At 48.3% G+C, this 104657-nt stretch overlaps 3 protein-coding genes across 3 annotated transcripts; 1 reads left to right on the top strand and 2 right to left on the bottom strand.

The window, feature by feature from the left end:
• Positions 1–6552: 6552 nt before the first annotated feature.
• GDI2 (GDP dissociation inhibitor 2) lies at positions 6553–41587 on the bottom strand. The gene is made up of 11 exons (XM_056846868.1): positions 41521–41587; positions 26874–26981; positions 26116–26215; positions 23137–23271; positions 21944–22142; positions 21065–21196; positions 18050–18149; positions 10636–10807; positions 9006–9150; positions 6830–6884; positions 6553–6708 (listed from the first exon to the last, which is right to left on the bottom strand). Exons 1-11 carry the CDS (start codon positions 41563–41565, stop codon positions 6553–6555), a joined length of 1347 nt encoding a protein of 448 aa, XP_056702846.1. The 5' UTR covers positions 41566–41587.
• A 4536-nt stretch (positions 41588–46123) lies between these two features.
• On the bottom strand, positions 46124–59093 carry ANKRD16 (ankyrin repeat domain 16). Its single transcript, XM_056847454.1, has 7 exons — positions 58756–59093; positions 56610–56830; positions 55809–55851; positions 55026–55134; positions 52904–53065; positions 48854–48932; positions 46124–46284 (listed from the first exon to the last, which is right to left on the bottom strand). Exons 1-7 carry the CDS (start codon positions 59091–59093, stop codon positions 46124–46126), a joined length of 1113 nt encoding a protein of 370 aa, XP_056703432.1.
• Positions 59094–62217: 3124 nt separating this feature from the next.
• FBH1 (F-box DNA helicase 1) lies at positions 62218–99305 on the top strand. Its single transcript, XM_056846626.1, has 23 exons — positions 62218–62228; positions 64000–64244; positions 66157–66321; positions 68145–68635; positions 72191–72321; positions 73716–73854; positions 75666–75856; positions 76762–76865; positions 78118–78139; positions 78767–78849; positions 79326–79494; positions 81908–82136; positions 85786–85873; positions 87239–87325; positions 87696–87832; positions 89561–89660; positions 89758–89882; positions 91568–91628; positions 93062–93256; positions 94024–94149; positions 94722–94828; positions 96732–96863; positions 99132–99305. Exons 1-23 carry the CDS (start codon positions 62218–62220, stop codon positions 99303–99305), a joined length of 3312 nt encoding a protein of 1103 aa, XP_056702604.1.
• The last annotated feature ends 5352 nt before the right edge of the window (positions 99306–104657 follow it).

The following is a 104657-nucleotide window of genomic DNA, read 5'->3' as shown; positions in this document are numbered from 1 at the left end:
AATGTATTTTTATGTATCAGTTGTCGGCAGATGGCATTTTGAACTCTCGGTCGGTGCAGCGACACAAAACCTGTCATAGGAAAAAGAATACATACCTGTTTACTTGAAGGTTCAGCACTCGCTACTCAACCCAGCCTCTCGTACTCCTGCCGGAAGCGGTCCTGGATGGGCCCAGTTCCCTGGAGCCTCTCCTCATGTGTAGGAGCTCTTCCAAATGGACAGCAAGAATCGGACAACGAGGACTCTCGGGTTGCTTCTCGTTTTTGTACATCAGTGCAAAATATTGCACGTCGTCACTGTGCAACCAACGCGGTTCATCTTCACAAGTTACTAACTGTAGAGGAGTAGAACTCCCTGCCCCCCTCCCCCTTGTAAGTAGGCCTCCGTCGTCCCCCGTGCCCTATTTATGGTATTGTGATAAAGGTTATGGATAGAGCGTAACATTAATACAGGCAAGGTTCATCGAGACCCCTCGGCTGTAGCTCGGGAGGCCGTTTTATAAACTACCCTTTATAAATAAAAGGACAGAAAAAGGTGTTGGCTTGCTTGATCCAGAAGTTGCCCCACCCAAGCAACCACCTGTTTGCTGGGCCAGAGACAACCGGGTTTCTGTGGACATAACAACATAAGAAAGACCCTGCTGGATCAGACCCAGGCCCATCAAGTCCAGCAGTCTGTTCACAGTGGCCAACCAGGTGCCTCTAGGAAGCCCCCAAACTAGACGACTGCAGCAGCACCATCCTGCCTGTGTTCCACAGCACCTCATATAATAGGCCTGCTCCTCTGATACTGGAGAGAACATAAGGAAAGCCATGCTGGATCAGACCTAGGCCCATCCAGTCCACCAGCCTGTTGACACAGTTGCCAACCAGGTACCTCTATGAAGCTCACAAAACAGGGTGACTGCAGCAGCATTGTGTTAAGAACATAAGAAAAGCCACTGTGGATCAGACCAAGGCCCTTCAAGTCCAACAGTCTGTTCTCACAGTGGCCAGCCAGGTGCCTCTAGGAAGCCCACAAGCAAGACGACTGCAGCAGCATACCCGTTCTCTCCACCTATTATATTAGGTGCTGTGGAACACAGGCAGGATAATGGGCATGCTCATCTGATCCTGGAGAGAATAGGGATGCATCATGACTAGTATCCATTTTGACCAGTAGGTACAAATCCCTCTCCTCCATGAACATATCCACTTCCCTCTTAAAGCCTTCCAAGTTGGCAGCCATCACCACATCCTGCAGCAGGGAGTTCCACAATTTAACTATGCTCCTCCCACTACTCTCTTGGCTCTCTGGTTTTGCACTTAGGAGTCGAGTTTGGTGCTTCGTCTGAAATGAATGGCTGAGTGGAAAATCACCAGACTATGTTAGAGCACACACTTCTCAGGAAGCCAGGAGGGGCCTAGGCAGATTTTTCAGCCAGGTGGCCATAGCTGGGTCTCCAGATGCTTTTGAGGGCTCAGTTTCCTTTCCTTAGAGCCAGCATGTAGTGGTTAGGAGTGATGGTTTGGAGGAGTGGACTCTAAGCTGGAGAACCAGGTTTGATTCCCCACTCCTACACATGAGCGGCAGAGGCTAATCCGGTGAACCGGGTTTGATTCCCCACTCCTCCAAATGCAGCCTGCTGGGGGACTTTGGGCTAGTCACAGTTCTCTCAGATCTCTCTCAGCCCCACCTGCTTCACAGGCTGTCTTTTGTGTATGTGTGAGGGAAAGTGAAGGCGATTGTAAGTCGCTTTGAGACTCCTTACAGTAGAGAAAAAAGCAGGGTATAAAAACCAACTCTTCTTGGCCATTGGAGATTTCATTGGCTGGGCATGGGGAGGGGCTGTGGCTCAGTGGCAGAGCATCTGCTTGGCATGCAGAAGATCCCAGGTCCAATCCCTGGCATCTCATTAAAGGGACCAGGAAAGTAGGTGATGTGAGACCCTGGAGAGCTGTACAGACAAAAGGCCCTGCTGGATCAGACCAAAGCCCATCAGGTCCACTAGACTTTTAACACAGTGGCTAACCAGGTGCATTTATCCTGCCTGTGTTCCACAGCACCTAAGATAACTGGCATGCTCCTCTGATCCTGGAGAGATTAGGGATGCATCATGACCAGTATCCATTTTTACCGGAAGTTATGAATAGCCCTCTCTTCCATGAACATGACCACTCCCCTTTTAAAGCCTTCCAAGTTGGCAGCCATCACTACATCCCAGGGCAGGGAGTTCCACAATTTAACTATGTGTTGTGTGAAGAAAGACTTCCTTTTATCAGTTTTGAATATCTCCCCCTCCAGCTTCAGATGACCCCACGTTCTGGTATTATGAGAGAGGGAGAAAAGGTCCCTGTCCTCTCTCTCCATACCAAGCAAAATGAGAACAAAGTAGAGGTGGTCCAAAACAACAGCAACGCAAACTGACAAAGAAGATACAAGGAAGCAGAGCAGGGGGGAAGCAAACGGCTGACAAGCAACATGCCAGCAGGCCCCCGGTTCATTCCACATGGCGACGGTGCAACCTAACAGCTTGAGGACTGGATCCAGCCTATGAGCTACGCTTGGCCCCCTGGAGCATAAGCACCAGCCTCCATCTCTCCGTTTCACCACAGGCCTTTGGCGGAACCAAACTCCAACCTGTCCTGGGCTAGTCGTCTCCAGCCCGCAGAGAACCGTTGCCTGCCAACTTTAGCATTAGTCGTCTGGAACGCTGCCCAAACTGAAGCCTGCAGGTGAACGTATGATGCTGGCATGTGCGGCTACCCACTGGGCAGGCTGGCAGGACTCCCCCCCCCCCCAAAAAAAATCTTTGACCTAGCCCTGCCAGGGGACAAACCCAGGCCCTCGGGCCTACACTCCACCACCAACCCAGTGTTAACCTGGCCGAGGGTTTGTGCAGTTCTGTCTAATAAATGCAAAGATTCTGACTTTGTAAAATCCCCTTTTGTTTCTGTGTAAACTGGACCGCGGATCCTTTTTCTGTTTTACAGAGTAAGTCATAGAATCATAAAGTTGGAAGGTACCACCAGGGTCATCTAGTCCAGTCCCCTGCATAATGCAGGAAACCCACAACAACCTCCTCCCCCCACACCCCCAGTGACCCCTAATCCATGCCCAGAAGATACCAAAGATGCCCTCCCTCTCATGATCTGCTTCAGGTCATAGAATCAGCATTGCTGACAGATGGCCATCTAGCATCCGCTTAAAAACCTCCAGGGAAGGAGAGGTTCCTAATGTCTAGGCGGAAACTCTTTTAATTTCAACCCGTTGGTTCTGCTCCGACCTTCTGGGGCAACAGAAAACAACTCGGCACCCTCCTCTCTATGGCAGCCCTTCAAGTACTTGAAGACAGTTATATCCCCTCAGTCTTCTCCTGTTCAGGCTAAACATACCCAGCTCCTTCAACCTTTCCTCATAGGACTTGGTCTCCAGACCCCTCACCATCTTTGCTGCCCTCCTCTGCTTGTCTACATCCTTCTTAAATTGCGGTGGCCAAAACTGAACACAGTACTCTAGGTGAGGTCTAGCAGAGTAAAGCAATACCAGCACTTCGTGTGATCTGGACATTATACTTGTTGATGCAGCCCATTGGTTCGAGTCCTCTGGATTTTGAAACCACCCATGGCAAACTTAAATCCAAGCTGGGGGGGGGGGGGAGCAGAAAAGATACGAGTACCTGGGTTCTAACTACCTGGCCACTGCTCATTAGCTTGAAAATAAGGCATATTTATTGTCGTGGGTACGATTTTCGGAAGAGCCTCAGCTCCACTTGCCATGGCTTGAACGTAGAGCCGGGAAAGTTTCATGCTGGTATATGTCATTTCCTTTGCCAGTGCTTCATTGGGAAGAGGATCTACTATGTTTTAACCCCAGGGAAATCCTTGAGACAAAAGAAACGGGCGCGAAGCTGCGATCTACTGAGTCAGACCCTTGGTCCATCAAACTGAGAATTGCCAACTCAGACCGGCGGCAGCTCTTCAGGGTCTCAGGTCAAGGTCTTTCACATCACCTGCTGCCTGTTCCCTATGGAGTTCAAGGCGGCTTACAGTAAAGCTAAAATCAAGAAAAATTAATGTTTGGAAGCACAGTTTAGGACAGGATTCCATGGACTGCCCAAAAAACAAATCAGTGGGTTATATATCAAATCAAGCCTGAACTGACCCTAGAACCTAAAATCACTAAACTGAGGCTGTCGTATTTTGGTCACGTCATGAGATGACAAGAGTCACTGGAAAAGACAGTCATGCTAGGAAAAGTTGAGGGCAGCAGGAAAAGAGGAAGACCCAACAAGAGATTGATTGACTCAATAAAGGAAGCCACAGCCTTCAATTTGCAAGATCTGAGCAAGGCTGTCAAAGATAGGACATTTTGGAGGACTTTCTTTCATAGGGTCGCCATGAGTCGGAAGCGACTTGACGGCACTTAACACACACACGCAATAATCAAATGCAGTCCTAAATAAAACCATTTCAATTGCCTCCTAAAGATCACGAGGGGGCTTGGTGACCCCCCTCTGGGGAGGTTGTTCCATAATCATGGGGCTGCCACCGAAAAGGCCCTGTCTCATGTACCCACCCAATGAGCGTCTTTGATTGTTGGGACAGTCAGGAGGGCCTCTCCCTGTGATCTTAACTGCCAGGCAGGAACATGTGTGAGATGACAGGCCTTCAGATACCCCGGCCCCAAGCCGTATAGGGCTGTAAAGGTCAAAATCAACACGTTGTATTGGGCTAGGGAGTGGACTGGAAGCCAGGGAAGTTGCTGTAGTGTCAGGGTCACATCCTCCTGACAGCTGGCGCCCCCAGCAGTCTAGCCACAGTGTTCTGCACTAGCCGCAGCTTCCGAACACTCTTCAAGGGTAGCCTCAAGTACAGCACACTGCAGTATCAGCTTGAAGGTTCACTCTGAAGTCTGATGGCCAACCAAGAGCACAACCCAGCTTCAGAAGCACTAAACTTGGAAAGCTCTGCCCCTCTCAGTCTTGACCGTCCAAGCAAAGATGGTGCGGTACCTGGAGACCAAGTCCTATGAGGAAAGGTTGAAGGGACTGGGTATGTTTACCCTGGAGAGAAGACTTAGAGGGGATATGATACCCATCTTCAAGTACTTGAAGGGCTGTCATAGAGAGGATGGTGCCGAGTTGTTTTCTGTTGCCCCAGAAAATCGGACCAGAACCAACGGGTTGAAATTAAATCAAATTTAATTTCATCCCGTTTCATCAAAAGAGTTTCTGCCTAGACATTAAGAAGAATTTTCTAACAGAGTGGTTCCTCAGTGGAACGGGCTTTCTCGGGAGGTGGTAAGTGCACCTTCCCTGGAGGTTTTGAAGCAGAGGCTAGATGGCCATCTGTCAGCAATGCTGATTCTATGACCTTAGGCAGATGATGAGAGGGAGGGCATCTTGGTCATCTTCTGGGCATGTAGTGGGGGTCACTGGGGGTGTGTGTGGGGGGGTAGTTGTGAATTTCCTGCATTGTGCAGGGGGTTGGACTAGATGCCCCTGGTGGTCCCTTCCAACTTTATGATTCTATAAGCAACTGACCAACGGACAACTTGACCATAGCCCCAGCTCAGCTCTGCCTTTGAGGTCCCCCAAGGAAGAACCGCAAGCGTTCCAGATGCATTTGGAGTGAATCAGACCACAGCACGGAAACTCGTTTCCACAAAGTTGGCTTTACTTGGCAGTACAGAAGTCATCTGGAGCCTTCCCTGGGCGGAAGCGCCCGGCTCCGTCAAATCAATACCGCAATGCAGTTTGGTCCACCTGAGAAGCCACGCATGGTACAGGGGGGAGGGAAAAAGAAAAAATACTTGCAAACACAGACATACACAGTTGGCCTGCTCTGGAGTATTTTTGTTCTTGCACCAAATTTATTAGTATCGCGTTTTAAAACACAAAGAGAGGCTGTGTCCCGAGAGATGTAAACAGTCTGAGAAGCTTTTAGTGTGTGTGGGGGGGTGGAGGACAGGGAAAGGGGATGGTGCGCTGAGGGGGAAACCCTGCCGCGGGGCTACAGTTGCTGTGGACTTTGGCCGTAATAACAGCTTGCCATGAAGTTAAGACCAGATGGGGAAAGGCTGCTTGGGATGAAGGGCCCCCCCCCCTCGTTGGAGGATGCACACGGGTTCAAAGACACCCGTGGTCAGGGGGGCGCCCGCCACTTGGGACAGAAAGCACAGACCGACCGCGGGGGGGGGATTAACGAAATATGACGCGGGCATCCGAGTCGTCCGCAACTCGAGATCAGCCGAGAGACGTTTTAACGACTGCTGATCTTTAGCCGAAGTTAAGGGAGAGTTAAATCAAAGCGTGTCAGTTATATGCCAATTTTTGACACGGCAGCCCCGTTATGAAGAATTGACACGTGATTACATCCAAAAGGGAAGGGGAGAGCGTTATTTTTGCCAGTGCGGGATTCTTTTTTTTTTTTTTTTTTTTCAGTCTCAGAGATAGGATTACAAAAAGCTGGCCTTACAACATTTTATTTCGTATGGTGTTCGCTTCAGTTCCTCTGCGTGCACACCCTGCTGGCCGACCAAGATCGGGGAGCGTGACCTCAGCTCCCCCCGCTACTGCTGCTCCTCTTCACCGTAGATGTCGTTCTTCTTCCGCTTCATCTCCTCGAAGTCAAAGTCTACGCCCATCATCCGCTTGTAAATATCTTTGATGTCATCACACGTTGTCTCAAAGTGGGTGGTTGCGTCGTAAGTGCGGGAAATAAAGATCTGGAGGATGGGGAGATAGAGGGGGGCTGGTTAAGTACGCAGCTGTGAGCGCTCCCCCCTCCCCACACACACCCAGAAATGGTTCCAGCATCGTCCGTCCCCCCCAGTAATTCATACAAACCTGGCTCTCTCTGCCCAGGTCGGTCGGTGCAAACAGGTCACTGACGCTAACAAATCTAGAAGAATGGAGAAAGTCATTTCAGGAATGTTTTCCAACAGTTTGCGCTGAACATCAACTATGGTACACAGGTCTGCTCTGAGGTACAGTAACTTCACATATTTCCTCCCAACATATGGCCCACTGGCTTTTCTCATCATGCTCAGAGGCAGAGAAGAGTTGGTTTTTATATGCCGACTTTCTCTACCACTTAAGGAAGTATCAAACCAGCTTACCATCGGCTTCCCTTCCCCTCCCCACAACAGACACCCTGAGGTAGGCGGGGTTGAGAGTGTGACTAGCCCAAGGTACCCAGCTGGCTCTGTGTGTAGGAGTGGGGAAACAAATCCAGTTCACCAGATTAACCTTCACCGCTCATGTGGAGAAGTGGGGAATCAAACTTGGTTCTCCAGATCAGAGTCCACCACTCCAAACCACCGTTCTTAACCACTACACCACGCTGGCACAGACTCCTCAAATAGGGGTGGTCAGGAACCATTCCCTGGCAGCTGCACATAAAGGATCCTGGGCAGAGAGCCTGGAGAGGAGTGGCTGCCAGCCAGAGTCAACAATACCGGGCCAGATGGATTTTTCTCATGTCTATTTTGGTCTAACCAGATTAGGCAGAAGCAGTCTAGTATGACTCCATGTCTTTTCCTATACCAGGATGATCTCTACATACGGAGAAGATCTCAAATGATGGAATCCTCCATCATCATGCCTCTGATACGTTAAGAAGAAGAGTTTGTTTCTATATGCCGACTTTCTCTACCACTTAAGGAAGAATCAAACCAGCTTACAATCACCTTCCCTCCCCACAACAGACATCTTGTGATGAAGGTGGGGCTGAGAGAGTTCTGAGAGTGCTGTGACTAGTTCAAGGTCACCCAGCTGGCTTTATGGGGAAGAGGGGGGAAACCAACCCGGTTCACCAGATTAGAGTCCGCCGCTCATGTGGAGGAATGGGGGATCAAACCCAGTTCTCCAGATTCGAGTCCACAGCTCCAAACCACTACACCATGCTGGCTTTCTAATGGGGCAAGATCCGAGCCCAGCAGCGCCTTAAAGACCAACAAGCCTGCCATGGTGTACACTTTCGGGAGCCAAACCACCCTTGGCATCTGACGAAGGGAGCTGTGACCCTCAAAAGCTGATACCCTGGAAATCTTGCTGGTCTTCAAGGAGCGACTGGACACGGATCTCGTTTTTCTGCTGCAGAACGACACAGCTACCCACCCGCAGCTATGTTAAAGGGTTAGCAAAAATCACAGCAGCAATAACCCAGAAATATCTACAAAAAGGAGACAAGGTTGTACTTCTATGATGATTATACTGATAGGTGAAGTGATTGCAAGAAGAAAATCCATAGACAATAGAAATCATACATCTGCTGTAGTTTTCAATAAAAAGGAATTTTTTAATTCAAAGTTTGTATCATTGCTTGGGGTGGCTGGTTAAATTAGATAAAGTATTTTTCAGCGAAATACAAGATCTAAAAAACCTTAGTCACTTATCACAGAAAATGACCACTTATCATTCCATACAGTCCACAATAACTAATGCTGGATTCGTCTGAGTTATGTAGGTAGACGAACAAGACGTGGAATTCAAAGCCGCTTGTACGAAATGATTTAAGGGTTTAAGATATTGATGTATGATTTCTATGAATTTTCTTATTGCAATCACTTCACCGATCAATGTAATGATCGTAGAAGTACAGCCTTGTCACCTTATTGTGGATATTTCTGGGTCATTGCTGCTGTGGTTTTTGCTAAGCTTCCTCCATACGGCACGCTTCTTGTATTTTACTATCATAAAGGGGCCAATATGGCAAAGTGGTTCATCATCTAGTCCTGCAGAGAGCCAGCACCAGACCCCGCGATCTGCCCAGCCACCCGAACAGGAGGGGAGAGACGACATCCCACGCCTCGCGTTCCCCGGGAGCAAGGGGGGGGGAAAGCTGAACAGGAGCGGACCTAACGCCAGCAGTGCCACTCGATGCCAGTCCGCCTACATGACCGGACCCGCTCCTGCTATGCCCGCTCTGACCCCTCCCAAGCCCCATGCACAAGGTCAGACTGAAACAGGGTGCCAGCGAGGGAAAAGGCGGCGCTCCATGGGGCTCGGCACGGGCGCTTACTTCTGCTCAATAGGCTCCAGGAGCTCCAGGGCGGGCTTGATCTCCTTCTCTGGGTCGTTCGTCTCCACTGTAGTGCTCACAATGGCGATGTACTTCCCTTGTGCCGCGACATTGTGCGCGGAAGAGATCATGCAGACATAGATATCTGAAACACACCACGACACCAAAGGAAGAAGAATAAGAGTTGGTTTTTATGTTGGTTTTTATATGCCGACTTTCTCTACCTTTAAGGAGTCATAAACCAGCTTACAATCTCCTTCCCTTCTCCACAACAGACATCTTGTGAGGTAGGTGGGGCTGAGAGAGTTCAGAGAGAACTGTGACTGGCCCAAGGTCACCCATCAGCCTTCCTGTGGAGGAGTGGGGAATCGAACCTATTGCTCCAGATCAGAGTTCGCAGCTCAAGTGGAGGATTGGGGAATCAAACCTGGTTCTCCAGATTGGAGTCCACCACTCTTAACCACTACACCACGCTGGCATTCTTTGCAGGGAAGGTGAGATACGGAGAAGAGTTGGTTTTTATATGTCGGTTCTTGTAGGTTATCTGGGCTGTGTGATCGTGGTCTTGGTATTTTCTTTCCTGACGTTTCACCAGCAGTGTTACCCCCTCACCTCTGCAGGAGTATATTGTATACCTTGTAGTTGTGGACAAGTTTACATCGGGACCACATAACGCAGCATACAAACAAGGATAAAAGAACATGAAAGATACTGCAGGCTTGGCCAACCTGAGAAATCAGCAGTGACTGAACATGGACTGACCTAAACAGGACACAGGGTCTTATTCCAAGACACTGAAATACTGGACAATTCTATCAACTATTTTGTCAGATTGCACAGAGAAGCCATTCAAATTCATAAACATCAGCACAACTTTTAACAGAAAAGAAGAGAGTTTAAGAATGAATAAGACTTGGCTTCCTGTCCTGAAAAACTCCAGACTAACAACGAATACAGTCCACAATAGCCATGCAGATTAGCTTTGGATACCCCATGTTAACAGATCACTTCAGGATACAATGGTTCCACATTAACATACCAAACCCTCATTAGCACATTACCTTGATACTTACAGGACAATGATTAGCACACTACCTTTGATACTTTTGCAGGACAATGACTCAGCTCAAACCCAACCCCTTCTGACTATCTATTACTCTTCCTACACACTTGACACTGAGAGACACTGTCCTTCAGTGTTACTCCTCTGAAGATGCCTGCCACAGCTGCTGGCGAAACGTCAGGAAAGAAAATACCAAGACCACGGTCACACAGCCCGGATAACCTACAAGAACCGATGAACTCTGACCGTGAAAGCCTTCGACAATATTTATATGCCGGCTTTCTCCACCATTTAAAGAAGAATCAAACCGGTTTACAATCACCTTCCCTTCCCTACAACAGACACCCTCTGAGGTAGCCGTTTTAACAGCGCCAGCCTGCTGGTGTGAGCCGTGACAGACTCCCGCAACGGCGACCCCTTCCGAGACGGCTTTGCCCCCAGTCCCACCAGTGGCCCCTCCAAGACAACTGCACTAACTGAAGTCTCATCAACGACCTCAACGAGGGCCCCAAGGGGAGGCTGTGCGTGCCGCCACCCCGGGCTCATGGATCCCCGCGCTGGACTCACCCGACTTCCTGTTGACCTGGTTCTGGGGAATGATGATCTGGCACGAGTTGGAGTCGTTCGTGTTCTTGATTGGGTGGCTCAGGATACAGATGACCCGGATGACCTTGCCCGCTTTCTTTACTTTGTCCGAGACGTAGCTGGGGTCGCAGATGAGCTGCTTGCAGCGAGCGATCTGGTGGGCGAGGAGACGAGGGTTTAGAAAGGTGGTGTGTGGGGGGAAGCAAACCTTTCGGAGCCAGTGGGCACCTCTGGAATTCTAACAAAACACTGATATTATTTATTATACAGTGTACACCAAATTAAAAACGCTGGGCCTTAAATATACAGGCTGATCAATTAAAAGAATATATAAAAATAGTTGCTAATTTTACAACAAAGCCAATGATTAAAAAAATCAAAGTAAATGACCAATAAACAACCCTGAATAGGAAGGGGGGGGGGGGAAGGAAAAGAGAAAGAGAATTTTTTTATCACTCATCAATATACCATTTAAATTGGTGAAAAATCCATGTTTTACAAGTGACAATGAGCTACACAACATAGAAGGTAAAAAATTAATACTTTGAGTATCAATTGCCAGATTTTAATTCTGTCTGATGAAGGTATATTGATGAGTGATAAAAAAAAGTTTTTCTCTTGTTTCTCTTTTCTTCATACCCCCCCTTCTGGATATGTTTCTAAAAAATATGTAAATGTATATATGACTACTGAAGAAGGCCACATAGGCCGAAATACGTTTGGGTTGTTTATTGGTCCTTTACACTGATTTTTTTTATCATCAACTATGTTGTAAAATTAGCAACTATATATAAAATTAGCAACTAATTCTTTTAATTGATCAGCCTGTATATTTAAGGCCCAGTGTATTTTTCAATTTGGTGTATACTGTATAATAAATAATATCCATGATTTGTTATAATTTTCAGCTCAACTTTTAGGTTCTTTGTCTAGTTTAGGTTAAGTTTTTGTTCTTCTTCCCTTTTCGGTTGTTCTACCTTTGGAATTCTGACATGGGGAGGTGGGCGATACCATAAAATGGCCACCACAGGAGGCGGAGCCAACCACACAATGTGAGGGAGTGAGGTTAAGCATAACAGTAGCTCTTCTTACAGTTCAGGCAGAAGCTCTGTTTGACAGGATGCTTTTTGAAATGATCATACTGCTTAAAATACATATACATTTGGCTTATACCCAAAGTACTGAGCTAGCAACCTCCATCTGGCAGTATGCGCCTTCATGCAAATATCCTTTTTACGTGAGCTGAGCAAAAGCCCCACCTGGCCCCTCCCACTTTCAAAGACATTCAGCGGGCAAAGGAAAGGCGTTGGGGCGCCCACAGACACCACATTGGGGACCCCCCTGCTTTAGAAAGACAAAGCTGGGGTTGTGAGGCTTAAACTCAAATGACGACTGGTCAGGAGGAATCAGCTATAAGACACACAGCCAGGAAGGGGCTGCGCCGGTGTTGCCCCCCACCCCCGGTGCCTGGGCTACTCACACCGTCATGAGCGGCCCCAACGCTGTCATGGAGTCCCGGACCCCAATCTCCGCCCCAGGACACCAGCTGGGCCTTCCACCGGTGTCAAGGCCCGTGCCAGCATTCCAGGGGGTGTCCCGGCATCCCAGGGGCGTTCCAGGGGCACGCCGGGGGGGCAGAGCTGCCTGCAGGCAGCTTCCTATCCCTGTTCAGCCCCGAATGCCTTTTTTTGGTCCTTTGGCAGCCATGAAACAACTTTGGAGGAGCCTCAGGAATGGGCTGTCAAAGTGGCAGAGCTAAGAGGGGGCCCACCAAGCTATTCCCAACACTTTGGAGATCCCAAACCGCCCATGGCGGGGTGGGCAGCGAAGCACGCAGACGACTTCACCTACTACGTCTGGGCATAATTCAAGCAAAGAGAGAAATTACTTCAAAGCCCTAGGCTGGGAGCACTGAAAAGAAAAACCACGCAACATCCTTGGATCGGGGCCAAGCTGAATGACACAGAGAGCTGCGCGAGCTTTTGAGTTCATCCGAACTCTTCCTGGGGCCGGTATAAAAATTAAAATAATGACAGAGGAAGGGAAAAGAGCCGGATTGTGGACTCTGATTTAATTGCATGTTTGGACAAGCAGAGGGGTCTCAGCAGCCTCTTCAACTCCCTCCCCATCTTTCAGCCTTGCAGGCAGGTTTATGTGGGGGGGAAATGAGGCTGCAAACCCTCCCTTTCCGGTTGGTTGCCTGAACAAAGGCCCTCTTCCACTGGCAACCCTGGGCGCTCTCTTGACACAACACAGTTAAATTGTGGCACTCCTGCCCCAGGAAGTGGTGATGGCTGCCAACTTGGAAGGCTTGAAGAGAGGAGTGGACATGTTCATGGAGGAGAGGGCTATCCATGGCTACTAGTCAAAAGGGATACTAGTCATGATGCATCCCTATTCCCTCCAGGATCAGAGGAGGATGCCTATTATATTAGGTGCTGTGGAACACAGGCAGGATAATGCTGCTGCTGTTGTCTGGTTTGTGGGATTCCTGGAGGCACCTGGTTGGCCACTGTGTGAGCAGACTGCTGGACTTGGTGGGCCTGGATCTGATCCAGCGTGGCTGTTCTTATGAATGCCACTTGAGCAAGGTACCAACAAGCAACTAAGGCCTGTGCTATCTCCTAACCAGAAGGGGGGCACAGCTACATGGGTGAAAGAGTTTACTGTGTAAGTATCTGTAAGTCCAGCCCTGGCAGATGCAAGGCTATGCTGACTTGTCTGGATTTTATACCCCAAGAAGTTCTGCTGTCTGATAATCTCGTGGGCTGCAATTAAAAGGTGGAATTCGCTGCCAGAGGCTGTAGCGATGGCCACAAGTGAAAAATGGCTTTAAAAGGGGACTGGGCAAATTCATGGAGGACAGGTCTATCAGTGGCTACTAGCCATGGTGAGCAAAGGGAACCTCCATGTTCAGGCGCAGTCAACCACTGAATTCCAGTACCAGGAGGCGATATCAGGAAAGGCCTCGCCCTCTATGCCACTGTTGGACCGCCAGTAGAACTGGTTGGCCACTGTGTGAGACAGGATGCTGGACTAGATGGACCCTCACTGGTCTGATCCAGCAGGGCTCTTCTGATGTTCTTAACAAGGGAAGGATTTGGCCTCTCTGCCTTGTTGTTGGGCTCCAGGGGAACTGGTTGGCCTCTTACGGGTTGAAATTAAATCAAAAGAGTTTCCATCTAGACATTAGAAAGAATTTTCTAACAGTTAGAGCAGTTCCTCAGAGGAACAGGCTTCCTCGGGAGGTGGTAAGCTCTCATTCCCTGGAGGTTTTTAAGAAGGTTAGATAGCCATCTGTCAGCAATGCTGATTCTCTGACCTTAGGCAGATGATGAGAGGTAAGGCATCTTGGCCATCTTTTGGTCACTGGGGGTGTGGGGGGAGGTAGTTGTGAATGTCCTGCATTGTGCAGGGGGTTGGACTAGATGACCCTGGTGGTCCCTTCCAACTCTATAATTCTATTATTCTGTGTGAGACACGACAATGGATCATAAAGCATCCCAAGCCCTTGAAAATTTACAAGCAGGAGGGGGGGAGGGAAGAGAGCTGCACCCCCCCACACTTTGGAAGTCACTCTGTGGGCATGTGGCTCTCACAGTAAAGCCACAGCACCTTTTTCTTGAGCTTTCAAGCCTACCAGGCCAGGACTCCTGAAGGACGCGATGCAAGCATGTTCATTTAGAGGAGGTTTGAGTTGAAGCATACCGGACTGGAAAGCGTTTGGCATTTTCTCGTTTTTGTGCATCTGTTCTTGGAACACTGCCCCTTTTTTATTGCTATAAGCTGCTCTGAGTCATACAGAGAAGCAGAACGCTTTTTTTTTTTAAGCAACAAGAGCTTAGGAAGGTTGCTTCCCATTCTGTGGGCGGAAAGAGGGAAGATGGGCAATTCATGGAGCGCGCTGCTTTTGGAAGCTGCAAAGGGAGACATGGAGGCTCCTGTGCTTCTCATGCTCCAGGGACGGGGGCAAACCTCTGAAGGACAGATGTGCCTTCCTCCTCTTGGTGCCACTTGACTTTCCTGACCCCGCTGAGTCACGATCTGTTTAGTCCTATGTTCTCATTGTCTGGTAGGGAAGCACAGAACAGCTACGCGCCCTCCCACTTCTGCCAAGGACTCCGCTAGGGAAAGAGGAGATATAAGGAGGTATAACGTGCCCAGAGGAGGCCAACAAAGATGGTGAGGGGTCTGGAGACCAAGCCCTATGAGGAAAGGTTGAAGGAGCTGTGTATGTTTAGCCTGGAGAGGAGAAGACTGAGAGGGGATATGATAACCATCTTCAAGGACTTGAAGGGCTGTCATAGAGAGGAGGGTGCCGAGTTGTTTTCTGTTGTCCCAGGTCGGACCAGAACCAACGGGTTGAAATTAAATCAAAAGAGTTTCCGTCTAGACATTAGGAAGAATTTTCTAACAGTGAGAGTGGTTCCTCAGTGGAACAGGTTCCTCTCCTTCCCTGCAGGTTTTTAAGCAAAGGCTAGATGGCCCTCTGTCAGCAATGCTGATTCTATGACCTTAGGCAGATCATGAGAGGGAGGGCATCTTGGCCATCTTCTTGGCATGGAGTAGGGGGTCACTGGGGGTGTGTTGGGGGGGAGAGGTAGTGGTGAATTTCCTGCGTTGTGCATGGGGTCGGACTAGATGACCCTGGTGGTCACTTCCAATTCTATGATTCTATGAAGGGGATGGACCGATAGGATTAATCAGCTGTGCTTCCTGGATACCACTGCCAAAACAGGTAGCCAGCAATAGGCCCTGCAACATCAACTGTGTGTGTGTGGGGGGGGGGGGGGGAAGAGAGGAGAAATAGCTGCAGGTGTCGCAGGCAACCATATGTGAACAGGATTTTGATGTGAAAACATGTCCCATTAGGCTTCATAAGGATAGAAATGTGTTAAAACGTGTTAAAAAGATGTTATGTCACTTCATAGACTGGAACACCTTTGACTGTATAAGCTCAATGCTTACTTGCTATGCTGTAGAAGCAAACTCAGATTCTGCTGCTATAGTCATTTACTACAGCTGTCACAGATAAAGGTCACATATGCAGGTGTGCTTATCTGATTAAGCAAAACATACTTCTTGACAAGGAATGATAGACAATGTCATATCTACTAACTACTGCAGATGGCAGTCAAGTGCATAGTACTGCTTATAAGGCCTATTGATGAACTACAGGCTAAGTTACTGTTTATTTATAGAATGCTTTAGCTAAGGGATTCTAGAACCAAAGTTGACTGGACCTATTCCAGCACATCTACAAGATAAAGGCTCTGAAAAGATATAGAGATCTTTCTCTGACTACAGGTGAGAGAGGTTCCTGATGGTCTAAACCTACTGACCTATGGACTTCCTCCATCTACCAAAGATGTAAAACCTTGGCAGCCTAATTCTTGCGTAAATTAGGAACAATCATTTATACTTGTCTCTAAGTCTGGAGAACTCTCACAGAGAGAGGTATAATGCCACACAGTCTGTCTTTCTGAGACTGATTGTCTGGGATAACTGTCTGTACAATGCTTCATCCTGAATATGTGATGAAGACCCTTAATCTAAGGATTATAAGGGTATGGATCTTATCATACTTGAGTATGGTGTCACTGAGAACTTATAGAAGCCATAAGATCTATCTTATGTATAGACTTCCTAGTTCTGACAGACAAGATGTAAATGCAGCTTCTCTAAGAAGCCCACTACCAGAGAATATTCCAGGGGTTTCTGGAGGAAGCACTGAATATACTCTGCAGTCAGTTCTTAGACTGAGGTCTCACACAGAACTGTCTGACATACACATGCATACATAAACATGCATTACAGCCAACAATGGCTAATACATAGAATTACTCCAATTGGAATACATATAATTGGAATACATGGATGGAGATCCATGGAGCCTTAAGCTCTTAAACTGAACTATACTCAGTATTCTCTAAGATTGGCACTGCCAGAGAGATTATGAAATGGAGTTTATACTCTACACATGTTAAGCTTTACATATAGCTTCAAATACTGATTAATTACAGTATAGCAAAACCGTCAAGGTGGCTCTTAGCTATACAGCAATGCTTACAGCAAAGCATACTCAAAGATGGCTTTCACATAGCCTTTTCTAATTTGAACATGGGCTTCAGACCCATAAACCTCAAACATATAGAGACTCTATGGTCTCATGCCTTCAGTCACAAACAGACTGCTGGAAGAGCTATAGTATCAGCTCTAACATGAAACTATGGAACCAAAGAGATCTCTCCTACCTTTACAACTACTAAAGGCATTGAAATAACAGAGTAATACTTAGAGACTACCTGAAGGAAATCTAACTATTCTAAGTGAACTTATAGAATCCTTACAGAAACTCTGCAATGACATGACTATATTTAAATAATTTGAATTAGAATACTTATTCAATGCACTAACCATTATTTTACAAGATTTCTGTAAACTGTATTATTTCCTGAATGAAATATATATCTTATATAGAGTCATAGAGATTGTTGATATTGCTAATATTGCTTGCATACATAAGATAGTATTTTGTTCCTGATGAACTAACTAATATAGTTTTTATTTCTGTAACCATTTACACGCATATACTTTATGTGAAATAAATAGTATTTTTATTCATATATTCTTTTCATATTTTTACTGGAACATTTCAAGAGAAAGTATCTCGCAAGAGGTGGAAAGTGTTGATCCCTGCTTAGTGGGTAGCAGGCTGAATAAGATGAAATATCCCTTTTCAGGAAGGGGTCAATTCTAAGAGCTTGGTTACCTTAACAGCACGGACCACGACACAGGTAAAGGAGGTCACTCAATATCATGAGGCTTTTAGGTGCCCCCAAAGACTTCCCTGATGTGGCTACCTCACTGCATCTGGCCATGGTCTATTTAACCCAGCATTTGTTTTGAGAGCCAGTCAGTCCAGCGTTCCCGGGTAGCTCAAAAGAAGAGCAAGGATACAGCCTACCTGGTACTCGGCTGCCCAAGATGTGCCAAGCGAGACATCCACACTCCAGGCCTGTTCGTTTTAGCGTAAGGACATGGGCAGACAGGATGCATCAACTATGCTTCCTGGATACCCTCAACAAAACAAACTTCCGGGCTGCACTTTGTATGCTCAAAGCACACGCGATTTCTTCCTGTGATGTCACCTTTCTGTAACATGCTGCCATGCTGGAAGCAGTTCCAAAAAGTGGTCCCATTATCTGAGTATGAATCCTCAAAAAGGAGACCAGAATTATTCTCTTCTTTTTCTACTGGGCAGGGGGAATGTGCATTTTATGCAATCATAGGGGGCTTCTTTGCCTTCAACCCATTATTGAAGCTGCCCACTAGACCCTACTGGCAGATTTACACAGGTTTGCAGGAGATGAGAAGTCACAATGCGTTACTGTACCTCCCCTTCCGATTTCACTCCAACCACTCGGCCGTTTTCTATAACAATCTCTTCAATTGGCTTGTTCAGCATGTAGGTGCCTCCGTAGATGGCACTTAACCTGGCAACAATCACAAGGGTTTATTTAGATAAATGTATACCCCAATTCACCCAACAGGGACCCAACGCAACTTACTGTATCATGTTCCCCTCACAACAACCCTGTGAGGTGGGTTAAGCCGAGAGGTGTTAGTGGCCCAAGGTTACCCAGCGAAAGTGACGTGGGTTTCTCAGATCGTAGTCTGACACTCTAGCCCAGAACACCACACAGACTTCAGCTGGGGAAGAGGATTGACCCACACCCACAGAATGCTATGCCTGGCCCCAATTGCTGCCACACAGCCGGGATGTATCTAGCACATTCTCCTTCACCCTTCCTCAAAGGAGCTCAGGACAGCGCACACGATTCCCCCTCCCCATTTTATCTGAACCAACCTGGGAAGCTAGGTTGGGCTGCGAGCAATCAGATCAAGATAGCGCCAATAAGCTCCTTGTCCAAGCGGGGCTTGAACAAGTCCTAAGCTGAAGCCCAACAACTACACCACCCCACCAGAGGAATGGGAGTAAGCTTTCCCATTTGGACTGTGCTCATATTGCCATGTAAAGCAACCTGAAAGACCAGAAGAATGAAGAGTTGGTTTTTATATGCTGACTTTCTCTACCACTTAAGGGAGACTCAAACCGGCTTACAATCACCTTCCCCGCCCCACAACAGACACCCCGTGAGGTAGGTGGGGCTGAGAAAGCTCTTAATAGAACTGTGTCTAGCCCAAGGTCACCCAGCTGGCTTCGTGGGGAGGAGTGGGGAAACAAATCCAGTTCACCAGATTAGCCTCCGCCGCTCATATGGAGTGGGGAATCAAGCCAAGTTCTCCAGATCAGTCCACTGCTCATGTGGAGAAGTGGGGAATCAAACCCGGTTCTCCAGATCAGCGTCCACCACTCCAAACCACCGCTCTTAACCACTACACCTGACGTCAGGCTAGTCAACTTAACCATTACCTGAAGTCAGGCTAGTCAATGAAGTGATGCTTTCACTCAGATGCCGTCCCCTCGGTTGGTGAGGGAGACAGAGTGTGAAAACATGAGCCACACAACAACTTAACCTTTTCGCCGCTTCTCCCAGTGCGAGGGGGTTCCTGGCTTCCTCGTGAGGTGCTTCCTTTCCCCTCTGAGCCAGCAAAATACAGGAGGGGGCAGTGGGGCGCTCAGGCCCCGGGGTCATGGCCAGGAACCTTGATGCACTGAACCTCATGGGAGGCACAGAATGGGGCTGTTCTGCCAGTCCGGGGTTTTGGTTGTTTTGCGGATTCATGTTTTATCCTGAAAAATCGTTTCAATGTTTTTACGCTGTGGCAGGGCTTTTAATGCTGGATTTTCGCTTGGTGTAGTGGTTAAGAGCAGTGGTTTGGAGCAGTGGATCTGAAGAACCGGGTTCGATTCCCCACTCCTCCACATGAGCGGCAGATGCTAATCTGGTGAACAGAATTTGTTTCCCCACTCCTACACATGAAGCCAGCTGGGTGACCTTGGGCCAGTCACAGTTCTCTCAGCCTCATCTACCTCTCAGGGTGTCTGTTATGGGGAGGGGAAGGGAAGGTGATTGTAAGCAGGTTTGTCTTCCTTAAGTGGTGGAGAAAATCGGCATATAAAAACCAACTCTTCTTCTTCCTTTTAATATTTTGTTTTCATTGTGATTTACCTTGTGAGCTGCCTTAGGGAGATTCCCTGGAAAGGCAACATAAAACGCTGTGTACGAACTCCTGCGGGTCGTGAGGCAGGGCACCCGTCATCAAAAAAAGAACAAAAACAGCCAGAGGTGCCCTGCAGAGACGCACTGCCCATGCGCGGCAGGCTGTTTGGTTCTTGTGCTGGCCTGTGGTGCCCAGCGGTCTCACAGTGAAAACAGGAAAGGTGCAGAAGCGCGGCAGCGGGGAAAATGGTTTCGCCCACAACCACAGCTTCCCCCTTGAGAAGGTTTTGAGACACTTGGTAGGGGCCCAACAGAAAAGCCAGCAATGCTTAAGGCACACATGCGAGGCTGGAGAGTTGCACTCCTCCGAAGTGAATGAATAAGCTGCTTTTCAGGGGCTCTAAGCCCTACACGACCGGGGTGCCTGAAGGGCCATGTTCTCTCGTATGTACCTGCCTGGGAATTAAGGTCACAGGGAGAGGCCCTCCTGACTGCCCCGCCAATCAAAGAAGATCATCTGGCGGGTAAATGAGAGAGGGCCATTTTGGTGGCAGCCCCACGACCTCCCCAAGGAACAACCTCCCCAAGGAAGTGTGCCTGGCCCCATCTCTTTCGATCTTCAGGAGGCAGCTGAAGACTGTTTTATTTAGGACTGCATTTGACTAATTTACTAGCAGTCCTAAACTGTGATTTTAAAATTCTTTATGTGTTTTACTGTATGTATTTTATTTATCCCCATCACTATGTATGGGTGTGAAAGCTGGACAATGAAGAAAGCTGACAGGAAGGAAGCTGTTTCACTTGAAATGTGGTGCTGGAGAAGAGTTTTATGGATACCATGGACTGCCAAAAAGACAAATCAGTCGGTTGGAGATCAAATCGAGCCTGAATTCTCCCTAGAAGCTAAAATGACTAAACTGAGGCTATCGTACTTTGGTCACATCATGAGAAGGCAAGACTCACTGGAGAAGACAATCATGCGAGGAAAAGTTGAAGGCAGCTGGAAAAGAGGAACGCCCAACCTGAGATGGACTGACTCAATGAAGGAAGCCATGGGCTTCAGTTTGCAAGATCTGAGCAAAGCCGTCCATGATAGGACATCAGGGAGGTCATGAAGTCACAGTGTCACCGCAAGCTGGAAGTGACTTGATGGCTCTTAACACCTGCACACATTTTATCTACATTGTAAGCCCCCTTGAGTTCCATGGGGAAGGAAGGCAGCTAACAGATGCTTTCAACCAACCAACCAACCAACCAACCTTCGGCTGAGGAATGTCTCTCACCTTGCAAATCCCTGGGGCAGCTCTCCCAGACCATAGAGAGGATACAGGTAGGGGCTTTTGCCGTATCGAGCCAGAGACTCGCTGTACAGTTTGATCCTGTTGATGGTTTCGAGGCAAGGCTGGTCTAGGTAGCTGTGAAAGGGGAAAGAGTCGCTAAGCAGAATGGTAATGAAGAGCTAATGCCCAAAGGCCTCTCTACTGGAACCTGGCCCTTCTCCCAAGGGCTTCTCCTGCTTAGAAAGCAGATCCCTGACTTGTCACAGAATTACAGAGTTGGAAGGGACCACCAAGGTCATCTAGTCCAACCCCCTGTACAATGCAGGAAATTTACAACTAACTACCCCACACACACACCCAGGCACCCCTACTCCATACCCAGGTGATGGCCAAGATGCCCTCCCTCTTGTGAATTGCCTAAGGTCATAGAATCAGCATGGCTGACAGATGGCCATCTAGCCTCTGCTTCAAAACCTCCAGGGAAGGTGAGCTCATCAGCTCCAGAGGAAGCCTGTTCCACTGAGGAACACCTCTGTTACAAAGTTGAATGCCTTTGAATGCTACCTCCCTCTCCACTAGGGCAGCTTGCTTGCATTCTTTACCAGACCTGGCTTTTCTGGAACCACAAATACCGTCCAAACTACTCCTCAGCTAGGAGGATTAAAAGCAGGCAGCAGATACTTGGGGGAACAAGCCACACAGCACGCGAGATCCTGTGCATCCCAGGTAACCCTGAAGACTGTCAGAAACCCCTGGAGCAAACTGTCGCGAGGCCTCCAAGACTAGCTTCTATTTGTCAGAGAGCCTACCGGTGGCTCGCCCTGCTAAGGCCTCAGCGTGTGGGAACGTGCCCCCCGGGGGAGTCAGGGAGCAGCCACTTACTCGTCGGTCCTGTAGAGTGCCAGAGCGTGGCCGGTGAAGTCGATCACATCCTGGCCCAAGTCAAACTTCTTGTACACGTCCCGCATGGTGTTCTTCTTGGGATCAATCCCTTCAAAGGTGCGGGCGTCGTTCTCATCACAGTTGGCCACGTACACCAGGAACTTCCGGAAGCGCCGTTTCTCGAACAGGCCCATCAGACCTGCAAGGCCGGGAAACCATCAGGTCCAAGCACATTCCTTGTTGAACAATTCAGAAGCAAAGGCAGAGCGTGACAGGAGTGACACCCCTGTCCTGCCAGCAGAACTCAGAACATTCCGCCAGGCCTATGGTTGAGGACAGCAAGGTTGTTTCATCAGGGCGGGCCACTCTACCCCTACCTTCTGTGTGAGAAATAAACTGGGGAGCAGATGATCGCACCAATGTCCCATCTATGTTTGAAATGGAGGGGAAAAACCACCCAACGCTCTCAGTAAAATGCAATTCTTGTACAGGATTTTATAAATATTTTGAATGCCAGGCTGGTCCTAGGAAAAATAGCTCATCTAGGATTTGATCCTGAATGAATAGGCCAGTGGTTAGTGCAAGCTAACTGCTTCAGATGCCAGACAATAGACGTCTCCGTTCTTCTAAGTGCACTGTTTGCCATATTCTTTGTGTTGATTTGTTTATTTTGTCTGTTGCAAAAATCTGATTTCATTTGCTCTAAGACCTTTACAGCAAGTAACATATAAGCTATAACTTTTATTTATGAGTTATTGTATTGCATTTTTCAAATTTTATTGCTGCCAATTCTAGTGTGGTATTGTTTGATTGTATTTTATTCAACTGGACAAATCATAAATAATTTTTAAAAAAAGATTTCATAATATATTTATTGTATTATATTGCATTACATTTTATGATGTTAGCTGCCCTGAGCCTGGCTCTGGCCGGGATGGAGGGCAGGATATAAATCGAAATAAATAGTAATAAATAATAATAAATAACTGAACAGCATAGCCCAAGCGTCCCCAAACTTCTTCAGCCTGTGGGATCCTTTCCCCCAGACTCATCTCCACGCTACACACTGAATGACGCAAGCACCGGCGGCCACATATAACCCCATCTGCAACCTTGAAAGCGCTCCCAAGGGTTTGTGCTTCGCATCTTAATGCAGGTAGACCTGCGACACAGAGAAAGCACCGTCTACTTACTGGAGGCCAGGGCTTCTGCCTCGGTTGAGGGAACTTTGTAAATCTTCCCTGCCTTGTAGACAAAGCTGCCCTCAATCACCTTGAAGTCCAAGTAGCGAGTAACTTCGGTGTACAGCAACATCTTGACCAGCTGGCCTAAAAACAAGAGAGGCTTACAGTTATCTGGTGAGCAGAAACACACAAAGCTGCCTTCTACTGAATCGGCCCATCACATGGAACACTGAAGCTGCCTTATACTGAATCAGACCCTTGGTCCGCCAAGTCAGTATTGTCTACTTAGACCAGCAGTGGCTCTCCCGGGTCTCAGGCGGAAGTCTTTCACATCACCTACTTGCCTAGTCCTTTTAACTGGAGATGCCGGGGATTGAACCTGGGACCTTCTGCATACAAAGCAGGTGCTTTATCACTCAGCCATGGCCCCTTCCAAGACAAAATAAAAATTCACAGCTTAATGTTTCTTCTTTTAGCTTCTGGGGTTCAAACACACCTAAGATAAGCAGGCCTTTCAACATTGGGGTCCTTGTTTCTGGGTATTTGCACATGCTCAAAAGGGCAATCCACAGCAGGGATTCCTCGAATCCAGCCCTTTGACCTTCAAGTAATTCACCTTACTCAATGTCTTTTACGCGGACAAGCAGTACACTTGCACACAGAGCTGCCCAATATGGAAGTAAGTCATTCATCCTTCAAGGTCACTATTGTCTACTCCTACTGGCAGCTGCATTTCTCAAGTGTTTCCATCACCTACGACTTGACATTTTTAACTGGAGATGCTGGGGATTGAACCCGGGATCCTCTGCATGCAAAGCATTCAGAGTCATGGCCCTGCCCCTGCCCCTCTGAATGAGCTGAAAGGCACCCTCAAATTCATGGGAAGGATTTGGGAGTAAGTCACCCATGCAATCAGATGACTACGCTAGGGGAAACTTCTCCGGGGACAGAAATACTACTTTATCATACCGCACAAGACATTTTAAGAAGTGGAAGAGCGGCCTCTGATCCTGAGAGGTCAACCGCAGCACCAACCATTACCAAGCGGAACTTCAGCTCTCAAGCGTAACCCTGTCTGTACACAATTCAGCCCTGTAAGAGCCAACTAGAAAAACAAGATGGATTTAAATGATCTAGTAAAGCTTGGTGCTCATTATGTTTCTAGAAGCATCAATTTATAGGGACAGAAATGGGCAGATGTGACTAACATTAAGCAGAAGCTGGGGGTAAGAACATAAGGAAAGCCCTGCTGGCTCAGACCAAGGCCCATCAAGTCCAGCAGTCTGTTCACACCATGGCCAACCAGGTGCCTCTAGGATGCTCACAAGCAAAATGATTGCAGCAGCATTACCCTGCCTGTGGTCCACAGCACCTAATAGAATAGGCATGCTCCTCTGATTCTGGAGAGAATACGTATGAAAAGAACATAAGAAAGGCCATGCTGGATCAGACCGAGGCCCATCAAGTCCAGCAGTCTGTCTGCAGTGGCCAACCAGGCGCCTGTAGGATGCCCTCAAACAACGCAACTGCAGCAGCATTATCCTGTGTTCCACAGCACCTAATATAGGCGTGCTCCTCTGATCCTGGAGGAAGTAGGTAGGCATCATGACTAGTATCCATTTTGACTAGTAGCCATGGATAGCCCTCTCCTCCATGAACACTCGCCTCTTAAAGCCTTCCAAGTTGGCAGCCATTACTACCTCCTGGGGCAGGGAGTCCCACAATTTAACTATGCGTTTTGGATCTCTCACCCTTCAGCAGATGCATTCTGGTATTATGAGAGAGGGAGAAAAGCTTCTCCCTGTCCACCCTCTCCACACCGTGCATAATTTTATAGACCTCTATCGTGTCTCCCCTTAACCACCTTCTCTACAAGCTAAACAGCCCTAAGTGTGTAAGTTTGCCACCACGGCAGACGGAGCTGGCCTTGGCGTGGCATCGATGGGGCAGTGTTCAGCTGGGCTTTGGGTCAGGGCCCAAACCCTCTGGTGCCAGTTAAGACACAAACCGGGCACATACGGAAGCATTACATGGCAGACAACAAGGCAGGAGCCTTCTCATAACAAAGGAACACTGAAAGAGGGGCTGAGTTATACTCCCTTCAGGACAGGCAAGTAAAGGTGGTTCTTCACACTTGTAGGCTGCCGAGGGGTACCTCTTTCATTTAACATAAGTCATGCAGCTGACCCCTATGATAGCTAGCCTGAAAGCAGGCTCTTAGAATAGAATCATAGACTTGGAAGGGACCGCCAGGGTTATCTAGTCCAACCCCTGCACAATGCAGTAAATTCACAGACACCTCCCTCCCCACACCCCCAGTGATCCCTACTCCACGCCCAGAAGATGGCCAAGATGCCCTCCCTCTCATCATCTGCCCAGTCATAGAATCAGCATTGCTGACAGATGGCCATCTAGCCTCTGCTTAAAAATCTCCAGGGAAGGAGCACTTACCACCTCCCGAGGAAGCCTGTTCCACTGAGGAACCGCTCTAACTGTTCGAAAGTTTTTCCTAATGTTTAAACGGAAACTCTTTTGATTTAATTTCAACCCGCTGGTTCTGGTCCAACCTTCTGGGGCAACAGAAAACAACTCGGCACCGTTAACATTAAATAAAAAGAAAAGAAAAAAGAAAGAATGCAGTCCTCTGGCTCCAGTCATTCTATCAACCCACCCCTTGCCATCTTTGTTGCCCTCCTCTGGACACATTCCAGCTTGTCTACATCCTTCTTAAATTGCAGTGCCCAAAATGGAACACAGTACTCTAGGTGAGGTATAGCCAAGGCATGTAAACCAGATACCAGCAGGGTGGCAAAGGGGACAGAACATAAGGCAAGACCTTCTGTTCACATGCCGCCAAGGGATGTTTCCCTTTTCATGGAGGCGCAGAGGGGAGATGTGTTCCCAGACACTAGAGGAGTTTGGGAAAAGGAAGCCCGCTTGCTTCATTTGTGCCAGGAGAAGACAGCCAAGAAGCTCTCGGCCACTCACCGTTCGCCATCAGGAATTTGGGAATCAGATCCACGTTCCAGTCTCTTCCTCGGCCCATCGACTCTGGTGGAGATCCGGGTAGATTAAACCGTTTGTACAACTTGAATGACAAAGGAGATGTGCAATTAGGACAGGGCATTTCTGAACGGGATGAGCAGGACTTTGCAGACTGTGCCTTCTGGACCAAGTTCTTGTTCACAACGCTAGAGACAGACCAGGAACTTTGAAATAATGCACAGGGGGTCACAGAAAGAACTGCAGCTCAGCACAGCTTTCCAGACTCCACCTCTCCGCTGACTGCAAAATTAGCAGTAGAGTTGCTGAAATGGCGTATGAAAGGAGGGGGAGAGATGAATGCTCGTTTCACGTCTATTCGAGATAGCCACAATCAGAATTCTAAAGCATTCTCCACTGCCTGTTTACAGTTACTTGCCAAGTTCTATATCACCAAAAAAAAAGAAAAGAAAAAGAATGCAGTCCTCTGGCTCCAGTCATTCTATCAACCCACCCCCAGGGCTTACAGACAGAAGAGACTGTCAGATTTGTGATCCGCGCTAGAAACCATTTCATCCCGCCCATTAGCTAGACTCGCTCAAAGGAAACACAGCCATTTAGAGGGCTGAGTGATTCTAGAAAAAGAATCCTCTCGACAGCTCTGCTACAGGCTACGAACACAGCAAGGCGACAAGGCTATTACAACATAAACTGTTCCCAACAAAGTAAAGGAGAACCCATTCCTAACAACTGGGCGTACTCACGTCCTCCAGGGGTGTGATAGATGCACTTTCGCCTCCGTAGTAAGCATTGCGATCCATGTGGAGGACTTTTTTTCCGTTCACCGACATAATGCCAGAGAGAATACATTCCTGCGTAAAAGAAGAGACAGCATTAGACCACAGAAGCCACCCGGGGTGTGCGTGAGACTATCCTTTATTCTGCGTGTGCAAGAAATTCCCCTCGCCAGTCTGAATCAAGCAGGCTGGGGTCCCCAACCTTTTTGAGCCTGCGGGAATCATTTGGAATTCCGACACAGGACGGTGGGAGCAACACAAAATGGCTGCCACAGGAGGCGGAGCCAACCACAAAAGAGCTTACTTTCAGTCCTTGCGCTGTTGTGGCAGCTGCTGCCAAAGCAACATTAAAAAAAATTGTACAGCCAATCAGAAGCCCTGCTGGGCGAAAGCCGCACCCACTTTCTAAAAACACTTGGTGGGCACAGGGAAAGGTATCAGTCACCAAGTCAGAGACCCCTGAAGTAGGTGGATGATGAAGGTAACTCGATTGCCACATTTCTCATTTACGTGCTATTGCTGTAATGGAAAATTTAGGTTCCAGCACAATAAATGGTATCTAGCGTCATTCATTAACTTCCTATAAGCAAACCTGCATTAACCTGGCATCCTGCAACAGGTTTTTGCTGTAAAGTGGTGCACAAGCCAGCCGAAAGTCTAACAAGAGCTGAAGCCCTGGATCCACATACAAAACAAAACAACAGTCGGTTTACTAAAGCCGTGGCACTAAACAAACTGATGGCGAAACACAGAACTCACTTCTTGGGCTGGGTCCTTTACGCAGCTACTGCAAAGTACAACACCCGCCTGCCAACCCTGCAGAAGCTCGCCAGCCCAAACCAAGAAAGGATTCCAAGGGTGTGGCTAAAAGCAGGCCAGGAGAATCAGCCGCATGCCCAGTTATTTCCACTTCCTTTGGCTGCTGAACGCTGACTTCAGTCTTGCCTCCACGCAGAGCCTGAAGCAGGAGGCTTAGAGATCAGGCCAGAGGGGAGGTGGTATGCACAGCCTATCTGCATGACTGGCATGGCTAGGGAAGGGTGGGGTATAAAATGAATATTAAAAAAAAAATGCACTGCGAGAAGCCGAACATAAGAAAGGCCCTGCTGGACCGAGGCCCATCAAGTCCAGCAGTCTGTTCACTCAGTGGCCAACCAGGTGCCTCTAGGAAGCCCACAAGCAAGGCGACTGCAGCAGCATTGTCCTGCCTGTGCTCCTTTATAGCACCTCATATAATAGGCATAAGAACATAAGAAAGGCCCTGCTGGATCAGACCAAGGCCCATCCAGTCCAGCAGTCTGTTCACCCAGGGGCCAACCAGGTGCCTCTTGGATGACTGCAGCAGCATTATCCTGCCTGTATTAAGAACATGATAAAGACAGTGCTGGATCAGACCACGTCCAGCAGTCTTGTTCACACAGTCTGTTCACACAGTGGCCAACCAACAATAAAAATTCAAAACAATAACAATTGCACAACTATTCAAAATCAAATTAAAACTTTTTAGTTGAAATGTATTCAACAAAACTGATGAACTTGATCCAGTGGTACCAGCTTGTCAAAGTCTAGGGAAAAATTCTGATAGTTTCCACTATATTTGCCAGCATGGTGCCATAGCTTGATCTATTGTAAATTAGTGAACAACACAATTGAAGGGGCCCACCTCTAGCGCCCCCCCTGCTGCCCCCTTGACTCTTCATGCCCCCCTAGGTAATCCTACTGCCCCCCAGGGGGTGGTATTGCCCACTTTGGGAACCACTTATTTAGAACAATTAGTAAACGAGGTCCCATACCTGCACGCCAAACTATCAGCCCTACACCCTACCACACTTAGGGTAGCCAGTGTGATGTAGGGGGTAAGAACAGTGGATTCCCCAGTCCTCCACATGAAGCCTTGCTGGGTGACCTTGGGCTAGTCACAGTTCTCTGAGCTCCCTCAGCCCACCTACCCCACAAGATGCCTGTTGGGGGGGGGGAAGAGGGAAGGTGATTGTAAGCCACTCAGACTCCTCAAAGGTAGAGAAAAGAAGGGTGTAAAAACCAAAGCTGCTGATTCTTAGTGTGCGAGAATCTGGCTACCAGGCATTTAATTGATGGCCAAAATTAAAAATTTAGGTATCTGGAGGGCAGTCATCAAGAAGCAAATCCAGTATGGTTCACATTTCTACTTCTTACTTGCAGACTTGGCAGAACACTTCAAAAGTTGACTTTTTAAAAAAATGAGCAGAAACAATGCTGCCTCTGACCTGGGTGGCCCAGGCTAGCCCGATTTTGTCACTGGAAGCTAAGGAAGGGTCTGCCCTGGTTAGTACTTTTATGGGAGACCACCAAGGAAGTTCCAGGGTTGCTATGCAGAGGCAGGTGATGGCAAACCGCCTCTGTTCACCTCTTGCCTTGAAAACCTTACGGGTTGGCCCTAAACAGGTTACCACTTGACAGCAAAAGAAAAAAAAAAGACTTTGCACCAGCTCATCAGAAATCCTTGCTGGACAGAACTTTTTAAATACCACTGACTGAGCATTTCTCGTTCAGTTGCTGAGGAGTGGTGGTGTTCCTTCCATGATCTTTAGGGCCCCTCGGCCACCTTTGCTGCCTTCAACCAAGTTGCAGATCTCTCAGGGGTCAGAGCAGACGCAGCTCCACCCCGACTTCCTCCGGCTGATTTCAAGGCAGCCAACAACTAAACCCTGCGAGGGCAGAACACCTGCAAGACACTCAGAGCCAGCGGGGCTAGACAGAAACCTGCACCAGTTCTCACGGAGGAATTATTTATAACATTTATTAGCTGCCTGTCTACCTTGCGGAAATTACGTACATAAAATAGTAATGATTAAAAACACACACCTAAAAAGCCACAATTTAAAATCTCAATTAGGACTGCCAATAAATAAAACCTAAAATTAGTCAAATGCACTCCTAAATAAAATAGTCTTGAAGATCGAAAATGAGGGGGCCAGGTGCACCTCCCTGCAAGGTTGTTCCATAATCGTGGGGCTGCCACTGAAAAGGCCCTGTGTCTTGCATGCCCACCAGACGAGCGTCTTTGTTTTGTGGGCCTCTTCCTGAGACCTTAGTAGGAACATATGGGAGAAGACGGAGTCCCTTCAGAGATACTCTGGTCCCAAGCCATGTAGGGATTGGTAATCGCTAACCTGACTGGCAGTCTCTCCAGCAAAAATAAGGCACACGTATGCTATGGCTCACTTCCACCATGAAAGTCTGGGCTCAAATCAAATTCTGCAGACTCAAGAAGCCGCCGAGGACGACACTTGCAAGGAGGAAGCATGCACCGATTGCAGACCCAGATTATGACACCCTCCGCCACAACCACTGGTTAGGTTCACAGCTTGCAGCTTGAACCCACATGCGTTTGCTAAGTTATGCAGCGAAACAGGACTCGCTCCACAAAGACTGAAAGCATCACGCCTTTATTTTGCCCAACTGCCAAAGCCAACAGCAGAGTTTTAATCACAGAGACGGTTACTGTGGAAGGTTTTCTGTTTTGAACACCACCAAAACAGACTACTGTTGGTGCTCTAGCCTGGACTCAGATGCCAGATCAGCCGTCTACCATCCTGTTCCTCTACCTTGAGCATTTATTACAATAATAAATAAGTAAAATTTATTTGCGGCTAGTATGCCAGATAAAATAGGTAAAACAGAAACTGACCATACAGAGTAGATGTTTACAACCAAGGCCAACAAAATTAGGAATCACCCAATTTTACATTTCCACAGATTAAGGAAGTACATTAAGGTGGCTTAGCTTCATTGCTACGGCACAGTATTTTTCGACCTGGGTGGTAATTTGGCGAGCTGTCTCCCAGCAGAAACCTTTGGGTCCATTCACCCTCCTCACCAAAGCCCATTTCCCTAATCAAAGGGTCAATAATATTGAACTGGGCTGACTTGTAGAGGGGACATCTAAAAAATACATGCTCAATGGTTTCCAGCTCCCCTGTGTCTCTCCACCCTGGAGATCTTCTAAAATCTCCCGTCTAATATGGCAGATGGTAGAGCTGCATATCTGGCCAGTTTATAGGCCAGTGATGGCGAACCTTTTAGAGTCCGAGTGCCCAAACTGCAACCCAAAACCCACTTATTTATCGCAAAGTGCCAACACGGCAATTTAACCTGAATACTGAGGTTTCAGTTTAGAAAAAACAACTCATACATTAACATATTTTGTCTTAAAAGAAAAACACAATAACAGAGCTTTCAATGATACAAACAACTTCTACAGACAACTTTTTAAATTACATGCTGGGTAAGTGGGTGTTCCTCTTTTAGTAGGGGATTTCACTGAAAGGTGGGAGGCGCCGCAAAGCCTGCGCTGTGGCCCGAGCGCTCTGCTCCCCTCCAGCTATGCCACGCTGTGAGCTATGCTCCCCTCCAACCTAGCTCCCACCATGGGAATCACCTTCGCCGCAACCTCACGCTGCACGTGAGCCGCCCTGCCGCATGTGACTGGGGAGGGAGGAAGCGCTCCCATTGGTGTGCTGGGCAGAGGGGCGGGTGATGTGAGAAATGCCCTCATGCGCGTGTGGAGAGGGGGAGGGGAGCAGCCCAGCCCCGCGTCCCTGTGGCTTTCTAGTAACTAACTCAGACGAACTCTGTGCGGGCGACGGCACGCATGCCCACAGAGAGGGCTCTGAGTGCCCCCTTTGGCACGCGTGCCATAGGTGTGCCACCACTGGTATAGGCCCTCCTAGGTGTGTTCTTTTCCAGGGAGTATAAATATGCAGCTGGTGATTGAATATACCAGGAATGCTGAGGTGCTATAAATGCAGGGAATCCATTTATTACTGTGTGGCATAGAAATAGAATAAATGAACTAAAGCAGTCGTCTTGCTTGTGGGCTTCCTGGAGGCACCAGGTTGGCCACTGTGTGAACGCACTGCTGGACGTGATGGGCCTGGGTCTGATCCAGCAGGGCCTTATGTTCTAACTGGAGCGAACTTACAGGACCGATCCCTGAAAGAACTCTAATTGGAGTGAAAGGAATGATGCTTACTTCCAAAATCCAATTCTACAGCCTTCGGTTGCAATGCTAGGTGTTCTGGAACCATTTAGAAGAAGCGCTGTTGAACAGGAAAAAGTCTAAAAGAGCATGCCTTGGCCTGTTAGCTATTTCAAAAAACTTGCCTTCCTTTACTTAGGAACAGGCACAGGTCCAAGTCAGGACGGATTTTAAGTGTGGAAGACTGCCAGTCAAAAAATCTCACCTAAACCTGATTTATGTACTTAATATGCGGGTGACACCCAACTGTATCTATTGATGGAAGGACAGGCACCGTCCCAGAACCAGGGCCATGTGGCCGAAGGCCATGGTGAAATGGCTAAAGCAGAGTCATCTGAAATTAAATCTATCAAAGATGGAGGGGTTCTGTGGCTGGATCCAGGAGGTCCAGCTCCCGGCCCAACAGGGTTCAACATACCAGCTTCCTTTGTCAAGAGTTTGGGTGTGGTTCTGGATGCCTCCCTCTTCTCTCTGGAGGCCCAGGTTACAAACACTGCCAGGATGGCGTTTTTTCCACCTTCGCCAAGCCAGGCAACTGAGACCCTACCTGTCCAGCCCTGATCTAGCCACAGTGATCCATGCAGCATCACCCTCCAGGCTAGACTACTATAACTTGCTCAATGCAGGGCTACCCTTGAGGTTGCTCCGGAAACTACAACTGGTCCAGAATTCGGCGGCACGGGTCTTTACGGGGACCCCATGGAGAGTACATATACAACCAGAGCTATGCCAGCTGTACTGGCTCCAGGTTGAATATTGGAGCAAGTTCAAGGTTTCGGTATTGACCTTTAAAGCCCTAGAATAGTGGTGGCGAACCTATGGCACGCGTGCTAGAGTGGGCACTCAGAGCCCTCTCTGTGGGCACGCACACCATCGCCCCAGCACAGAGTTCACCTGAGTTCTATACTAGAAAGCCAGAGTGACGCGGGGCCGGGCCGCTCCCCTACCCCTCTGTCTCACATCACCTGCCCCTCTGCCCAGCAGCCCAATGGGAGCGCTTCCTCTCCCCTGTCACATGTGGCAGGGCGGCTCACATGTGGCATGAGGGTGCGGCGCGGATGGCAGCCTGTTGAGTCTGTGGCGAAGGTGATTCCCGTGGTGGGGTTGGAGAGGAACTAGGTTGGAGGGGAGCATAGCTCACAGCATGGCATAGCTGGAGGGGAGCAGAGCGTTCGGGCCACAGTGTTGGCACTTTGCGATAAATAAGTGGGTTTTGGGTTGCAGTTTGGGCACTTGGTCTCTAAAAGGTTTGCCATCACTGCCCTAGAAGGTCTGGGACCATAGTACCTGCAGGACCGCTTCTCCCTATATACCTCCGAAGAACGCTGAGCTCAACTGGAAACAACTTACTGGTGGTCCCTGGCCTGGTGGAACTCCCTGTCTAATGAGACCCAGACCCTGCGGGACTTAGTTCAGTGCCACAAGGCCCGTAAGACGTTCTGCCAGGCCTGTGGCAGAGGGTATCAAAGGTTTTACATTAGTAGGGCCCAGCAGGGGAGGCCAGATAGAGTTCAATGTTCCCTGCTGAGGTACGAGTTTAAAAAAAATCCTTTCACCCATAGGAGGATTGCCCCCCCAGATGAGTGATGAGAATATAAGGGGGAATTTTATTATTTGGGAGCCATCTTTTAGGTACTTCAGGTATTTTTAGGCAATTAGGTTTTATACACACACGCGCACATATTATACCTATAAAGGAGATTGTGTGTGCATACACACACATACACACAGAGGTTTTATGGGTATGTTTATATTACAGTAAATGAATATATTGTTGTTCACCACCCAGAGCTTGACCTTGTTGGGAAAGCGTGGGACAAAAATCAAAATAAATAAATAATTTATACCCCACCACTCCTCCCAAGGGTGACCCCACAAAGTGGCTTACAGCATTCTCCACTCTCCCATTTTATCCTCACAACAACCCTGTGAGGTAGGCTACGCGCATGTGACCACATTCAACCACTGAGCTTCCACGGCCAAGTGGGGTTTTAAAACTGGGCCTAGCCCCCGCTCTAACCACTGCACCAACACCAGTTCACAATTGTGAGGGGAGAGGCTCCTACTAGATTAACTGTGGCCAAGCTTGAAATTCAGGGTTGTTTGTACAAGACCACTTGAATAACCTGCCATGTGCACAGGCTAATTCTAATACAAAGCCTCTTGCCCTGCAACATGCATCTCTGGTCGCATCTGGTATTTTGCTTTATCTGCAGCGCTGCCTCAAGGAGAGGTATTCTGTCATTCGTGTTTACACCTTTTGAAAAGCCACAAGCCTAAGCTCTCCGGGCCAAAGTCTCCAAGCCAAACCCTGCCAGACAAGAGGCAATGAGCCAATTGGTAATTCAGCCCTGTACATAAGGGTTTCCCCAACTTTTTTCAGCACGTGGGAACCTTTGAAATCCTGACCCAGGCCCATCGGAACAATCACAGAATGGCTATCATAGGAGGGGGGAGACGTACGCACCCAGAAAAAGTGCAGTGAAGAAGAAGGGCGATTTAAAATTATACACTGGGAGAGAGAAGCAACAGAATAAAACCAACCCTGTGGTGGCAGAGGTCGCCAAAGTGGCAGTTTCCATCTGCACAGGAAATCAGATCTTCAGCGATCAATCAGAAGGCCGTACTGGGCAAGAACCCCACACACTAGCTGAAAACACTTGGTGGGCACCAGGTAAAGTGATGGCGGGTACCACAGTGCCCACGGGCCCCACTTTGGGGACCTTTAGCCTGAAACGTACATACAAGTTTTACTGGCTAGAAGAATGTCGTTCTAAGTTATACACGTGAACACATGAAGCTGCCTTCTACTGAATCAGACCCTTGGCCCATCAAAGTCAGTATTGTCTGCTCAGACGGGCAGCGGCTCTCTAGGGTCTCAGGCAGGGGTCTTTCACATCACCTACTTGCCTGGTTCCTTTAACTGGAGATGCCGGGGATTGTATCTGGGACCTTCTGCATGCCAAACAGAGGCTCTACCACTGAGCCACAGCCCCTCCCCAAGTCTCACTCAGCATTTCTTGATGAGAAGATGCATTACTTATGGGAATGCCATGTCACAAAAAACTGACAGTTCAGGCCAACAGGGAGGCACACCACAGGCAGGAGAAAGCGCAAATCTACTCTGACTTGCAAAGACAGCAATGGGCAATTTCCACATCCCAGAAAGCAGGTCTGCGCATACGCACTCAGCAAAATGGACTCTATAAACCCATCTGCCCAACTGGAGCAGTTTCTGCACGCTCTTAATGGCCGCCTGGTTACTGCAGCTAACCGACAGAAGTACTAAAACACTAGAAATGCATGCAGCTCTTAGCAGAATTACACCCAAGGGCCTCCGCAGTCATGGAGGAATGCAAAGCATGTTTCACGGCCCAAAGGCCCAAATGCAGGAATCTCCGCTCTATCCCTCCGAGCAAACGAAGCTTGGAGAACAAAAGCAGGAAAGAGCTGGTTTCGACAATTGTAGGAAGCGTGGATTCATTCGGCCCATGTTTATTTATTCCGAGTCATGAGTTGAACAAAGCATTTTCTCTCCTGAGTTGCTACCCAAGCATTCATTCAGATCAGTTTCTTTACTACAGGCACAGAGAGCAGAGACGGGAAAGACACCGTTGTTGTTGATGAATTTCAGTGCGGCAGCGAAAGAGAAAAAGCCATTTTGTGAACAGAACGCACACGAGGCTGCTGAGGGATCAGGTGACCAGTCCTTTCACAATGGCTGCCACCATTTACACATATACGAGCTGACATCACACAGAGTCAGACTACGGTTCAAGGGGACGGGATGCTGAACCTGCTTCTCTTTGTAAAGCATATGCCACTGAACCACAGCCCATTCCCAAATTTCATGAAGACTATCAGGAAAAACGGTTTCAGAGGGGTAGCCGTGCTGTTAGAACAGTTAGAACAACTAGATTCTGCAATTAGAACAACTAGATTCGAGAACAGTAGCACCTCGGAGACCAACATGATTTTGGGGGGTATGAGCTCTCGCGAGTCAAAGCTCTGGCATCTGACAGAGGGAGCTTTGACTCTCAAAGGTTTATACCCCCAAAATTTTGTTGATCTCCCTCCACCCCAATTATACCATCTTGGAGGTGATTATATCCATCTGCCCCACTGCAGACAGTTATTTTTGATTCTAGAAGCAGCAGCGTTAGTTTTTATATGCCGACTTTCTCTACCACATACGTAAGAACATAAGAAAGGCCCTGCTGGATCAGACCAAGGCCCATCAAGTCCAGCAGTCTGTTCACACCGTGGCCAACCAGGCGCATCTAGGAAGCCACTAACAAGACGAGTGCAGCAGCACGTAAGGGAGACTCAAACCGGATTACAATCACCTTCTCCTCCCCTCCCCACAACAGACACCCTGTGAGGTAGGTGGGGCTGAGAGAGCTCCAACAGAACTGTGACTAGCCCAAGGTCAGCCAGCTGGCAGGAGTGGGGGAACCAAACCCGGTTCTCCAGATCAAAGTCCACCGCTCCAAACCACTGCTCTTAACCACGATACCATGCTGGCTCTCTAGTGTCATCAGGGGAATAACTGCCCTATTACTGAAATGGTTCGGGCTATTTTATAGCATATTTTTAAATTGTATTTCAATTTTTTATTGTTTTTAGTGTAATTCTGTTTGTGAGCCGCCCTGAGCCCCGCCTTTGGGCGCGGGAGAGCGGGGTAACAGCGCAATAAATAAGGTGCCGCTGGACTCGAATCTAGTTGTCTTACCAGGGAAAACAGTCCCTCAGAGACCCCAAGAGCTGCATCGACTGACTTTACACCCAGCTTCTAAATAAGGGAAGAATCACCAGGGCAGAGAAGATACAGGTCAACTAAATGCCAGCTTCTTTGGGGAGAATGAAGCTCCAGTAGCAATTTGTTCTCTGTTTTGTGCCGCATTCACTTCCTGAGAACTCCTACAACGCTCAGCTTCAGGAAATGTTTATTCACATGTACCACCACCAAGGGCACTGTTCTCAAATTAAGCCCCAAGCCCCCACCCCCAAGGAACCAAGCCGACCATCGGTTCTGTTGCACAACCAGGACGATCGAGGCAAGAAGGCAGGGGCAAATCTAGAATGTGTAACACGAGGCTGCTGGAGAAGGCGAAGGAGCAACAGAAAAACCCGCAAGCGTCAATATTTGAAGAAAACCCGATCCCCTCCCTGCGTTCAAACAGGATGGCTTGGTGCATCAGTCACCGCGTAGTGTCAACAGAGCAGTAAAAGCTGACAAAAAAGGGGGGAACAGTAGCTGTTCTCCTACATGCTGACTAGCACCAGGAAGACGTGAAATAAGAAACTAGGGTGGCGTGGCAGACAGTGAGAAACTGCTAGGGGTGTGTGTGTGTGTAAGAGAGAGAGAGAACACCAAGTTATCAAAAAAAGAAAGGAAGGAGCAGGATGTGAGGGATATTTATTTTATTCTATTTCTATCAAGGCCTTTCCTGACTATAGTCAGGCTCAGGGCAGCTAACAACCAGGAACTCAATCAATTAAAATAGTATACTACACATTATATAAATTATAGTCAAAGCCTTATTAGCTTTAAAATTCCAGTTGGGGCCCTACACACTGAAACGATGGGGAGAACCAGGGGGGGGGGGGAAAGGGAAGGCAGGAAGAGACAATACCAGGAAAATAATTGAGGAACTGGGAATAGGGAGTAGGGAGACCAGCTAGGATGAAACCATGTGTTCATGTATGAAGCACTGCTTTAGAGGAGGGGCCGTGGCTCAGTGGTAGAGTCTCTGCTTGGAATGCAGAAGGTCCCAGGTTCAATCCCTGGCATCTCCAGGTAAAGGAACTAGGCAGGTAGGTGATGTGAACGACCCCTGCCTGAGACCCTGGAGAGCTGCTGCCGGTCTGAGTAGACAGTACTGACTTCGATGGACCAAGGGTCTGATCCAGTAGAAGGCAGCTTCATGCATTCAATTAGAAGAGGGAAAGAAAGGTGCCAACGGGACAGTGGAAGCAGGGCACATTGCATTCACGTGGGTAAGGAACACCAGAGTGGCCCCCATTCAGTGTCGCAGGATAGACAAGCAGGAGGGTGCCTTCTGAACAGAATTGCCTGCATGAGCTACTGAGGCAGTAGGGAGAAGTGTCTTCCACTAGAAACAGGAAACTCAGGCACAAGAGGCCTGAGAGCAAAGGAAGGCGGCTAAGAGACCACAGATGCTCTTATGGGACCAGATGGGGCAAGGGAGGGGCCTGACAGGACACCAGCAGCAGCAGAGACAGCAGGGATGGGGCAGAGGAGAAGCAGCTACTGGAAATGGGGCAGGGGGGAGAAAGCAACGGAGAGAAAGAGCAATGAAGGGAAAGGTTACATGAGAGACTGAGCAGAAGGAAGGGGGGAGGGAAAAGAGGGAGGGGGCTTTAAGGAGGCAACAGCACAGCTGGCGTTACGAAGCTACATCAAGGGGGCTGGGGAAGACTTATGGGGCATCAAGATTACAAACAGGGAATTATTCACTGCTTTATTAAAACATTTATAACCCGCCTTTCCTCTTGGTTCAAGGCGGCTTACAAAGAACAGAGAATGAGCATAAACTAGCAGCAGAGGCAGGCCTAACAAGAGAATTTTAATAGTTATTGGGAGTTTAATTGTACTTGTCTATGATTGCAATTGCTGTAAGCCGCCCCGAGCCTTGGTAGAATCAAAGAATCATAGAGTTGGAAGGGACCGCCAGGGTCATCTAGTCCAACCCCCTGCACAATGCAGGACATTCACAACTACCTCCCCCACACACACCCAGCGACCCCTACTCCATGCCCAGAAGATGGCCAAGATGCCCTCCCTCTCATGATCTGCCTAAGGTCTTAGAATCAGCCATCCAGCCTCTGCTTAAAAACCTCCAGGGAAGGAGAGCTTACCGCCTCCCAAGGAAGCCTACTGAGGAACAGGGGAAGGGCTGGGTAGAAATCAAATAAATACCAAAAACACCTGGTTCAGGTGGAGCAAAGAGCTCAGATGCCAGAAAGGGCACAAGGGCTGTTTCTGAAGGAATTCCAGGAGCCAGACCCCTGAGGAGGGGGAGGCGAGCCTACGGCACCAGCACACTGGGGTCTCAAAGAAGCCGTTTTCAAAGCCCCTCCTTGTGGTGCAGTGGTTACGAATTGGGAGAGCTGAGTTTGAATCCCGACTGTCATGGAAGCTTGGTGGCTAATCTCGGGCCAGCCACACGCTCTCAGCCTAGCCCACCGCACACAGGGTTGTTGTGAAGATAAAATGGAGGAAAGAACAAGGTAAGCTGCTTCTGGCCCCCACTGGAGAGAAAGGTGGGGGTTAAATGAGGTAAAATTAATAAGTCATGTGATCTGAAGCCAATCAGCCACCAAGCCTAGCCAACCTTACAGGGCTGTTGTACAAGACACCCCTGCACATGCCGTTCTAGAGGACAGGCAGGGCACATGCAGCCCACAGGAAGAAGAGTTGACTTTTATATACCGACTTTCTCTACCACCTAAGGAAGAATCAAACCAGCTTATAATCACCTTCCCCTCCCCAAAACTGACACCCTGTGAGGTAGGTAGGGCTGAGAGAGCTCTAAGAGAGCTGTGACTAGCCCAAGGTCACCCAGCTGGCTCGTGTGGAGGAATCGGGAATTGAACCCGTTCCTCCAGATTAGAGTCCAATGCTCCAAACCACCACTCTTAACCACTACACCATGCTGGCTCTCCCATGGGGCAACCCATGAAGGGACAGGCAAAAATGGTGAGGGGGAAATTTGCCCTCTCTGGACAAAGAAAGGGTTTTAAGAAATGCAGGGGGTGGGGGGAGAGACACACCTAGGAAGTCAGTCAGGAGAGAAATGAAAGAGCATGGGGGGGGGGCTCTGAGCAAGGCTGGGGAACTGTATACTGGCAGCCAAGGGGAGAGATGGAGGTCCAGGAGACAAACTCAAATGGGGATGGGAAGTGGAAGGGGGCAGAGACATTTCGGGGGGGGGGGGTGTAGAAAAGAAAGCCTGGCAAAGAGGGGCACAGAATGGGTGGGCACTGGGCACTCCGTGGCACTGCTGTCAAAGATGGGAATGCCCAGAATATATATCCTTATGCTCTAAAAAACAGGGAGGAGGGAGAAGGAGGGAGGGAGGCTGGACATTGTTGGAGAGGGGTGGAGGCTGGAGCCGAGCTGCCGGCTAAGGAAAGATTTAAAAACCTGCAGGTCCAAAGGTGAGAGTGGAATAAAGGAGAAAGGGGAAGCGGCAAAACAACAGGAATATGACAGAAGGAAGTTCCTGCCCTGAAAAATGGTGGTGGTGGTGGGGGGGTGGCATCCTTAAGGCAGCGAGCGAGCATGTAGTGCAGTGGGTAGAGCACCGGCCTACAGGTTCAAATCCCCTACTCCGCGCAACGCAGTTTACCGGGCGACCTTGGGACAGCCGCTCCCTCTCAGCCTCTCCTACCTCAAAGGGTTGTCGCGAAGACAAAATAGAAAAGGGGAGGGAAGGAGAGAACAAGGCCAGCCACCTTGAGGGCCGCTGCAGAGGAAGAGGGCAGGATAAAAAAAACACTCTCTACGGAGAAAGGGAAGGGCGGAAAAGCCGGCCTAGGCAGTCAGGGCAGTCACATAAAAGCCGGCCTAGGCAGAGGAAGGCACTGGCAAACCACCTCTGTAAGTCTCTTGCCATGAAACCCCCCCCCCCAAAAGGGGTCGCCATAAGTCGGCTGCGACTTGACGGCACTTTATACACACAGGCAGTCAAATAAAAGGAAGCACACAGAATGGGGTATGTGTGTGGAAACAAACAATTATTTCGTGTTGGGGGGGATAACAAGGAGTCGAGGGGCGAAAGGAAGCACATAAAATGGGGGGGGGGACAAACTCTTCTTTTATGTAAGGGGGAATGACAAGGGATGGAGGAGGGATGAAGCAGCACATATAGAAGGGGGAGAGATTCTTTCATGTTGGGGTGGAAAGAGGAGTAGTCTGGGGGGGTGTTAAAGGGAGCACACAGAATCGGGGGGGGGCAATGAGATCCTTTCATATTTGGGGCAATGACAAGGAGTCAGTGGGGGTAAAAAAGCACAGAATTGGGGGGGGGAGATTCTGTCATGTTGGGGTGGAAAGAGGAGTAGTCTGGGGTGGTGTTAAAGGGAGCACACAGAATCGGGGGGGGGCAATGAGATCCTTTCATATTTGGGGCAATGACAAGGAGTCCAGTGGGGGTAAAAAAGCACAGAATTGGGGGGGGGAATTCTTTCATGTTGGGGTGGAAAGATGAGTAGTCCGGGGGGGGTGTTAAAGGGAGCACACAGAATCGGGGGGGGGGGCCCAATGAGATCCTTTCACGTTTGGGGCAATGACAAGGAGTCCGGCGTGGGTGGGGGGGGGAGCACACAGAACGGGGGGGGAGATTCTTCCGCGTTGAAGGAGACCTATGAAGGTGTGTGGAAGGGGGGGGGTTGTCTCGTATGCTGCCCAGCGAGCCCACAGCGCCCCCCCCTCCATGGGAAAGGTATGGGGGGAGGGGACAGCACCCAGAGCGGGCAAGGAGGGAGGGGGTCACCCTTGGGGGAGGGGGCAACGGCCTCCCCTCCCCCCTCCCCCCTCCCCCCTCGGCCCCGGGGGGGGGCCCTCACCGTGAGGCCTGTGCCCAGCACGATCACGTCGTACTCCTCGTTCATGGCTCTGGCGAAGCGTTGGCGGCTGTGGCTGCGGGGCCTGCCTGCGCCGGGCTCCTGGGCGTCGTCGTCGCCTTCCCGGGCCGCCGCCTGCTGCTGCTGGGGCTGCTGCTGTCGTCGCCGCGGGGCGGGGCCGGGCTGCGGGGGGCGGCGCTGGGGCGGGGGGGGGCGGCGGGGGGCGGCGGCCGCGGCGGCTCTTCTCGTCCCGGCGGGCGGAGGCGGAGGGGAAGATGGCGGCGGCGCCGTGAAGAGAGCGCGCCGGGGGGGCGGGGCCGCGGCGAGGGGGCGGGGCCTGGGCGGGGCCGCCGCGGCCTCCCGAGGAGAGGAGGGAGGAGGAGGAGGAAGGGGCGTGGCCCCGGAGCGCCCCAAACTCCTCCATGGGCCGCGGCGGGGCGGGGAGAGGGAGGGGCGCCGGGCCGCGCCGCGCCCTCATTGGTCTCCTAGGCGACGCCGCTCCGGTTAGGCTTCACCCCCCCCTCCTCACGCGCGCGCCTTCGCGCGCTCTCATTGGCTCGCGGTCGCTAAGGGGCGGGGCGGGAGGGGATTCGCCACAGGGCCGAGGCCGCGCGCGGAGGCGCTGCGGTTGGCAGCGGGGCGCATGCGCTGTGTGTGTGTGTGGGGGGGGGAACTGCTGAATGACAACCAATAATGAAACTCAGCATTGAAATGAAATGAAAAATAATGAAACTATTTATTTATTTATTTATGTAGTGTTCGGATTTATAGCCCGCCCCCGTTCCCAGACAAGGCCGGGGGCTCAGGGCGGGGAACAACCTTTTAACGCATAAAACCATAACAGCCATTTAAAACCACGTGTTAAAACTTCCATGTTTAAAACCGTCACAAAATGGCCTTAAAACAACTCAGACGCCCCAGGCAGCCGGCAGCTTTTGGCAACTCAGCCCTCCCACAGATACGAAAGTGGGGGGAGGGATGGGGAGGCTTGTAAGGATGGATAAACGTGCGTTTATCTATGCATTCTCCTGGATTGAATAGAGACCTGGGGTTTCTGTCTCATTACCAATGCGGATTTCTCCACGCCTACCACCCCTCTGTGTATCACACCTCATCCAATCATGCCTGCTAAGGTCATTTACTTGCTTTGGACATTTAAATTGCCACTGTGTGTCTAATTCACTCCTCTCTACTTAAGGGTAGACGGACTCACATTCTAGCTGTATCTGAAGAAGTGTGCTGTGGCTCACGAAAGCTCAAACCCCTGCCAGAAATTGTGTAAGTGAAATGCCTGAAATCATTATATGCTATGGGAAATGCATTGTTTGATTTGAAATATATTCCTTGTAATCAATACGGTATAATCTGCCCTTATGAATATGCCATACTCAGTGTATAAGAGTTGGCATCTATGATTAAAGTCACACCAAGCACATATATATGTTACAGGCCTTGAGTATAAGAGGCCCAGCTTTACTAGTTAGAAGCTAATGAGACAATCCATCGAAGGCCCCAGTATGCTTTCATAAGCTGGCTCTCCACTCATAAGGGCCAGCAAGGAAAACTCCCTTAGTTTGCCTTGGGAGCTGCCAGGATCCAAGATAAGAGGAACTGCAGAAACTTAGGATCAAACACAGAAGCACCTGACACTGGTGGGTCTCCTCTGCTCATTAGAGAGCATTAGATCACCACTTTCTCTGCAATGCCTTCAATTCTGTAATAGGTTATGCTAATGTGAGGGTCCCAAGTATTGGGCATTTGGGTTCTTACGTGTGTATTACGCCTCTGTAACCACCCATTATCGAAGTCTATATTCATGCTTGCAATCCTTTGATGTGTGTGTGAATTGTCCTGCGCTTTGGGCAATTTTCACCAGGCGTTTTGTGTATTGGCCAATAAAAACAAACTGCTTTGAATCTTCAACCTCCTACTGTTTTATTGTTATTGGGTATTGATACAATAAGACAGGCTTATCATAAATTTTAAGGTGCTACTGGACTCTTGCTCTGCATAATTGGCAGGTTTTTGGGGGAGGAGCCTAAGGAGGGTGGGGTTTGGAGAACTGATCTCTGTCGGGTGGAGATCAGTTGTAATAACAGGAGATCGCCAGCTAGTACCTGGAATTTTTAAAAAATCCTCAGTGCCCGATAAGGGCTAGATATGCTCATTGCCAGACCTCACATACAGTAAATAAATACATAAGAGCAGTAAGAGTTTTTTTTTTTTTACCTGTTTAAGGCTCTAAAATCTTATAGTATACTGGAGGGATTTGGGGGGGGGGGTCCCAGTCATTTAATCAACTCCCAGCTTGTTTCTCCTAATTCCCCATTCTGTATGTCAACAAATACTTCCTTTTGCCTGCCTGGACTCTGCTGTCAATCATCTTTGTTAGCTAGGGTTGCCAACCACCAGGTACTAGCTGGAGATCTCCTGCTATTACAAGCTGGCTAACTGAAACCGACTTCCATCAGGATCAAACTTAGGTCGTGAGCAGAGCTTGGACTGCAGTACTGCAGCTTACCCTAATCGGAGCAGAATACTGCGGAGTTGACTACCATGAATACCATCAGCCTCGGAGCTTCCCCGTTAACAGCACGTCCGTGAATAGGCACATTATGGTCCGTGTTTTAAGTCTGCTTCCAGCGAGCAGCAAACTCTCCCGTGCATAAATGACCTGTGCTCCTCCAGAAGTGTATCCCGCTATCCAGTATGCATGTCCCTCATTTCTGTTACCCAGATGTAGAACTCGGCTCTTATCCTTGTTGTTATAACCACAGAGAGATCACGTGGGGGTTGTGGGGGGGGAATGTTGCTTTAAAAATGGCACATTGGCACACACAAAAGCACCAGAGATGAGACAGGGCCGAGGAGAAGCGCACAGCCCGAGAGTGCCACAGGCGTGTCACGCCAGTTAGGAAATGAGCTGTTCATGGGTGTGGCGCGACTCTTCTGAAGGCAGAGAGCTGTTTGGAGAGAGACGGAGAGACTGAAAAGGGGGTGGGGGAGGAAAGCTTGGTTTGCTTGGACTGTTTCATTGTGCAAAGTGAAAATAAAGCTTTGGCGGGTGCGTCTGTCGAGAACGCGGCCGCTGCCCGGAGCTAGGCCAGCTTCTCCATCTGTCAGCTTCGCTGCCTCCAATGTGCCAAAGAAACACTCCGATGTCAAAATTATCAGTGGAATTTCTGGTTCATCCTGCCTTCCTAGGGAAGGTGTGGCTATACTTGGGGGGTGATTCGAGGAGGAGGAGGAGAAGAGTTGGTTTTTATATGCCAACTTTCTCTGCCACTTAAGGAAGACTCAAACCGGCTTACAATCACTTTCCCTTCCCCTCCCCACAACAGACACCCTGTGAAGTAGCTGAGGTTGAGAGAGCTCTAGGAGAGCTGTGACTAGCCCAGGGTCACCCAGCTGGCTTCATGTGTGGGAGTGGGGAAACCAACCTGGTTCTCCAGATTAGAGTTCTCCACATTAGAGTCCACCACTCCTAACCACCATGTTGGAGGAGAGTTTTTCGGATACCGTGGACTGCCAAAAAGACAAAGGGGTGGGTTACATAAGGACATAAGAAAGGCCATGCTGGATCAGACCAAGGCTCATCAAGTATAGCAGTCTGTTCACATATTTTTGAGTAACCAACAAAAAGTTGAATAATTGACTTAAATATTATGTATATACATTTACAAAATGTGTTGGACATTGGAAATTGTAAACTGTGACAACCAATAGTAATTTTTTGAAGCTAATTTTTTGAACAATGTATACTGGTAAAAATTGGATTTATATTAGAAACCTATAGACTGTATGAATCAACTGCTATTTATGATTATAGACACATATATTATAGGTACTACTATTCTATTTTATACCTTTAGTATATTAGGTACCTATACTCCCTATTAATTATGTTTGTTAATCTCCAAGTGGTGGCTGGTAATCTCTCGCTATTACAACTGAGCTTCAGGTGACTGAGATCAGTTCCCCTGGAGAAAATTGCTGCTTTGGAAGAAGAAAAAGAAGAGCTGGTTTTTATATGCCGACTTTCTCTGCCACTTAAGAAAGAATCAAACCAGCTTACAATCACCTTCCCTTCCCCTCCCCACAACAGACACCCTGTGAGGTAGGTGGGGCTGAGAGAACTGTGACTAGCCCAAGGTCACCCAGCTGGCTTCGTGTGTAGGAGTGGGGAAACAAATCCAGTTCACCAGATTAGCCTCTACCACTCATGTGGAGGAGTGAGGAATCGAACCTGGCTCTCCAGATCAGAGTCCACTGCTCCAAACCACCGCACCACACTGGCTCATTTGTGTAAGATGATGAACTTGGTGTAAACGTTTTCTTTTGGATTCAGATCTAGTGGCCATCATTCATAGAACCTTGAGCCTAGACTTTTTGCTCTTAACTACAATGCCTTGATGGTAGAATTCAATTTCCAATGGATTGATATTACAGTTGTGGAACGTAGTTGTCTTTCGTGCGGACTGCTGGCTTTCATTAGCTCAAAGAGTATTCTGTGTCTACGGATGTCTCAATAGTTGCAATGTATTAGCAGTTCAACAGGAGACAAAATGGGTTGATGCTGGAAAGAAGCCATTTTCTTTTCTCGAGTTCATGCACTCATGTTGACCTCTTCGAAAAGCTGGAGGAGGTTCGACCTCTTTACAAGCTGCCGTGCGTACGTCCCACTGCTGTCTGGAGAGTCCTGCAATCCTGACTGCATAAGAATCTGTGCACATGCCTCATGCTGGCCTGCACATGCCATGTGAAGAGCTGAAGAAGAAGAGTTGGTTTTTATATGCCGACTTTCTCTACCACTTAAGGGAAAACCAAACAGGCTTCCAATCACCTTCCCCTCCCCACAACAGACACCCTGTGAGGTAGGTGGGGCTGAGAAAGCTGTGACTAGCCCAGGGTCACCCAGCAGGCTTCATGCGTAGGAGTGGGGAAACCAACCTGGTTCACCAGATTAGCCTCCGCCGCTCATGTGGAGGAGTGGGGAATCAAACCCGGTTCTCCAGATCAGAGTCCACGGCTCCAAACCACCCCTCTTAACCACTACACCACGCCGGCTTCCTACGCTGTGGGAAGGGGGGGGGAAATGGGGCAGAAATTCAAATGAAACAGCAGCCACTGGAGGATCAGAAGAACTGGTAAACACCCAGGCTTGTGGCTTCATCCTACCTTCAGGCTTTCCTTTTTATTCCCCCCTCTCTTTCTTTCATTTTTTTAATCCCCCTTCTATAATTCTTTTGCACAGGAAGGAGAGAGGTACTGTGTTTGGTTCTGCTCCTGTGGCAGCTATTTTGGGTCTGGCTCCTCCTCCTGGGGCCGCCGTTTTGGGTTTGGCTCAGCCATTTTTGGGAAACACTCACCACCCTCTCTCAAAATTTCAAAGGTGCCCGCAAGCCTCGGAGACGTTGGGGATTACTGTTCTACAGTCCAACAGAGTGCTGATCATATGAAGCTAGGGTTGCCAGCTCCAGGTTGGGAAATACCTGGAGATTTTGGAGGAGCCTGAGGAGGGCGGGGTTTGGGGAGGGACTTCAATGCCATAGAGTCCAATTGCCAAAGCGGCCATTTTCTCCAGGGGAACTGATCTCTATCAGCTGGAGATGTTGTAATAGCAGGAGATCTCCAGCTAGTACCTGGAGGTTGGCAACCCTATATGAAGCTGCTTTTGGGCTAGTACCTACTATTGGACTTTTTGAAGAAAATACAACATTTACTTGAAAGAACATGGCAATTGGTGCACTGAGACTGCACCTTACTTAGATTGTACATACTGTATATAACTTTGATTGTTCTTATATGTATCTTTCACTCTTGTATTGTTGAAGTTACATGTTACATGTGTAAGCACCAATAAGAATTTTTTGCTACTTTTGTACTGGAGACCCCGTTGCAGATTTTCTAACCATTGGTATTGGCACGGAGGTGCCTATTTTGTATAGTACCTGGAGGTTGGCAACCCTATACGAAGCTGACTGGTCAGGGCTATCACCTGGCTGAAAATATCTTACCCACTGTATAAGTTTTAATCAATCGATGATATTTTTGTATCTGTGCATGTTCATAAGAACCTATTTAAAATAAAAACTCACTTTCTGTATTTTGGAAGACTGCCTCTTCTATCTACCGTTTGCATTTTTTCCAAGCACTTGCATTAAAAACAATTAACTTCTTAAAAAATGTGTTGCTCGATAATCTGGGCATGTTTTTAGTTTCTCGAAAGATTTCTTTTCACCTAACTAACTTCTAGATCAAACGTTACTACCCTAACCAGGGAATCCTAAACAGAGTTATGCCCTTCTAACCCCACTGACTTCCATGGGTATAATTCAGTTTAGGACTGCATTGTAATTCTGCTGATCAAATTTTTGCATCCAGGGTAGGGTTGCCAACCTCCAGGACTGCTACACAGATGTGTTACCCCACGTGGGAACTGGTTAAAATGTATCCTGCTTGAATTTTTAGCAAACATGCACTATGTAAGCCGGAGATATTACATGATGACTGGTTTTTGAGGGACTGATGAAGAAATGTAAAGCCAAAGAATTTGAAACGGCCGTATCCCTTCTTCAATTTGTGGCATCATCTCATGGCAACGTCAGTAACACCATTTAAAGCCTGAAGAGGAACCAAAGACTTCCTTGTGAATATAACCTAAGGACTATACCTATACTTTGAATTTTCAAGTCTAGTTTGTTCCAACTTGATTGTTTTAATATACATTGTACATAGTAGGATAGATAATTTAGGTTGTTTGTTCAATAAGTATATAGTTGTGACTCTATGTTATATGTTGTAGCAATTTATATAAATATTTGCACTTTGTTATATTCATGTGCTGATTTCCAAACCCTTCAGGTATACGCACAGTGGAGTCTTTTTTCTTTCCAACCTCCAGGTGGTGGCTGGAGACCTCCTGCTATTACAACTGATCTCTAGCCGATAGAGATCAGTTCCCCTGGAGAAAATGGCTGCTTTGGCCATTGGACTCTATGGCATTGAAGCCCATCCTCTCCCCAAACCCCACCCTCCTCAGGCTCCGCCCCAAAAGGGATAGAGGGACCTGGCAACCCTAATCCAGAGATGGGTAGGTTAGGCTAAGTGTGCGTGTGATTTAGCAAGCTTTCACGGCACAGCAGACTGGGAATTCGAACCTGGGTCTCCCAGATCTTAGTCTGACACTAACCATTACACCACTGAGATTTCTAGCATCACAACACATACCTATAGCATATACACAAAGAGGCAATTTCCCCGAGGCTCCAATCTTGATTGCTAGGCATTTTAGAAACTCATCATAATCACATTATGAAATATTCAAAGTCCTCACCAGTTCGATTTTTCCCATCCTTTGCGTTCAGATTGGCACCGAGGGACAGAAGCGTCTGGATAGTTCCTGTATGTCCTTCCTAGTTTAGAAATAAAAATTCAAAATCAGCAAAATGTGAATTGTGTTTCACTTCCTGCTTAGGGGAGGTGCCATTGCTCAGTGGTAGAGCATCCACTTGGCATGCAGAAGGTCCCAGGTTCATAAGAACATAAGAAAGGTCCTGCTGGATCAGACCCAGGCCCATCCAGTCCAGCAGTCTGTTCACACAGTGGCCAACCAGGTGCCTCTAGGAAGCCCACAAGCAAGACGACTAATAGGCCTGCTCTAATAGGCCTGCTCCTCTGATCCTAAGCATTATGACTAGTATGCATTTCCACTAGTAGCCATGGATACCCCTCTCTTCCATGAACATGTCCACTCCCCTCTTAAAGCCTTCCAAGTTGGCAGCCATCACCACCACTATGCGTGGTGCGAAGAAATACTTCCTTTTATCCGTTTTGAGGGTCTCACCCTCCAGCTTCCGCAGATGACCCCATGTTCTAGTATCTAGTTAACGGGATTGGGTAACACAGGATGTGAAAGACCTCCATCTAAGACCCTGGAGAGCGGCTGCCAGTCTGTGTAGAGTAGACAATACTGGCCTCGATGGGCCAGTGGTCTGATACAGTATAAGACAGCTTCATTTGTCAATGTGATATCCTCACCTCTCCTTTGAACACTTGAGTGGACGAGGTTGTCCCAGCTCACTGGGCTACAGTTACAGCTAGGAAGAAGAAAATTGTGCTGTCAAGTCACAGCTGACTTGGGGCAACCCCATGCATGACATGTTTAGGGTTTCCAGGTCCCTCTTTGCTACTGGTGGGAGGTTTTTGGGGCAGAGCCTGAGGAGGGTGGGGTTTGGGGAGGGACTTCAATGCCATAGAGTTCAACTGCCAAAGCGGCCCTTTTCTCCAGGCAAATTGATCTCTATCGGCTGGAGATCAGTTGTGATAGCAGGACATCTCCAGCTAGTACCTGGAGGCTGGCAACCCTAGACGTGTTCCAAGCAAGAGGCAAGCAGAGAGGGTTTACCGTTGCCTTCCTCCGCATATCCACCCCAGCCTCCCTTGGTGGTCTCCCATCCAAGTACTGACCGTGGCCAACCCTACTTAGCTTCTGAGCTCCTATCAGCCCAGGCTAAGCTGGGCTATTCAGGCTGCTCTACAGCTAGGAAGCAACACTGGTTTCCAAGGAGCCTTAAATCCCCCGCGAAAAATCTCTCTTCGGCCACACATGACCTGTTAAGAGATCAATCAGGGCATGAAAGCGAACAGCCGGCCAGCACTGTTGGACATGTGGTGACACAGCTTATGCAGAGGCAGCCGATTGGTCCATTACTCATCGAATCACAGAGTTGGAAGGGGTCATAGAGGCCATCTAGTCTAACCCCTTGCTCAATGCAGGAGCAGCCTAGAGCATCCCTGACAAGTGCTTGTCCAGCCTCTGCTTTAAGACTGCAGTGAGGGGGAGCTCAATGCCTCCCTAGATAGCCGATTCCACTGCCGACCCATCTCTTACTGTAAAAAGATTTTTCCTAATATCCAGCTGGTACCTTTCCGCCCGCAATTTAAACCCATTATTGCGAGTCCTATCCTCTGCTGCCAATAGGAGCAGCTCCCTGCCCTCCTCTAAGTGACAGCCCTTCAAATACTTGAAGAGAGCAATCCTATCCCCCCTCAACCTCCTCTTCTCCAAACTAAACATTCCCAACTCCCTCGGCCTTTTCTCGGGGGCTTCCTTGTCTCCAGGCCCCTGACCCTCCTCGTCGCTCTCCTCTGCACCCGCTCCATTCTGGCCACATCCTTTTTGAAGTGAGGCCCCCAGAACTGCACACAGGTGTGGCCTGACAAATGCAGCGGTTCAGGGGAATTATGACATCTTGCAATTTGGATGTTACACCTCAGTTGATGCACCCCAAGACTGCATTAGCTGGCTGCTCATATTTAACTTACGGTCCACCATTACCCCCAAGATCTTGTTTACACACGCCGCTACCCAGAAGTGTATCTCCCATCCAATAAGCATGTCCCTCATTTTTGTAACCCAGATGTAGAACTCGGCACTTATCCTTGTTGAATTGAATCTTGTTCACATCCGCCCAGTTTTCTTGGAAAGCTGTCAACCGGAGATGCAAGCTGGCTGCTCAGCCAATTGCTTTGGTTAAAATTAGGTATTTTTCTGGGCATCCTCTCCCTTGTAATCAAAGTGTAACCTTGGTAACTGGCGAACATTCAAGCAGGGAAAGTTGAAAAACAGGCCTTGGTGATGGTTGCTAGTAGCCAGAGATGCTGGAGCCGGCGGGGCTGCAGGTTCCTTGGATGCCTGTAGCCGCTTGCAGCAGCACAAGAAGTGAATTATGGTTTCATGTACATCTGCCGATGCATCACACTAGCAAGACTGGTACCTAGTGCAAAATTTATGATCCTTATCATTTTAGCTTTTGCATTAAAAAATAGCATGATTTAGCTCTTATTGGTCGTTGACGCATGGGAGTTTCACCTGGGGCTCGATGCTCACTCGACCCACACTTTTCTGTTGCGAATGCTAGAAATGCTAGGCACCAGCACGATCACAAGCTCAAGTCCAGAAGAGTGAGTCCCCATCCCTTGAAAACGCTGCTTAGTAATTGGCTGTAGTGCTTACTGTGAGAAAAACGTCCAATTTCCCTTCCCCCCCGCCGTGAAAACCCAAGCGCCATGTTAAAAAGCATTTCATAAAAGGAGCTCTTTTAAAGGAACAGAATGAGGGGTGGGGGAACCCAAGCGAGCTCTAAGAGAGCTGTGACTAGCCCAAGGTCACCCAGCTGATTTCATGCAGAGGAGTGGGGAAACCAACCCGGTTCTCCAGATTAGCGTCCACCGCTCATGTGGAGGAGTGGGGAATCAAATCCGGTTCTCCAGATTAGAATCCACCGCACCAAACTACCGCTCTTAGCCACTACCCCATGCTGGAAAGCTAGATAGTCTGATTTCCTCACTGGTTGTGGGCTTTTCCAAGACTCTGCGATTTCCATAAATCTGCCCCATAAATCCAAAATGCAGAAGAAATTTTGCAAAACAAGCAAATACAACTTTATCATGTATTCAGGTCAGACAGTTTGGCGTTTCTTGCCTAAATAAAATGTAGGAGGTATTCGCGTTCGCTGTAAAGCTGCCAACTCCCAGTTGGCAAATGCCTGGAGATACCGGAGCTTTGATTCTTGAACGCTTATACCCTGTTGATCTCTAAGGTGCTACTAGACTCGAATCCAGCTCTTCTACTGCTGACCAACACAGCTACCTGCCTGAAACGGGCAAGGATGAGGAATTCAACCCTTCACCACGTACACGGTTGATTATCTATTTGGAATGCCCTTGTACTATGGTTGCCAGCTCTGGTTTGGGAAATACCTGGAGATTTGGGGAATGGAGCCTGGGGAGGGTGGGGTTTGGGGAGGGTAGAGAAGAAGGAGAAGAAGGAGAAGGAGAGTTCGTTTTTATATGCTGACTTTTTCTACCACTTAAGGGAGAATCAAACCGGCTTACAATCGCCTTCCCTTCCCCTCCTCTCAACAGACACCCTGTGAGGTAGGTGGGGCTGAGAGAGCTGTGACTAGCCCAAAGTCACCCAGCTGGCTTCCTGTATGGGAGTGGGGAAACCAACCCGGTTCACTAGATTAGCGTCCACCACTCATGGGGAGGAGTGGGGAATCAAACCTGGTTCTCCAGTTCAGAGTCCACTGCTCCAAACCACCGCTCTTAACCACTACACCACGCTGGCTCTCCTACACTGGCAGAGCATAATGCCACTCCCAAAATCTCCAGGGATTTCCTGACCTGGAGCTGGCAGCCCTACTGAGAAGGGAGCAAGATATAATGCCACAGAACCCACCCTCCAAAGCAGCCATTTTCTCCAGGGGAACTGATCTTGGTTGCCTGGAGGTCAAATATAATAGCAGGAGATCTCCAGGTGCTACCTGGAGGTTGGCAAACCTAACCCTCCAGCACACCTCAAAGCGAAAAGAGCCAGGACCTTGGCAGCGTAATGGATGGCCGTGATGTGCAAGGAGGTGGCTCTCGCGTTGACATCGACGCCCAGGTTGGAAACGAGGAACCGAAGGGCGTCGTCCTGGGCCGTGACGGCAGCCCGGTGCAACGGCTGGGCTCCGATCGTGTCTCTGGCCGTGTAAGAAGCCTGAAGGAGGAAGGACAGAAAGAGCTGAGCAAAAACCCCACTTACTATCACAAGCCACAACCCGCCGGGAAGTTCTCCTGAATGACCCCTACTGAAATATACAGCTTTCGCACACGCCGAATAATGCACTTTAAGTCCACTTCCAGCGTGGCGTCATGGTTAAGAGCGGTGGTTTGGAGCACTGGACTCTGATCTGGAGAACGGGGTTTGATTCCCCTACTCCTCCACATGAGCAGCGGAGGCTAATCTGGTGAACCGGGTTGGTTTCCCCACTCCTACACAGGAAGCTAGCAGGGTGACCTTGGACTAGTCACAGTTCTATTAAGAGCTCTCTCAGCCCCACCTACCTCCCAGGGTGTCTATTGTGCGGATGGGAAGGGAAGGTGGTTGTAAACCGGTTTGATTCTCCCTTAAGTCAGGGATGGGGAACCTCAGGCCCGGGGGCCGTATGCGGCCCCCGAGGACATTTTTTGTGGCCCTCGGGAGCTCCAGGGCCCCAACGTGGAGGCGCAGCACAGGGCGGCCCTCCCTGAGGGTGTTCCTGGGGCCACGGCTTGCAGGGGTGCTGCAGCGCCCTTTGGACCTCCTCTCACCGACTGATGGCTGTTTGTCGGCAAGAGGATGGGGAGGGACGCTTCCCCCAAGGCTGCCCCCTATCACCGCAGCGTGCAGGAACGCCGGGGGACACTGTATGCCCCTCTTGCTGCCTGTCGGCTGTTGAGCAGCGAGAGGGAGGGGGGAATGACTGACGGCAGAGCATGCGCGCAGGAGCCGATCGGGCTTCGGGGGGCCTTTTGTGGACTCTGGGGGTGGGAAGGCATGGAGTCTGGGGCCAGGTTGCGTGGGGCCGAATGATGTTATAAATGTGCAAATGGCCCTTGGCAGGAAAAAGGTTCCCCACCCCTGCCTTAAGTGGTAGAGAAAGTCGGCATATAAAAACCAACTCTTCTTCTTCCAATGCACTTTAGCAATAGTTTGCAGGTGGATCGTGCTGATTCACACAGTGGCTTTTTATGCAGGGACGTTTCCCTGCGGTCATCCCCGCTGACTGCTTTGGGGTTTCCTTTTGATTATGCATGCCTTTTCCGGCCCTCAGAGGTCGCCTCGCTCTCCCCACGCGTTTTGCCCGTGTTTCCCAGACGCTGTTTTTTTATCTAGAATCTGGAAAATGCGGGGAAAACACACAGGAAAAGCAAGCTGACCTCTGACGGGCAGAAAAGGCATACAGAATCAAAAGGAATCCCCGTCACAGTCGGCGGGGGTGACCGCGGGGAAACGCCTCTGCATAAAAGGGCACTGTGTGAAATAGAATGATCCACCTGCAAACGATCACTAAAGTGCATTGGAAGTGGATTTAAAGTGCATTATGCGGCATGTGACTGCAGTAAAATCCAGTTGCAAAGTGTACTGAAAATGACATCACTATCATCATCATCATCAATAATAACAATAACAACAATAATGATAATAGTAATTCTCAATTTGGAAACCGCTCCATCTCAAAGATTTAGCCAAGAAGTGCCAAAAAATAAATTCCCGGTCACCTGCAGGGGGGGCGGGGTGGAAGTCATGTAGTTCCTTTTTTTGTGTGATATTTGTGTTAAGTGTAGGTAGTGGTTGGGGGCAAAGGGAATCTCTGGGGTGTATAACGGATCTCAGCGGCTTGTTTTTTGGCTCTGGGTTGGGAAATAGCTGGATATTTGGGGGGTGGAGCCTGAAAAAGGCAAGATTTGGGAAGAGGAAGGACTTCAATGGGGTATAATGCCATAGAGTTCATCTTCCAAAGGGGCCATTTTATCCAGGGGAGCTGATCTCTGTCGCTTGGGGATCAGTTGTAATCCCAGGCGATCTTCAGCTACCACCTGGAGGTTGGCAACCCTACCTGGAGGGCAGCAGAATTATCAGGCTCCACCTTGCAGGTTTGGAAGGCGTTTCCCCTCTCTATGTCACTCGCATGTACCTTGTGCTTTTCTAGAAGCAGGCGTGCGATGTCCAGATGACCATTCTGGACTGCGTCCATAAAGGGGGTGACTCCGCATTGGTCTGGATGGTCAGGTTTGTACAGGCACCTTGGGAGAAGCAGAGAAACAAAATTCTGGAACGGAGTCCGTGTGCAGTAGAGTTGCCAACCTCCAGGTACTAGCTGGAGATCTGCCGTTGCAACTGATCTCCAGCCGACAGAGATCAGTTCAGCTGGAGAAAATAGCATCTTTGGCCATTGGACTCTATGGCACTGAAATCCCTCCCCAAACCCTGCTCTCCAAACCATGCATAATTTGATAGACCTCTATCATGTCTCCCCTTCTTTCCAGGCTAAACAGCCCTAAGCGTTTTAACCGCTCCCCATAGGGCAGTGGCTCCAGTTCCCTGATCAATTTGGTTGCTCTTTTCTGCACCTTCTCAACCTCTGCAATATTTTAGGTGTGGTGACCAGAACTGTGCACAGTATTCCAAGTCTCATCCCTGCTAATTTAGGAGCTTGAACTTTGCTTCTTTAAGTGAAAGCTGAGATGTTTTTAGGCTGAGGAGTTCTCGGCCCCAAATTAACATCTGCCCTGGTGCTCTTGCTGGTCAGAGTTGAACAACAGGTAGTAAAATAAGAACGGCCGCTGTAATAAAAAGGGCCCTGTCAGCCAAGAGGTTGGTTAAGAGGGGGAGACAGGCTGGAGAGAACGAGAAAGAGAGAGGAGGAAGGAGCTTGTGGGTCAGGAGGTCAGGAAACAGGGGCAGGAAATCTGCTCACCGCTCGAGTAGATCTTTCACTACCTCCAGGCAGCCATGCATTGCTGTGCGAGGGAAACAGAACAATAATTTTCAAACTACAGAGACAAAAAAAGCAGAAGGCATGTCCTTTTCCTTTGACGGTAGCACTCCCCTTACCATTTGGGTCCTGAATGTTTATCCAGATATTTGTTATTAATATTTATTAATTGCCTCACTATATGATCCGGCGTTTTTTGTTTGTAAAAGAAAAGGTGCCAGTACTAAGGTTGCCAACCTCTGGAGAGGTTGGAGAGTCTGGAGATCTCTTGGAATTACAATTGGTCTCCAGATGACAGAGATCAGTTTCCCTGGAGAAAATGGCTGCTTGGGAGGGTGGACTCTTTGGCACAATACCACACTGAGCCCCCTCCCCTCCCCCAACCCTCCCCTCCCCAGGCTCTGCCCCCAAATCTCCAGGAATTTCCCAACCCAGAGCTGGCAACCCTAGCCAGTAGTCATATTAGCATTGCCAACCTCCAGGTAATAGTGGAAGATCTCCTGCTATTACAGCTGATCTCCAGCTGATAGAGATCAGTTCCCCTGGAAAAAATGGCCGCTTTGGCCATTGGACTCTATGATATTGAAGTCCCTCCTCCCCACCCCAAAAATCTCCCGCCGGTGGCGAAGAGGGACCTGGCAACCCTATGGGCCGGTCACGCACTCTCAGCCTCAACCCTGGCAGCTGGTAAGTCCCCCGCTCCACTGGTACCTGGCAACCCTAAATATCAGTCTTCCACTTACTACTAAGGGGCCCCATCCGAGGGCTGTATTCAGGCCCTACCTGCCGTGTGCAGAGGTGTCCTTTTGATTTTGCTTTCTGTGTTCCAGATATCAGGAGAGACGTCGAGCAAGTACCGGATGACCTGAAGGTCCCCCTCTCGACAGGCTATGTGGAAACAATTCCAGCCATCTTTGTTTTTCAGCAGGGGGTTTGCCCCGTTCTGCACAAGATCTCGAATCACGTCCAGGTTCCGCCTGGTGCAAGCCATCATGAGAGGAGTCCTAGAATTTAGAGGGGAGAAAGGGAACAGAATTCACATCCCATTATTGGGGTTCATGAAATTTTTCCAATTCGTCAACTGTCGGAAGGCTACCTTGCACTAGTAAGAAAAATATTTCAGATTTCTAAGAGCTCAGGGCAACCAGTCACATTTCTAGCCCTCTTTTCATTACTTGGTTCTTGAGTGGAATGTGTGAGTGTTAAGTGCCGTCAAGTCGCCTCCGACTCATGGCGACCCTATGAATGAAAGTCCTCCAAAATGTCCTATCTTTGACAGCCTTGCTCAGGTCTTGCAAATTGAAGGCTGCGGCTTCCTTGATTGAGTCCATCCAGCTCTTGTTGGGTCTTCCTCTTTTCCTGCTGCCCTCAACTTTTCCTAGCATGACTGTCTTTTCCAGTGACTCTTGTCGTCTCATGATGTGACCAAAATACGACAGCCTCAGTTTAGTCATTTTAGCTTCTAGGGTCAGTTCAGGCTTGATTTGATCCAGAACCCACTGATTTGTCTTTTTGCTAGTCCACGGGATCCGTAACACTCTCCTCCAACACATTTCAAAGGAATCTTATTTTCTTCCTATCAGCTTTCTTCACTGTCCAGCTTCTACACCCATACATAGTAATAGGAAATCTGATGGCATGAATTAATCTAGTCTTGGTGGCCAGTGACTCAGTGGAATATAAGATGTTAAATAATCTTTGGTTCAGTCTTAAGAGATACCTGTCTATAGAGAAGTCAGGTTAATTGCTACTCAGCTGTTAGTATGCACATTTTGAGAATGGTTGACTTCTTTATTGTAACACACAGTGGGTAGCCGTGTTAGTCTGTTTGCAGTAGTCAAAAAGGGCAAGAGTCCAGTAGCACCTTAAAGACTAACAAAAATATTTTCTGGTAGGGTATGAGTTTTCGTGAGCCACAGAAGTGATCTGAAGAAGGGAGCTGTGGCTCACGAAAGCTCATACCCTATCAGAAAATATTTTTGTTAGTCTTTAAGGTGCTACTGGACTCTGGCCCTTTTTGATTATTGTAACACAATCCATGCAATCCCTTTGATTAGGACCAACCGCACCAGTTTTACCATAGACTCAGTTCTCAATAAAAAATGAGTTTTCCTCTGAGGCTTTGGTATAGTTTCTGCCCCACCTCCTGCTAACCTTTTCCCCCTCAAGCAAGGTAGGGCAATAACCTGATGCCCTGTCTGTGGCTAGATGTGTCATAGTGGTTTGAGAGGGAGGTGAAAAGGGAAGAGTCAGGTCAAAAGGGCCAAAGAAGCAATGAATGTCCTGCATGCTGCCCTCACGAAGATCAGGCATCCTTCTAGGTGCAGAAATGCATCTTGTATTTAAGAGCTGTATATGTAGGGATAGAGGGCCAGCGTGGTGTAGTGGTTAAGGTGTCGGACTAGGAAACCCAGGTTCGAATCCCCACTCTGCCATGGAACCTTGCTGGGTGACCTTGGGCCAGAGGACTGGATATCAGCTGTGATAGTAGGAGATCTCCAGCTAGTACCTGGAGGTTGGCAACCCTACACCCACCCCACTGTGTCAGAATTCCAAAGGTGCCTGCCGGGGGGAGGAGGAGGAAGAAGAAGAGGAAGAAGAGTTGGTTTTTCAGGTGCTGACTTTCTCGACCACTTAAGAGAGAATCAAACCGGCTTACAATCACCTTCCCTTCCCCTCCCCACAACAGACACTCTGTGAGGTAGGTGAGGCTGAGAGAGATGTGACTAGCCCAAGGTCATCCAGCTGGCTTCGTGTGAAGGAGTGGGAAAACAAATCCAGTTCACCAGATCAGCCTCCGCCGTTCATGCGGAGGAGTGGGGAATCGAACCCAGTTCTCCAGATCAGACTACACCGCTCCAAACCACCGCTCTTAACCACTATACCACGCTGGCTCCCATTACTCAAAGCCAAAGCCCAAACCGCATACCAGTCTGCTTTCTTCAGGCAATCGACGGCCGCTCCTCTCTCCAAAAGGTACAAGACGCAGTCCCGGCGGCCCATGGAGGCTGCCTCGTGGAGGGGCCGCTTGTAATCGTTATTACACAGTTCAACGTCCATCTGCAAAGTCTCCACTAAGTACCGGAGGATGGTCAGGGGTCCGTGCCGGGCCGCGTAGTGGAGGAGCGTGTCCCCCGACCGGCCAAAGTGCTTCCGCCGCACCTCCCCGCTCAGATCCCTGACGCTTTCGATCTCTTCCTTGAGAAGGGCGAGGTTCCCATCTTGAATTAACCTGGGAAGCAGTTTTTGGGGTTCGCCGTCCGCCATTGCCAGCTGCCGTCATCGCATTTGTGGCTACCTAGAAGGATGTTAAGACCCAGAATTAGGGGAAAGACCCCTCAACATTATATAACAAATATGGGCCTATGGTTGAAATTAAATCAAGAGTTTCTGTCTAGACCTTAGGAAGAACTTTCTAACAGTTCGAGCAGTTCCTCAGCGGAACAGGCTTCCTCGGGAGGTGGTAAGAGCTCCTTCCCTGGAAGTTTTGAAGCAGAGGCGAGATGGCCATCTGTCAGCAAGACTGATTCTGTGACTTTAAGCAGATGATGAGAGGGAGGGCATCTTGGCCGTCTTCTGGCCATGGAGCAGGGTTCCTTGGGGGTGTGGGGGGGAGGCAGTTGTGAATTTCCTGCATTGTGCAGGGGGTTGGACCAGATGACCCTGGTGGTCCCTTCCAACTTCAATGATTCTAGGGATGCCACTCTCCAGGTACTAGCTGGAGATCTCCTGCTATTACAGCTGATCTCCAGCCAATTGAGGTCAGCTCCCCTGGAGAAAATGGCCGCTTTGGCAATTGGACTCTATGGCATTGACGTCCCTCCCCTCCCCAAACCCCGCCCTCCTCAGGCTCCGCCCCAAACAACTCCAGCTGGTGGCGAAGAGGGACCTGGCACCCTAGTCTGGTAGCATCTTGGAGACCAACAAGATTTTGGGGGGCATCAGACCTCCCTTCATCAAATACCAGGGCCTGGCTACTTAACAGACCACATGCCTCTATGTATTTGTGCCCAGGTACCGAGGTCATAACGTCAGCCCTTCTTCATGTCCTCTGGTCTTTGAAGCAGGTGGCCATGAGGGACAGGGCCTTTTCAGTGGTGTCCCCCGCTCCCTTGGTGCCACCAGGGGCCATTTCCTGGCACCAAACCAAGACTTCTTACATTTCCCATTGTCTTTCAATGGATTGAGACCCAGTCAGTTTTATAGTGATGGGCGGGCTAGGGTTGCCAAAACCGAGTGGAGAAAGGGTTTGGGGAGGAGAGGGACCTTGACAGGTATGATGCCATGTAGCGAACCCTCCACAGCAGCCACTTTCTCCAGGGGAACTGATCTGTTGTCTGGAGATCACTTGTAATTCCAGGAGATCTCCAGATTCCCCACCGGGAGGCTGGCAACCTTACCTGCACATCTTCAGACACAACACAACGACCCACAAGTGCCTCACATTGGCATTTCCCCTGTCCCTTGTGTTTTCGGTCACATTATTATTTAGCTTGGAAAGAAGGCGGTTAAGGGGAGACATGATAGAGGTCTATAATATTATAGCTTTTCTGCCTCTCTCGTGATACTTGTTTGGGGGCTGCCTGGAGACCCCTAGTTGGCCACTGTGTGAACAGACTGCTGGACTCAATGGGCCTGGGTCTGACCCAGCAGAGCCTTTCTCATGTTCTTATTATTTTAATTGGGAGACAGCGTGGTGTAGTGGTTAAAGTATCAAGCTAGCACCTTGGGTCAGTCACACATGCTCAGTCCCAACCCTGGTTACTATTTGGACGGGCGACCACCAAGGAAGTCCAGGGCTGCTACGCAGAGGCAGGCAATGGCAAACCACCTCTGAACCTCCCTTGCCCTGAAAACTCTACGGGGTAGGCATAAGTCAGCTGTGACTTGACAGCAAAAAAAATAAATCATTTTAATTAGTTGTTTTTAGCAGCTGCAGGTTTAGTGTTGATTATTTTTTAAATAATACTTTCAAATGATTTTTCTAAATAATTTAGGGGAGGAGCTGTGGCTCACTGGTAGGGCTGCCAACCTTCAGGTGGTGGTGGGGGGGGGGAAAGGCACCACTGTACCAATATTGAAAGATAAGGAACGTAGTACAGGAGCGAAACATACAACAAGGTGCGAAAGTGGTGGCTGGAGATCTCCCGCTGTTACAATCGATCTCCAGGCGACAGAAATCAGATCCCCTGGAGAAAATGGACACTGCAGCAATTGGACTCTATGGCATGGAAGTCCCTCCTCAGGCTCTGCTCCAAAAACCTCCCGCCGGTAGTGAAGAGGGACCTGGCAACCCTAACCAAGCGTCTGATTCAGTACAAGTCAGCTTCGTGTGTACAATTATTTGTCACATAAACCAGTTGGAAGTGGGGAGAAAATTACTTAATTTCCTGCCATTCACGAGTCTGGGGATAACCTCCCTCCCAACATCCTGCCAAGGCCGAATGATACGGGATGCTGACTGAAACAACCCCGTGTCATCTGGCCCTAGGGTTGCCAGCAGAGGCCTAAACAGGCTATTATTTACCAGGTGGTGTTATTTAAGTCTGTGCCGCAACAAACTTCCCCTGCCCTTTTTCACACCTTAAGCCTTGATTAAAAGTTTCCTCCTGGCAAACAGCAACCCCCTGTGGCCTGTGTTCTCCAAAGCCCACGTGTGCTTCCAATGTGAAAACTAACAACCCAAAGAAACAAACAGGAAGCGTAAAGGATAGGGATGGCAGCTCCTGGTTGTGAAATACCTGGAGATTTGGGGGGGGGGAGCCTAGGAAGGGCAGTAGGGTTGCCAACCTCCAGGTACTAGCTGGAGATCTCCTGCTATTACAACTGATCTCCAGCCAATAGAGATCAGTTCCCCTGGAGAAAATGGCTGCTTTGGCCATTGGACTCTATGGCATTGGACTCTATGCCTTTTAGGGTTGCCAGGTTCCTCTACCACCGGCGGCAGGTTTTTGGGGTAGAGCCTGAGGAGGGTGGGGTTTTGGGAGGAGAGGGACTTCAATGCCATAGAGTCCAATGGCCAAAGCAGCCATTTTCTCCAGGGGAACTGATCTCTGTCACGTAGAGATCAGTTGTGATAGCAGGTGATCCCCAGCTAGTACCTGGAGGTTGGAACTCAAAGCAGTACAAGCAAACAAAACGCCCCATAAGGCGACTCTAACACACAGTAAGGCAACTCCAATACACCAAATTAAGATGCTGATAAGAGTATATTAGAGAACAAAAAAACCCCCACGGGGTAATTAAAGATACAATTCTTTGTAGAGAGCAACTCGGACAAAAAGTCCTATTACAAAAAAAGGCACAAGTGCTCACAATAAATAGCATTACATATAACACATCCAACAGGTAAGTGTGTCAAACAAGTCACGGAAAATAATCTAAAGGCGCAATGGGTTCCTGGTGATATTCCCATTTCGCAGATTTTTTTCAAGCTTCGAGTCAATCCGTAGACAGAACCATTTAGGCATAAGGAATATATCCTTCAATAGTCCCCTTTTTCCATGAAGGGGGAGAAAAAATCAAGGTTCAAACGAAATGGCAGAATAAAATAATTCATCTCAGGGAAATAGTGCCGCCCTTTGAGATTCTAAAACAGAAATACCCAACAAACACCAGTCTTTGGAGTACAAAATCAGGAATTACTGACTACCGTTTGACTTGCTTACTGGAAAGGAAAATATCTCTGACTCAATGTGGGTGACTCTTTAATATGCAGCCTTATTGGAGAGGTTCAAGCCTTCCGCTTGCAGCATATTTAATAAAAAGGGGGACGGCTAAACTCACACCTGCATTGGGAAGCCAATGGAAGTTGGCATGCAATTGAAGACCAGCCTTCCGGCAAGCATATTTCCAACCGCTTGTTTTTCACCCGAGCACCAGAGCGCTGGAAATGGCTGTTTTTTGGTCTTTAAATAGGGTTGCCAACCTCCAGGAACTAGTTAAAGAGAAATGCAGCACCAGCTCTAAACATTAAACAGTTCAAAGAAACTATACCCCCTACTAAGACTGGGGAGGTAAGTAAGCATGCCACTCGGAAACAATTCAAACAAAAATATAATTAGAGCAATACTTGTTAACATATATTATTTAAGTACCAAATATATATGCGGTTACTTCACCCTTATATATATGGCATGTAAACCTTAGACTCAATTTAGTCCACGCAATTCAGTCAAAATCCTGATCGTATTTCATCATCAATCTTCCACGGTCCAAGGTACAAAATCCAAGGTCCAATGTCCAAAATTCAAATTCAGCCTAGGGTATTCCAATGTGATGCAAGGAACTAGCTGGGCATCTGCTACTACAACTGATCTCCAGCCGACAGAGATCAGTCCCCCTGCAGAAAGGGCCGCTTTGGCCATTGGACTCTACGGCATTGGAGTCCCTCCCCAAACCCCACCCTCCTCAGGCTCGGCCCCCAAAACCTCCCGCCGGTTGCAAAGAGGGGCCTGGCAACCCTCCCTTTAAAGCAGTGGTTCCCAACCTTTTTTTGGCCAGGGACCACTAGGACTTTTTTGTTCGGTGCAGGGACCCCAAGGTTCAAAATAAAAATTCTGAGAATTTGAAAATAAACTTTAATCATAACTGTTAGTTAAACATTAAGCTTAGAATAATATTTGAATATATATATATATTTATAATATAGAACTTTTAATTGAAAATATTAATTTACTATGGGTTTATAACTTTGTTTCGCGGACCTTAATTTAGTTCTGATTGGGAACCAGTGCTTTAAAGCATGCACAAGAGTTTGGAAACCGCGGTGCACGCGTGCATTTAAAAGCGCCGCTCTGTTTTGCACCCGGGCATGCCCGCTCGCCTCCTGGGCTTCCCCTCCACAGCAGCGGAGGGGCTGGGAAGCAATGCATGCATCACATGGGAATGCAGCGTCACAGGCACAAGACCCTTACTTGCAATGCTGTGCGGTGCCAGCTGCTGCAGCAGCCCTTCCGCTGCAAAGAAGACCATCAATCACACCCATCACCGGCGATTTCCTGGGTCTGAGTGTCTTCTACTGCAGACAGACTAACACGGCTGCCCACTGTGAATTTTCTTTTTTTTAAAAAACGGTTTTTATTTTTAAAAATTAAATAAAAGTAAATAAATAAAACATCGCCTCGCTGGCATCGACTGATGTGCTAATTGTGTCCCTATGGGCTTCCCGTAGCCCCTGCCCCTCAAACGGAGATGCCCCCAGGCTCGGAAGTCAGGGGTGGCGCGGGGGACCCGCTGCTGCACGTGGCCTCTTTGGGGCGGAAAGGGAGGGGAGGGACCCGGAAGTGAACTCCGGGCACGGCTTCGGTCGTCCCCGGCGAACCCGGAAAAACAGCCGCGAGTGGCCTCGTGGATTAGCCAGCAGGGGCGTCAATCAGCGGCTGGGGGGCGGGCTTCTCGCGGCAGGCGGCCAGCGGGGTAGGCTGTGCGGCTCCAGGAAGCAAGGTAGGGTGCGCGCACAAGGAAGGGGGCCCAGAAGGCTGTTGGCAAACTTCCCTGCCATGAGAGTGAGAATCCCGGGGGGGTCGGGGAGAGCAATTAATGCAGCCCCCTAATTAATTGCTCCTTGTGGGACCGAGGTGTGTGAGGCTGGAGTCCCGTGCATGCTTTCTTGGGGGCAAGTCCTGTTTAGCTGAGTGGGAGAGGGTGTCCCTGGGTTAGGCTACCCTTGGGGGGGTGGGGATAAGTTTGCAAAGTGAAAAGCTTGCAAAGTTGGTTTGCAAAGTTATAAGTTAGCTTGCAAAGTTATAAGTTTGCAAAGTAAGTTTGCAAAGTTAGAAACATCGACCCTGCCATTGCTTCCTTCTCTAGCATCTATAAACTGGTTGCCAACCGGCCTGGAGGTGGGAGGGGGAAGCAGCCCTGGGCCTTTAATAATAGAGGCTTCATGGGATGCTGTTTGCCAAAAGATGTTAATTACCTCCATGCCGTGAAAAGCTTCCCTGCCAGGAATTTTGGTAGTCTTTAAGGTGCTACTGGACTCTTGCTCTTTTCTGAGTGCTGGTTAGTTTCCTTATTTTATTTATTTATTTATGTTTGCTATCTAGGACCACCTCCCTGGGCGCTGAACATTTGGGAGCTAGAAGGAAGAGAGTGGGGGAAAGATAGTTTTCTCTCCCCCCCCCCTCCACTTCCATTCAAATTGGTAGGGATGTTTCCGACAGCATGGGGTGGGAAAAGTCCTCTCCTTTTAATTAGGGGCGCCAACCTCCAGGTACTGGCTGGAGATCTCCCACTATTACAACTGATCTCAAGCTGATAGAGATCAGTTCACCTGGAGAAAATGGCCGCTTTGGCCGTTGGACTCTATGGCATTGAAGTCCCTCCCCAAACCCTGCCCTCCTCAGGCTCCACCCCAAAATCCACCGGTGGTGAAGAGGGACCTGGCAACCCTACTGTTAATACAGGTCTAAGGGACTGTTGGGAGGGAAGACGCCATGGTAGAGCCTGATCTCGTCACTTCTCGGAAGCTAAGCAGGGTCGGTACTTGGAAGGGAGACCACCAAAGAAGCCTCTGCAGAGGAAGGCAATGGCAAACCACCTCTGCTTCCCACTTGCCTTGAAAGCTCCTCGCTTGGGGTTGCCAAAAGGCGGCTGCGACTTGACGCCACTGGACACACAGGCACAATGGGCTGTTATTTAACAGTTCTGACCCGAGGAGATGGAGTCTAGCTTTATGGGGTTTTTTGCATTAATAAAATCCTTGTCAAAAGAAAACGAACAGGACAGGGAGACGGATTGTACCCTTCTCTCCTCCCTCCCTCCGGGCTTTCGGAGCTGTCTGTCTAATTGCAGGGGGGGTTTCAACATAGGGGAGCGTTCCCAAATAGGATCCTGTGTGTGTGTTAAGTGCCGTCAAGTTGCTTCCGACTTATGGTGACCCTATGAATGAAAGTCCTCCAAAATGTCCTATCTTTGACAGACTTGCTCAGATCTTGCAAATTGAGGGCTGTGGCTTCTTTTACAGAGTCAATCCATCTTTTCTTGGGTCTTCCTCTTTTCCTGTGGCCCTCAACCTTTCCTAGTATGATTGTCTTTTCCAGTGACTCTTGTCTTCTCGTAATGTGACCAAAGTATGACAGCCTCAGTTTAGTCATTTTAGCTTCTAGGGTCAGTTCAGGCTTGATTTGATCAAAAACCGACTGATTTGTTTTTTGGCAGTACACGGTATCCGTAACACTCTCCTCCAACACCACATTTCAAAGGAATCTTTGATCCTACCCCTTGGGTTCTGCTGTCTCCGTCTTCTGCTTGCATGCACCGGGCCGTAGGGTATGTTCCCCAACCGCGAATCAGCCCCCTGCCATTTTGACTTCTTTGTCTTTAACAGTGAGACGTTTCAAGCGCCTTCGCCTCTCTGCCGATGATTGTGATGCTCTGAACCAGAGTCCGGAAGGCACCGCGGCCTTGACGCAACCCTTCAGCCAGAGGCAGAGCAGCCGAGACTCCAACCGGGGTCTCTACCCTTCTTACCGGACCAAGAAGCATCCAAGAGGTGTGTATGGCAGCATCCTGACCTGTTGTATTCTCGGAAGTCTAGGGGAAGACTCAAGAACAATTGTGACGTAGCGGTTAAGATGCTAATCTGGAGAACTGGATTTGATTCCCCACTCTTCCACATGAGTGGCAGACTCTGATGTGGTGAACTGGGTTTGTTTCCCTGCTCCTCCACATGAAGCCAGCTGGGTGACCTTGGGCTAGTCACAGTTCTCTCCGAACTCTCTCAGCCCCACCTACGTCACAAGGTGTCTGTTGTGGGGAGGAGAAGGGAAGGCGATTGTAAGCCGCTTTAAGACTCCTTAAACGGTAACTTGCAGGGTTGCTGCAATGTGGAATGATTTGTTTGTTTGATTCATTAGCACCCAGTGGGGACCCGAATAGGCGGTTTATGTCGTCCTCCTCTCCTCCATTTTATTCTCACAACAACTCTGTGGGGTAGGTTAGGCAGAGCGAGTGTGACTGGCTCACAGTCTCCCAGCAAGCTTCTGTGATTATTTTTTAAGTCAGCAGGCTGGGTATAGCCCGGCTCAGCTGGAGCTTGCCCTGGCTTGGGAAACTGAACAGGGTCGACCATGGTTAGTAGTAGTAGTAGTTATAATAATTAATAATGATAACACATTTTATTTATATCCTGACCTCCCTTGAACATCATAAGATATATACATATAAATAGGCATATACAATAGTACATAATAAACAATTTTAAAATCGCTACATTAAAATTAAGTAACACTGAATACAATTATAATTCTAAGCTATCTTTTTTAAAATAAATTTTATTATTTTTACAAAAACAAACAAAACAAATTCCACATACATACCACATTCAATCATTCCACCCTTCCAAAGTGTGCCAATATTCATTATACTCTGAAATATTAACCTGTTAGTTACTAATTGTATAGTCATAATATCAAATCTTAAATGCTATATTGAACCTGTTTTTTACTGCTTCTGTTATCTACACTTAATAACATTAATCTTTTAACTAGTTCAAAAATGTTCTTAATAAAAATAACCTCCTTGGTTAAAGATTGCTCATAGTGAAAGTTACTATATTTGAAATATCTGGATACTGTAAAGAAACTATTAAGAAGCTGCCAACTTGGAAGGCTTTAAGAGGGGAGTGGACATATTCATGCAGGAAAGGGGTATTCATGGCTATTAGATAAAATGGATACTAGTCATGCTGCATCCCTATTCTCTCTAGTATCAGAGGAGCAGGCCTATTATATGAGGTGCGGTGGAAAACAGGCAGGATGGTGCTGCTGCAGTTGTCTTGTTTGTGGCTTCCTAGAGGCACCTGGTTGGCCATTGTGTGAACAGACTACTGGACTTGATGGGCCTTGGTCTGATCCAGCAGGGCCTTGCTTATGTTCTTAAGCTATGTAATTAGAAAGCTATAACATACCTTTCAATTCTAAGCTATCTTTTTTAAAAACAATTTTTATTGTATAAAATTAAGTGGCAAAGAAAGTCGGCATATAAAAACCAACTCTTCTTCCTCCATGAACATGTCCACTCTCCTCTTAAAGCCTTCCAAGTTGGCAGCCGTCACCACATCCTGGGGCAGGGAGTTCCACAATTTAACTATGTGTTGGGTGAAGAAATACTTCACTAGCTTCAGCTTCCAAACATTCTTCAAGGGTATCCCCAAGTAGAGCACATAGCAGTAGTCCAGTCCAGGTATAGCTGAGGAATGGATCACTGTGTCTAGATCTGACTGAACTAGCAATGGGCACAGCTAACACTCCAGCATATTCTCATCTTTGGAAGCTGCTTCAACGTTCGTCCTTTCTGTGTCTCTTGAAGGAGCAGGCCACCAGAGGACTATCACCGATTACTTCAGAATCAAAGCCCACCCCTCACCGTGTGCGGATGGCAGCGCCCAAAGTAGCCAAATCAAAGTTGAGGATTCCCCGGAATCTTGTTCCCTTCTCTGTGGAGAGTGGAACCTAGCCCCAGTGGCTTCCGAAAGCAGGCCGCGTTTCTCCCAGAGTGCCAGTAACTGCCCCATGGATAGCAGCCACGGGGACCAGGATACTCGGACATTGTCGGACGGAGTCTGTGAGCCATCTCCATACCAGGCCGGAATCAAAGAGGAATTCGACGACATGGACTTTGATCCGCTTCCTGACGCCTGTTTCGGGCTCCTGGGAACCACGCCCTGGACTGAGCCCCAAGGCCACATTGACCAGCTGCCAGACGAAGTCCTCCGAGCCATCTTTGCCCTCGTGCCCACCGTTGACCTCTACCAAAGCCTCAGCCTGGTGTCCCATCGCTGGCGAGAGATCATCTCCGATCCACAGGTGAGCAATGCTTTGGCTGTTTGTTTGAAGGGTCACGTTCAATGTTGGGAGTTTCAGGTGGGTAGCCGTGGCAGTCTGCAGTGGAAGAGCAAAATTCGAGTCCAGTTGCACCTCAGAAATGAGATTTCCGGGGCATCAGCTGTCAAGAGTCGTAGCTCCCTTCGTTTTGAGAGAATCTCCATCTCAGGCAGCGAAGTCGTATTCGGCTTCACAAAGCAGCCAGAAACTGCGACACGTCACGCCAGCAGATTAGGAAATGTAGTTAGCTTGATTCCTGCCAGTGAAGTTATGCATGGTTTAATATTCAGTCCTCTATTTAAGTTTATTAAACTTTTTATTAAATTAAATGTTTTTAAACATTTTATTAAACTGGGAGTGGGTAATTGCGGGGGAGGGGAAGAAACCAAGGCTAGAAAATACAAAGTTGATTGAGCAAAATTTGACACAAATTTTAATAGCTATAGTAATCCAGTAGTTGAGTCTGGGATGAGTCCGTGCTTGGCTCTCCTGGCCCTTTCTTCCGTGCCCAGGGTAATGCCGATTGCTACTTTGGGGTCAGTTAGGAATTTTCCTCCAGGCCAATCATGCGCCACCGCCATGAAATCCTGAATACAGCACAGATTGAAGGAGCAAACCGGCTCGAAGAGGCTGGTTGAGAGATTACCCTCGTACCTTTCTTCTTCTGTCATGCTCAGAAAGTAATCAACATCCAGCATGTTAAGAGAGGCATCAAAGCCGAGCCGCCGCTTCATGTGGACGCCGCTGCCTCCCTTCTCAGCCTCCTGTTTCCGAGTTCAGAGATAAGCCGTTCAAAGGGCCCGTTTTTGCCCTCTGACCCCCAAAGGAGCTGAAATGAGAAAGGAGTGATGCGCTAAGAAAAAAATAGGCATTAGAGAAATCAAATGGGGTAAGATTTAATAAACAAGCGGTAAGGGGAAGTTCAGCGGATTTAATCAGATGCCCAAGAAACTCCTCCAGACGGCAGCTTATACAAAAGTGCTCCTTTATTCACAGTGCAGTTAGTATGCTCTATATACAAATTCCAGCAGAGCCTCAGGCTTAGAAGTATATTCAGTCCAACACTAAAACCTTAGAGGCTGTGCTCCTTATATACACATCTCTGGTATAGTTAATTGCCTGGCCACCTGGTGTATTGCATCATGCCACCAGTTCCATCCAGTTCTCTCCAGTCCACTCTGCTGGGGCAAGTCATTACTACACCTTGCATCAGCAAGATCAAGTAGATCTGACAGCTCCTTCTCAGCTGTCCTGTCACAATAATATAGCATGCTTGTATATTCTTGACAGAACCTTGAAATGTTTGGGTTTTTTTCGGTGACAAAGAAGGTGTGGATTTGACATTCTTTGATCATGCAATGGGACAGACCCTTGTGGGACATTTTGCTCAGTGATCCTCTGATTCCTTGCCAACCACCAGCCTACCAATCTCCTCCTGTGGTCCCTGTCGCGACTTGAATGTTGCCAACCAACTGGTGGGGAAGAAGAAGAGGAGGAGTTGGTTTTTATATGCCGACTTTCTCTCCCACTTAAGGAAGAATCAAACCGGCTTACAGTCTCCTTCCCTGACCATTGGTACACTGACCATTGAAGGGAAATTTCCTGGTGGGCCACTGTCCTACATGGCCACTGGCAAAGAGAAGCAAGCAGAGTCCCACCAACTCTGCCACTGTCCCAGGGATAGGGTTGCCATCACATGCCAGCAATACTCTTCTACCCTCTGCATTGGACAAACAGGCCAGTCCTTGCGACAAAGATTGAATGGACATAAGTGTGACATCAAAAACCAGTGAGGGAACATTTTAACCTTCCAGGACATTCGGTTGCTGAGTTAAGAGTAGCAGTTCTCTTACAAAGGGATTCCAAAGGGAGATTAGAAAGAGAGGCTGCTGAATTGAACTCATAACAAAGCTCAAGACAATGCATTCTCCTGGATTGAACAGAGATCTGGGATTCTTGTCTCATTACCAATGCTAATTTTTCCATGCTTACTACCCCTCTGCATATCACACCTAATCCAATCATGCCTGCTAATGTCATTTACATGCTTTTGACATTTACATTGCCACTGTATGTCTAATTCACTCTTCTCTACTTAAGGATAGATAGACTCACATTCTAGCTGTATCTGAAGAAGACTCACATTCTAGCTGTATCTGAAGAAGGGAGCTGGGGCTCACAAAAGCTCATACCCTGCCAGAAATTATGTTAGTCTTTAAGGTGCTACTGGGAATCTGGCTCTTTTCTACTGCTATTGACAGACTAACACTGCTACCCATCGTGAACTACACCAACCCAGCTTACATGGGTGCCTGCTGTTGAACTGTAGCAAGCAGCCAGGCCTGGGTGAGTCATGCAAGTTGCATGGTAGCAAGTTGCATAGTGGTTGTTGCCAGGTCTAGTGCCAATGTGTCCTCCCTCAAAGGCCAACACCACCCTGGAAAGGGCCCTGCGCCAACCATTGCTTCTTACTGACAGAAACCAATACTTCAAGTGGCAATATTATTGTGGTTACCTAGTAATGGCCACAAAGGGCATTTGTGTCTTAAAGTTACAGACTTCTAATCTTTGGGGGGTTAAGCCAACAGTAAATTTATTTTTAGATGTCAGATTTTTCTGCAAACCTGTGGCTTTTCTCAGGTTCATAGGAAGATCTGTCTTGTCTGTTCATGGCTCCAGTCTCCGGATTTAAGTATCCAACAGATATGCAGTCCTAAATGGCGTTAAGTTCACTGGAATCAATGGTAGCTTTTCTGCTCATCTCTACTTCCATTGTTCTAGAGGTGAGTCCATCCCATACACCAGAAATAGATTCAGTTGAAAGGGTCAGTTAAGAGGTGATGTGAAAGACCTCCGCCTGAGACCCAGGAGAGCCGTTGCCAGTCTGAGTATACAATACTGACTGATGGACGGAGGGTCTGATGCAGTATAAGGCAGCTTCATGTGTTCATGTGTGTTCAGCTCTTGGGGAAGGGGCCATGGCTCAGTGGCAGAGCCTCTGCTTGGTATGCAGAAGGTCTCAGGTTCAATCCCCAGCATCTCCAGTTAAAAGGACCAGGCAGTAGGTGATGTGAAAGATCTGTACTTGAGATTCAGAATAAAACAGCTTCGTGTGTTCAGGGCTGCACTGGGGAACCCTCTCTCCAAGTTTCTCTCTCTCTTTGTCTCCCCCCTCCCCATATCCCTTTCTTCTGTTACAATCTCCCAATAAAGTTCATGGCATGCCGGGATTTGAACGTGGGGCTGCTGGGGTCCTTGTCTGACACTCTAACCCAGGGGTGTCAAACAGAAGGCCCGCGGGCTGGATTCTGCCCCTTGAGAGCTCTTATCTGGCCCGCAAGCCAGCCGAGGCATCCACCCCCCCCCACTCTCGATCTGGGCTGGCAAGGCATGGCCCGGCCCGAACAAGTGACACTTATGTTATACCCTTCCCTCGTAACAATTGCGTTCAGCACCCCTGCTCTAACCACTCCACCATCCTGTCTCTCCGTCCATCCACTTTTAAAAGCAGTCTGATGGATTCCTTTGTTCTTTCAGTTCGTCCCTTGGAAAAAGCTGTACCTGCGGTACCTGAAGAAAGAAAGTCAAGCCCTGCTGACGGTTGATGCCACTCGACGCCAATACGGCCTAATCAAAGAGCAGGACCAGTGTATGCTGGGACTGATACGGTGAGTCAGCCTTCTCCAGGGATGCTGCAGCAGTCAACTTGCCTTATTTTGTCTGTCTGCCCTCTCTATATCTCACCTTCCCTGCAAAGAGAGGCAGCGGGGTGTAATGGTTAAAAGTGATTGACTCTAATCTGGAGAACCGGGTTTGATTTCCCCACTCCTCCACAGGAAGCCTGTTGGGTGACCTTGGGCTAGTCTCAGTTCTCTCCAAACTCTTTCAGCCCCACCTACATCACAAGGTGTCTGTTGTGGGGGATATAAAAACAAACTCTCCTTCTCCTCCTCCTCCTTTTCTTCCTCCTCCAACTTTGAAGTACGAGAGTTTTCTCATACAACAACTTGCCAGAATCACCTGGATGGCCCAGGCTAGCCCGATCTTGCCAGATCTTGGCAACTAAGCATGGTTGTTCCTGGTTAGTATTTGGATGGGAGCCCATCAAGGAAGTCCAGGGCTCCTCTCCCATAATACCAGAATGTGGGGTCATCTGCTGAAGCTAGAGGTGAGAGATTCAAAACAGAGAAAAGGAAGTATTTCTTCTCACAATGCGTAGTTGAATTGTGGAACTCCCTGCCCCAGGAAATGGTGATGGCTGCCAACTTGGAAGGCTTTAAGCGGGGGGTGGACATGTTCATGGAGGAGAGGGCTGTTCACAGATACTAGTAAAAATGGATACCAATCATGAAGCGTACCTATTATCTCCAGGATCAGGGGAGCGTACCTGTTATATTAGGTGCCATGGAACACAGGCAGGATAATTGCTGCTGCAGTTGCCTTGTTTGTGGGCTTCCTAGAGGCACCTGGTTGGCCACTGTGTGAACAGGCTGCTGGACTTGATGGACCTTGGTCTAAGGTTGCCAACCTCCAGGTACTAACAATTAAGTAAGAGTGTGTTGTATATAGAGGCTGGCTAATCTCCTGTTAAAGAAAAATATCCCAACAAGCAGCCACTTTCCAATTCTTTTGTTATTTTTATATTTTTCCCATGCTTAGTATCTCTTTAAATATCAGTTCACAAAGTTTTCATAACACGATTTACAATACTAAACCACCATAGACAAGATAGATAAATTGTCCACAATGTCCTGCAATCCAAGTCCTCAAAGAGAAATTACAGATGTCTTGCTGCACAGTGTCGTCTTGCAATATGTCTTCTAAAAGTCAGCTGACAAGCTGACCAATAGGATTCCTCTTGTGCACAGCCGTTTAACAATCCATACTCAGTATCCACCGTAGTGAATTCACCGTAGTGAATGCCTGCATATATTCACTACGGTGGATACTGAGTATGGATTGTTAAACGGCTGTGCACAAGAGGAATCCTATTGGTGTGTCTATCTGTTCCACATAAAGGAGCGCACACTGAACTGTTCTCCCATCTTGCTTTTGAACCCAGGTGCATAGTGGCCTTGAAGAGCCATCAGCGCTGGGACACCCGAGCCATCCTGGAGTGCCTGGAGAGCCACCCGCTCTTTCCCGTTGCGGAAATCTGCATCATCCACCGGCTGCCCTATTTGGAAAGCCCGATCGAGGGGGTACGTCCTGTGTCCTTGCGCTTTCGGGTGGCTTTGGCAGCTCGACTGCCTGTCTGCATGGTATAGTGGTTAAGAGCAGTGGTTTGGAGCGCTGGACTCTAATCTGGAGAACCGGGTTCGATTCCCCACCCCTCCACATGAGCGGCGGACTCTAAACTGGAGAACCGGGTTTGATTCTCCACTCCTCCAAATGAGCGGCGGACTCTAATCTGGAGAACTTGAAGATGGTTATCATATCACTTCTCAGTCTTCTCCTCTTCAGGCTAAACACACCCAGCTCCTTCAACCTTTCCTCATAGGACTTGGTCTCCAGACCCCTCACCATCTTGGTTGCCTTCCTCTGGATCTGCCTAAGGTTACAGAATTAGCATTGCTGATAGATGGCCATCTGGCCTCTGCTTAAAAACCTCCAGGGCAGAAGAAAAAGAAGAAGAGTTGGTTTTTATATGCCGACTTTCTCTACCACTTAAGGCAGAATCAAACCGGCTTAAAATCCACCTTTTCTTCCCGTCTCCACAACAGACGCCTTGTGAGGTAGGTGGGCTGAGAGTGTGTGACTAGCCCAAGGTCACCCAGCTGGCTTCATGTGTAGGAGCGGGGAAACAAATCCAGTTTACCAGATTAGCCTCCACTGCTCATGTGGAGGAATGGGGAATCAAACCTTGTTCTCCAGATTAGAGTTCACTGCTCCAAAACACCGTTTTGTTCCCCCATCTTTGGACAGGATGGCTGAGAGTTGTTGACACACAGCTGTGATATCATGGAGTGTTCACAAACATTCTTCGCTCAGGGGGCCTTCAGGCAAGCCTCTAGTGCACTGGTTCCCAACCGGGGGTCCACGGACCCCCAGGGGTCCGCGAGAACTAAATTAGGGTCTGTGAAACAAAGTTATAAACCCATAATAAATTAATATTTTCAATTAAAATTTCTCTATTATAAAATATATTCAAATATTATTCTAAGTTTAATGTTTAACTAACAGTTATGATTAAAGTTTATTTTCAAATTCTCGGAATTTTTATTTTGAACCTTGGGGTCCCTGCACCAAACAAAAAAATCCTAGTGGTCCCTGGTCAAAAAAAGGTTGGGAACCACTGCTCTAGTGATTGGCCAGGCAGCTGCGATGTCATGGAGTGTTCACAAACATTTTGTGCTCAGGGGGCCTTAAGGCAAACCTCCAGTGATTGGCCAGGCAGTTGCGATGTCATGGAATGTTCACAAATATTCTATGCTCAGGCAGCTGCTGTTATCAATAGCCGAGTGCAGTTTGTAAATATTATGCAGTTCACTTGATGCTCTCCAAAGGCCGGCAGTGTAGAAAATGCTGATTATTCTTGACAAGATGGAGTTATGATTCCATGCAGGAATTAGTTCTGAGTAAACCAGTCCACAAAGCTGGAGGGTGAGAGATTCAAAACAGATAAAAGGAAGTATTTCTTCACACAACGCATAGTGAAATTGTGGAACTCCCTGCCCCAGGATGTGGTGATGGCTGCCAGCTTGGAGGACTTTAAGAGGGGAGTGGACATATTCATGGAGGAAAGGGGTATTCATGGCTATTAGTTAGAATGGATACTAGTCATGCTGAATACCTATTTTCTCTAGTATCAGAGGAGCATGCCTATTATTTCGGGTGTGGTGGAACACAGGCAGGATGGTGCTGCTGCAGTCGTCTTCCTTGTGGGCTTCCTAGAGGCGCCTGGTTGGCCATGGTGTGAACAGACTGCTGGACTTGATGGGCCTTGGTCTGATCCAGCAGGGCCTTTCTTCTGTTCTTCTGTTCTTAAAGCCTTCCCTTTTCCTCTCTCCAGATGCCGAACGTTTGGGCTGTGATGGCAGCCATTGTGCTCTTCTCCGGATCGCTCGGCGACATCCAGAAACTGGTGTCTTGCCTTCAGAGACCCGGATCGACCCTCTCCCTGGTGGATGTCACTGAGGCCTTGTACTGCATGGCTACCCTTCTCCATGCCATGCGGGCCGACAGTGTTAACGTCAGCAACCGGTACATGTGGAGAAGAAGAGGGTCCTTAGCAGGGGGCAGGGCAGCAGTCAGTTGAAGGGAGGAAAGGCTGAATCCCTACGAGGAACGGCTGAGGGAGCTGTGTTTCCTGATTCTCATCTCCTTTCCTCCCTTCAACTGTAAGGAGTTGAAACCCTGGCTTTCCTTCCCTTCACTAGAGAAGGAAGTGCTTGTGAAGAATCCAGGAAGCGTCACCGTTAAGTCAGTGGGCGGAGGGGCCCTTTTGGAAATAGCTGCTCCCCATTGCAAGATGATGCTTGGCTTGGAACTTCTCGTTAGTTTGAAATTGCCTCCGCACAGTGGCCTTTTTGGGATTGGTCCCGCCTCTCGCAGCAGCCATTTTGTTGTGCTGCCCACTAACCTTCTTTGTAGTTCCCGGCATGCCTACAGACTCAGCAAGCTGCGGGATCCCCTCTTACGACCACTGCACCACACTGGCTCCTTCCATTTATCACTTTCGCTGAGAGCCAGTGTGGTGTAGTGGTTAAGAGCGGTGATTTGGAGCAGTGGACTCTGATCTGGAGAACTGGGTTTGAGTCCCCACTGCTCCACATGAAGCCAGCTGGGTGCCCTTGGGCTAGTCACAGCTCTCTCAGCCCCACCTACCTCACAGGGTGTCTGTTGTGGGGAGGGGAAGGGAAGGTGATGGTAAGCTGGTTTGATTCTTCCTTAAGTGGTAGAGAAAGTCGGCATATAAAAACCAACTGTTCTTCTTTTTCCCTTTCTTCTTCTCCTCTTCTTTCCTCCACTTCTCTTTCTATTTTTCTTTTTCTTCCCTCTTCTTTTTCTTCTGCTTCTTCTTCTGCTTCTTTTTTCTTCTTTTTTGCTTTTTTTCCTTCTGCTTCTTCTGCCCGCTTCTCCTTCCCACTTCATCTTCCGTCTTGTAGGATTCACTACAACCTTTTTTACTGCCTCTGGCAAATGGAGAACTCAAGCTGTGGCCTGGCAGTCGCAAAACCGGAGATATCCTGCCCTGAAAGTGGCTACGGATGCAGGTACCACCTATCTTACTTATATCAAAATGTAAGATGAATTAATGGTTGTGTATGTCTTGCGGTTCTTGGATTGTTCCCACCAGAACATTTTCCTGTTGGGCTTTTGGTTGCAGCCATGTTTCAATAGATTTAATATGGTTGGTTTCAGACTGTGTTAGATATTTATTATCTGTTTATTATTATTGCTTTTAAGATTGTGTCCTGAATTGTATTTTACTTTGTTGCTATTTTACTTTGTGGTAAGCCACCTTGAGACTCGCTTGTCAAGAGAGTGGTGGGGTGTGAAGTTGGTAAATAGATAAATAGATATGGCGCCTGCCTGCCTGTGTGAAAATTGATAACTAGGTAGCCGAACTACGATGCGGTGTTACGGAGTGTTCACAAACACACCATGCCGAGGGAGTGGTGGGGTGTAAATTTGGTAAATAGGGAGTTGGGAATGTTCAGTCTGGAGAAGAGGCGGTTGAGGGGGGACATGATTGCTCTCTCTAAGTATTTGAAGGGCAGGGAGCTGTTCCTGTTGGCAGCAGAGGAGAGGACTTGCAAGAATGGGTTTAAATTGCTGGAGGAAAGGTACCGGCTGGATAATAGGAAAAAAATATTTACAGTAAGAGTTGTTCAACTGTGGGATTGGCTACCTTGGGAGGTGGTGAAGTTCCCCTCTCTGGCAGTCTTCAAGCAGAGGCTGAACAGGCACTTGTCAGGGATGCTCTAGGCCAGAGGTTCCCAAACTTTTTGAGTCATGGAGCACTAATTTTTACTTAGCACCTATATACTAAACCGAATGACAGTAGTATTTGCCTTTCCAATATCTTCATGGAGCACTAGGAGATGTTTCACAGAGCACCAAGTGCTCCTCGGAGCACAGCTTGGGAACAGCTGCTCTAGGCTGATCCTGCATTAAGAAGGGGGTTGGACTAGATGGCCTCTATGGTCCCTTCCAACTCTATGATTCTAAATATGGCGCCTGCCTGTCTGAAAATTGGTAAATGAGTAGCCGAACTATGATGCGATGTTACGGAGTGTTCTCAAACACTCCATGCTCTGGAAGCTGTTGATAACGGTAGAACACTGCTGCTTGTGTGAAAGGAAAAGGCACTTTAGCTAGGAAAAACTTCATGGAAAGCCTACCGCTTGGAGAAGAAAATGTTGCATGCTGTCTGTATGGAAGAGCCCACACTGGCAAGGGAGCTTTAGAGGTTATGGACTAAGAAGCATAAGAACATAAGAAAGGTCCTGCTGGATAAGACCAAGGTCCATCACGTCCAGCAGTCTGTTCAATCAGTGGCCAACCAGGGGCCTTTAGGAAGCCCACAAGAAAGACGACTGCAGCAGCACCCTCCTGCCTGTGTTAAAAACATAAGAAAGGAGGTATTTCTTCACACAACGCATAGTTAACTACACCATGCTGGCAGGAGAGGGCTATCCATGGCTACTAGTAAAAATCAATAGTAGCCATGATGCATACCTATTCTGTCTAGGATCAGAGGAGCATGCCTATTATATAAGGTGCTGTGGAACACAGGCAGGATAATGCTGCTGCAGTTGTCTTGTTTGTGGGCTTCCTAGAGGCACCGGGTTGGCCACGGTGTGAACAGACTGCTTCCTAGAGGCACCGGGTTGATGGACCTTGGTCTGATCCAGCAGGGCCTTTCTTATTAGATGACTCTGGTGGTCCCTTACTACTCTGTGATTCTATGATCCCTGTTTTGCTCACCCTGAAGAGTGGCAGTTGTCTCAGTCGAAGTGTGGGGTGGGAGGGTGCAAAGGGGGCTTAGGCTTTCCCAAACTTTCCTTCTAGGGCTTTCGGTGAGCCCACCACACACCCCGAGAAGTGGGGTGTACGTCAACAAGGTCCTCACTGGCTTTCTCTGGTTCTGTTTAGCGCTGACTCTGACATCCAGCCAACCCGCGAACAGCAGCACATCTTAAACCACATGATCGAGCCTGGGCAGGTTGTGAAGATTGTGGCGTTTGCAGGTAAGGCCAGCGCTGACTTAACCCAAAAACTGTGGCTTAAAAATGCTCCATGCCCTTTGGGGCAGAAAGGCCTTATCTCATCCCAGAGGATCAAATAGGGAAGGGAGGACTTCGTATGGTGCTCTGAACTCCAGTGTGGTATAGTGGTTAAGAGGGGTGATTTGGAGAGGTGGACTCTGATTTGGACTCTAATCTGGAGACCTGGGTTTGATTCCCCACTTCTCCACATGAGCTGCGGAGGCTAATCTGGTGAACTGGATTTGTTCCCCCTCTCCTCCACGTGAAACCAGCTGGGTGACCGTGGGCTAATCACAGCTCTATTAGAGCTCTCTCAGCCCCACCTACCTCACAGGGTGTCTGATGTGGGGAGGGGAAGGGAAGGTGATTGTAAGCCTGTTTGAGTCTCAAGTGGTAGAGAAAGTCAGCATATAAAAACCAACTTCTTCTCCTCCTCCTCCTTTCCCTTTCCTCCGCAGGCACTGGGAAGACCTCCACTCTGATCAAGTACGCCCAGAAGTGGTCCAACCTCCGGTTCCTGTATGTGGCATTCAACAAGACCACTGCAGAGCAGGGCAGCCGGGTGTTTCCCCAGAACGTGACGTGCAAAACGCTCCACTCATTGGCCTTTATGGAAGTTGGCAGGCAGTGAGTGGCAACTTCCGTGGTCTCTCGCCTCTGGCCTTGAATCACAGGAGTTATTTTTTTTTGTACTCAGCACAGGGGTGCAAATTGGACTTTCCCTTCATCCATCCTCAGGTTGCTGCCCTTTTAAGGAGCCAGTGAAGTGCCAGGACCAGCGTGGTGTAGTGGTTAAGAGCTGTGGTTTGGAGCGGTGGACTCTGCTCTAGAGAACTGGGTTTGATTCCCCACTCCTCCACATGAGCGGCGGAGGATATTCTGCCTCCCCCCACCCCCAGGTGAGGAAGGGACTTTGGCTGGAATCACCATGCCCAAGATATTTATTTATTCATTTAGGATATTTCTATGCTGCCTCTTCAGAGTCCTGCTCGAAGCGGCTGACAATTTAAATGGATGTCACAATCTTAAAAACACACCATTGGACAGTGTAAAACAGAGAGGCAGACCATTAAAAAGCTGGTAAGATTAAAAAGAAACCTGACCTGGTTGGCCCAGGCTGGCCAGACCTCACAAGCTAAGCAGGGTCAGCCCTGGTTAGCATTTGGATGGACGACCACTCGCCAGATCTTGAAAGCTAAGCAGCATCAGATAAACAAGAACACATAAAGCTGCCTTATACTGAATCAGACCCTCGGTCCATCAAAGTCAGTATTGTCTACTCAGACTGGCAGCGGCTCTCCAGGGTCTCAGGCGGAGGTATTTCACATCACCTACCTGCCTAGTCCCTTTAACTGGAGATGCTGGGGATTGAACCTGGGACCTTCTGCATGCCAAGCAGAGGCTCTACCACGGAGCCATAGCCCCTCCCAAGGAGGCTCAAGCCGGCTTACAATCACCTTAAGAAAATAAGAAAGGCCCTACTGGATCAGACCAAGGTCCATCAAGTCCAGCAGTCTGTTCACACAGTGGCCAATCAGGTGCCTCCAGGAAGCCCCCAAACAAGATGACTGCAGCAGCACCATCCTGCCTGAGTTCCACAGCACCTCATATAATAGGCCTGCTCCTCTGATACTAGAGAGAATAGGTATGCAGCATGACTAGTATCCATTTTAACTAATAGCCATGAATACCTCCTTCCTCCATGAATATGTCCCCTCTTAAAGCCTTCCCTTCCCTTCCCCACCCCACCTCAGACACCTTGTGAGGTAGGTGGGGCTGAGGGAGTTCTGGGAGAATGTGACTAGCCCAAGGTCACTCAGCAAGCTTTGTGTGGAGAAGGGAATCAAACCCAGTTCTCCAGATTAGAGTCCGCCGCTCTTCACCACTATACCATGCTGGCTCCACTATACCAGCAACTGTGGCTAGATGAACATGGTAACAATAAAAAACATCCAAGCAATATCACTAATAACTTATAACATGTGCTCAAACATGTATGAAAATACCATATAAGAGACAATAGTACATAAGTGCCACAAAACCTGTATCTCATGGGCAGATGGAAAAACAAAGTGAAAATCATTTGTGGGTCAACAAATAATGGTAAACTATATGGACCTATTTTCAGTGCTGCACGTAGTAGAATACATCCCAATGATAATACAATATAGTTGAACAATCAATTATATTGTGAGAGGGGGAGTGGGCATAAAGCCAAGAGAAAAATTAGAAAGAAAAATAAGACCTCCGCTGCTTACTGGGAGTTCTGAACAGAGAGTTCATAGCATTCCTAACACTACCTAGAAGTGATAAGGGTCGCTCTCACAATTGCCACGAACTCTATGGTAACCTTGAGATTACCGTGGAGTTTCTGCTGATTGCCAGAGCTACCCTGAGCACTTGTGGGTCGCTCTAGGAATTGGCAGGAACTCTATGGTCAGAACGTCCTGTAAGCAGCTGAAGTCCAGGGTTGCTGTGCAGAGGCAGGCAATGGCAAACCACCTCTGTTTGTCTCTGCCCTGACCTGGATGGCCCAGGCTAGCCTGATCTGGTTGGATCTTGGAAGCTAAGCAGGGTCGGCCCTGGTTAGTATTTGGATGGGAGACCGCCAGGGAATATCAGTGTTGCTATGCAGAGGCAGGCAATGGCAAACCACCTCCAAACGTCTCTTGCCTTGAAAATCCTATGGGTTCGTCGTGAGTCAGCTACAACTTGACAGCACTTTCCACCAATTGGGTTGGCAGGTCCCTCTTCACCATTGGCGGGAGGTTTTGGGGGCGGAGCCTGAGGAGGGCGGGATTTGGGGAGGAGAGGGACTTCAATGCCATAGAGTCCAATTGCCAAAGTGGCCATTTTCTCCAGATGAACTGATCTCTATCGGCTAAAGATCAGTTGTGATAGCAGGAGATCTCCAGCCACCACCTGGAGGTTGGCAACCCTATCTACCCCCACCAGATTTGAGAGCTGGGTTGGATTGACGCTCGGTTTGGGGGGCTCCTTTGTTCTGCAAAGAAACTCACCCCTCTTCCCCCTTTTTCAGCTACAGCCAGAAGGGCAAGTTGAACTTGGGCTCTTTGAGTTCTTATTCGGTCAGCTTCGTCCTCCAGAACCGTCTGGGGCAGTCTCTGTTCATAAGAGCCAAGTTGGTTGTCCGGACCCTGGAGGCTTTTTTCGCCTCCCGGGACGCAGCCATCACGGACGAGCACACGCCCATCTGGTGTAGAAACACCCATGGAGAGAAGGTTCTCATCCGAGGGGAAGAGAAGACGGTGAGTATTGTTTAGCGGCACTGGTGGGCTCACAGGGTCAGGTGGGCGGCTTGCTGGTCCACATGTGTTTACTGTGAAGCAGGTCAGTACCTTTCAGTGATTATGCTCTTAGAATGGACCCCTTCCTACGAAGCGGTATGTTATCTTATTCAGTTAATCACCTAATAAGCAGGACACGACTTTATTTAACTTACTCAAGTTAGCTCTTTTTATTGTACAACTTCAAACAGCCCCGTGGCGCAGAGTGGTAAGCTGCAGTACTGCAGTCCAAGCTCTGCTCATGACCTGAGTTTGATCCCAATGGAAGTCGGTTCCAGGTAGCCAGCTCAAGGTTGACTCAGCCTTCCAGCCTTCCGAGGTCGGTAAAATGAGGACCCAGCTTGCTGGGGGTAAAGGGTGCTTTTCAACTTGTTCATCAATGCCCTGGAGTTGGGGTTAAACAGTGAAGTAGCCAAGTTTGCAGATGACACTAAATTATTTAGGTTGGTTAAAACAAAATCGGACTGTGAAGAGCTCCAAAAGGATCTCTACATACTGGAAGAATGGGCATTAAAATGGCAAATCAGATTCAATGTGAGCAAGTGTAAAGTGATGCACATTGGGGCAAAAAATCCCAACTTCACATATACATTGATGGGATCTGTGCTGGCAGCGACAGACCAAGAAAGGGATCTTGGGGTGGTAGTGGACAGCTTGATGAAGATGTCAACCCAGTGTGCGGCTGCTGTAAAAAAGGCAAATTCCATGCTGGCCATAATTAGACGAGGAATAGAACTGCTGATACTGCCCTTCTACAAATCTATAGTGAGATCACACTTGGAATACTGTGTACGGTTCTGGTCACCACACCTAAAATAAGATATTACAGAGCTTGAGAAGGTGCAGAAAAGAGCAACCAAAATGACTAGGGGACTAGAGCAACTGTCCTATGGGGAGTGGTTAAGACGCTTAGGGCTGTTTAGCTTGGAAAGAAGGCGGCTAAGGGGAGACATGATAGAGGTCTATAAAATTATGCATGGTTTGGAGAGAGCGGACAGGGAGACGTTTTTCTCCCTCTCCCATAATACTAGAACGCGAGGTCATCTGTTGAAGCTGGAGGGTGACAAATTCAAAACAGAGAAAAGGAAGTATTTCTTCACACAACTCATAGTTAAATTGTGGAACTCCCTGCCCCAGGATGTGGTGATGGCTGCCAACTTGGAGGGCTTTAAGAGCGGAGTGGACATTTTCATGGAGGAGAGGGCTATCCATGGCTACTAGTCAAAGTGGCTACTGATCATGACGCATACCTATTCTCTTCAGAATCAGAGGAGCATGCCTATTATATTAGGTGCTGTGGAGAACAGGCAAGATAACGCTGCTGCAGTCGTCTTGCTTGTGGGTTTCCTGGAGGCACCTGGTTGGCCACTGTGCAAACAGACTGCTGGATTTGATAGGCCTTGGTCTGATCCAGCAGGGCCTTTCTTATGTTCTTATGTAAGGGAAGATGACTGGGGAAGGCACTGGCGAACCACCCTGTAAAAAAAGTCTGCCTAGGAAACGTCGGGATGTGACGTCACCCCATGGGTCAGGAATGACCAGGTGCTTGCACAGGGGACCTTTACCTTTTCAAACAGAATATGTATGCACGTGTATGTATATAAAGTCTTTTTATTTATTATTTTTGATCTATAAGGTAAAGGTCCCCTGTGCAAGCACCTGGTCATTCCTGACCCATGGGGTGACGTCACATCCAGACGTTTACTAGGCAGACTTTATTTTACGGGGTGGTTTGCCAGTGCCTTCCCCAGTCATCTTCCCTTTACCACCAGCAAGCTGGGTTCATTGGATATATAGGGATACAGAAAAAAGGAAAGGGGAAAAGCACATTGGGGGAGAACACATTATGTATATAAAGTCTTAACAGTATTCCAGACGTCTTCTCAAAAATGTTACAAAAGTCTTAACATTAGAAGTCTTAAACATGTTTCCTGTTACAAGTGAGCTCTATATTAAAGTTTCAAACCTTAAAATGAAACAGTAAAACATATTTCATTTAGCAAATAAAACAGTTACAGAAATCTGGTTTAGTTAAAAGTATCATGATTCAAAATATCTAGAACAGCATATAAGTAAGTAGACACATGTTACCAAATCATATCTTCTGAGATCCTCCAGTCTATGCAAAGATTGGAGAGATCTAACTTTCCTGTCTCTCTACTCCTATATTTAGAGGTCTAACGTATTAATTAAATAATAGAAGAACTGCTCTTTCGGCTGCTGTTGTGCCCACATAAAGATGGCTTCTACGGCGGCCTTATCTGAGTCCACTAATGCTGCCCCATTTAAGTGCTTTTTGAGTACTTCCATTTAAGGACTTCCTATACAAATCAGTGGGTTTTAGATCAAATCAAGCCTGAACTGACCCTAGAAGCTAAAACGACTAAACTGAGGCTGTCATACTTTGGACATATTATGAGAAGAAGAGTCATTGGAAAAGACAATCATGCTAGGGAAAGTGGAAGGCAGCAGGAAAAGAGGAAGACCCAACAAGAGATGGATTGACTCTGTAAAGGAAGCCACGGCCCTCAATTTGCAAGATCTGAGCAAGGCTGTTAAGGATAGGACACTTTGGAGGACATTGATTCATAGGGTCGCCATGAGTCGGAAATGACTTGACGACACTTAACACACACAGAATTTCTAGCGGAGTCTACTTTTACTGCCTAAATACCATCCACTACCTGCCTGATTTAAAAATGGACATGAACCTCTATCAGTGATCCTGCTCGGCTAGACGGTTTTTAAAAGTGCATGGAAGAAATAGACCTAATGGGTAAAGATGGTTAGCTGTGACAGCTGTGTGGAGCCTCCATGTTCAGGAGCAGTATGCCTCTGAATGCCAGGTGCTAGGAGGAAACAGCAGTGGGATGGTCCTCCCATACTGGGTTTGAAGGCGCTTGCTGGCAGAAACGGGATGCTAGGCTGGATGGGCCTTAGTCTGATTCAAAAGAAGATCCTGCTGGATCAGGCCTAGGCTCCATCATATTTATTTATTTGATTACTGTACTTCGTTTATAAGAACATAATAAAGGCCCTGCTGGATCAGACGAAGGTCCATAGAGTCCAGCAGTCTGTTCACACAGTGGCCAACCAGGTGCCTCCAGGAAGCCCACAAGCAAGACGACTGCAGCATCAGCATCCTGCCTCTGTTCCAAAGCACCTAAGATAATAGGCATGCTCCTCTGATCCTGGAGAGAATAGGTATGCATCACGACTATTAACCATTTTGACTAGTAGCCATGGTTAGCCCTCTCCTCCATGAACATGTCCACTCCCCTCTTAAAATCTTCCAAGTTGGCAGCCATCACCACATCCTGGGGCAGGGAGTTCCACAATTTAACTATGCTCTGCTTTTATACCCTGCTTTTCAGCCCAATGGGGACCCAAAGCAGCTACCATTGTTGTCCTCTCCCCCATTTTATCCTCACAACAACCCCGTGAGGTAGGTTAGACTGAGAGCTTGTGACTGGCTCAAAGCCACCCAGCAAGCTTCTGTGGCAGAGGAGGGATTTGAATCTGGGTCTTCTGGATCCTAGTCTGGCGCTTTAACCACTACATAATACTGCCCCGGGAGGCAAGGCGGTACTGATGTTCTTGTGCCTTCTAGATCGTTATTGAGGAAGCAAACCGTATTTGGAAAAATATGAAAAGTCTGAGGCCTACTACAAGGACGGTGTACAAGATGACCCATGATGGTACGTGGGGCTGATGGACGGGTGCGGGCCACAAGCAAACGCTTGGCCATACGTGGGTACCCATTCTAGAACACCATCGTGTCCAGAAATGGGAGAAAACGTCTGCATCCATTATAGAAGCAGAAGAAGAGTTGTTTTTTATATGCTGACTTTCTCTACCACTTAAGGCAGAATCAAACCGGCTTACAATCACCTTCCCTTCCCCTCCCCACAACACACGCCCTGTGAGGTAGGTGGGGCTGAGAGAGTGTGACTTGCCCAAGGTCACCCAGCCGGCTTCGTGTGTAGGAGTGGGGAAACTAATCCAGTTTACCAGATTAGCCTCCACCGCTCATGTGGAGGAGTGGGAATCAAACCCGGTTCTCCAGATCAGACTCCAAACCTCTGCTCTTAACCACTACACCACGCTGGCTCTCATAGCTTGAATGTATTGAATTTATTTAATGTACTGAATGTATTGAATTTCCCCAGTACTTCTTTGGTTTTGTTTCATGTCTGTGTGATAACACCAAGAGAGGTGTGTGTTTACATATCCTTTTGAGTCTAAAAAGTTCTCTGGGTGGGGAGTTCAGCCACCGATCCAATCCAAATCCTGCACCAAGAAAACATGACCGGTGCAACATTTGAGCATATTTTGTGGGAATGTTCTCTTCTTTTTTTACACAAACCCCTTGGCAACGTTCCCCGTTTTGCACACTTTATTCTGACTGCGATTTCAGCTCGCGTTGCTTACATGCTTTCCAGAATTTCTTCCTAATCCGGACAAGCTAGAAACTCTTTTCTAAAAGACACTCCAAGAGATAAAATTCTCGAGAAGTTCTCTCCAGAGCATCCCTTTCTGTACTGCCGTGGAATCCTGGTGTGCCCACAGCCTTGTGTGGATTTTCGAGTTTATTGTGTAAATTAAAATCATCCACCACCCCCCTTCAAATAATAATAATTTTTAAAGCATTTTTACTGTGCCTTCAATAATCTGGAAAATGCATATCTCTGCCCATGGTCCCTTCTAATCTGTGGGGGTTATCCATGCTGGACAGAGATTTTGTCAATTCATTTCTAAGGCTCAGCTATTAGTCCACAAGAATTCTAGCCTGCCTGCGTGCTCACACTTACGGTGTTGCTAGTCAAGCATGGGCCCAGATCTCGGAAGATAAGCAGGGTCAGCCCTGGCTTGTATTTGGATGGGAGACCTCCAAGGAATACCAGGGGAGCGATGCAGAGGCAGGCCATGGCAAACCACCTTGACGGCCCTTTCCAGCACCACCAGCTCCCGCTCCCATGACGTGGACAGACCCCGAGACTTAAAAATGGACATTTGTCTTCTACTGCATGTTCCAAAATCACGTTTTGCATCCTCCCTTCTAGGCTACTTGAAACTCTGGCAGCTTAGTAAGCCCCGACTTTCCAACTACGACGTCATCTTTGTCGATGAAGCCCAGGACTGCACTCCCGGTGAGTAACGTGCAGGGTTGAGTTGAAACGGCAGGGCCTTTGTGTGGACATCCCTCACATGCCCCTCTTCACAGAGGGGCTGCTTGTCTGGGCAGTGTTTGGAGGGATAGAGATCCGTTCCCCTGGAGGAAATGGCCGCTTTGGCAGTTGGCATGGAAGTCCCGCCCCCTCTCCAAACCCTACCCTCCTCAGGCTCTGCCCCAAAAACTCCCGCCGGTGGCGAAGAGGGACCTGGCAACCCTAGCCCCACGAAAACACAGCGTCCTTCTAGTAATGGCATCTTTGCAAGAGACTTTTGGAGGCCTGCTGTTCTTCACAAGGCCGAGGGTCTTTTCCACCCCCCTCGGTTTTCCCGTTCTCCCTCCCACAGCTGTTATGGACGTGGTTCTTTCCCAGCCCTGCGGCATCATCTTGGTGGGAGACCCCCACCAACAGATCTACACCTTCCGGGGGGCCGTCAACGCTTTGGACGAGGTGCCGCACACCCACCTGTTCTACCTGACGCGGGTAAGCTGAAGTGGTCCTTCGCGGCTCTCCCCGGGAAATGCGGCGCTTTGCTTTGCACCGCGAGGCAAGGGCGGGGGCCCTGGGGAAGCTCTTCAGGCCAGCCCGAGACCCCGGAGCCCCTTTCCGAGAACCTTTCAGGGCCTCGGCTGTGGTCTGTGCTTAAGGAGGAGCTGCTGGGAGCTGCACCCTCTGGCTCGCAAGCCTTTCGGTAAACCCCGGCTATGTGGGCCTTCACTGTGGTGACTCGGTGGCGAGGCAGTACATAGGGCAGGGATCCCCCTCATGGTGCCCTCTTACCCTCTTCCGTGGGGTTTGTGCCCAGCAAGGCTTTGTGACGTGGAGGCAGGCAATGGCAAACCCCCTCTGAACCTACTACAGTGTTCAGTTCAGTTTATTTACAGTCGTTCGACCCAGCAAATATCTCCCTCTCCCATAATACTAGAACACAGGGTCATCTGCTAAAGCTGGAGGGTGAGAGATTCAAAACAGATAAAAGGAAGTATTTTTTCACACAACGCATAGTTAAATTGTGGAACTCCCTGCCCCAGGATGTGGTGATGGCTGCCAGCTTGGAGGACTTTAAGAGGGGAGTGGACATATTCATGGAGGAGAGGGGTATTCATGGCTATTAGTTAGAATGGATACTAGTCATGCTGCATACCTATTCTCTCTAGTATCAGAGGAGCATGCCTATTATTTTGGGTGCGGTGGAACACAGGCAGGATAATGCTGCTGCAGTCGTCTTGTTTGTGGGCTTCCTGGAGGCACCTGGTTGGCCACTGTGTGAACAGACTGCTGGACTTGATGGGCCTTGGTCTGATCCAGCAGGACCTTTCTTATGTTCTTAACCTCTCTTGCCTTGAAAGCCCTACGGGGTCACCATAAATCAGCTGGGACTTGATGGCACTTTGCACCCCCAAAAGAAAGCTGAATCAAAAACTGGGGTGCACGGCCGGCAGTGGTGGAGTTCCTGCCTCCCTTCTCCAGGCACTATCTGTATGTTGTGGGGAGCGAGCCGGGCTGATTCTGGCCCCCTCTGTGAACTATGGCTTATGTACGCCCCGTAACCCTCTGTGCATACCACTCTGAGCACGAGCCGAGTTCAGGTCTTTTGCTGGAGATTTGTGGGGCCAATTTAGGTAGTTGCTGGCCCTGGAAGGGGCTATTCTGTTTTTTTGGGGGGTGGGGGTAGTGTTATTTAGTACTACAGTGTTCAGTTCAGTTTATTTACAGTCGTTTGACCAGCAAATATCAGAACAAAATTACAAATTTAAAACCCCAGCTAAGGATCTCTATATCTTACTGGCTACATAACAGAATTTTGCCACTGAGCAAGAGATAAAAACATCTTTATATTCTAGTAAGTGTAACAATAAAATCATCTGAATGGCTAACATTCCTAAAATTTCTGGCCAACACAGGTAAAATCAACTTATTTCTAACCTCCCAATAAAATGCACAGTATGATAAAATATGTATAATTGTCTCAGCTGAATTAAAAGTACCGGGGTTATAATCTGGCCTCTACAAGTATATGCTGTAATCTCCCGCTGAAAGGCATTAAATCAGGCTCCCAAAAAGGCCATCAAAATCTAGAAAATGTAATGGTTGTTAAATAGCAAGCACTAGACATATCTTCCCAGCTGTTTAATTATTTATAATGTCTTGGGATAATACTACGGTGTGTTTTATCATTTCCCCCCCCCCTTGTTTGCTCCTTTTCTGTAGAGTTTCCGATTTGGCCCTGAGATTGCCTACGTCGGAGCTTCCATCCTGGACATCTGCAAGGGAGTTCGAAATAAGACCCTGGTGGGGGGCATCCAAGAGGGTGAGCCCTTTAATTCAGTCTTAACATTTGGAGGGGGGGTTGCAGAGGGTTTCTTTGTTTGCTTTCTCTGGATTTGGCTTCGCTACTCTTTCGGCAGGTGATGTTACCGGGGGAGAGCCAAGAGGGAAGGTAGCCATCCTGTGCCGGGGCAACGAGATGGTCTTCGATTTCGCCGTGAATGTCACCAGAGGAGACCCACCGGCTAAAATACACTTGCTTGGGGTAAGGGTGCCATGAGGTGCCACGAAAACTGAAAACGAAGGGAGTCTGTTGGAGCCGAAAGGTAGTCTTCAAGCAGAGGCTGGACAAGCACTTGTCAGGGATGCTGTAGGCTGATCCTGCATTGAGCAGGGGGTTGGACTAGATGGCCTCTTCAGGAGCCCGATTTAAGGCCTTTCCATCAGCTACCTAGGGAGGTGTTGAGCTCCCCCTCACTGCCACTCTTTAAGCAGAGGCTGGACAAGCCCTTGTCAGGGATGCTCTAGGCTGATCCTGCGTTAAGCAGGGCGTTGGACTAGATGGCCTGTCTGGCCCCTTCCAACTCTATGATTCTGTGAGTGCCAACTGGAGAGAAAAGTGGGATATAAATAAGTGCAAATAAAATTAATCCATTTTGCACTGGCCGCCAAACTCAGCATTTTTTTTGAGTACACGTATTTGCTTTAAAATTATACATTTGTTTGTCATCTACATTTTTTGTTGAGGCTTGAGACTCGAGGCAGATTGGCATTAAAAGCAAAATTTTGCCCTTTTGGTTGGGGAGATCAGCTTAAGAAGAAGAGTTGGTTTTTATACCCCGCTTTTCTCTACCTTTTAAGGAGAATCAAAGTGGTATACAATCTCCTTCCCTTCCTCTCCCCACAACAGACAGCTTGTGATGTAGGTGGGGCTGAGAGAGTTCTGAGAGAGCTGTGACTAGCCCAAGGTCACCCATGTGGAGGAGTGGGGAAACCAACCCCGTTCTCTAGATGATGATGATGATGATGATAATTATATTGCACTTTTACCCCACTTTTACTCCCCAGCCCAAAGCGTCCGCTCTTAACCACTATACCACGCTGACTCTCTAAAATTGCTAGTCACGCATCCTTACATTTAAGAATCTTTTCTAGCTCCTTCATGGCTGCCCTTCCCAGTCTCAATCTCCTTCTGATTTCTTGGCCGCAGTCTCCCTTTTGCTTGATGATGGAGCCAAGGAATAGAAAGTCTTCAACGATTTCAATTTCCTCATTGTCAACCTTAAAGTTGTGTAATTCTCCTATAGTCATTACTTTTGTCTACCTGATGTTCAGCTGCAGTCCTGCTTTGGCACTTTCTCCTTTAACTTACAGCAGTAGTCATTTCAAGTCTTGGCTGTTTTCTGCCAGTAATGTAGTATCATCGGCATATCTCAAATTGTTAATGTTCCTCCCCCCCAAATTTTCACTCCACCTTCATCTAAATCAGTGGTTCCCAACCTTTTTTTGGGCCATGCCCCACCTAAGCATGTCTAAAATCCTGATGCCCCTCCGTGACATATAATTCTTATTATTCAAAAAGTGAACTCCTATTCACGTGGAGGAAGTCTAAAAGGCCATCAACCTGGTGTATGTCACAATATGTATTTATATACTGTATATGAGGCCCCTAGAACCATAAGAAATGCAAAACATTCACTGTTAATAACTCATTCTCGAATTGCCCCACTGTGGGGCGTGTGCCCCATGTTGGGAACCACTGATCTAAATCTAATCCAGCTTTCCTAGTGATATCCAGCTGTCCTAGTGATATCCAGCTTTTCCTAATGATATGATATCAGTGAGAAAGACAGATTATAAATTTAGTAAGTAAAGAAATACAACTGTTATATTGTCGATAGGGTTTAGTTCTGTAATGTTCCTGTGCGTTCTCTCTGTCTCTTTTGTTAGGGTCTTCAAGCCTTCGGCCTTGAGAAGATTCGGGATATTTGGAACCTCCTCCATTCTGAATGTGAGTGACCCCACACAATTCATGTTCACGAGGCATGCCCACAGCATCACACTTTCTTTCTGGATTCCTGGCATAATCCAGGAATTGCTTATTAATAATTGTCCCCAGGGCGACTGCAGAATTCTGGCTTGGTTGAGGGAGAAGGACCTTCCGTGTCATCTAAATCAGATGTCTGGGTTGAGCTGGGAGTTGGGCTAGCCACTCCAGGTTGTGCACAGATCTAGGGAAAGCGGTCCAGTTGGTGCATGAGGTTGGCGAGAGACTGGGTAGGATAGTGCTGACACCGTCCTGGATCTGAGTTTTGAGGCAAAGCCATATCAGCTCTAAGCTAGAGCAAAGTACCTACGGGGCACATGCAAGAGGATGGACCTGCATGTTGTAAGGGGTGCAGGGCTTCCACCAAAAACAGCAGTCCCGTGCTCTGTTCCCTCCTGTCTATCTGCAAGTGTTAGCACAAGTTAGAATCATAGAGTTTGAAGGGGTCTCCAGGGTCATCTAGTCCAACCCCCTGCCGGCCTCAATCCCCAACCAAGGCCGGGCTCAGGGCAGGTTTACTAGCAGTCTTGAGGTGACTTCAAATTATGTTTTTTAAATATTTTACTTTGTTTTTTAAGTGTTTTACTTTATGTGTTTCGTCTATGTTCTAAGCCTCCTTGAGCTCCATAAGGAAGAAAGGCGGCTAAAAAGAAAATGTTTTAAATCAATAAAATAAATAAAGCCAAAGAAATGACAGAGGCTGAAGCAAATACAAGCATGATCTGTTGTTCACTTCCAGAAAAGTGGGGGGGGGGGAACAGGTGCTCCTTCAAATAATTAACTATGACAGGAGTCTCCATTTCCATAGGGACAGAGAACATTTTGTACAACAGTTAGCAAACTAAACTGTAGGAAAGGAGGGGTGAGAGGGGTGGTTTCCTCAGCAAAAATCTGTCAAGCACTCAGCGGAGCAAGCAAGATACATAGAATCACTGAGTTGGCAGGGACCTCAAGGATCATCTAGTCCAACCCCCTGCACAATGCAGGAAATCCACAACTACCTCCCCGCCACACACACCCAGTGACCCCTCCTCCATGCCCAGAAGATTGGGGGGGGGGGAATCCTCCAGGATCCCTGGCTGATCTGGCCTGCAGGAAAATTGCTTCCTGGCCCCAAAGTGGCAATTGGCACTACCCTGGGCGTGTAAGAAAGGGCCACGAGAGCCAAACACTGGCACAACCCTTCCTGTCCTCCCTCTCATGACCTGCCCTTACCCTGGGTCTTGAGTTCATTATGATGTGCATTCCTCCCACAATGGGTGTGTCTCTGCCCTCTGACCCGCATCACTGATTGCTGAGGGTAGAGATGCGCGCAGCTTCGGTTTCCAGGGGCCTCCCTGTGTTCTTGGCGACAGGCCGCACTGTGCTTATCCGGGTCCCATTTTGTGTGTTCTCAGTGGGGTTTGAGGTGAAGGATCCTTTTGTGAAGAGGTGGGCCGAGAAGGGATTCCAGGCGTTAAAGAGCTACGCAGCGAGCGCTGAAGATAAGCAGCTGCAGATGAGGATTGCAATCGTGGAGAGACACGTGAACTACATCCCTCTGCTCCTGGACAGGATATCGAGATGCCACACGCCCAGCCCTGAGGCTGCAGGTAAAAGAGAGCGCGGATTGTGCTTGAGAGGTAGGATGGAGCAGCTCCATGGACATATAAAAGAGGCAGTCTGCCCAGGGACGGATCTTCTGCATGACCCCTCTTTGCTTTCTAGGCTCTGCGTACATATGTAAAGTGGCGTCAGGTCGTAGTGGCCACCCCAGTAAGGGGCTTTCAAGGCAAGTGATTAAGCAGAGGGGGGTTTCCCATTGCCTTCCCCTGCAACGTCTTCCGTGGTGGTCTCCCACCCAAATACTGACCCTGCTTAGCTTCTGAGATCTGACGAGATCGGACTCTACCATGCCGCCTTCCGTCTCTTTCTATGTTCTAGTACTTCTTTACTCAACAAGTGATTTGCTGCCAGAGGATGGAGCGATGGCCACAGGCATAGACAGCATTTAAAGGGGATTAGATAGATTCATGGAGGAGTGGTCTATCAGTGGCTACTAGCCAAGGTGACTAAAGGGAACCTCCCTGTTCAGAGGCAGTCAACCTCTGAATCCCAGTGCCAGGAGCCAACATCAGAGGAAGGCCTCAGCCTCTATACCCTGTTGTTTGATTTCCAGAGGAACTGATTAACCACTGTGTGAGGCAGGATGCTGGACTAGAGGGACCCTCACTGGTCTGATCCAGCAGGACTCTTCTGATGTTCTTACGAAGGCCTCGGCCTCTGTGTTCTATAGTTGCTTCGATATATATATTATCTAACCCCTTTGAGGGCTACAGGTTTTCTTTTGTGAACATTATATGCTCTGTTTACATTTTAGATTTTGTCCTGGGGACTGTCCATAAGGCCAAAGGGCTGGAATTTGACACTGTCCAAGTAGCCGACGACTTTATGATGGTCCCTTTAGCGCGGCACAACCTCGACAGGACGCCATCCTTCCACGTTGGTAAGGAAGCCTTTCTTAAGCACCCCCCCAAGTCTTGTGGGATCATTAAAGCCACCACCTACTAAATCAGACGGCCGATCCTTCTAACTCAATATTAACTGGCAGCGGCTCTACTGGGAGATCCTAGAACTGGGGAGACAGCCAGGGATTGATCCCCAGATCTTCTGTGTGCAAAGCAGGTGCTTGACCACTGAACCATTGTCTGTGTTCCAGCCTCCCCCCACTTCAAGAAAAATCTGTGGGTCAAGTAACATTGCTACACACACAAACATATGAAGCTGCCTTCTACTGAATCAGACCCTTGGTCCGTCAAAGTCAGTACTGTCTACTCAGATTGGCAGCGGCTCTCCAGGGTCTCAGCCAGAGGTCTTTCACATCACCCACTTGCCTGGCCCCTTATCTGGAGATGCCGGGGATTGAATTTCTGCATGCTAAGCAGGTGCTCTACCACTGAGCCACGGCCCCTCCCCTACCAGCCCTTCCTAAGAAATACAGGGTTTTTTCACCCCCCTCTGCTGGTTCGTTATCCGATCTGTGTTCAGCTCATCTCTCTGTCCCAAATCTCCCCACAGGCAAAATCCCTGCTGACGAATGGAATTTGCTCTACGTCGCAGTGACCCGTGCCAAGAGGCGTCTCATCATGTCGCAGTTTCTGTGCCGTCTCTTGACGTTGGCTGGGGTGAGTTAAAAACTAATTCCTATATCACATACAATATTTATATATGCTATAAAAACTATAACCACAGATGGTTTAACGCCTATATAGAGTACCGCTTGTAGTCTCAACACTGGCACAAAACATAAGACTGTGGTTATAGCTTTTATAGCATATATAAACATTGTATGTGATATAGGAATTAGTTTTTGTATATGTTTAGATAGTGAATAGATGGTCACGTGCACACTGGTTGTGGAGGAACACGGGTGTTTTTTGCTTTAAACTTGATATTTAGATTTGTTGAGATTGAATTATTAAAGTTGACGTGTGTGTGTTAAGTGCCATCAAGTCGCTTCCGACTCATGGCGACCCTATGAGTCAAAGTCCTCCAAAATGTCCTGTCTTTGTCAGCCTTGCTCAGGTCTTGCAAACTGAGGGCTGTGGCTTCCTTTATTGAGTCCATCCATCTCTTGTTGGGTCTTCTTCTTTTCCTGCTGCCCTCAACTTTTCCTAGCATGACTGTCTTTTCTAGTGACTCTTGCCTTCTCATAATGTGACCAAAATACGACAGCCTCAGTTTAGTCATTTTAGCTTCTAGGGTCAGTTCAGGCTTGATTTGATCTATAACCCACTGATTTGTTTTTTTTGGCAGTCCACGGAATCCGTAACCCTCTCCTCCAACACCACATTTCAAAGGAATCTACTTTCTTCCTGTCAGCTTTCTTCATTGTCCAGCTCTCACACCCATACATAGTGATAGGGAATATGATGGCATGAATTAACTTGGTCTTGGTGGCCAGTGACACATCCTTACACTGAAGAATCTTTTCTAGCTCCTTCCTGGCTGCCCTTCCCAGTCTTAATCTCCTTCTGATTTCTGGGCTGCAGTCTCTGTTTTGGTTGACGATGGAGCCAAGGAATAGAAAGTCTTGAACGATTTCAATTTCCTCATTGTCAACCTTAATGTTGAGTAATTCTCCTGTAGTCATTACTTTTGTCTTCTTGATGTTCAGATGCAGTCCTGCTTTGGCACTTTCTCTTTTAACTTTCAGCAGTAGTAGTTTCAAATCTTCACTATTTTCTGCCATTAATGTAGTATCATCGGCATATCTCAAATTGTTGACATATGTTTATATAAAAAATAGTGGCTATACTATGAATTTTTGTGTGCATACATTGTGCATAGTAAGGTGTTGTTTTCAATTGAATCGGGGTAAGTTAAAACCACCTCCTCCCCCTCCCCATCCAACGCCAATTCAGGAGGGTCTTTTGCAGACGTCTCGTGAGATGCTTGGAGGAGCCGATAAAATACTGGCGGGGTGTGGCGGAATGTACTGGGCTGTTTCACTATCCCAAAGGGAGTGAAATTTTGCCACAAGGTTGGAAGGTTGGCATTTCCATCATTCACAGAGAATGGGTCATAGATCTATCCAGAGAGAGGGCCAGCGTGGCTGGTGTGATGAGTGGTTAAGAGCGGTGGCTTGGAGCAGCGGACTCTGATCTGGTGAACTGGGTTTGTTTCCCCACTCCTCCCCAGAAGCCAGCTGGGTGACCTTGGGCCAGTCACAGTTCTCAGCCCCACCTACCTCACAGGGTGCCTGTTGTGGGGAGGGGAGGGGAAGGTGAAAACCAACTGTTATTCTATCAACAGCTCCCAGCTGTGGTGACAAAAGGGAACCTCCATGTTCAAGCACCGTCACCCTTTCAAACCCTTTTCAAAAGACAACTTCAGGGGAAGGCCCGTGGCCTTTCTTCCCTGTTGCTGGCCCTCCACAGGCACTGTGAGAAAGGATGCTGGACTAGATGGACCACTGGTTGGATCCAGCTGGGTTCCTTTCACAGTGTTCCCTGCCCCGAAACGGGTTGCTGCTCAGAAACCACGGTCTCCTGTGTTCCCCCTGTTAACTTCTTTCCTTCTCTCCAGGAGTATTATTTAAGGCCGGAGCTGACCAGCGAGGTATGCAGGAGGGAGCCGGTTGAGTGCTGCGTCCAGGGGTGCCCCAATTACATCCCCAACAACTCTTTCGTGACTATGAAGAAGAGGCCGTTTGTTTACGTACGTAGTTAGTGGTTCCTCGGTGGAACAGGCTTCCTCGGGAGGTGGTGGGCTGTCCTTGGAGGTTTTGAAGCAGAGGCTGGATGGCCATCTGACAGCAGTGATGATTCTGTGAACCTGGGCAGATCGTGAGAGGGAGGGCAGGAAGGGCTGAGCCAGTGTTTGGCTCTCGTGGCCCTTTCTTACATGCCCAGGGTAGTGCCTATCGCCACTTTGGGGACAGGAAGGATTTTTTCTCCAGGCCAGATTGGCCAGGGATCCTGGAGGATTTTTTTTTTGGCCGCCTTCTGGGCATGGAGAAGGGGTCACTGGGGTTGTGGGAAGAGGTAGCTGTGAATTTCCTGCATTGTGCAAGGGGTTGGACTCGATGGCCCTTGAGGTCCCTTCCAACTCTATATTTCCATGTATCTTGCTTGCTCCGCTGAGCACTTGAGAGATTTTTGCTGAGGAAAACACCTCTCTCCCCCTTCCCCTCCTATAGTTTGCTAGCTGTTGTATAAAATGTTCTCCGGCCCTATGGAAATGGAGAGGCCTGTCATACTTAATGATTTGAAGGAGCACCTGTTTCCCCGCCCCTTTTTGGAAGTCGACAACAGATCATGCTTGTATTTGCTCCAGCCTCTGTCATTCCCTTGGCTTTATTTATTTTATTGATTTAAAACATTTTCTTTTTAGCCACCTTTCTTCCTTATAGAGCTCAAGGTGGCTTAGAACATAGATGAACATACAGAGCCAGCGTGGTGTAGCGGTTAAGAGGGGTGGTTTGGAGTGGTGGACTCTGATCTGGAGAACTGGATGTGATTCCCTGCTTCTCCACAGGAGCAGCAGAGGCTAATCTGGTGAGCCGGGTTGGTTTCCCCACTCCTCCACATGAAGGCAGCTGGGTGACCTTGAGCTTGTCACAGTTCTGCTAGAGTTCTCTCAGCCCCACCTACCTCACTCGGTGTCTGTTGTGGGGAGGGGAAAGGGATTGTAAGCCAGTTTGATTCTTCCTTAAGTGGTAGAGAAAGTCAGCATATAAACACCAACTACTACTCCTCCTCCTTCCTCTTCCTCTTCTTTTTCTTCTTCTCTTGAAGCTCTTTCATACAAGGTTTTCTAAAAACATATTTGTTCAACGATAACAACTCTCCCCAAGTGATAAAGGATATAATCGGCTGTGGTGGAGATCACAGGTTTTCCCAGCACTTTGTAAAGCTGACTTAAAGCTTTCATTCAGGCTAGGGTTGAGTGATGTAGGAAAAGGAGCCAAATCCTTCCAATCCCCACACAGTCTCACTGATTGAAACTGCTAGATTTGAGTGCAGGAGTACCTTAATAACCAACAAAATTTTCGAGGTATGAGGATTTGAGAGTCAAACCTCCCTTTGTCTGACGAAGCTTATACCCTGAAACTCTTGTTGGTCTCTAAGGTGCGACTGGACTCCAGTGTAGCTCTTCTACCGCAGACAAACACGGCTCTGGAACTATCTTGCTTATTAACATTGTGGGGTAGAGGAGGAGTTCTGAGAGCCAGCGTGGCGTAGTGGTTGCAGTGGTTTGGAGCGGTGGACTCTGATCTGGAGAACCAGGTTTGATTCCCCCACTCCTCCACATGAGCGGCTGAGGCTAATCTGGCGAACTGGGTTTGTTTCCCCACTCCTCCACATGAAGCCTGCCAGGTGACCTGGGGCTAGTCACAGTTCTCTTAGTCCTCTCTCAGCCCCACCTGCCTCACAGGGTGTCTGTCGTGGGGAGGGGAAGGGAAAGGGATTGTAAGCCGGTGATATGCCGACTTTAAGTGGTAGAGAAAGTCGGCATATAAACAACTCTTCTGTCACAAACCAGAAACAACGGGTTGAAATTAAATCAAAAGAGTTTCCGTCTAGACATTAGGAAGAATTATCTAACAGAGCGGTTCCTCAGTGGAGCAAGCTTCCTCGGGAGGTGGTAATCTCTCCTTCCCTAGAGGTGTATAAGAATTGGCTAGACAGCCATCTATCAGCAATTCTGATTCTATAACCTTAAGCAGATGATGAGAGGGAATGCATCTTGGTCATCTTCTCGGCATGGAATGGGTTCACTGGGGGTGTGGTGGGGAGAAGGTACTTGTGGATTTCCTGCATTGTGCAGGGGGTTGGACTAGATGATCCTGGTGGTCCCTTCCAACTCTATGATTCTTTGATTCTTCTTCTGTGTCCACATGCACGTGCACCCCTGAGTGGTAAAGATGCCACAAGGGTCACGGTTGCTCTGAACTTTTTCCCTCTCCTCTCCCCCCCCCAACAGAGCGATGGTGCTGAAGATCGCGAGGGCTACCTCTGCCACAGCTGCGTGGAGCGGCGCCTCGGCCCTCTGACATGGCTGGCGGTTTCTCCGGAAGTGATGGAGACGCTGGAACCCACGGAAGAGGTCATCGCTCTTAACCAGAACTACTATAACCTCATATTGCAAGATGTTTGAATTTGGAAACGCTTCTCTGGGCTCCCTCGTGTTGGAGAAGAAGGAGGCCAGGCTGCCGATAAGGACGACTCTTCAGTAGCAGTTCTTTTTAAAATTATTATTATTATTTATTAGAGGGATACCAAAGGAAAACTGGAAAGAGAGAGAATGAAAAGGTCTAACACACCAACTAAAAAGATAGCAGTTTCAATACAGATCAAGCAGGCAACTTTGCATTACATTTCGGTGTTTGGACAAGTACAGCTAGCATAATCAATAAACTGCCGTCATCTTGTACTGGATGGTATCTCCATGCACCACATAATTAACTAACAATGCATTCCTGAGGTTTTGGCGTTCGGGGGAATGCAAATGCTGCAGTTGGGAATATGTGTGCCAAACTTGCAAACTGCTACTTGCCTGTTCCCCTCTGGCGAGGTAAGAATCATCTCCAGGTGACTGCCCCACCCCCCAGTCTCTCTGTGCATCACTCATGAGTAATCTAAATATGTATGGGTAAGAGCACTCCTACGTTTTTTAATGGCCTGGTAACATTTGAAGAGCCCCGTGGTGCAGAGGGGTAAGCTGCAGTACTGCAGTCCAAGCTCTGCTCACGACCTGAGTTCGATCCCCACGGAAGTTGGTTTCAGGAAGCCGGCTTGAGGTTGACTCAGCCTTCCCTCCTTCCGAGGTCAGTAAAATGAATACCCAGCTTGCTGGGGGTAAAGGGAAGATGACTGGGGAAGGCACTGGAAAACCGCCCCGTAAACAAAGTCGGCCTAGGAAACGTCGGGATGTGACGTCACTCCATAGGTCAGGAATGACCCGGTTCTTGCACAGGGGACCTTTACCTTACCTAACATTTGAAGGACTTTATATGCAAGTCTGGTGTCCTTAATTTTATATAGTTTATTGGCGTTATCCTTTTTTCCCATTTGTTTATCTCTTTTCTATCCGGCTGCTCCTTGAGGGTGTTTGGGATGGCATACGTGTTTTTCAGCCCTTCCACTTCTCTAGTCTAGCCTTGGTTCAACATACAGGGACTTAACTACCCTTTCCTGGGTACATTTCTGGGTGGGGGTCAACAAATGTGGTCTGGTAGTCCTATTATGCTCAAACATTCAGTGGCCCAATCCCAATTGGGACCATGGCACAAGGAAGAAGAAGAGGAGTTGGGTTTTATATGCCGACTCTCTGCCTTTTTAAGGAGAATCAAACTGGTTTACAATCTCCTTCCCCTCCCCACCGCACAACAGGCACCTTCTGAGGTAGATGAGGCTGAGAGAGCTCATAGAGAACTGTGACTGGCCCCAGGTCATCCAGCAGGCTTCATGAGGAGTGGGGAATCAAACACAGTTCTCCAGATTAGAGTCTGCCGCTCTTAACCATTACGCCACTCTGGCTAGACTGTTCCCCCCTCCCGATGCTGTTGTCTTGACTGAGGAAGCCACTAGATCCCCATTCCTGAGTGGAACAAATAGTCATTCCACTATGGTAGAATGGTTAAGGGTGGTGTTGTGATTAAGAGCGGCGGACTCTAATCTGGACAACCGGGTTCGATTCCCCACTCCTCTGCATGAGCGGCGGACTCTATTCTGGTGAACCGGATTGGTTTCCCCACTTCTGAGCATGAAGCTTGCCGGGTGACCTTGGGCTAGTCACAGTTCTTTCTGAACTTTCAGCCCGACCTACCTCACAAGGTGTCTATTGTGGGGAAGAGGAAGGCGATTGATTGTAAACTGCTTTGAGACTCCTGAAAGGTGGATAAGATCAGGGTATAAAAACCAACTCTCCCTATTTTTCTTCATTTTAGGGTTAGCTCCAGGTTGGGAAATACCTGGAGATTTGGGGGGTGGAGCCTGAGAGAGTGGGGTTTGGAGAGGGGCCTCAGCAGGGTACAGTGCCATAGAGCCCACCTTTCAAAGTGGCCATTTTCTCCAGGTAAATTGATCTGTCACATAGAGATCAGTTATAATCCCAGGAGATCTCCAGCCGCCACCTGGAGGATGGCAACCCTGTCATTCCCTGGCACAATGCCATATCAGGAGAACAGTGGGGAAGGGAATCTAAGCTAATAGGTATGTGGTTCTGAGGCCACTAAGTTGGTAGAGCCAGTGTGGTGTAGTGGTTAAGAATGGTGGTTTGGAGCAGCGGACTCTGATCTGGAGATCCAGGTTTGATTCCCCACTCCTCCACATGAGCGGCGGACTCTAACCTGGATAACTGGGTTTGTTTTCCCACTCCTACACATGAAGCCAGCTGGGTGACATTGTGCTAGTCACAGCTCTCTTAACTCCACCTACCTCCCAGGGTGTCTGTTGTGAGGAGCGGAAGGGAAATTAAATGTAAGCCGGTTTGTTTCGTCCTTAAATGGTAGAGAAAGTCAGCATATAAAAACCAACTCTCCTTCCTCTTCTTCATCTTGATCTTCATTTTATATGGGAGACATATACAGCCCAGTATAACAACTTGTAGACATTTTAGCCACAAGAACACATGAAGCTGCCTTCTACTGAATCAGACCCTTGGTCCATCAAAGTCAGTATTGTTTGCTCAGACCGGCAGCGGCTCTCCAGGGTCTCAGGCAGAGGTCCTTCACGTCACCTACTTGCCTAGTCCCTTTAATAATTCTTCATAACCAGTGTCTTGAATTGAACCTGGTAACTGCGAGCCCTGTCCTCTGCTGCCAACAGGAACAGCTCCCTGCCCGCCTCTTAACTGACAGCCCTTAAATATTGAAAGAGAGCAATATGTCCACCCACAGCCTTCTCTTTTCCACCACATTTTGTTTAGGTAGAATAATCTTACATCTTTATTACATAATGTCTTGCTTAATAAAAATAATCTCTTCTTTAATCAATTCTTTAATTGTTGGTCAATTGCCAGTTGCTCAAATAAGTGGGAAAACAGGACTCGCGGTCCATAAGATTATATTGTATTATCAGAAGTTAGAAGGGGTAGTAACTTTTCTGGCCTGATAAAGCAAAGAGAGCTGTGAGGCTGCTATCGATTCAGGAGCAGAGCTGCTGGGGGAATTCCCAGTTCAAAATCTCTCTTAAGCATCGCAAGAGCGTAATTCTCACGCCGCTCTGACATTTTGCGATGGGGATGTCATGCCTCTGCTGATACACCCCGGCCAGAGTCGGGAGGTCTTATTATCCCTGTGTGCAGTTTTTTCGGCGGGGCGTTTTAAAAGTCTGGGGCTTGTGTCGGCCTGGGTTTGGTATTCGCTAGATGGCAGTGCCGATACGTGTAAAGCCAGGGAAGCAAAACGCCAGCCTTTCTGAAGTCCCTTGCCAATTTCTCTAGGGGCCAAGCGACAGGGTTTTAATGCATTGGGCTCGCTGCAGCATCTGGACAAGGGAGCCCAAATCCCATGCAACAGCTGTGAGCGGGGGGTAACTTTTAAAAAATAAAGGCCAAATGGGGCTTGGAACAGCACCACGGGCAGAGAAAGGGCTCATGCCCCTCCAAGCCGTTTTCCTGCACAGAAAGCACGGGGGGTGGGAGAGAAGTTATCTCCCAAGAATAATTCACATGAAGCAGCAAAAACAGGGAAATAACTCCCCCCTGGCCCTGGGGGAAAGACCCATCCCCCTTCCACATCCCCAGCCTCTTTATGTTCTCCTTTCTATAATGTGGAGGTATAGAAGAAGAAGAGTTGGTTTTTATATGCCAACTTTCTCTACCACTTAAGAATCAAACCGGCTTACAATCACCTTCCCTTCCCCTCCCCACAACAGACACCCTAACCCTGGGAGGTAGGTGGGGCTGAGAGTGTTTGACTAACCCAAGGTCACCCAGCGGGCTTCGTATGGAGGAGTGGGGAAACCAACCCGGTTCACCAGATTAGCCTCCGCTGCTCACGTGGAGGAGTGGGGAATCAAACCCAGTTCTCCAGATCAGAGTCCACTGCTCCAAACCACTGCTCTTAACCACTACACCACGCTGGCTGACATAGGGGGAGGGAATCATGATAATGGGGGGGGAGTCGGGTACTAAATGTGCAAGACAAACAATTTATCAGCTGGTACCCAACTTATGGTATGAAATTATGTTCCAAGACTGACGACGTGTTCATGTAATTGTATAGAGGAAAATCAATTCAATAGTAACAAAGGTACATATTACATTTGTAATACAGTCTTACAAATTAACATCTTTTAATGGGAGGGGCTGTGGCTCAGTGGCAGAGCTTGGCATGCAGAAGGTCCCAGGTTCAATCCCCAGCATCTCCAGTTAAAGCACTGGTTCCCAACCGGGGGCCCACGGACCCACAGGGGTCCGCAAGAACTAAATTAAGGTCCGCGAAACAAAGTTATAAACCCATAATAAATTAATCTTTTCAATTAAAAGTTTTCTATTATAAAAAACATATTCAAATATTATTCTAAGTTCAATGTTTAACTAACAGTTATGATTAAAGTTTATTTTCAAATTCTCTGAATTATTATTTTGAACCTTGGGGTCCCTGCACTGAACAAAAAAGTCCTAGTGGTCCCTGGTCAAAAAAAGGTTGGGAACCACTGAGTTAAAGGGACTGGGTAGGTAGGTGATGTGAAAGACCTCTGCCTGAGACCCTGGAGAGCCGCTGCCGGTCTGAGTAGACAATACTGACCAATGGACCAGGGGTCTGATTCAGTAGAAGGCAGATTCATGTGTTCAGATTAAATACAAAATAAATGGAGTCTCTATTGCTTATAGAGTTTCCATATGCTTCTGGATGGTGATTATGCACTGGTAACATAAAGAGAATAATGCAGTGTAGCCTAAGATAGAAGCATTATATAAGGATCTGAGGAAACTATAAGTAGGGTTGCCAGGTCCCTCTTCACCACCGGTGGGATATTTTTGGGGCGGAGTCTGAGGAGGGTGGAGTTTGGGGAGGGGAGGGACTTCAATGCCATAGAGTCCAATTGCCAAAGCAGCCATTTTCTCCAGGTGAACTGATCTCTCGGCTGGAGATTGGTTGTAATAGCAGGAGATCTCCAGCTGTTACCAGGAGGTTGGCAACCCTATCTATAAGTGTATTAATATTTCCCATTAAGATCCAATCCAGAAAGAAGTTTGAGAATGTTCTGAGGAAGTTAACCTCTATGAAACAAGTGAAACCTAGGAACTGGTTAACACAGAATTAACCTGCTACATGAAGGAGGCTGCACATAACAGATGAAGAAGTGTTGTGTAAAAGAAAGAAAAAGCAATATTAATATATTATGGAGGTGCTGGGGATTGAACCCAGGGCCTTCTGCATGCCAAGCAGATGCTCTGGCACTGAGCCATAGCAGGGAGGCCGCTTGCTTCCGCTTCTAGCGGGAATCTCCCCTAGGGCTGTCAATTCGGTTTGTCCCGAACTGAAAAATAGCCGTATTT

This window comes from Euleptes europaea, chromosome 3 (genome assembly GCF_029931775.1).
Source record: "Euleptes europaea isolate rEulEur1 chromosome 3, rEulEur1.hap1, whole genome shotgun sequence".
Lineage (NCBI taxonomy): Eukaryota > Metazoa > Chordata > Lepidosauria > Squamata > Sphaerodactylidae > Euleptes > Euleptes europaea.
This window is presented reverse-complemented; position numbering and strand designations above follow the sequence as displayed.

Bases quoted from the DNA above. Each gene is read 5' to 3' on its own strand.
- GDI2 (XM_056846868.1), bottom strand. From the start codon at position 41,565: ATGAACGAGGAGTACGACGTGATCGTGCTGGGCACAGGCCTCACG. The intron at 23,272-26,115 runs GTGAGTGGCCGA...TCTTGTTTTTAG, and splicing joins CAAATTCCTGATGGCGAACG to GCCAGCTGGTCAAGATGTTG. The intron at 21,197-21,943 runs GTAAGTGGCTGC...CCCCTTTCACAG, and splicing joins GCACTCTACAGGACCGACGA to CTACCTAGACCAGCCTTGCC.
- ANKRD16 (XM_056847454.1), bottom strand. From the start codon at position 59,093: ATGGCGGACGGCGAACCCCAAAAACTGCTTCCCAGGTTAATTCAAGAT. The intron at 48,933-52,903 runs GTCCTGGCTCTT...TTTCTAAACTAG, and splicing joins CCATCCATTACGCTGCCAAG to GAAGGACATACAGGAACTAT. The intron at 46,285-48,853 runs GTGAGGACTTTG...CTTCTTCTTCAG, and splicing joins GGATGGGAAAAATCGAACTG to CTCTTCACATGGCATGTGCA.
- FBH1 (XM_056846626.1), top strand. The intron at 79,495-81,907 runs GTGAGTGGCAAC...CCCCTTTTTCAG, and splicing joins TTTATGGAAGTTGGCAGGCA to CTACAGCCAGAAGGGCAAGT. The intron at 87,833-89,560 runs GTAAGCTGAAGT...CCTTTTCTGTAG, and splicing joins ACCTGTTCTACCTGACGCGG to AGTTTCCGATTTGGCCCTGA.